The 137,582-nt window shown below is 47.5% G+C and overlaps 5 protein-coding genes and 1 long non-coding RNA gene across 8 annotated transcripts in view; 4 read left to right on the top strand and 2 right to left on the bottom strand.

Moving 5' to 3' along the window:
* The window catches only part of LOC120871033 (MLX interacting protein), a 54,367-nt gene extending 25,536 nt beyond the window's left edge, over window positions 1-28,831 (top strand). Inside the window, exons 2-17 of the mRNA XM_040250654.1 lie at window positions 16,442-16,548; window positions 17,113-17,198; window positions 18,680-18,769; window positions 19,300-19,341; window positions 19,647-19,818; window positions 20,482-20,571; window positions 21,056-21,147; window positions 22,132-22,798; window positions 23,237-23,358; window positions 23,460-23,676; window positions 25,190-25,317; window positions 25,810-25,911; window positions 26,019-26,146; window positions 26,284-26,407; window positions 27,432-27,561; window positions 28,116-28,831. Of these exons, the coding sequence (XP_040106588.1) occupies window positions 16,442-16,548; window positions 17,113-17,198; window positions 18,680-18,769; window positions 19,300-19,341; window positions 19,647-19,818; window positions 20,482-20,571; window positions 21,056-21,147; window positions 22,132-22,798; window positions 23,237-23,358; window positions 23,460-23,676; window positions 25,190-25,317; window positions 25,810-25,911; window positions 26,019-26,146; window positions 26,284-26,407; window positions 27,432-27,561; window positions 28,116-28,237 (2,419 nt within the window). The 3' untranslated portion in view covers window positions 28,238-28,831. The remainder of the gene's footprint in view (window positions 1-16,441; window positions 16,549-17,112; window positions 17,199-18,679; window positions 18,770-19,299; window positions 19,342-19,646; window positions 19,819-20,481; window positions 20,572-21,055; window positions 21,148-22,131; window positions 22,799-23,236; window positions 23,359-23,459; window positions 23,677-25,189; window positions 25,318-25,809; window positions 25,912-26,018; window positions 26,147-26,283; window positions 26,408-27,431; window positions 27,562-28,115) is intronic.
* Window positions 28,832-34,203: 5,372 nt separating this feature from the next.
* Window positions 34,204-38,525, top strand: LOC120871107. Its single transcript, XR_005722954.1, has 2 exons — window positions 34,204-34,255; window positions 35,317-38,525. It is a non-coding gene; the product is annotated as an uncharacterized LOC120871107 (long non-coding RNA).
* A 22,235-nt stretch (window positions 38,526-60,760) lies between these two features.
* On the top strand, window positions 60,761-76,397 carry LRRC43 (leucine rich repeat containing 43). Of its 3 annotated transcripts, XM_040250666.1 has the most exons (13): window positions 60,761-60,860; window positions 62,191-62,451; window positions 62,998-63,108; window positions 64,648-64,787; window positions 67,344-67,582; window positions 68,445-68,632; window positions 69,668-69,900; window positions 70,064-70,205; window positions 70,361-70,516; window positions 70,608-70,796; window positions 71,130-71,160; window positions 71,262-71,306; window positions 76,122-76,397. In XM_040250666.1, exons 1-13 carry the CDS (start codon window positions 60,768-60,770, stop codon window positions 76,223-76,225), a joined length of 1,932 nt encoding a protein of 643 aa, XP_040106600.1. In that variant the 5' UTR covers window positions 60,761-60,767; the 3' UTR covers window positions 76,226-76,397. The 3 variants fall into 3 exon arrangements, with proteins under 3 accessions (XP_040106600.1, XP_040106602.1, XP_040106601.1); XM_040250668.1 differs by lacking the exon at window positions 62,191-62,451; XM_040250667.1 differs by lacking the exons at window positions 71,130-71,160; window positions 71,262-71,306.
* Window positions 76,398-76,651: 254 nt separating this feature from the next.
* Window positions 76,652-81,481, top strand: B3GNT4 (UDP-GlcNAc:betaGal beta-1,3-N-acetylglucosaminyltransferase 4). The gene is made up of 3 exons (XM_040250707.1): window positions 76,652-76,739; window positions 77,215-77,292; window positions 80,257-81,481. The coding sequence occupies exon 3, from the start codon at window positions 80,264-80,266 to the stop codon at window positions 81,335-81,337; it is 1,074 nt and encodes a 357-aa protein (XP_040106641.1). The 5' UTR covers window positions 76,652-76,739; window positions 77,215-77,292; window positions 80,257-80,263; the 3' UTR covers window positions 81,338-81,481.
* Window positions 81,482-81,639: 158 nt separating this feature from the next.
* DIABLO (diablo IAP-binding mitochondrial protein) lies at window positions 81,640-99,526 on the bottom strand. The gene is made up of 6 exons (XM_040250746.1): window positions 99,106-99,526; window positions 98,127-98,253; window positions 94,462-94,593; window positions 91,161-91,271; window positions 90,879-90,975; window positions 81,640-82,537 (listed from the first exon to the last, which is right to left on the bottom strand). The coding sequence occupies exons 1-6, from the start codon at window positions 99,153-99,155 to the stop codon at window positions 82,338-82,340; spliced, it is 717 nt and encodes a 238-aa protein (XP_040106680.1). The 5' UTR covers window positions 99,156-99,526; the 3' UTR covers window positions 81,640-82,337.
* Window positions 99,527-103,520: 3,994 nt separating this feature from the next.
* On the bottom strand, window positions 103,521-135,291 carry VPS33A (VPS33A core subunit of CORVET and HOPS complexes). The gene is made up of 13 exons (XM_040250679.1): window positions 135,081-135,291; window positions 131,326-131,391; window positions 130,542-130,669; window positions 128,920-129,106; window positions 122,773-122,889; window positions 121,532-121,706; window positions 117,579-117,772; window positions 115,051-115,177; window positions 114,085-114,152; window positions 113,070-113,207; window positions 110,104-110,241; window positions 105,996-106,164; window positions 103,521-105,484 (listed from the first exon to the last, which is right to left on the bottom strand). Exons 1-13 carry the CDS (start codon window positions 135,180-135,182, stop codon window positions 105,303-105,305), a joined length of 1,791 nt encoding a protein of 596 aa, XP_040106613.1. The 5' UTR covers window positions 135,183-135,291; the 3' UTR covers window positions 103,521-105,302.
* Window positions 135,292-137,582: the final 2,291 nt, after the last annotated feature.

Here is a 137,582-nt window from a genome sequence, read left to right as displayed (position 1 = left end):
TAAGTTTGGTTTTATGAGTAACAAATTGTTGCTTCTGACCTAGAGGGCGTGGTGCAAATGAGTATATCAGAAAGGGAAAATGTAGGTATTTTGAAGGCGAGAAACTATGTGGAGACAGTGTCAGCAGATGTCAGTGTCTTCTCAGCTGGCCAGGGTGGAGACGGATGGCGTTTCTGAAGCAGAGACCAAGCAGAGATTATCTAGCTTGCCTTCGATTTAGGGTGTTAGTCTCCACCTCTCCTGCTCATCCTCATAGCCTCCGCCACTTAGAAGGTTAATGAGTTGATTAAAAAGCATGCCTGGGAGGAGGATGAGAAGAGGGAGAGACGTAGGGTGACAACCGATTCTCAGCAGACGAAAGGGAAAGACTATGTATAGGCAAAAGTAAAACAGATTTTATTTTGAAATGTCTCTTATGGGAAGAGGGCTGTGCAGAGTTCTTCATCTGTTTGGATGCTTTTTAAAGGGGCCATCCCCAGTGGCTCAGACAGTAAAGAGTCTGTCCGCAGTGCAGGAGGCCCAGGTTCAATCCCTGGGTTGGGAAGATCCCCCGGAGAAGGGAATGGCTACCCACTCCAGTTTTCTTGCCTGGGAAATCCCGTGGACAGAGGAGCCTGGCAGATTACAGTCCGTGGGACAAAGAGTCGGACACGACTGAGCGACCAACACTTTGAGTTTTCATGCCTTTTATAGTCACTCTCCTCAACAAGAGGCCAGAGGTCTGTGGTTGTGAGGGTGCTGTAGACCTTGCTCATCCCTCCTTTGCTTAATGGTGGCTGGTGTTACCCCATCGCCTCCTACTGTGGGTGCCTCTCAGTTGTGTTCTTAGGGCCAGCCTCTGGGGAGGGGTACAGTTCAGACCCTATGAACTGGGAAGGACGTTGGGAGAAGCTAGTTCAGTTCTCCCCCATCGAGAAAAGGGAAACTGAGGCCAGGGTGAAGGAATGACCTGTGGGGCAGACATGGTGTCCCTTTGCCGTTTAACATCAGAATTGGGACCTGGGGGCTGGAGCAGGCCTCCTGGTTTTGTCTTCTCCAGTTTGCAGTAAACCCTTCCCTTTCATCTAGGAGTCTTCTCCAAAGTGAAGCAAGCCTGGAAAAAGTAGCAGTCAGTTAATTCCTGAAGCTCTGTAGCCTGATTTAAATGGTGAGGGGAGGAGATGGGAGGTGGAATGGGGAGAGGGGGACATAAACCGAGAACAAACGGACAGGAACACATCCTGTGAGAGCCTGGACTTGAGGCCAAGGAGGACTTCAGTGTGGAAGCGGGCAGGTATTGAGAGGGGGAGGGCTGCTGGAAGGGTGGGGAGGTATGGGTTGAGTGAAGGCAGGAATGGGGCCGGCGGGAGGTGGGGGGAAATTAGAGAAAATTAGAGATACCAAGGGAACATTTCATGCAAAGATGGGCACAATAAAAAACAGAAATGGTATGGACCCAACAGAAGCAAAAGATACTAAGAAGAGGTGGCAAGAATACACAGAAGAACTGTACAAAAAAGATCTTTAAGACCCAGATAACCACAATGATGTGATCACTCACCTAGAGCCAGATCTCCTGGAATGTGAAGTCAAGTGGGCCTTAGGAAGCATCACTGTGAACAAAGCTAGTGGAGGTGATGGAATTCCAGTTGAGCTATTTCAAATCCTAAAAAAAATGATGGTGTTAAAGTGCTGCACTGAACATGCCAGCAAATTTGGAAAACTCAGCCGTGGCCACAGGACTGGAAAAGGTCAGTTTTCATTGCAATCCCAAAGAAAGGCAACGCCAGAGAATGTTCAGACTACCACACAATTGCACTCATCTCACACGCTAGTAAAGTAATGCTCAAAATTCTCCAAGCTAGGCTTCAACAGTAAGTGAACCAAGAACTTTCAGATGTTCAGGCTGAATTCAGAAAAGGCAGAGGAACCAGAGATCAAATTGCCAACATCTGTTGGATTGTAGAAAAAACAAGAGAGTTTCAGAAAAACTTCTACTTCATTGACAACGCTAAAGCCTTTGACTGTGTGGATCACAAAAAACTGGAAAATTCTTAAAGAGGTGGGAATACCAGACTACCTGACCTGCCTCCTGAGAAGTCTGTGTCCTCAAGAAGCAACAGTTAGAACTGAACATGACAATGGACTGGTTCCAAATCGGGAAAGGAGTCCGTCAAGGCTGTGTACTGGCACCCTGCTTATTTAACTTCTATGCAGAGCACATCATGAGAAACGCTGGGCTGGAGGAAGCACAAGCTGGAAGCAAGATTGCCGGGAGAAATATCAATAACTTCAGATATGCAGATGACACCACCTTTATGGCAGAAAGCGAAGAGGAACTAAAGAGCCTCTTGATGAAAGTGAAAGAGGAGGGTGAAGAAGCAGGCTTAAAACTCAACATTCAAAAAACTAAGAGCATGGCATCTAGTCCCATCTCTTCATGGCAAATAGATGGGGAAACAATAGAAACAGTGACAGACTTTATTTTCTTGGTCTCCAAAACCACTGCAGATGGTGACTGCAGCCATGAAGTTAAAAACCGTCTGCTCCTTGGAAGAAAAGTTATGACCAACCTAGACACCATATTGAAAAGCAGAGACGTTACTTTGCCAACAAAGTTCCGTCTGGTCAAAGCTATGGTCTTTCCAGTAGTCGTGTATGGATGTGAGAGTTGGACTATAAAGAAAGCAGACCGCCTAAGAATTGATGCTTTTGAATTGTGGTGTTGGAGAAGACTCTTGAGAGTCCCTTGGACTGCGAGGAGATTCAACCAGTCCATCCTAAAGGAGATCAGTCTTGAATATTCATTGGAAGGACTGATGCTGAAGCTGAAACTCCAATACTTTGGCCACCTGATTCGAAGAGCTGACTCACTGGAAAAGACCCTGATGCTGGGAAAGATTGAAGGCGGGAGGAGAAGAGGACGACAGAGGATGAGATGGTTGGATGGCATCACCAACTCAATGGACATGAGTTTGGGTAGACTCCGGGAGTTGTTGATGGACAGGGAGGCCTGGCGTGCTGCAGTCCGTGGGGTTGCAAAGAGTCGGACTCAACTGAGTGACTGGACTGAACTGAACTGAACTGGGAGGTGGGAAGACCATTTTCCCTCTGGTGGGGGAAGTACTAGTGAGCAAAACAGACGAGTCACTACCCGCCTCGTGGAAAACGCAGTTGGTTGTGAAGACACACCGTCAGTACACACATACACACTCACACCGTCAGTACACACACACACACACATACACACACACACACAGAGGCTGTCGCAGGTTATGGTCGGTACAGGGGTAGCCAACAAAGTCATTAACACTGAGAAGTTGTTTACTCCAGGAGGGAGACAAGGAAGGTGAATAAGGTTCTTGTTTAACCCAGATGTGTAGCTGTGGGGACCTGGACCTGGGTGAATATGTAGGGATTCTCTCTAGCAAGCAGGGCAACCCTTGAAGGAGTCTCAGTGGGGAAGAAATGTGAACAGACATGTGTTGTCCTGGTCCAGGTTACTCTGGCCTCCTGGGTGGGAGGGAGGCAGGCAGGGTGGAGCCCAGAGAGGAAGCCTGGGGGACCTTGGCGGGGGCCCTGTGTCAACCCTGCCTCCCCGCTCCCCCTCCCCTAGCCTTTGCCCTGCGCCACTGAGGGCCCCCTGCACAGCACACAGCTGGTCTTCCGCCTGTCTGTCAGCTCCACAGGCTAGGGACTTGGTGCTGTCTGCTCCTCTGTCCTTGCACCTAGAACCGCCCTAAATAACAGATCTGGGTGAGTGGATCAGGATTGTGTCCTAAAGAAAGTGATGTTTCAGCTGGATGAATCTGCCCACAGTAGGAGTGCTGTATATAGCCTACATGTAACCCGAAGAGATCCATCTCTTGCCATCAACCCGTTGCTGGTGTTAAGCCCCATTTTACACACGCGTTATGCTGTGATAGGTGCAACATAGAATTAACTACTGGCTCCAGCTTCGGGCCCCAGAAAGGTTAGAACTTGATAGATGTTCCCAGAGCAACTTTAGTTAACTTACTGTAGTGTCACTGTGAGCCTAGTCACATTGCCAAAGGTTTGGAGTTTTGAATGCGGTAGAGAACAGAGTCCATCTTTTTTTTTCTTAATAGTCAACGTTGCCTTTTAAAAACGTAGCCAATACTTTTTAAAGCCTATTTATAGGTCTTGGCTACCTGAAGCATGTCACCTTATCCTTTGAAATGCATCAGACAGCTTCAGATTTCTGTGCCTGTTAAGTAGGTTACGTAGCTGGCGGTACCTCAAAGATGGCTGATGATGGTGATAATAACAAATTATTTTCTTGCCAGCCTTCATAGGAACTCAGAAACATTTGCAAGTATGACCTGTTCCCATGCCATCTCCGCCAGCCAGTTTCTCGTCTCCAGGTGTGTACTCTGGCTGGAGACCTGTGCTGATTTACGTCCTCTGTATGCCGGGTGTCTGCAGTGTGGTGCAGTTTCTCCATTCTTCACACAAAAATCTTAACCTTGGTGAATGCTTGAACCAGCTAATTACCTTTTCCCATAGACGAATGAAAGTGCTAGGGAAATACTGTATTCTTTGAGGGTGGTTGGTTATTCCTGATACTGAATATAATCGAAACCCCTTACCTGTACCTGTGAGTTAGCCACTTTCATCGGGGTGAGGGTGGCAGTTGCCGGATCAGCGAGGTGGGGCTGTGCCGGAGACAATAAAATGTGAATAGCGCTTGTGTTTGGGTGTGTAACCATGCGACTTTGTTTTGTTTTGCTGGCTTCACCTTCTAAACTTCCTTTTGACGTTAAGTGTTATGGTTAGAAATGAAAGGGACATGTGTGAAGAAAATTAAAGAGGGCAGCTTCAGATTTCTCTTTTTAAATAGGTTGTTTGAATAAGTAGAGAAACATACTCCATTCTAAGGTGGAGGTGACCCAGCTGAAATGGTTAGTGCTGTCCACAGTAGTATATTTGTTAAGGGCAACTCCAATCAAAATGCCAGAATAGTTTTCTTTTGAGATTTGACACCACGACCGTAAAGTTGGAACATGGAGGAATAAACAGGCAAGGATTAAAAAAAAAAAAAAAAAAAAAATGATGGGGACTAACTCTACTTAGTAAAGTGTATCACAAACTTCTAATTATTAAATCACTGTAGTACTAAGACAGGTGGACACTAATCAGTGATAGGAGGCCCCCCCAGAACAGACCTTAGTGTATATTATAATTTAATATATGTTAATGGAAGTGTCGTCAACTAGTGAGGGAAGATGAGATAATCAGATAACTAGTCGGAGTTTATTTCGTTGAGCTGTGTAAAGAGCGAAATGAGTTAAATATAAAAATGGAAACCGTTTAAAACATAGGCACAAAACACCGAAAGCACTGGGGCGCTCAGAAGTGGCCCAGGTGTTACGTATGAGAATGTGGGGTATGATGATGATGGCAGTTTACTCCAGGGAAAAGGCGGGTAACTGAGTGGACAGGTGGGACCATTGGCTGACGCAGGGTCCCAGGATCTTCATGACACCAGAACAACTTCCAGATGGAGGGAATAACGGTATAAAACGGGAAGCTGTGAAAGACCACACAGATACGCGTTTCCACCGTCTCGGGATAGAAAAGCCCTTTTAATTACAACACAAAAGGTGGAAACATAAAAGACAGGACTTTAAATTTCTGATTGTATTAATGAACAATTTCAACTGAAAACAATAACAACCCAAAGCTCATCAGGTATGCAAAAGTTAAGCAGAATGAAAAAGCAAAACAAAGCACACTGAAAGAGTCGAGGCAGAGAGAGTCAAGACAGACACACTAACTCCACCGTGTATGCTGCGGACATTTCTACCAAATTCAGAGCTCTCACACAACAGGAAAGGAACAGAAGACGTGCAGACAGTGTCCATGAAAAACCCAGAGACCAGTAAACATGAAAAGATACTAATAAGTGGGAACTAAAAAATTAGTGATCTGAATTTTTTTTGTTTGTAAGATTAGCAAACAATAATAACTAATATGAGCAAGGGTCTGGGAAGTAGGCAGTGTTCACTGCTATTAAGAGTGTAAATTAGTATAACCCTTGAAAGTCTTTGACTAAAACAAAGTTATAAATGTACACATACCCTCTGATTCAGGTTTCCAATTTCTAGAAATTTATCTCACAGAAACAGTCATGCCATTGCACAGAAATGTAAGTAGCAACATGCTCCTCTCAGCACTGTTATAATAGTGAAAAACAGAAGCAGTGTATGTCCATTAATATAAACAAATGCCTATTTATGGAAAAGTGGTTAGGTAGATTGTTTTAAATGTACACAGTGGAATATTCTGTAACCAATAAATCTGTACCCAACTATAATAAGATGTTCATGACCTGTAAGTGAAAAATAGACTATAAAACAAGATAATCCCATATATTTAAATATTTTTTCATAGATTTAAATCTGAATGTATGCATACATATACATAATCAAATAAACATACATTACAAGGACTTCAGGCCAACTGCAAAGTGAGAGAGAACAGTCCACAAGACTTCCTCCACTTCTGACACCATCTGACACCAACTGCAAATTCCCAAACCATCCTCGGGTCCTGTAATTGCTAGAAAGACACACAGAACTCACTGAACGCTGCAAGACTCATGGTTACAGTTTATCACAGGGACAAGACTCAGATTAAATCAGCCAAGGGAAGCCACGGGTAGGCCAGGGACTGAGAGGGTCCACGTGCGGTGCTTCTGTCCGCCCTCCCACTGGACCGCGTTGCCGCCCTCCCACCAATCTGTGACACTGCCCGCCCGGGACGCGCACCTGAGCCTTTGGTCCTCCGAGTTTCTCCTGGGCTGGGTCACTGCCCGTGTGACTGACCTCTAGTCTCCAGCCCCTCCTAGAGACCGCTGATACTTCTTAGTCATCACTTCCTCTGGAGATTGGAACCAGTACCCCTGCTCCCTGCTCCACGCCCCCATCCTCATCACATAGTGAGATTGTCCTGAGCCCCAGGCAAACTCAGATACAACTGTCAGGCAGGACATTCCAGTGGCCTGGAGGTCACCCCCTACCCCCACGAGCTGAGGGCAAGGGCTAGACTTCTCTTTGGATAAGGTTATTTCTCAGTACACAATGTTATCACCAAAATTTAAACAAGGGTGATTTCTAGGTGGTGGAATTGCAGTTGACTTTGCTCTCATTCTTGGTACTGTTCTGTGTTGTTTGAATTTTATTTCAGTATGAGTATATAATTTATTTAAAAGTTAAATAAGACTAAAAAAAAGCTTAAAAAGAGGTTAAAATGAAAAGTAAGTCTCTGGGTAAGGTGGGGGTGGACAGGCATGCATGTGCGCTTAGTCGTGTCCCATTCTTTGTGACTCCATGGTCTGTAGCCTGCCAGGCTCCTCTGTCCATGGGATTTCCCAGGCAAGAATACTGGAGTGGAGGGCCGTTTCCTTCCCCAGGGGATCTTCCCAACCCAGGGACTGAACCTGTGTCTCCTGCATTGGCAGGCGGATTCTTTGCAGCTTCACCACTTATTCACAGACATGCTATAAAAAGAAGTAAAGACCCAAACCTAGGGAAAACATTTGCAGAGAAGTATCACAGAGTGTTAATATCATTAATATTACAGTTTTACCGATATAAAATAGCAAGAAAAAAACAACTAACATTTCAACGCATGTTGAAAAGTGAGTTAAGATTTGTTGTCTAGGTAACAACAGTGTCCCAAAGCTGGCTTCCTGGTTTTGAGGTCGTGCTCCACCACTGGGGAAGGTGGGTGAAGAGTACATGGGATGCTTAATAGCTTTATTTTTTTAACTTTCTGTGAGTCTCTATAATTATTTCAAAATGTTTTTTAAAAGGCAAAAGGCACAGATAGCTCATCAAAGAGATGCATAGCTAATACACAGATTTTTAAAAGCGTTTTACTAACAAGTGATACAGTTGAAGTCAGGCACCACTTTTTCCTGTTGTTAAGTCCAGTCCCATCCTCAGTCCAGAGGAGTCAGGAACACCCTGGATTCTGGGTTCAAGTTTACACCTCTGGCAAATAGACATATAGTTATGGTTTTAACTGGTGCCCTGCCTAGCATCACTGCTCCTGCCTAAAAGGCCAACTGTGGCTTGAGGCGGACAGGAAACACCAGGCTTTAACACCCTGAAACACACCTAAGACTGAAGTTCAGTGTTCAACAACATGACCCAGACATGGGCATCACTTACTCCACGCCAGCCGGGTCCTTTCACTCCCCCTGTGGTCCCAGGCTCCCCTAAAGAGGAGGGGACATCGGCATCCATTTACCAAAGGCGGGACTCTGACAGCTCATGCCAGCAGTCCAGAAAGGGAAACCACTCTTTCCTCATTTGCTTGGGAATGGAGTAAGCATGGTGGCGTCTGTGCCCAGGTGGATGGCCGGGACACAGAGGGAGCGCTCAGGTAAGGACACAAGCCACTGTCCTTCACGTTCTGGGTCAGGAGAGTCACTGCTGCGGTCAGCCTGATTTTACCCGTCTCAGCTCCATCAAGGTGCTCTAGGTTTTGATTGTCACCGAAATGATCACTCCTGGCTAAGTACACAAAACAGACAACCACAGCCCTCACAAACGCGCTCATACATGTGAGCAGACACAACACCTAGACTCAGTGGCACACCGCACACGCAGGTACACTTACATACTCACACCATACATACCACACACACCACACCATACCCACGTACCACACACTCGTGTGTACACCACGCACACACGCATACACCACACACATACCCCCCGAGACACACCTGCTCACCGCACACCACAATAAAGACTCACACACACACACACTCATTCACCTTGTCAGTCGACAGACCTGGAATGAAGCCCTCAGAAGCCCATATGCCTGCCCTGCTGCCACCACCCTCTGAGCCTGCTTCGCCAGTAGGACTTTCTTTGAGTGTTAAAAAAAAGATGCCAAGTGCCCCAGGAGGGGGATGAGTTTGGGGTGCAGGAGATAGGACCCACGCCTGGGTGTGGGAGCAGGCCCTGAAAACCTCTCAGGCGCTCCCTGGGCGGCGGCTCTGCCTGGGCAGGTGGCCCAGGGCGGAGGGCCCTTGGCTCCAGGGCGATTCCCCTGAACACGGCGCCCTCCGCCTGCCGTGCCTCATGCGGGGCCGCTCCCCACGCCTCGGCTCCTCAATGAACCTTTGTCCGTCTGGAGCCTGTTAGTTTTGGCTCTTGGCAGCCTGTGGAACCAGGCCCAGATCCCAGGAAAAGCCAATGGAGACTGCTCTTTTGAAGAAAAAGAGTTGGAGTCCTGGAAGAGAGGCCAGTCTAGTATTATTCACTCATTCGCTCATGTAAGAAACCACTTATTCACCATTATCCTCATATTTGGATCTGGGGCACAAAACCGACTTGTGCACAAGTTTCATATCTGCTCATGTGATGAATTGCCTTCCCTAATTAACTGGAAGCCCTGGAAGGCTTTGGACTGTACCTGGTCTTGTTCCCTTGTTTATTCTGAAGAAAAGAAAAAAAAAATATATATATATATATAAAATACATTCCTATGTTATATTTGAGCAGTAGAAAACAACGGTAAACAGTGAAAACTAACTTGCCGACTGAGGCTCCTGAATTCTTGGTTCAGCTCTCCAAAGGGAATCACTGTTTCCTGTTACCTGTTTTCTTGTGTGTCTTCCCTGAAACTGGTCATTTTCTTCCCTCCTTTCCTGTGTGTGTGTCTGTGTGCACGTCTCTCTGTTGAAAATACAAATGGTGGCCATACTGTGTATCTTGTACCTTTTTTTTTTCTTTCCCACTTAATACATCTTCCAGATCTTGCTGTTAGTTAGGTACTTAGTGTTAGTCACTCAGTCGTGTCTGACTCTGCAACCCCCTGGTCTGTAACCCACCAGGCTCCTCTGTCCATGGAATTCTCCAGTTAAGAAGACTGGAGTGGGTTGCCATTTCCTCCTCCAGGGGATCTTCCCGACCCAGGGATCAAACCTGGGGCTCCTGCACTGCAGGCAGATTCTTCACTGTCTGAGCCATCAGCACATGTAAATGTATGTTGTTCCCAGCCTTTTCCTCCCACCGACAGGGCTGTAGTTTAATGTCTTCTATTTAGGTCTTTGTGTCCATGTGCAGATGGGTCTGGAGTAGAGTCTACTCCTAACAGTGGGATTGGAAGTTGGGGGGATGCGCATTTGAAATGTTGATACACGGTTGCCCACTTACCCTCCAACAAAGGTCACAGTTGTTTTTGCCCTTCATCACATCCCGTCCCTGGTGCCAGTGTAACGATCACTCTCGCTTACCAGAATTCTGAGCTGACTGGGAAATCAAAGTGGAGTCAGTTCACAGCAGCACTGTTCACAGTGGCCAGAACATGAAACAACCCAAACGTCCGTCAGCAGATGAAGGAGTAAACAAACTGTGGTCTCTCTCCATCCAGTGGAGTGTGATTCAGCCATGAGAAGGAAGGAAGCCCTGACACATGCTGCAGTGTGGGTGAGCCTTGAAACTGTTGCGCAAGGTGAGAGAAGCCAGATAGGCAAGGCCACGTATTTTATCGTTTGGTTTATGTGAAATGTCCAGAAGAAACAAATCCATAGAAACAGAAAGTAGATCATAGTTGCCGGAGGCCAGGGGAGGAAGTAGTAGGGAGTGACTGCTCCTGGGTACTTCCTTTTGGGGTGATGAAAACAGCACTGAAACTAAATAGCAGTGATGGTTGCATGGCATTATGAACAGACTTCATGCCAGTGAACTATGCATTTTAAAATGGTCAAAGTGGTAACTTTTATGTTACATATACTGTCAGTTCAGTTCAGTTCAGTCGCTCATTCGTGTCCGACTCTCTGTGACTCCATGAATCGCAGCACGCCAGGCCTCCCTGTCCATCACCAACTTCCGGAGTTTACCCAGACTCATGTCCATTGAGTTGGTGATGCCATTCAGCCATGTCATCCTCTGTTGTCACCTTCTTCTGCCCCCAGTCCCTCCCAGCATCAGGGTCTTTTCCAATGAGTTAACTCTTCACATGAGGTGGCCAAAGTACTGGAGTTTCAGCTTCAGCATCAGTCCTTCCAATGACCACCAGATATTAGCCAAATTATTCCCTGTGTCGTTGATCAAGCTGCGGACGTGACTTGTAAGGGAACCCCAGACTGTCTTTCTAAGCAGCCCCAGGCAGCCGAGAACTAGGAGAGGCCTCCCCAACCCCAGGCTCACTCTCTAGGCGCGGAATGGGAGGGACATGGGCCCTCAGCAGACAGCTTGTCCCCAAGAGGAAAGAAGGGCCTGTAACCCCCATGCCAGTCCCTTCTACAATCTTTAGCATATCAACTCACCCTCCCTGAGAAGGAGACAGAGCTAGGAATGTGTTTTTGTGGGTTTTTTTAAATAAAAAATTATTGAAGTACAGTTGACTTACAATGTTACATTTAATTTCTGCTGTATAGCAAAGCAACTCAGTTATACACACACACACACACATATGTATTCTTTTCCATATTCTTTTCTATTATGGTTTATCTCAGAATATTGAATATAGTTCCCTGTGCTATACAGTGGGATCTTATTTATCCATCCTGTCTATACTAGTTTGCGTCTGTTAATCCCAGACTCCCAGTCCTGCTCTCCTCCACCCTGCTTCCCCCATGGCAACCACACATCTATTCTCTGAGTCTGTTTCTCTTTCATGGGTATGTTCGTTTGTATTGTATTTCAGATTCCACATATAAGTGATACCATGTGGCATCCGTCTTTCTGACTTAAAACTTCACTTAGTGTGGTGATCTCTGTTTGCACCCATGTTGCTGAAAATGACATTTTAACGGCTGAGTAATATTCCATTGTGTGTATGCACGACGTCTGCTTTCCACTCATCTGTTGATGGACATCTGGGTTGTCTCTGTGTCTTGGCTATTATAAATAGCACTGCTATGAACACCGACATACATGTATCTTTCAAACTGGTATTCTATCGGTGTATGCCCAGGAGTGGGATTGCCACATCATGGGGCCACTCTATTTTTAGTTTGTTTTTTGAGGAACCTCCATACTGTTTTACATAGTGACTGTGCCAATTTACATTCCCACCAACAATGTGCGCAGGTTCCCTTTTCTCCACATCCCCTCCAGCATTTATTATTTGCAGACTTTTTAATGGTGGCCATTCTGACTGGGGTGGGGTAATACCTTATTGTAGTTTTGATTTGCATTTCTCTAATAATTAATGACAATGAGCATCTTTTCATGTGCCTAGTGGCCATCTGTATGTCTTTTTTTGAGCAATATCTATTTAGATCTTCTGCCCATTTTTTGATTAGGTTGTTTGGGTTGTGTTGTTGTTGTTGTTGTTGTTAAATTGTAGGAGCTGTTTGTATATTTTGGAAGTTACGCCCTTATCAGTTACATCACTTGCAGATATTTTCTCCCAGTCCTTAAGTGGTCTTTTTGTCTTGTTTATGGTTTCCTTTACTGTGCAAAAGCTTGTAAGTTTGATTAGGTCCCATTTATTTATTTTTGCTTTTATTTCTATTGCCTTGGAAGACTGACCTCAGAAAACATTAGTACGATTTTTGTCAGAGAATGTTCTGCCTCTGTGCTCTTTTAGGAATTTTATGATGTCTTATATTTAAGTCTTTAAGCCATTTTTGAATTAATTTTTGTGTGTGGTATGAGGGAGTGTTATATTTTCATTGATTTATATGTGACTGACTTTCCCAGCATCAGTTGCTGAAGAGGCTGTCTTTTCCCCCTTGTGTATTCTTGCCTCCTTTGTTGAAGATTAATTGCCCGTGGGTATATGGGTTTATTTCTGGGCTCTGTTCTGTTCCATTGATCCATATGTCTCTTTTTGTGCCAATACCATGCTGTTTTGATTACTGTAGCTTTGAAGTATTATCTGAAGTCTGGGAGGGTTATGCTTCCTGCTTTGTTCTTATTCCTCAAGGTTGCTTTGGTAGAACTGGGTCCTTTATGGTTCCATTTAAATTTTTAAGATTATTCCAGTTCTGTGAAAAATGTCATGGGTATTTTGATAGGTATTGCTTTAAGTCTATAGATTACTTTGGGTAGTATAGGCCTGGGAACATTTTGCCAGTGAGATTCCAGGAAGCGTGAGGAATGGTGAAAAAGTAATACCTTACAAGCAAATATGGTTGCATGACCAAATGAATGGACTCCACCACTATCTGGGCCCCACAGCAGTAGACCTTGGAGCCTGTGCCTGCTTTCTTTTGCTGAGAATGCTCTGACCAGGAGTTCAGAGTTCATCTTCCTTGGAACCAGCAGAACCCCAAATCCCCGTCTCAGTTTCATCCTTACCCGTTCTTAATGCCAGCTCCTGTCTGCGCAAGGCTTGCATTTTAATTTTCATTCCAAAGCAGTCTCTTACCAGACTGCCAGAGAATTCAGTTTGCCATTCCACTCAGCAGCAGTTTCAAGAGAGAGTTTGTTGTGCTGTAGACTTCCTGCCCCGTGTCATGAACCTGTCTTCTAAGAAGGACGGCTGTGGTAGGGGGTGTGTGAAGACTTTTCTTTATGGAAAAGTTTAGCTTTCATTTAGTCATTCCATATTTGATCACACCTCCCACATGCCAGGCACTGTGCTCAGATGAGTCAGACCCAGACCCTGGCCTTCCCAGAGTCAGATTGGGAGAGTAAGGGGTGAATCCAGGGTCCCTGTTCTAACCAGGAAGCCCTGGTGTTGGTGTGGGGGGTGATGTTTAAGAAGGCAGGGTTGGGAGGTAAGGCCAGAGGAGGTCTTTTGTTTATTGAGGGCGAAGCCAGTAGTCTTGGAAAATTTTTTTTTTTTTTTTTTTTACATTTTAAAATTTTATTTGTTTGCGCCAGGTATTAGTCATGGCATGTGGGATCTTTGATCTTCATTGTGGGCATGTGGGATCTAGTTCCCCAACCAGGGATCGAACCTGGGCCCCCTTCATTGGGAGAACAAAGTCTTAGCCGCTGGACTACCAGAGAAGACCTCAGAAATTTTAATAATGTGTTTCTGGTTACACTTTAAAGAAGGAATATGGCAGAACCCTGAGTTAGGCGAAGAAGCATCCCAGCCAACCATGTCTGGAAGCCGAGTTAAGTTGGGGTGGGGTTGAGGGGAGCAGAAGTCTGACTGTGGGTGCTTTGTGGGAATCCTGCTCTAGGGATCCCTGCCAAGGAGCTGCCCGTTAGAACTCCTTAGAGCAGCCTCTCGTACATCCTGTGGGAAACTAGACTTGGGGTGCCTCCACAGAAAGGGTCCCCATCCTTGTCTGTGGGTGTCTGCGTGGGGAATGTCTCCTGTTCTCATCGAAGGTTAACAGTGACATCACATCAAAGGCGGGAGCAGCCCTTTCTGTAAGGAGACATGTAGATGTGTGTCCCGCATTTTTCTAGCACTTTGCGTATGCAGTCAGGTTGCCGTGTGTGGGCGAGTGTCCATCAGCCATCGCCTCTGCTGGCACCCTCTCCACCTCTTGGGGCAGTTTAGGTTTTAGTTTTGGTTTCAGACTTGCTTGTTCGTGTCAGCTGAGCGCCGCCTGTCGGCTGTTGCGGTATTACAGAAGCCTGGGGTGATGGGTGATAGCTGTTGGACATAAGGAGTGAACATCCCTATGGTCGGAAGAGGCAGACATCCCGCAGTTTAGGGGGAAGAAGATGAGAACCCGAAAGTTACTTTATCAGAGCGGGTTTCAGGCCTCCAGGGTCTGACCTCTCTCTGACTCTTCCCACCCGTTTCATGGTAAGTAATTGAAGATGTCAGTGTGATCTGACTTCTCTAAGACAGTCTTACGCTCTCATCATCCACTACGTGTTACATAACAAAGCAGGAGTAAGAATGGGTTTATATTTAAGCCTGCTGGTTAGTTTTGTGGGTTTTTTTTTTTTTTTTTTTTAGTTTTGTGGGTTTTTAAAAAAATATTCTTTAGGGGTTACCTCTGCTGTGTGTCTTAAGAATGTGGCTGCGTGTGTGTACATTTAATCCTTCTTAAAACACTCTGGAGGCAATGGTATTATTGTGATTTTACCCAGGAAACTGGCATTTCAGAGGAGTTACGTGGCTATAATAGTTCACTTCTAGTATGCAGTTGCAGCACAGAGACTCAGAAACACCAGGCTGCTGGCTGTTGAATGGGGGTGACAGCTGAAGTCGAAGTGCCTTTGGACTGGGGAAGCAGGGGCAGAAAGGCATGTGACTGGCTTAAAGCCCCTGACCCTTTGAGCTGAGGCTGCTGCTGTCTGTCTGACCCTCCAGTTCTCAGAGGACTTGCTGTGATGTTTTCTCTGGGGGGGTCTCAGCCTTCTCTCCTACAATCCACAGCCTGGCCCGGTGCTGGGTTGGAGGATGGGGCATGAGATTTGCCAAGAGCTTCTGATGAAGAAACCAGGTGTTCAGGTTTGGGGAGCGTTTATTACTTAGGCGCTCTCGTTGAAGACCCCAGCTGTTGAGACTGCTGGCACATCTCTGCTTGTCACATGGCCTCTCTGAGTGGCTTTGGAGAAGGGGGCAGGGCTGTGGCCTGCAGTGATGTAGAACTCACAAAACCCCCTTTGGTATGGACCAGAAAGAATGCCTTGCCCATCTCAGCCATCTGGAGAGGGGAAGCCCTATGCCAGCGGCTCAGAGGTGGCTTCTGGCACAGCCCGTGGAAAACTAAACCATCTGAGGAGGCTGTACTACCAGGGAGCGTCCCTTGCCTGCCACCAGCTTTGTTGGCAAAGGCCCTTTAACTCAGTCAGTAAAGGATTATTGCGTGAGGCCCTGTGCTGTGCCGAGTTCGGTGCTGGGTGGTTGGGGTGGGGATACTAGAAGGGCCCTCCCCTGAGAAGCTGCAGTCTGGCGGCCGGAGGTGTGGAGACACATTGCCGTATGGGGAGGGGATAAGTGTGTCCTTGAGGTGTGAACAGCGCTCAGAGATCCTGAAGGGGCTGGCAGTAGCCTGGGAGAGGCCAGTGCTGGCTCGGAGGAGATGGTGTTTGAGCATCACTTGAAAGGATGAGCAGCTGGCCAGGAGCGGAGGGAGCTCCGTGAAGAATGGAGACTGCCAGTGCAGGGGCCTGGAGGCAGGAGAGGGCCCTGCGGGTTCTAGGGCCAGTGGGACGTTTGTGTGCCTGGATTGTCAGTGCCTCCTGGGGACTGGTGGTCGAGACCAGGTTCAAGGAGCCTGGCTTTTCCTTCAGTGGTCAGATTTCTTTTTTCCTCCCCCCAACTTTGTTGAAATAAAATTGATGTGTAACATTAAGTTTAAGGTGTACAGCATGGTGATTAGATACACGTATAAGGCAAAATCCACAGACTTTTCGCTTTTGATTATGGAAAAATTTGAAGATATGCAAAAGCCGACTAAATGGGGTAGTGAAAGTGACTGCATATCCTATTGAGCCCAGCCTGTGGCTTGTATGGATTAATCCAGAATTTTGAGGCCTGGAGTGATGGGGTGGCACATCTCATTGTCAGAGAAACCACTGAGTGTCCCCACCCTCCTTTTCCCTTTCAGCGGGAAGCTGGTGTCTCCGAAGTGGAAGAATTTCAAGGGCCTGAAGCTCCAGTGGAGAGATAAGATCCGGCTCAACAACGCCATCTGGCGGGCCTGGTACATGCAGTGTAAGTGCTGCGCAGCCGGGCCCACGGCCCTGCAGGCTCTGCCCCCGGAGGCTTGTGCACCGTGGGGCCTGGGGCCGGGCCTTGGAACCCTGTGAGTATACAGGAGTCTCTCTCGGGCAGTCTGCAGAGATAGGAGAACCAAGCCAGATCCAAGCGTCCGCAGGAGGCTGTGTTGTAAGGCAGAGGGGAAGGGATGGGTGTACAGCTGAGAGGTGACATTCGGAGAGTCAAGGAACAGCCCCCGTTTTCAGTGGGCCTGAGAAGGTGCAGGCCTGGGCCATGGCCTGTGTCCCGCTGGCATGGGTGCTGGGGGGTCTGGTGATTCCTGCAGGAGACCAGCGTGCCGGGGGTCCCCTAGGCTTAGGCTGGTGTTTCCTCTTGATCAGGCATACTTCCCTTTCTCTCTCCCGCATCACTGAGAGAGTCTTTTCCTTTGACCTGGACCCTTTATTTCCCCAAATCTCATTTTCCAAGAGAAGGAGAACACTTCAGGATCCCCCGAGGAGCGGGGTGTAGACAGCGGGGCAGGGCTCCTCAGTGAGTGTCTCACCCCTCCCCGCCCAGACTTGGAGAAGCGCAAGAACCCCGTGTGCCACTTTGTCACCCCGCTGGACGGCTCTGTGGAAGTGGACGAGCACCGCCGGCCAGAGGTACTTGGCAGACGATGGGCCCTCACTCGGGAGAAGGCGGTGGCTCACGAGGGCGGAGCGAGGGCTGGATCCCCACAGAGGAAGGCGGTGGAGCAGAGCGCTCGGGGTGCTGCGTCCTGGTGGCTGTTAGACCGTGAGATGAGACGGCCGTGTGGGGGCACACGGCCCCTGATACCCCACAGAGGCTCCCCCTTCTCAGGCCAGGCTGATCCAGGGACTTGGGGCTTCCTCCAAACAAGACTTACCCTCTGCTTTCCTTTAATCTCGGTGCTTCTCTGGAAGTCAGCTGGGGAGGCGGTGGGGGGACAAGGCAGACATCTTTAACCACTGAAGAATCACCTCCAGATCTTTACATAATCTGAGAGGGAAAGATGGTGAAGACATAGTAAATGAAAAGAAGCAAGTTGCCCAACATTGTTTTAGTATCTTCAGGTTAATTTTTTGAAGCATGTATCTGTGTGATTATACATGCATAGGAAATGTTTCAAAGGATATACAGAACCCTGACTTGTGGGATTATGTGAGGAGGGAAGACTCCACTTTCACTTTCTACTCTTCTGTATTGCTTTAGTTTCGTCCAAGCTTGTCTTACTGTTATGATGAAAAGGGGAGACCTTGGAAAGTAACCTAACACAAGACAGCTTGGAGCCAAGGGACACGATCTGGTATCAGACTGTAGTAAAGAATCTCATCACTTTTTAGGTCTGGTAGATGGACAGGGAGGCCTGGCGTGCTGCGATTCATGGGGTCTCAAAGAGTCGGACACAACTGAGCGACTGAACTGAACTGAACTGAATAGTATTGTATATTCACTGTGGAGATTCTTCACTGTCTAAGACACGTAGTAAAGTACTTTAGGTGAAATTATATGACATTTATGATAGGATGTCTGGTTCTTGCTTTAATATTCTGCAGCCATCAAAAGAAACAAATGTGAAAGTGAGGTGGTCTCTCTGAGGCTGTCATGATTCCTGGTCACCAGAATTCAGAGATAACTGTGAAAGGGGCTGCATGGTGGGGACGTTGAGCTGGACCTTGGAGGTCACTTTCTGCTGGAACCTTCTGTGACTGGCTGTTTGTTTTCACCCTTTGGAAATGTGGCGGAGCCTCTGGGCATTTGAGAGCCAGCCCAAGTCTCTGGCAATTCCTCCAGCTCTGGGATCTCTGTGCTTCTCCTCTGCCTAGCACTTTATCTGAGCCTTACTCCAGTCCAACTTCTGGACCCTGGGCCCCCAAAGTCCCCTAGGTTATCTTGGAGGGGTAAGATAACCTAGTGGAAGCTCACCTTCACTCAGAGGCTGAGCATAGCCCAGAAGAGGCCAACACACTCTGTAGATGAAGCTGCAGGCAACCAGCCGGCGACTCAGAGCTGGATTGCCCAGGCCTGACGTCTGGAGCCAGATGCTTATTTGCTAGCAGGGTGAGCTCTGTGAATAAAACCCAATACCGCCTCATCCCTCTGCCCCACGTTTCTCCCACAGGCCATCACCACGGAAGGAAAGTACTGGAAAAGCCGCATAGAGATCGTGATCCGGGAGTATCACAAGTGGAGAACCTACTTCAAGAAAAGGGTATCTGGAGACTTCCCTGGTGGTCCAGTGGCTAAGACGCAGTGCTCCCAGGCAGGGGACCTGGGTTCGATCCTTGGTCAGGGAACGATATAGATCCTACATGCCACAACTGAGAGTGCAGCCAAATACATTTGAAAAGGACTTCCAGCCCATATTTACTCAGTACACTGACCCCTGAGGCTCTGGCTCAGAGCTGTCCACCCACTCCCCGCTGCCCCCCCACCATTGCCCCTGCAGCCCCTCGTTCTAGCCCAGCCCAAGTGGCAACCTGCTTTGGTTGTGTGACCTTGTTCTCAGTCTGCCCAACTTAGAGCTGGGGCTGTTTATCCCACAAATGCTGGTCAGGAATCTCTGAGCCCAGCTTCAGCCTGGGGATGGCAGTGGCAGGATCCTTCTCGCCACCTTCCTCCCAGAGAGAGAAGGCCTAGATGCTTCTGAAAGTGATCTTCTTCCGGGCAGGAGAGGCTGAGGGCCTTGTCCCCTCTCTGGGCCTTGGGGGACCACTTTGTCCCTCTCTCCTTTCTCTGCAGCTCCAGCAGCACAAGGATGAGGACCTTTCCAGCCTGGCCCAGGTGAGCGAGTGTGGGGGCCATGAGGACCCTCACGGGACCTGCCCCTTTACAAGAAACAGCAGTGACGTGGCTGGCCCAGCACCTCAACAGAAGGTGGTGGGGACATGGACTCTCCCTGGGGCCAGAAGAGGGACATAAAGGAAAGAAGCCAGTTCTCGGCAGGTCCCCGTCCCCTGACCTCGTCTCTTAGCTGGCAGCCTTTGCTGCTCTGAGAAACTGGGCCACGTATCTCCCCAGCGTGACTTGACTGAGAACTCGCGAGTCACCGGTGCCCGTTTGGCTTTTCCTTCCCCCGTTGGTGGTAGGACGATGACATGCTTTACTGGCACAAGCACCGGGACGGCTGGAAGACGCCAGTCCCCATGGAGGAGGACACGCTGCTGGACACGGACATGCTCATGTCGGAGTTCAGCGACACCCTCTTCTCCACACTCTCCTCCCACCAGCCCGTGGCCTGGCCCAACCCCCGTGAAATAGGTAACCCACCCCCAGACCCTTGACTGAAAAGGGTGCCATCTCCACCCCAGGAGGAGTCCCCAGGGCAGGCTCTGCTTTGGGGCCATCCCTGAGCATCTGTCGCTTGTTTGGGGGGAGCGCTGAGGAGAAGGCGTGGCCGACCTCCTTGCTGTATGGGGTCCCCATTGGGCCCGTGGTGCTGCTGCCAGGGAACAGTGGGGGGTTTGGTCTGAACGAGCTTCACATTTCTGATCCTGTCCCCTCACCTGAGGACATGGGCCTGGGGCCAGTGACAGGGCTGAGACTCACTCTCGAGAAAACCATCTGCACTCCAGTCATTTGGCCTCTCACCTGGGACCTTGCAGCCATCGAGTTAAGCCTCCAGGAGGAGCCCGTGGACTGAAGTCAGCACCGAGGGTCTCTGCAGAGCTGTTCACAGCAGAGCGTCTGCTCCCAGATACTCAGTTTACCTTTCCCCTGCAAACTCACTTTCTTCCCCACCCTCTGAGGGTGGAGAATGCCCATGAACGCCCCGGAGAAACCCTAGCCAGTGGCCTACGTTCCTCCTGTTCCCAGGAGAATGCGAGTAGGGCCCAGAAGATCCAATCTGGGCCCCTGATACATTCCCACAGCATGGACTGAGAAGGCCAAACAGTCCCTCTGTCTCCTTTTTTATTCTAACAGCACACCTGGGAAACGCAGACATGATTCAACCTGGGCTGATTCCTTTGCAGCCCAACCTGGACTTCATGGACACCTTTGAGCCCTTCCAGGGTGAGGACTTGGGGCAGAGAAAGAGCTTGTGTCTCCCTTTGCCCAGGACAGAGTAGACCGGGCTTCCCTTTCATAGAGGGGAACTGTTAGAATGGGCCAGGGAGCGGTCTTAGAATTCGTCCAAAGGTTGCTTTTTTGGGGGCCCTGTGGGTCCCAGAGCCCCAGGTTCGGCCTTGACTGCAAGCAGTTCTCCCTCTAGGCAGCAGGGGGCGCTGGCGACACAGCTGCCGCCTTGCGGTTCCCTGCAGTTAGAAATGATCCTCAAGCTCCCGCCATCGTGTTTCAGAGCCCACCCTGGTTGCCAGCATGTACAGCTCCAATCAGAGGGCCTGTTTCAGCAGAGTTACCTCAGTGGGGGTGGAGGGGTGCCCTCTGGCCATGGCATTCCTCTGGGTAAGGTGGGGTTCAGTGCCCAGTTTGTTTGGATCTTAACTCAGTGCAATGACAGACACAGAGCTCACAGGCCCCTGATGTTGTCTTTCAGACCTTTTCTCTTCCAGCCGCTCCATTTTTGGCTCCATGCTGCCTGCACCCGCCTCAACGCCTGCACCAGATCCCAACAGCCCACCTGCTCAGGTAGAGAGAACTTGGCGAAAGGGAAAGGGCACCGGGCTTCCAGGCATCAGACCTCTGCAGCGAAGTGTGCTGGACTCACATATAATGTGTAGAGAAGTTATTCTAGCCCTCCTAGAGAGCATCCATAGGTGTCCACAAGGTGGGAGACGCTCTCAGTAAATGTATGCTCCCCCCTAAGGCCCCAGATAACCTGTGTGTGGCAAGCTTTGTCTTGACCAGTTAAGAAAGGACTAGTGAAATTATCTTTCAATTAAAAATAAATAATTTTTTTTTTGAAAAAGAAAGGACCAGTGAGATAGCAAAGAAAAATGTGGTTGCTAAGAAGTTCCTTGTATTTCTTTTCCTTTTTGCTACGCACTCAGCACAAGTTGGCTACCGGGAGCTGGGGCCGCTGGGCTGAAGGAGGCACGGCTCATTGCCCTTAAGAGGCTCTCAGTTAGTATCCAGTTAGTGTGCCCTGGCCCCTGCTTCTTCCATGTGGCTCGGGGAAGAGCTGCTTCTATAGTGACCGAGATCAGAACAATTGATTCCTTATAGCATTTCCCTTTTAGGAAGACCTGACCTTCTTAGAAGTTGATACGAGACAGTGTCCTGGGGGAGCCTCCTGAGCAGCTGTGAGCCAGGCTGCCCCTGCTCTGTAACAGAAGATAGCAGGGACTTTGGGGGGACCCCGCCGGACTCCAGAAACAGGATATCCCCAGGCTGTGAGCCAAGTATATGCAGACAGTCACTGTGTCTGAGCCCTGTGTTATCACAAGTCCCCAAAGGAAACAAGACCCCTGCCGGCACCTGGGAAGACCCAGCTCCCTCTCCCCCAGATTAGGAGTCCCGAGCCTGGGAGACGTTGCCTCTGTCCCTTCTGCCCGGGGCTGTGTCCCAGACACACGGTGTACGTGTTGGGTTCCGTGGCGTGTAGCGCTGGAGAGTGGTGGCGAGCTGTGTGACTTCAGCATTCGTTGCTCACTTCTTCTCTTCTTTCCTCAGGAGAGCATCCTGCCAACCACCGCTCTCCCTACCGCTCTCCCCACAGCAAGCCTCCCCGACAGCTTCATCGCGCCCCCAGCAGCCTCTGCCCTGGACCCCACGAGTGGGCAGGGCTGTGAACACCCGCCCCAGCCTGGGGACCCCTTCGTCCAGCCGGCAGACCTGGGTCCCTCAGCACCGCCCCTGAGTGGCCCCCAGCCTTTCCTGCCCGTGTTTACCATGCCTTTGCTCTCGCCCAGCCCCGCCCCACCACCTCCTTCGCCCGTCTTGCCATTAGGCCCCCCTCCCGCCACTGCCCTGAACCCCCCAACTCCCTCCGCCTTCCTGCAGCCCCAGAAGTTTGCTGAAGTTGGCAAGTCGCCCTCCGTCATCACCCACACGGCCTCCGCCACCCTCACCCATGACGCCTCTGCCACCACCTTCAGCCAGAGCCAGGGCCTCATTATCACCACGCGCTATCCACCCCCCTCTGGGTCCCCCTATGGCCTGGCACTGTCTCCCGTCACCCGGCCACCGACCGTCGGGCCTCCCCAACCCCGTATGACTTTTGTGCATCCCAAGCCCGTCTTCTTGTCTGGGGGGAGGCACAAGCAGCCCCCCAAAATAGTGCCTGCTCCCAAACCAGAGCCAGTGTCTGTGGTGTTGAAGAACGCTTGCCTCACCCCAGGTAAGTTAGGTGGGGGGAAGGCAAGTGTGACCCCCTCCCCAGGACATTTCCTGTCACCAAGGCTGGCAAACTCGTGACACACACACGTCATGATCTTGGAAGCAGAAGGGTTGTGAAAGATGATGTGTGTATATCGAGTCTGTTTTCTATTCTGTGGTGTTCTTCCAGTCTCAACCCAGTGTGGAAAAAAACGTGGCCCTGGTCATCTCTTGCCTGTGTCTGTAATCTGTCCGCACCAAGGAGAAGTTGCAAAAATCTAGCATTGTCTCTCCATGCCCTACAGTGAGGGGGCGACGTCTCAGTGGCAGCAGAGGGCTCGTGTGTGCTCCTGAGGCGCCCCCCCAAGCCCCCATGCAGCCTGGCTGGCCCAGGTTCATTACCGTGTCAGGAGCAGGTGCACAGCTGGGCCTCCACCCTCACCTCCTCTTGTTCTGGCAGCTGCCTTCCCAGGCCAGCCGCAGGCAGTGATCATGACGTCAGGGCCTCTGAAGAGAGAAGGGATGCTGGCTTCCACCGTGTCCCAGTCCAGCGTGGTCCTCACACCTGCTGCCCTCACCAGGGTGAGTGGCTGGGACAGGCCTTCAACATCTTATGACCTCAGGTGGCCCTCACCTGGCCTAGCTGTGCTCAGGGGTGGCCTCCCTCCTCCGTGTCCCCTTAGGCTCCTGGAGTCACAGAGTTCCCCAGCGGCATCCTGGTGACGGACCTCGGCCCCGGCCCGGGGAGCCAGCATGCCCCCGTGTCCCGGCTCTTCCCTCCCAGCACGGTGCCCGACTCCCTGGTGAAGGGTGAGCAGGGCCCGCTGCATGGGGGCATTGCCCAGGTCCCTGCCGTGGGCGCCAGTGACTCAGCTCTCCGCTTGGACCGCTTGGGACCACGTGAGTGGAGTAGGGGCCCCGCTCCTGGACCGGGGAGGCTGCTAAGGGTACCTGGGTGGAGCCTGGGCTGCCAGGCCGGGCGGTGAGGGACCCGAAGCTGCCGGTGGCCTAGGCTAAGCTCAGGATCAGTGAGAGATAGCCTCCAGCACCTTGTGGTGCCGGCAGCTCTTGTGTGCACGGGGACACCGCTCAGCCTCCTTCAGAAGGGCTTCACTCTGATGGGGTCATCCCTGTTGGTCCGGGGGTCGAGACTCTGTGCTGCCACTGCAGAGAGTGCAGGTTTGATCCCTGGTCGGAGAACTAAGATCCCACATGCCATGCCAAAAAAGATTTTTAAAAATAAGAGACCTGGCTCTGAGCTGCCAGTCCTGATCCACAAAAGGGACTGAGCGGTCCTCGTTGGCGGTTTTCAGAAACCGCAAGCCTGTGGTTGCTGTGGCCGTGGGAGCCCCCAGCCTGTCTGGGGGCTGGTTGTCCCTGGCCTGTGTGCTGGCAGCATACCTTGGGAGCCCCCTTCCTTCCTCCCCGGCTTGGACTTCGCTTGGTGAGACGGCCGAGGTAGGACTGATGTTGCCCAGTGAGGTCTGTGAGGTCTGGAAAATGATGTTCCCAAGACTCTGCTGCTGGTGGGGGTGGGCGGGGGGCATTGGGGAGGGGTGGAGCCAGATGCCACCTCGAGGAGGGAGACCAGAGTGTCTTCCTGTCTTAGAGAAAACCAGGGTGGCAGCTCCCAGAGCCCTCTGCAGAAGCATCTTTCTGAAGTGGAGAGAACATGGTGAGCAGGGAGCTAGCTCTCTGCTTATAGGGGTCAGACAGGGACTCGTCCGAGGACAGGTTTTAAAGAATGAGGACCCTTGTCTGGGAAAATACAGACATGGACTGGCTATGGGTTGGGCCCTGAAATGCCATGTGGGGGCTCGGGAAAACGTCGTCTTGTCCACTGAGGCGGATCCCCAGAGGTCAGAGCCGTGCTGGAGGCTTGAGAGCAGAGTAGGGAGGAGAGCAGCGTCAAGGGGACAGAGCCTCAGGCATCCGCGCGTCAGTGCTGTGAGGCAGGGCTGGGAGGGGCTTCCTGGGGGCAGCTCCTGAGCCGGGGCCACAGGCTTCCTCCACCGAGTTATTTGTGGGTACAAGAGCTCATTTGTTTTCCTAATTAAAAGATTTCTGGGGTGGGTAAAATTGAAAGAAGTATAAGAAAACACACACGTAGAGTTCAAAGAACAGATAGCTTAAGTACTTGCCACCCCAGGGTGAGCACCAGAGCCTTGCAGACGCAGAGGGACCCCTGGTGCCCTGGGAGGTGGGCCTCTCTCCTCTCCCAGACCTGTGACCGCTGCACCCAGCAGGCCTAGCCAGGACCACCTCGCTGCACCCACCCCGAGATGCTGGCAAGGATTCGCCTAGTTTTTGCTCTGGGCTGCCATGGGAGGTTGAGGGTGTGTTTCCTTTTGTGGGTGAGTCCCCATGCGGCTGGCACAGCCTGGTCCCTAAGGGGGATCTCTGCTCTTCCCAGGTCGGGACTGCCCAAACTCAGGGCAGGCCTCTCCATGCGCGTCCGAGCAGAGCCCTAGTCCTCAGTCCCCCCAGAACAACTGCTCAGTGAAGTCGCCTGCAGACCCCAAAAACGTGGCTGTTTTAAAGGTACCTCTTGGATCTTGGTTCCCTCGGAAGGCGGGGAAGCAGAGAGAAGCATATCCAGGGGCCATGGGGACCGCTAGGTCCCTACTGGAGACATACTGGGAAGACCCATGGACTTGACAGGTGTCCCACACCTGAAATGGGGCCACTCACCGCTTCGCCTTCGAGCATGTTGGCTCGTCCCCACCCCACCTGCCCCCAGCCCTGTGGTGACAGTGGCCCCAAGCTCTGCGGAGCGGGGGGTGGCAGCTGTCACAACCGGGTCTGAGGTGTGGGGGCGGCCGGGAAGGGCCGGATCTGCAGCACCAGGCCCTCTCTGTGCTCTGTTCTGTAGGGATGGTTCTCTAGCCCCATTTTGTCCCCTCTTGTCTCCTCCTGGAGCCTCTGAGCTCCCTGTCACCCCCTCCTTCTGCATCGCTCTATAGAGAATCTGAGCAGCGGGTGGGGATGGGGAGGGGGGCCCTGTGGCGCAGTGACGGGCCGGTTCCCCAGCAGAACCGGCAGATGAAGCACATCTCAGCCGAGCAGAAGAGGCGCTTCAACATCAAGATGGGCTTCGACACCCTGAACAGCTTAATCTCCAACAACACCAAGCTGGTGAGTGGCTGTGGGGGTTGGGGAGAGGGTGAGCAGGGTGGAGACTGACAGGCCCGGCACGTGGGGTCGCCTGGTGTGCTGCACGCCCTGACCCGGCCCCCTCGCAGACCAGCCATGCCATCACGCTGCAGAAGACCGTGGAGTACATCACCAAGCTGCAGCAGGAGCGTAGTCAGATGCAGGAGGAGGCCCGGCGGCTGCGAGAGGAGATCGAGGAGCTCAACGCCACCATCCTGTGAGGCTGGGAGGAGGCGGGGGCTGGTAGAGGCAGCTTTTGTCCTCCCCCACCCCCTCTCCTCCCCTCGCTCTCTTGGGCCTGCCTGCTGGACCCCCAGCCCCGCCGAGCTTCCCTGACCCTTGCTGTCGTTTTAGCTCCTGCCAGCAGCTGCTCCCTGCCACGGGCGTCCCCGTCACCCGGCGCCAGTTTGATCACATGCGAGACATGTTTGACGAATATGTGAAAAGCCGGACTCTGCAGAATTGGAAGTTCTGGATTGTATCTTTAAGTTTTTTCTGCTCGTTACCCCCCGCATCCCCACAACCCGTGACCTGAAACAGCAGACACTGACCCTTCGGTTCCTTTAGAAAGAGGCTCTCTAAATGGTTGTCATTTAGTTCGTCAAGACAGGTAATGCTAGTTTCTGTCTCAAGAGAGATGGGGGCCCGGCCAGGCCTGCAGTGTTGGAGGGGGCTGTCCTTGGTGAGTGTACTGGCTGAGGGCTTCCTGGGGACACGGAACAGGCCTGGTTTACACTGCCGAGTCCTTGAGAAGGGACGAGGAGGCTGGAGCCGCTGGTGGGAGCCAGGAGGTGGGATTTGCTCTGGCACATTCCGGCATCAGCTCTGTCCTGCCACCTGAAACCGGGGCTCACAGAGTGACTGTGTGACAGCCTGGATTTGAAGCTGGTTCCCTCCGGGCTGTTCTCTGGGTTTTACCGCATGCCCTTGACAGCTGTTAATGAGGCAGGGATGCCTGAGTGCTGGGCTCTGTCCCTGGGGCCCAGGCCTCCCAGCACTTGGCCTTCCAGGTGGCAGCAGGGCCCTTACAGGGGACGGCTCTGGCCCTGTCAGTCTCCACCCAGCCTCCGCGGTGCGCGAGTGCACGCACAGTGGGCACACGTGCAGGGTCGGCCGCCGCACCCCCGCCCGTGGGACTGACAGGCTGAGGAGGGGTTCACAGGGGTGGAGGGCTGCGAGGGTGGGGGAATCCACGTGTGTGCTCTTGGACAACCGACACCAGCTCCAGCCCCCCTTTGCTCTGGTCCTTGAGTGGAGTTGGGACAAGTCGGAACCTCTGTGGTCAGTGGCAGGTTCCTCAGCATCAGGCTGAGAGCGGGGACCGAGGTCACAGCCTGAGCACAGGAATGGTTAGGGCCATCTCTCCCCACCCCTCCATCCCCCTCCCCAGCTGTGCACAACACCCTGCCAGTCCTGAGGGGTGTCGGTCACAGGCACGCCTGTGACTGGACTCCGCACTCTCTGTGCTTGCTTATGGTTTCTTTAACCTGAGCACCGTGCAGTTCAGCGTCATCATCAAGCCGCTGTTCGAGTCCTTCAAGGGCGTGGTGTCCACCAGCAGCCTGGACGAGCTGCACCGGACGGCGCTGTCCTGGCTGGACGAGCACTGCTCCCTGCCCATCCTCAGGCCAAGTGAGTGGGGGCTGCATGGGGGGCTTAGTCATGGAAGCGGCTGCAGAAAACCCAGGCTCCGCCATAGTTGGTCTGCATGTACCTGGGGTGGGAAGGTGAGGCCCTGCAGGGTGAGGGGGTGCCTCCCAGCACCTCGCCTCGGCCTTCTGCCGTCTCCGTGTGTCCGGTTTATGATCGGATCCAGCTTGTGTTTGTTGAGCACCTGCTCTTCCCCTGGCCTTGTATCAGTTTGTTTTCAGATACACTTTCATGTTCAGTTGTTCTAATAAGGATCAAAGCTGTGTATTCATGTCACAGGGACAAGCAGGAACTGCTTAGGGTGTTCTCCACTCTCCTGCAGGGTGGCAGATAGGATTGAGTGTCATCTTAAAGGCAGAGGTGTGTGTCCAAACCTCAGCAGAGAGGCTCCCCTGGGGTTCGTGCCTCTCCTGCTTTGGGGGGCCCCGAAGGATTGCCCCTCGGGGTGTACACGTGTAACTGCGTGTTCTGTCTCTCAGGGGCTCGGAGCTGCTTCCCCCAGGCCGCATCTACAGGCTCCCCCTTCTATCTTGCAGCCGTGCTGAACACCCTCCGGCACCTGAGCACTACCACATCCATCCTGACAGACCCGTCCCAGCTGCCCGAGCAGGCAGCAGAGGCTGTCACCAGAATCAGCCAGAGAGCCGGGGAGTCCTAGCAGCTCTTAGTGGACATGTGGCCACGTGGGATGCCAAGGAAACCCTCCCCCGCCCGTGGAGAGGAGGCCGCACCCCTCACCTCTCCCGCTTCAGGGCCTCTTAGCCTCCTCCTGTGGCCCCGGCCGCTCCGAATGCTGCGCTCAGGTCTGAAGCAGGTTTGGGTCCTGCCAACAGCAATAGCCCAGCTCTGGGAACCCCTTGCTGTGAACTCTGACTCAGCGACCTCAGTCACCGACCTCCCCTCGCCTCAGAGAAGCCCAGATGAAGGGAAACGAGGGGACGCCGCCCCTCCCTGTCCTGTCCTGCTGCGGGGGGTGTCGGGGGGATGGGGGGGGCGTGGCATCAGTGCAGGGAGCCAACGGGCAGGAGGAGGCCTCACCCACTCCCCCAAGTTAGGACGCGTGAGGGTCCTTCCCAGCTGCTGTCTGGGACGCACCCTCCTGTCACGTCTCTGGCACCCCTGGGCTGTTGGAAGGCCTCCTCCTTCCTCCCCTGTCTCTGACCTAATAGAGCGGATGTTGGCTCGGGCTTCGCAGGGCCAGGAAACCCTACAGCACGTGTGTGCAAAGCAGTGGGGGTGTGTGCCCCAGAGGGTAATGGAAGCACGAGTGGCGCGGAGCTGCTTCAGTCCCGGAGATCCCCTGGGCGGTGCTACGGTCTGTTTCACAAGTGGATTTGGTTCCACTTGGCGTTGCGGCAGTCACGGTGGTACCAACCCGGGAATCGTGGCGGGGGCTCAGCCAGGCCCTGCCCCCTCACACCCCGCCTGCTTCCAAGCCAGGAACAGCCGTGCTTGATGGACACCGCTAGCCCTGTGGGTGCGGTGTGTGAAACACCAGGCTCCACGGTGCTGCCATCGACCGGGTCCCCTGACCTGGATTGTCCAGCCGGGAGCCCCAGCCCATCCATCCCAGTTCCTGGACCAAAGACGCCAGCACCCCCGGCATCTGCCCTGTCTTGCATTTGGAGGCAGAAATTGACCGGTCGACACAGAGCTCCGAGGTGGCTGCGTCGGAGCTGTCTCCAGGCGGCTCCGGATCAGACAGTCAGGAGTTGAACTCCGCTTTGGTCCATGCAGAGGACTGTGGGGGCAGCAGGCTGTTTCCGAAGGTGGGAGTTACACCTGGAAGGGTTCGGAGGAGGGGGCCCCAGGCCAGTCCTCCTCTCACCGTGTCTGCGGGAGCAGTTCCAGGCAGAAGGATGCTCTCTAACACTCAGGAAGCCCAGCCAGGGCTACCTCCTCATTGAAAGAATGTGCTTTTCACGTCCTGCTGTGAAGTTCAGAGGCCGGCAGGCTTCCCCTTCAACCTCTGTCCTCCCTGGAGACCTGCCCAAGCAAGGGCCAGGCCAGGAGTCCTGCGGGCTCTGCAGAGCTGCGGCGGGGCTGCTGTGGGCCACCTGCTGCCAGGCCAGGAGTCCAGCTGGGCTCAGCAGAGCCGCGGCGGGGCTGCTGTGGGCCACCCGCTGAAGTTCGGATCCTTTCGGAGGCTCCCACTGGCTCCTGCAGGCCTGTGGAAGGTGCCCTGGGGTCAGCCCCACCTCAGCCTCCGCTGATGGAGGACGGAATGGGGTCCTCCCTGGGTGGCCAGCCGTGCCACTGCCTTCATCCCCTCATCTGTGTGCCGGCCCTGTCAGGAGCGCCCCAGCGGCCCCCTCTGCCTCCCCAGAAAATGTGTTTACAGGCCTTCAGATGGCTCTCCTGAGGGGCGGGCACAAGACAGGCTGGGCCAGCCCTGCGTGTCCCCTGGGAGGCAGGATGAGAGCCCGGGTGGACACGAGGTCTCCCTCCAAGGGGGAAGAGCACTGCGAGGCTCGAAAGGAAAACAAAGGAAAATCAGAGACGTTCCCGGCCACGAGGGGTTGCAGAGGGTCCTGCGCTCAGCCTCACCCCTGTTCCTGTGCCTTTGTCAACCGCGGGGGCGGCCGTGGAGCTCGGCCCAGCCACAACCTCTCTGAGATCAATAGCTTTCTCCCCACCCCATGTTGGGAGTCTTTTTTTTTTTTTTTTAGCTCCATGGGATATAAAATTGGCCTCTTGCTTCTTTGGCCTACCTCTCCTGCCCTTTGGCTGATTTAATGTTCACGATTCTGTTTTTTTAAATATTTAAAGCTGTTAGGTTGTATGAGGCATTGAAGGGCGTGCGTCTGTGTGTCTGTGTGTGTGTGGGCGCGCGCACGTGCGGGTGTATGTATGCGATGTGTCCCAGCAGACGGTTAACTCGATGCATGTTTTGAGATATTTACTTATCCGTTTTTCTTGGTGCTCACCAGTATCACGGCTATAGGGCCACAAAGCTGTATTTCTTAACACAGACACAGTTGTTTCTTGCTCCGAAAGTTTTCTTGTTTGGGAGTCTTGCCCCACTGAGTTTGGCCGGACAGGGCGGGGGGGGGGGCGGTGGCCGTAGCTTTGACCTTTGTCCTGGGGCCCCCAGCCGGGGTGCGGGACCCCAGGGCTGCTCTGCCAGCTGCCTCCGGTGAATGCTCTGATTTGTTTACACCCCCTTTCACCCCACCTCCTATCTCTTCTTCCATAAAAGAGACTTAAAAACGCTGATTTTGGAGGATACAAAAATCAGTCTGAAAGGGGAAAAAAAACGTCTGCCTGGCATACAGTCTCTGCAAGTGTTTCTGTGAAATCTTTCTGTGCCATCAGCTCCCTTCCTACCGCTGGTTGCCCTTTGACGACGAGTGGGAAACACAGGGAAAGAGCGGGGCTTTCTGAGGTCGGCCGGCCTGTCCCTGCCTCCGTCTCAGGCAGGTTACACATCAACCGGTCACCCCACATGCGCACCCAGGAGGTCCCCAAACCGGCAGGCAGGCGCTTTCCGGGGTCCTCAGGACAAGGGAGAGTCCTGTCATCAGGAGTCGGTGCTGATGTGAGCACTGGGTCTCTTTGGGGAGGGGGTGGTGGGGTGCCATGGGCGACCCCGTACACTCAGCTCCCTCCACTCTGTCCTGGCGACCCAACCCCACCTTCCTGACCAGACAGAGGTCCGCTCTCTAGGTTCTTTCACTCCGGCTAGTAGAAAGAGAAACCTCGATTCTCGACTCCTTTGAGGAGGGCCTCAGGTGAAGGGGTGCAGTGATCTTACAGGCACCGCCCCCAGCCAGGAGGGTGTGGTCCCAGACAGCGCCCCTGCGTCCTCTCAGCCTGGGCCTCCCCTGTTTGCGCGCCTCAAAGAATCCTGAGTGGCAGGCTCGATGTTATTGTCAAGGTGGTCACCGGTTTTCACGGTGCAGCTAAACGAGGGCTTGTCAGGGTGGAGCCGGGGTGGTGGGGGGTTCCGGGGGGCCCCATCTGCATGGGGCCTCCTGCACACTTGCGCAGTGTGGACCTGGCCCAGCGCTGGCTGACCTGCCCCACTTGGGTTTTTATCTCGTCTGGTGGGCAGGCTTAGAACACTGCTCGCTGGAGCAGCTTTGCAAAGTGCCTCCCAGGTGGTGAGCTTGCCCAGAAAGGGAGCCGAGGAGCCCCGATGTGGGCGCACGAGCAGCAGTGGGCTGTGGTTTTTGGCTCTGTGCTCCAGTGCCTCGTATCTTAAAAGGGGATTTTCCCCTCATCTGAACATGAGGTGACAGGAGAGGAGAGCAAGGGTGGAGGGTGGAGGAGCTTGAACCTTCAACATGTCATACATGTCGGTGGTTGCCACGGCCTTAACCCACCTAGCAGACAGGCTTGGGGCTTGGAGGGGCTCTAGGAACAGAGAGAAGTCTTACGACCCCCCGGGTGCCTCCACACAGATCACCTGCCGGATTTTCTTTTCCTTCTAAGGGACTTGGCCTTCCCCGCTCACCACGCGGCAGGGGGAGATGCTGTTTTCTGTTGAGGCTTATGAAAAATCAGCCTTTGAGAAAGAAAAGGGAACTTTTCCTGTTGATTGTTGGCTTTGTGTGTGTGTGTGTACGTGTGTGTGCTTGCACAAGCCTGTGTGTGTGTGTTTACTCAATGGAATTCTATTTTTGTGAAACTTCTTAACGATTATGTAGCAAAATTCACCTCCATCCCCCAGTCAAACTTTTGGTTCCAGAATCAACCCTGGGCATCACTCTTTTGAAGAATTCTCTCCTGGGTTTCTAAAATAGAGATGGGCCTCCCTCAAGGGCCGAGGTGGGGGAAAGGGTCAGGAGAAACTGAAGTCTGATGGCGTGTCCATTGAGTTAACATCCTGAAGCTACAAGTAGGAAGGGCTCCACTGGGGAGCCTTGAAGCCCAGGCTTTGTTTCTCTTGAGGGAGGCGGGCCGTGGCGCCCAGGGCCGCTTTATCTGAATCTGTTCACACCACTTGTTTCGCTTGTGTAATGCCACAGCTGAAACAGCACCTTTTCCTTTCTCGGGTTTCAGCTCACGGTGTAAATGGTTCATCTTTTTTTTTCCCTGTTGTGCTCTCCGGTGACTGTGTCAGGGCTCCCCAGCCAGGAGACAAGTCACCCCTCGTGGGCAGAAAAAGCAAAACCCAAGAAGAGTATTGTCCATGGCAGGCTCCCTCAGGCCTGCGCCACCCTGAGCTCGGTCGTTCATGCTCCACTGTCGAGAAGCACGGTTCCACCAGCTGTATCCAACACTACAATGCAGTTCCCAAACTATATTTGCATCCAAGACAATAAAAAGCTGTATTTTTGGAAAAGCCTGTGGCATGTGTTCTTTGCTAACCCGGTTGGAACAGTGGAGGAGGTGATAAAATGAGATGGGGGCAGAGGGGTGCCTGCGCCTGGCTTGCTCATGCTAGCTTTCCCAGGTGTTGAACAAAGTGCCCGTTTCCTTACATGGCGCTTGGGCAAACAGCAGCCACCCTGGAGTCTTTACAGGGTGGTCGTCAGGGTCACGTGAAATCGCGAATGTCCAGCTCCCAGAAAGTGCAGATTGCCACCAGCATGGCCAGCCCTAGGCTAGCACCCAGCGGGGTCTATGTCATGATGATGCCAGGGGCCTCCCTGCTGACTGTCGACCCAATACCATACACGGAAGATGCTGGAAAGTTGACCAGCAGAGATGTCCCTTTGTTGTGCTGAGAACTTTGATGACTTCTCCTTAATCTAAAAGCCCTTCTTTTTGCCCTCCCATCTTCTGCCCACGCCCACCGCCCCCCCAACCCCCCCAGTTCCTTGTGCCTGGGCAGTGTGACTCTTAAGGTGAGCTGTGCTGGCCTCTTGGGCTGCCGGCCCCTCTCCAGAGCTGCTGTCTTGTTTCACTGAACAACTGTTCAGATCCGTATCTCTTGACCAAAATGCAGTGGGTTGATAGGCAGGCTCTTGTCTGATCAAACCCCCACGCCTTCCCCGAGGAAAAACACCTTCATGACACAAAGCAAGATCTGGGGCCTTGAGAATCAGGGGCCCCTGACGAATCGGTGAGTGGTTCATGGACTCCTAGCGGCGAGAAGGAACTTGGTTTCCACTGAGATAATCAGTGGGTTCTTCTAGCTTTTTGAGTCTGGCCACATGTTAGGTCTGGAATTTCAAAAGATACTTAGGGCATAATTAGGAGAAGAAGGGAGGGTTTGGATGTGGGGAAAGGGGGAACAGATTGTCTTGAGGGAAGAGGCCAGGACGCTGGAGCCTGCTTGCCTCAGCGTCAGGCACTGGGCCACCTCTGGACAGTTCTCGAGTCAGTGACGTGGTTTTCCTCATTTCATAGAGGAAGACATCAGTCGTTTCTGAGATGGCGAGGCCACCTGGGTCAGAGCCAGAAGGCTGGAGTTTTCACTTTGCATCCTCTAAAAATGTCTGTATTTTATCTTCATCCACCGAATCCAGAGGATTATCTCTGCCATCCCCTCTCCCACACCGAGTTCTGTCTCACGTGTCCTCTGGAAGTCTTCCAGACACACCATCTACTTCTCTCCAGCCCCACTGTCATCACCACCCAAGTGCAAGTTGCCATCGTTCCTCAAGTTCACACGATGATGTCCTCTCTCCCTTCTCTGTCTTGTAGCCTCGGCCTTACAGTCCATGGGAGCTTGAGGCAGTCCAAGTCCAGTCACGGCACTGACTCCTTCAAGGGCTTCCAGGGAAAGGTCAGTCTGCCCCTCTCCATTGAGCCTGTCCTTCCTCTGCTTCTTTCCAATCTCATTTTTGCTCTTTTCTGTGCCTTGAGCAGGCCTGCTTGGTTTGGTTTGGTTTCTCTCTTCAGGTTTTCCCAAAGCCTCCTCCCTCTGCCCAAGACTTTGGCCATCTCCACCCCTCTTCTTGAATAGCTCCTGTTCTTTCTTCCAGTTTACTTATTTATTTTATTTTGGCTGTGCTGAGTCTTCGTTGTGGCATACAACCTTCTCCAGTTGTAGCATGCAGGTTTGGTTGAGGCATATGGGATCTTAGTTCCCTGACCAGGGCTCGAACCCAGGTTTCCTGGACTGGGAGCTCAGAGCCTTAACCCCTGGACCACCAGGGAAGTCCCTCTTTCTTCCCAATATAATCCTTAAATGTCAGTTCTTCAGAAACCAGCCCTAATGTTCCTGCCCCACCCCCCAGCACACAGGTGCACTGTGCTTTCACATGTGAACACACATGAGCTTTCACACGTGTACACCCACACATGCACACACCAAGTCAGACCTCAGACAACTGTATTTCCTCAGGATGCTGGTCATTACTGTGCGTGTTCCCCATGAGGTTTTGAGACCTGTCAGGAAAAAGGGCCCACAGCCGCCACTGTGCCCAGCTTGGAACCAGCACAGCAGGTGCCCAAGGAACCCGCTCAGGGACCCTCAGCCCCTCGCCCTTCCACCAAACCAGCTACCCCTTGCCCAACTCTGTGTCAGACAGGTGGAAGGTGTGGGGAGCCCGAAGAGCTGGGGGTGGGGGTGGGTGCAACGTGGAGGGGTCCTGCAGGGTTTAGAGGTTGGCTACTACGAGTCTATGCTTAATATGAACCATCAGCTTTAGTCATTTGGATTGTAAATGTGATAAGAACAGTTTCCAAATGGCATATGAGAGCACTTTGTCTTGGATTTGCACTCGATTCTATAGAACACAGTTTACCTTCTCAGTCGCTGTTTTCTGTATGTCAGATTCTGAAGTTAGCCTTGTGTAGGCTGGTGTGGTTACAGTCAACGCGTGCTTTACCTTTTTATTTCAGAAAATCTGCACCAAACACAGAAGTAGAGAGAACGGTACAATGAAGCCCCGTGTACCCAACCATCCACTTTAAAAGATGACCGACTCAGGGCTGGTTTTCTTTGGTATCTACCTCACCCCGCCCCCGTTATTTTGAAGCACATCCCAGACGCCATATGGGTTTCATCTGTTAATAGTAAATGTGCTTTTGAGTACCATTTCCTAGAACTGCATCTATGCCTGCAGTGTCCGTCGTCTGAAAACTCCCAAAGGCTTTGTGTAAGACTGCAGTCAGAGTTAATGAGAACCCTGGGGAATGGGGAGAACTGATTGATCTGATTTTCTGTTTCACTGAATCATTAGCTAGAAAACCCTTGTTGTTTAGGGAGTTAGGGGGGCGGGCGGGGGGGACGCTTTGTCTACTTTCCTGCCTTAATGGGTTTGTACAGCAAACAGTCTAATCTCTTGATCTAGCCTGTCTGATTGTCTCTCTCGCTGGTGTGACTAAGCAGAGCAGGTTGATACCATACAGGTTGGTGGAGGGGATGGGGCCATTTCCACCTGCCCCCTCACCTGTCGTCTCACAGCCCGGATGCCAACCCGTTCGTGTCTCCTGAGTCCCCAGCCTAATTGAGCACCCCACACACACACCCTGGGATAGACAAAGCATCGATTTTGCACCTCCTCCCACCCTCCAAATTGCCAGAGGCTCACCCAACTTGCTCTCTTTCCTCCAGACTTTGATCAAGACACATGTGCTGAAGGCTGAATTTGGACTCAGCTCAGAGGTCACACAGTGAGTTTATTGGAGACACGACAAAACCCGTCTTGATGTGTAGGGATGGGGAGAAGCACGGGGTGCCCTGGAGGAGCGGCAGGGACCACCTCTGGAGTTGAAGGAGGGGGTCGGGTAGTGGCTCCTCCCCCAAACCAGGACCCAGCAGGACAAGAGTCAGACAAGCAGAGGAGGCAAGACCCACAGGGAAGAGCATGCTTTATGGGAAGAGACACTGATCAGATGTAACACCTCCCTTCGGGTCAATTCTGTCCTCCCTCTCCACTGGGGCTTTTGCTCGGCTCTTGCCTCTTCTGTCTTGAGCAGTTTTCTCTTTGTCCAGCCGACTCCTCTCTCCGCACAAGCATCTCGTCTCTCCCCTTGTAACCAGCCCGCCTTTTATCTCTCACTCTCCCCAGCCTAGAACACGTGCACCCCCAGATACTCAGCATCTCCTCACATGATGCCACCACCTGCGCAGTCGCTCACGCTGGAAATTCACACGGCCCCCCCGTTCTATCCTTTTCTCTCACTTCCCACCTCTGATCTACCAGGCAGTCCTGTCCGTGGGATCCCCCAAATGATCAAGAATCCAACGACCTCTCCCCACCCTCAGCCCCCACCCCAACAGTGTGACATTCCCAGGTTCCTCCTCTCGATGCTCCTGCCTCAGTCCCCCACACGGCTGGCAGGATCCTTTTAAAGCTACCTACCAACACTGGTCTTCCTGTGCTCAACCATCCAGTGGCTTCCTGCAGCATTTAGAGAAAAAGCCAGACTCTTCACCCTCTGGCTCCCCACTGCCTTGAGCAAGTGACAGCCCCTCTGGGCCCCCAAATCTTTCACTTATAAAATATGGACACTAATTACACCAGCCCCACCGGATCACTGTAAGGGCTCAACGTGCCAGTTTATAGGCAGCACCTCCAATGTGTCAGCTCTTTCACTCTTCTTTCCCACCTTCTCCCCCAGCCCCTCTTCCACGATCCCTGTTTTTATTACCGCGTCACTGAGACCATCCTCCTTTTTAATACCCTGGAGTCCTTCTGGTCCTTCTTTCCCCACATCATCCTGCCTGTCTCCTTTTCATCCGTCACATCCTTGTGCTGTGATTTGTTTCTCCACAAAGTCGCTGACTGTGGTCCCAGGCCACACTGCAGGCACAGCTGGTATGGGTCAGAGTTGAGCAACTTCCCAACCAACCTCCCCAGCCCTGACCTGAAAATAGCAGGGAGATTTCCACCACCATCCCTTTTTCAAAAATCTTGAGGCCCCCTCCCAGCCCTCAAGAACTTATTCTTCAAGAACAAAGCCCCGCCCTTAGCCTGGCCTTCTGCTCAGCGTTGACACTGACTCCTACAACAGGCTCCAGGCACGTGGCACCCGCTGTGGTTATGCAGTTTCTTCGCTGTGTGCCATCCTCCCCCACCCCCACCCCGGAAGGCCCAGTGCTTCCCCCTGTCTGTAGCCTGCCCTGGCCTGGGCCGCCCCACTTTGGACCTGAACTACCAGCGGTGCTGCATTTCTGTCTCTGGCATCACATGCCCCCTTCCACCCGGTACTGTGAATGTCAAGGCCGTATTCACAACATCACCTCTTCCTAAGGACAGGAGCCGCATCTCATCTTATCACTCATCTCCCCGAGCTCAGAGATTTAGTGTTCTGAGCTTATGATCTAAGTTACATCTACCACGACCTGCCAGGGACGATGCAACAACCCCACGAAACAGGTCCTCCGATTATCCCTGCTATAGAAATAAGGAAGTTGAGGCCTAGAGAGTTGCAGAACTTGCCGACGGCATCACTGACTGATGCCTGTGAAGCGGGGCTGCAGCCCCACGTGAGTCTGACTCTGGGGCTTCCTGCAAATGATGACAGCCAATGGGTGCCAGGCCCTGTGCTAGACATCATTATGTTTCCCACTGTTATCCTCAAAAGACCCCATAAGGTGGGGATTATGACCCTCACCCTACACTGGAGATAGCAAAGGCTTACCTGCCATGATGAGAACATCCAGGGACTGGCAGTGGAAGGGGAGTTCCTCCACCTGATAAAGGCATCTACGAAAAGCCCCCAGTGAACAGATGGGATGATGAAAGCCTGAATGCTTTCCATCTATGAAGAAGACAGAGATGTCCGCTGTCTCCAGGACTGGACCACGCTGTCCTGGAGGGTGCAGTCAGGGCAGATCAGCAGGACATAGAAACCCAAGGCATTCCTATGAGGAGGGAGGGAGAAAAACTCCCTTTGTGCAGATGACAAGATGCTCTGTATAGAAAACCCTGAGAGATACACACACATACCTCTAAGAGCTAGTCAGTGAGTTCAGCAAGGTCCTAGGACACAGAATTAATCCACAAAAGTCAGCTGTATTTCTGGACACTAACAGTGAACACTCCAACAATGAAGGAAACAAGTCCCTGTAGGATAGAGTCAAAGAGAATAAAAAACCCAGGCAGGAATTTCATCAGAGAAGGGCCAGACTCTGGCACCGAAACCTGTGAAGCATTGCTGAGGAATATTATTCAGCCATAAAGAGGAGTGAAGTACTGACAGGGGCTACAGTGTAGATGAACCTCAGAAATACGATGCTATATGAAGGGCACCAGACACCAAAGGCCACACATTGTATGAGGGCACATGAACGGATCGTCCAGAGCAGGCAAATCCTTAGAGACAGATTGGTGTTGGCAGGGGGAGACGAGCAGGAGTGTACTTACTGGATATGGGGGATTCTTTTGGGGTAGTGACGCTGTTTGGGGCTTAATATACGTGGTGGTTACATGACATTGTGACTGTGCTGAATACCACTGAATTTACATGTTAGGATGGTTCATCTCATGTAAATTTCACCTCAGTCTTTTTTTAATGTTGAAAAAACTGTAGAGCAGACGTAAAGAAACGGAAAGACATCCTGTGTTCATGGATTAGAAGACAGTATCGTGATTAGAAGACAGTATCGCCACGACGGCAACACTCCCTCAGGTGACCTACGGATTCAGTGCAGTCCCCATCAGAATCACAACTGTGTTTTCCGCAGAAACGAACAAGCTGATCCTGAACTTCATATGGAAATATTTGCAAGGGGCCAGAACAGCCAAAACCCTCTTGAAAAAGAAGTACAAAGTGGGAGGGCTCACACTTCTCAATTCAAAAACTTGCTGCAAAGCTACAGTCGTCAAGACAGTGTGGTACCAGCATTAAAACAGACATGGAGGGACTCCTGGTGGTCTGGTGGTTAAGACTTTGCCTTCCAGTGCCAGGGCCGGGGTGTGGGTTCATCCCTGGTCAGGGAGCTAAAATCCCCCATGCTTCAAGGCCAATAAACCAGAACATAAAACAGAAACGGTATTGTTACAAATTCAATAAAGACTTTTAAAAAATGGTCCACATCAAAAAAAAAATCTTTAAAAAGATAAATTTACAAAAACAGACATGTAGATCAATGGAATTTTATTCTACTGAGAGTCCAGAAATAAACCTATAAATCCACTGTCAAAATGGTTTTTGATAAGGATGCCAAGACTCTTGTGGGGAAAGAATAATCTTTTCAGCAGATGGTGTTGGGACTTAGTGATGGAAAAAGATAGATGTAAATCTTCATCACCGTGGACAGGGCAACAGTTTCTTAGACTGATATCAAAAGCACAAGCAACCAAAGGAAAAATAGAGTACACTTTATCAAAAATAAAAATTGTGTGAGTCAAGGATGCTATCAAGAAAGTGATACGACAACCCACAGAATGGGGAAAACTATTTGCAAATCATTTATAAGGCAATGGACTTGTATTCAGAACATATTAAAAAACCTCTTACAACTCAAAAAGACGACAATCTAAATGCACCTTTATAGACAATTTTAAAATAGACAAAGGATTTGAATGGTATATGAATGGCTAACAATCACAAGAAAAGATGCTCAACATCACTAGTTAGTCATTAGGGAGATGCATGGGCTTCCCAGGTGGCTCAGTGGTTAAGAATCTGCCTGCCAATGCCAGAGACTCAGGAGACTCAGGTTCAATCCCAGGGTCGGGAAAATCCCCTGGAGTAGAAAATGGCAACCCACTCCAGTATTCTTGCCTGGAGAATTCCATGGACAGAGGAGCCTGGCAAGCTACAGTCCATGGGGTTGCAAAGAGTTGGACATGACTGAGCGACTGAACACAGGGAGATGCGTGTTAAAAATCAACGTGAGTGGTCACTTCACACCTACCAAGATGGTGATAATAAAATAAATGGAAAATAAGAAGTGTTCTTGAGGATATGGTGACACTAGAATCCTTGCACAAGGCTGGTAGGAATGTAAAAAGGTGTGGCTGTTGTGGATGAGTTTGGTAGTTCCTCCAAAAGTTAGAGTTACTGTGGGGGTTCAGCAGTTCCATCCCTTGGCATGTGCCCCAAAGAAATGGAAACTGACTCAAGCAGACAGTCGTGTGCAAATATCCATAGCATCATTGCTCATAACGGCCAAGTGTGAAAATAGCCCAAATGCCCTTGAACTGATGAATATATAAACCAAATATGGCATATCCATACAGTGGAATATTGCTGCTGCTGCTGCTGCTAAGTTGCATCAGTTGTGTCCAATTCTGTGCGCCCCCAGAGACGGCAGCCCACCAGGCTCCCCCGTCCCTGGGATTCTCCAGGCAAGAACACTAGAGTGGGTTGCCATTTCCTTCTCCAATGCATGAAAGTGAAAAGTGAAAGTGAAGTCGCTCAGTCGTGTCTGACTCTTAGCGACCCCATGGACTGCAGCCTACCAGGCTCCTTCATCCATGGGATTTTCCAGGCAAGAGTACTGGAGTGGGTGCCGTTGCCTTCTCTGACAATGGAATATTATTCAGCCATAAAAAGGGATAAAGTACTGACACGTAAAATCGTTACAGCATGAGTGGATCTTGAAACCAGTATGCTGTGTAAAACAAGCCAGACTAAAAAGGCCATATATTGTATGATTCCATTTATGTGAAGTGTCCAGAATAAGCAAATCCATAAACAAAAAGTAAGTTAGTGGTTGCCAGGAGCTGAAGAAAAGGGAGAATGAGCAGTGACTGCTATGGAGTACAAAGTTTCTTTGGGGGTGGTAAAAATGTTCTGGAAAGAGGTGGTGGTGATGGTTACACAACTCTGAATATACGTATATGCACATACACACACACCGCACACACAACCAAATTGCATACTTTAGAAAACTGAAGTAGCTTATTGAAGGTTATATCTGGTCCTAAGTAGAGAAGAGACCAGAAACTAAAGCCCAAGAATATCTGCGTTTACACCAAAGCTGTTGGAGGAAGAATTGTTCCAGGGCCCTCGAGTAAGTAAATTAATAAAGTTGGGATCTCACAGAACCTCAGAATTGTCATTTTGAATAGTCCTTCTCGTGATAAAGTACTACAGTGTTGGATAGCCCATAGAAAGGCTGAGAGAAGCAATATTGGATACACTGAGAAATCAGTTATATTATGCAAGTAATGCTTGGCCCCGATGCTCTGCTTTGCTTGTGCCATTCAGCTGGGAGTCTGAAGAGCTGTGAACAGGGGACTGTAGCCTAATTTCAGAGTTCAGAGAAGAAACTACAAATTTCACAACCCACTACTATGGTGAACAGCCATGGGACAGCCAAAAAATTTTACCTTTTTACTGACAGGTGTAAAACCCTTCAAACCTCTCCATTCTTCATCCTTTTTTCTCTGGCAGCTATTTCTTTCAAAACCTGAAGTGTGTTTAATTTACTGATTTCTAAAATAAAACACACACATCCCTCTGAAAAGAGACTCGGAGGATTTCCTGACAGGTGAGAAGCTACTCCCTACCCTCCTTCCTTCTCTGGCCCTTCTGCAGGGGCCAGACCCGCCTCTTCCTCCTCTCCCTCCTCCTCCCCTTCCCCTCACGGCTTTGTCTGCAGAGCAACCCTTTTTTCACAGTGAATCCCATCTAGGTATATGCACCTCGGGTGGCCTGGACTAACACAGGTTGCTTCCACTCTTGTTTCTCTATTCATTTTCTTTTTTAATTGATTTTATTTAAAAATTTTTTGAGGGTTTTTTTTTTTAATGTGGACCATTTAGTAAATTTGTTACAATGTTGCTTCTGTTTTATGTTTTCTTTTCTTTGGCCACAAGGCCTGTGGGATCTTAGGTCACCAACCAGGGATAGAACCCTTGGCCCCTGCAATGGAAGGCAAAGTCTTTTTTTTTTTTTAATTCATTATTGGCTGTATGTGGGCTTTCTCTAGTTGTGGGGAGCAGGGGCTACTCTTTGTTGCAGAGCACGTGCTCTAGTAGCAAGGACTTAGTTGCTCCATGGTGTGTGGGGTCTTTCCAGATCAGGGATCAAACCGTGTCCCCTGCATTGGCAGGCAGATTCTTAACCACCGGACCACCAGGGAAGTCCCTCCCTGTTTATTTCAGATATTCTCATTAATGCTGTTATGGACATGTCAGTGTGTATATCCTGTCCCAGCTATGATCATCTCCTTAGGAGGTTCCATGAGGATAGGACGCCAAGGGAGCATTCCCAGTGAGGGGTAGAATCCTTTTATAAGATGGATACCTGTTTCCATAAGTGGCTGAGGAGGGCTTTCACAGCCTCACCACCAGGCTGAGCTGATTGGACGGGCAGGAAAGAGAGCCTTCTGTTTATTTGCCTTTCTCAATTACTTGGTGGGGTTCCCCCAAGTTTCACATTTACTGGACATTTGTTTTCTTGTTTTCACATTTACGCATTTCTTTCTCCTGTTCTCTCTGCTTCCCTCCTCCTCTCTTCATTTTCTCATTATCTGATTGCCTTTTCTATTTCCTTTTGATTTTTCTTCTCACATCTTGAATCTCCAGAATAAGAAAATGACATTGCTTAAAAGTGTTTTTCTTACAGCTTCGTATTCTTGACTCTTCTCTTATAAGCTGAGCAAGTTTTAAGCCTTTATGTTTAAGCTCAGTCCAAAACATTCCCTCTGAAAAAACTGAGTCCTTTGACCATATTAGTGTTTTCTTCTCTGTGACTCGTGATGGCGTGTTTGTTTTCCTTTCCTCTGTAAATCAGCGGCACTTGATTTTTAAATGTTTTTACTTTGGAGTGTAACAACAGAATCAGACACTATGTCTCCACTTTTGTCCGGCTTCTTTCATTCAGCATCACGTTTTCAAGGTTAATCCATGTGGAATCCTGATTCACAAGACAGACCCTGGAAATCATTTGGTGGAGGAGATATTAAATTTGTCACCAGAATGTTAAGATCTGATCATCTTTTGGCCTCTTTCTAGGTTTTGGCAGGTTATCACCAAAAGAAATTCTAATTATTTGAGAGTTCTTGTTAGTTGAGTTCCAGATAACTTAGGATTCATCATTCTTATCACCGTGGTCATCTCCGTCCTAGCTCGGTGCTATCAGGAAAGACAAAGATGAATTGGATTTTTTTTTTCCTCTTGCGTAGTGTTGTGGTAGGTGGTCTTGATTTAGTGACAAATTTCTACCCCTAATCTCCTCCCTCATCTCCCCTCCAAATTTTTCTTGTTTCTGTGAAATGGGGAAAGTAGGCTTCAAGGCAAACATCTCCGTACAGGTGAACCAACTACCTCAGACCTTGACAGCGTGTTTAAAACATGCTGATCCCATAATGTTCAAGAGTAAAAAGGAATAAACACTGGCACAGGCTACCACATGGATTAACCTTGAAAATATGATGCTGAATGAAAGAAGCCGGACAAAAATGGAGACATATTGCCTGATTCTGTGTATAGGAAATGTACAAAAAAGACAAACACAGAGCAACAGAGAGAGATCAAGATTTCCTGGAGGCTTAGGGGAGGGGGAAATGGGGAGTTTTGGGGGGGCATGAGAATTTTCTGGAATGAGATAGTGGTGATGGTTGAGAACTCTGACTATACTTAAAATACATTGAATTATACACTTGAAACGGGTGAGCTTCAAGGCAGGTAAGTTACAAAACAGTGAAGCTGTTAATAATACCAAGTCCAAGGCCCAGACCAGAACCACTCAGTCAGAATCTTGGCGTAAAATCCAGAAATCTACAAACACCCCAACAGGACCAACTATATAATTTGCAGGCTCAGTGCAAAATGAAAGTGTGGGGCCCCTTGTTAAAAAAAGAATCATTCAGAATTTCGAGACAGTGGCCACACAGTATTGAAAACAAGCGTGGGGCCCTTCTAAGAGGGCCCTGGGCTGCTGCCCAGGTTGCAGTCCTCCAAATCCAGCCCTGCCGCCCAGACTAAAGTTAGGGATAGTCCACCCAAAGGCAAGAGGGAATTCAGTGAGCAGATCCTCTGCCTCTCGATCAGAGAAGCTGTAGGTGGAGGGGCTGGAAGTCCGAGAGGAGACATCACAAAATTCAAGAGCACATTTCCTCTCCTTCCAAGAGCCACAAGTTGGTTTTAGTTAGAAGACCACGGTGAAGTCCCCAGCCCATGGCTGAGTCATCCCCAAAACTGCGGGCTTTCAGTGAAAAAAAGGGAGAAAGACTGGGGTTGTTGCCAGATCTCTCAGAGGTCCTGGGTTCCCCATCAACTGAACATTGACTGGTTCAAGCAGAACAGTGAGGAGACAGGCGAGAGACCTTTCTGGGGCAAGGTCGGGAGCTTGGTATCCACTAACGTCTCAGCCCCCACGGCCCCTAGTCTGGCTCTTATTGCAACTGCCTCCTCTCCTTGAGACCATCAACTTTCCAGCAGTTTGGAATTCCACCGAGTTCCCTCCTGCCTTTGAGTAGACCATCCCCCCTGCCTCCTGATCCAAAATGTGATGGAATTGGAACTTCCCTGGTGGTCCAGTGGTTAGGACTTCACCTTCCAATGCAGGGGGTGCGGGTTCAATCCCTGGTTGGGACACTAAGATCCCACATGCCTCATGGCCAAAAAACCAGAACATAAAACAACAGAAGGGATATTGTAACAGATTCTATGAAGACTTTTTAAATGGTCCACTTCTGTGGGGTGGGAGGGAGGTTCCAGAGGGAGGGGACATAGATACACTTATGGCTGATTTATGCTGTTGTATGGCAGAAACAAACATTGCAAAGCAATTATCCTCCAATTAAAAATAAATTTAAAAAAGAACAAAGAAAAGTCCACATTAAAAAAAAATCTAAGAAACAACAATAAAAAAAGCAAAGTCTGAACTGCCTTGATCACCTGCAGAGACAGAGTAGAAATATATATTCAGTCTCTGCCCCCAATTCCTCTTGTAATTTCCTGAGTTTATGGGAACATTGGGAGTATCTGACACAGAGCTTCTAAATCCCTGGGGATTTCCTCTGTGGTAGGACGTCTTGGTTCTAATGAAGGGACTCTGGGTGGGTTCCTGGACATCTTCAGGATGCTTGTCAGAAAGACCAAGCCATGATTACAAGTCACTTCTTCTCATGAGGTGGCCAGAGTATTAGAGTTTCAGCTTCAGCATCACTCCTTCCAATGAATACTCAGGGCTGATTTCCTTTAGGATGGACTGGTTGGATCTCCTGGAAGTCCAAGGGACTCTCAAGAGTCTTCTCCAACACCACAGTTCAAAAGCATCAATTCTCCAGGGCTCAGCTTTCTTTATAGTCCAACTCTCACATCCATACATGACTACTGGAAAAACCACAGCTTTGACTAGACAGACCTTTGTTGGCAAAGTAATGTCTCTGCTTTTCAATATACTGTCTAGATGGGTCATAGCTTTTCTTCCAAGGAGTAAGTGTCTTTTAATTTCATGGCTGCAGTCAACATTTTGCAGTGATTTTGGAGCCCAAGAAAATAAAGTCTCTCACTGTTTCCATTGTTTCCCCATCTATTTGCCATGAAGTGATGGGACTGGATGCTATGATCTTCATTTTTTGAATGTTGAGTTTTAAGCCAGCTTTTTCACTCTCCTCTTTAACTTTCATCAAGAGGCTCTTTAGTTCTTCTTCGCTTTCTGCCATAATGATGGTGTCATCTGCATATCTGAGGTAATTGATATCTCTTCTGGCAATCTTGATTCCAGCTTGTGCTTCTTACAGCCCGGGATTTCGCAGGATAAAACCTCTGTGTAAATCTGAATTGCAGGGGTTGGTGAACACATCCATATGCCAGAGGAGGACAGTCTCCAGCTCCACGGGGACAGAAGCTCCTGTACTCAGGACCCTTGTTGATTTCACCCTTTGCATCTCTCCCTCTGGCTGTTTGTTCGTATCCTTTATAGCATCCTTTATATAAACCAATAAACATAAGCAAAGTGTTCCCTGAGTTGTGGGAGCCATTCTAGCAAATCATTGAGCCTCATCAGCGGGTTGTGGGAACCCCTGGTTTGTAGCTGAGACAGACAGAAATGTGAGTAACGTGGGACCCACTCTCTGTGATTGGCATCTGGAGTAGAGGGAAGCCGTCTTGTGGGACTGAGCTTTTAACCGTAGGGTCTGTGCTAACCCCATGCAGTTACTGTCAGAATTGAACTGACTTGTAGGACACCCAAATGGTGCCCATGGAGTACTGAAGACTTGCCTGGAGGGGAAAATACACACTTTGCAGGGAGAATTGTTCTAGGAGGGGGAAGCAGTTTTCCTTGATGCACCCATACCCCAGCTGCCAATCTCTCCCCCTTCCAGCTTCAGCAGCAGGAGGTAGGCTCCAATTTCCACCAAACATAAGTCTCAGGCTGTTTAAACTTTATTATACAGAGAGTGAGCACACTCCAAGATTTTCCTTACCTCTTCCATGAACGAGTCAATGAGTCCAGCACGACTGACTCCACGGCCAGTACAAGAAAGGACCAACCCTCCGCTTATCCACCATCCATGAAGAAAATGAAAATTGGAAGACGACGCACAGGTAGATGTTCACCTCGTTAGTGCTCTGCAGTCAATAAAGCCGGCACCCGGCGGCTGTCTTCTCTACTGGACAGAAGTCATCTTAGCAACTTTTTCCACATGCACAGACTTGGGGACCTAATCAATAATAAATTGTCCCAGAGTCCCGTTTCCTGAGAGCATCTCTGTGGTGGTGGTGATGTTCTGAGCTGTCCCATAAAGGAGGAGCCTCAGCTGCACGTAGCTACCGAGCACTTAAAATGCAGCCAGCGTGACTGAGGAACTGGATTTTATTCTTAATGTTTTATTTTGAAATACATTCAGACATAACAGCAAAGTTATAGATAGTACAGAGTTCTCATACACCCTTCTCCAGTTTCTTCTAAATGCGAACGTCTTATGTAACCACGGCACATATCTATCAAAAGTAAGAAACTGGGATTTCTCCGCAGTCCAGTGGTTAACATTTCGCACTACCACTGCAAGGGGCGCAGGTTCGATCCCTGGTCAGGGAACTAAGAGCCTGCATGCTGCACAGCACAACTGAAAAACAAAACTAAGAACAATAGAACAGGCTTAATTTGGGCATCCACTAGTTTTTTTTTCACTAATGCCTTTTTCAGATCCTTTCCAAGACTGTATCCAATGATCATCCCCTCTTGGTCTCCGCTCTGTGACAATTTCTTAGTCTTCCTCAATTTTCCTGACTCTCACGCTTTTGAAGAGGTCAGGGAATCTGCAGAACATCCCACAGTTTGCAATGTGGGTGTGTCTGATATTTTTTCAGGAGGAGACTGGGCTTGTGGACTTGGGGGAAGAGTCCCCCAAAAGTGAGGGGGTGCCCTTCCCATCACGATACGTCTGGGGCATCCGAGAACCCTGCCTGGAGGTGTCTCTGTCACTACAGGTGGAATTGACCTTGCCCCCTTGGCTCAGATGTTTACCCTCCAGTGGGTTGCTGTCTTTCTCATCCCTACGCTGTGATTTATTTTTTATTTTTTTTTAAAGATTTTTTTGGACGTGGACCATTTTTAAAGTCTTTATTGAATTTGTTACAATATTGTTTCTGTTTTAGGGTGTGTTTTTTTTTTTGGCCAGGAGCCATGTGGAATCTTAGTTCCATGACCAGGGGTCAAACCTGTGCCTGGTCTTTAAGAAGGTAAAGTCTTTTAACCACTGGACCAGCAGAGATGTCACTACTCTGCTTTAGAAGCAAGTCACTGTCCAGCCTACTGTCAAGGAGAGGGGAGTCCGGCTGGAGCACCTCCTGGAGACTTTGTGGATGCAAGGTAAAACCACCACAATGATTAGTGAAAACTGGGAGACAGATGCTGGAAGCCTGTGCACATTTTGTGTTTCTCCTCCATTTCCCCCATTAATTTCAGCCTTCATCTCTTGATTTTATCTTCAGCAGTTACTACTGTGGTGCTTAATGGTGATTTTCTATTTTCTTCTTTTATGTTTATTAACTAGAATTATGAAAGGAACATTTGTCCCTTTTCTCCTTTTTATTTATTTATATCTCCACAGAGTACTACACATTAATTTTATTCTTTGAAAGGACATATGGTCATCTTTCTGCCTTATGTCCCCGTTTTGGATGGTTTTTCTAACAATAGTAAGAATGTTCCAATATAGGACAGTCAAAAGGAACAATAGATGTCCAAGCACATGGGTGTTTCTGGAAGGACTGATCAAAACATTCTTACTGGAGGCTAGGATATTCGGGGACTTTAAAAGCCTGGTATGGGACTGGAGTAGAAATACCCACCAGAAGGAATTCCCTGGAGGTCCAGGGGTTAGGACTCAGTGCTTACACGATGGTGGCCCAGGTTCAATCTCTGGTTGGGGAACTAAGATCCTGCAAGGTGAGCAACAGAACCAAAGAAGAAGAAGAAGAAGAAAACACCCACAAAAATAAGGATGAGAAGCCGAGGCTGGACTGCGCATCTCAGAACCCTAACCTCGTTCCTTTTACACGAGAACTTGGGCAAATTATACCTTCTCTCTGGGCTTCAGTTTCCCCCCGGTTAAGGTGAAGATGAAGGCGCTGATCAACCGTGGTTCTCAGGCTGCAGCACACATGTGGAGATTTTGTTCAAACACAGGTTGCTGGCTGCACCCCCAGAGTGTCAGATTCAGTAGGCCTGGCTAGGTCTGGGGTGGGGCTCGGGGCTTTGCGTTTCTAACACATTGTCAGGCGAGGTCAAGGCTGTTGATCCAGAGACCACACTTGGAGAAGCATTTGTCCAGATGATCGCTGAGTGTACTGTGGACAGCTATGGACGTATCTCTTAACATGAGGAAATCCTTGGCCCTGGCTGTGTCACTGCTGAAATGATGGAACAGACCTTTGCAGGAGCTGGGGAACCGGGACACTGGGGATCCAGTGGGGAGCTAGGCAATAGACATGTGAATGATTGCTCTGTGTCAGGCATGGCATTAAATGCCTCGAAGACCCAGTTGCTTCCCAGAGAGGAACAAGGGTTGGCAGAGTGGTAAAGTAGGCTTGAGGGTCTTCCCTGGTGGTCCAGTGGTTAGGAATCCACCTGCCAACGGAGGGCACACTGGTTTGATCCCTGATTCAGGAAGATCCCACATGTCATGGAGCAGCTAAGCCTGTGCACCGCAGCTTACTGAGCCCTTGTGCCTGGAGCCTGGGCCCCAAAACAAGAGAAGCCCCACAGCAAGAAGCCTGTGCATCACTGAAAGGAAGGGAAACCCCACTTGCCAAAACTAGAGAGAGCCCGCGGGCGGCAGTGGAGACTCAGTGCAGCCAAAAATGAATGCATTTTTTAAAAAGGCTTGAATCTGTCCCCCAGCCATATACACTTAACAGCTATGTAGTCTTGGGCAAGTGACTACATGACTTCTTGCTTCAGTTTCCCCACCTATATAGAGAGGAGAGAGTGAAACTTTCAGTGTCTGGCAAGAAGATGCCCAATAAATGCTTACTACTGTTAAAATTATTATCCTTTGCCACTAAGCCTTTCCAATGAGGAGAAACAGCAGTGACAGATATTATTTATTTCTACAGCACGTCTCAGTCACCCTAAGCCCCAACACCACCTAGCCTGGATACCCCGTCTACCTCCTCAGTCACCACTGTTCACCCATGCACAAAATCCAAAACAGGTTATGAGAAAAATTCAGCATAATTTATTAAATAGTTTCCAAGGGCTCCTCCAAGGAGCATTAACAATCTCAGTATGATAAATATCAATAAATTAAAATAGCTGTCACCTCCTGCCCTCACAAGGGTATAATACAATTTAAGTCTTCCAAAGAAGAACATTCTATAAATAACAAGACAAAGAACAACGATATAACTTGAAATCATTTTCAAGTTAGCTCATTTATATCTCAGTCTTCCCAGGACTCGCAATTTTGAGGCTTCACTGAGATGATAACTAGAATGATTTACTTAACTCACAGCAGAATTCTCATACACAGATGTCACTCATCTTTTTTTTTTTTTTTAAGGCTCCTTGCATTCCTGCCATTCAAAAGGAACAGGGTCAACCAGATGGTCTTCAGTGACCTTCCAGGCTTCAGTGCCCACTAATTTCAGGCACTTTGAAAACATTTCTAAAACACACTTGATGAACATTTTTCTTTGATAGCTGTCTATAGGCACAGAAATGTCTGGTGCACGTTGCAATTCAAGTTTTTTGAGATGGTCCATGACATCAGTAAAATTATTTGTGTCATTGAAAAATGACTTGATCGCTCTGAAATAAGGCAGGATGGCTGAGCTGTCGATGTTGTGTGGCGGCTGGGGGCTCACGGGAAAACACGGCATGGGGCACGTGCAGGATTTTGCCACTCCCTTGTTCTCTTTCTGCTTCTGTGGAAGGAGGAGGGGAAATGGGTGAGCATTAGTGTTGCAAAGCAGCCAGAAATCCTGATAGCTCCTGGGTCGGGAAGATCTCCTGGAGAAGGAAGTGACAACCCACTCCAGTATTCTGGCCTAGAGAATCCCATGGACTACAGTCTGAATCCCTGGCGGGCGACAGTCCAAGGGGTTGCAAAGAGTCAGACACGAATGAGCAACTAAACATCAATAACAAGTCGAGGGGCCTGGACAGTGCTCTCTCTTCAGCGGCTCATCTAACCAGTGCCACAGCCTGCAAGGCTGTGATGGTCACCCCCTCTCCCAGAAGAAACTAAAGCTTAGCTGGTTTGTGGAGCTGGTGCAAGATCAGGTGATGGAGTGTGATTCCAACCCACATCAGGCCCCACTCCCAAAGCCTGTGCCACTAACCACGGCTCCATCCTGCCTCTTCTGAGCATCTCTACCTCCTCTCCTCCGAGGACCGCACAGCCTTCTGGAATCCACTCTTAGCTGCTTAGGGGCCCAGAGAGGTGGGGAAGGGGAAGGCATCTGCATTTCTATGCTGCTCCTGGTTCTCTGTGACTCCATGTAAAGTCGATATATCCCCCTCTCAATAGCATTGAAACATGTATATTACCACATGTGAAACAGATCACCAGTCCATGTTCGATGTATGAAACAGGGCACTCAAAGCCGGTGCACTGGGGACAGCCCTGAGGGGTGGGATGGGGAGGGATGGGGGAGGGGGAGTTCAGGATAGGGGACACATGTACACCCAGGGCTGATTCATGTCAATGTATGGCCCAAACCACCACAATATTGTTAAGTAATCAGCCTCAAATTAAAATAAATTAATTTTAAAAAGTATCCCCCTCTCCTAGCCAGGGTGGGAGGTGGTGGTTATGTTTGGCTGGAAAGGTCACCAAGATGCCAGAGAGGTTTTACTCTAACACACCCTGGACTCCAGACCATGCCCTCTCCCATCTCTCTTCCTGGGGACTAGAAGCACCTCATCAACCTGAAGCTGCCTGATCACCAGAGCCAACAGCCTCTGCCTTTGCATCTGTAGAGGGAAGCCGAGGCAGGGGTGTCCCTGGTGGCTCAGTGGTTAAGAAACCGCCTGCCAGTGCAGGGAACACAGTTTCCATCCCTGGTCCAGGAAGATCCCACAAGCCGCGGAGCAACTGTGCGCTGATGCCACAACTTCTGAGCCCTTGCTCTAGACCCTGTGCCCCACAATGAGAGAAGCCGCTGCCGTGAGAAGCCCGCACACCGCAACTCGAGAGTAGCCCCCACTCTTCGCAACTAGAGAAAGCCCGTGTGCAGCAATGAAGACCCAGCCCAGACAAAGTTAAATAAATAAACTAAACAAATAAACAAAAAAAAAAAGCCAAGGCTAAAGTTTAAATGCCAGGATGGAAGGGAAGAGCAAGGCCAACCTTACGAATCACTTACACGTGTTGCTTTCTGTTTACTCAAAGCTGTGTAAGAGCTCCTGTCTTGACCACAACCCTGAGAAACTGAAAGAGCATTTTCATGTACTCACACTTTCCCTGCCGTGGGTCAGGCTCAGCCGGGCCTCTGCTAGAAGCTGACAGAGCCCTAATTCATAAGTAACACACACACAGACATCTAACGGGTTAACCGCCCTTACTGCTGTAAGAGACGCTCCTTGTGACCCACAGGAAGATTTTAGCATCCTGTATTTTCTGGGCTATCATGTACAGCTTAGGCTGAGATTGGCTGCTCTTTGAAGAGCAGGGCGGGAGGAAAACAAATTTACCTGTGAACCGAATATGTCAGGGATGAACAAGCCCACAGAAGTAGGGGTGCATGAGAAATTGAGCTTGGGGCTCTCTGGGCTGATCTCTGTCTCTGACCCCCACCACCAACCTCACAAAAATTCCATCCTAGCCTGTCTGTGCTGAAGCTGAAGCTCCAATACTCTGGCCACCTGATGTGAAAAGCCAACTCGTTGGAAAAGAGCCTGATGCTTGGACAGATTGAAGGCAGGAGGAGAAGAGGGAGATAGAGGATGAGATGGTTAGATAGTATCACCCCCTCAATGGACATGAATTTGAGCAAACTCCAGGAGATAGTGGAGGACAGAGGAGCCTGATGCGCTACCGTCCATGGGGTCACAAAGAGTCGGACACGACTGAGCGACTGAACAAGAACGACAAAAGCCTGTCTAGTTGTTCCCGTCCCTTCCGGGTATGTCCACAGCCCTAGCTTCTGGTCTGAAAAAGAGTAGGCTTCTTCTGGGGGCCAAGGAAGGCATTTTAAAGAAAAGGCTTAGAAAAGAAATCTGGTGGGCACTTACGTATTCTTCCATGAGTTTCGAAAATGAGAACTGCAGTTCTGTGATTACAGCTGATTGTATGTCTTGTGGTAGTGGATGGCTGTGGGAGGAGAGCAAGGCTCCCGAACAGCAGAGCAGGAACAGGGCAAGCCCAGAGGATCCTGGAAAAAGAGAGTGATGCCGTGAGGTGTGTGGCCTGCACAGCCCCACCCGCCCCAGCTTCCACCGCTGGAGCTGTGCCGGGCTGGGCCCCTCCAGTCTTCCTCTCTGTCTGGGGAGACCCGACCGTGCCCACCAGCATCAGTGGCCGCAGGACCCAATAATACCTGAGGGGGAGACCATGGCAGGAGAGAGTGAGGCTGCTTTGGCAACAGCTGCTGGAGTGAGATGTGCTCGCCATACTCTTAGGGAGGCATATATATAAAGGGCCAGTTGCAAGGAAGAGGGACACTAAAAGTCCCACCCATGGCAAAATCATTACTCAGCTTTTCTCCAGAAAACATTTTCAAATTTCTGCCATCCGAGCCTGGGTGAAAGCAAGGCTGGAAGGAAATGCTGAGGTTACCCTCAAGGTGGGCAGATGCCTGACTCAGCGCAGATACACACACGGCGCCCACAGGAAGGCATACACGTCTTTGCCATTTCTTCTTGGAAAGAGCTTGGTGATTTGACTAGAAGAAATTTCAAAGCCCCCGGGTTGACAGGCAGAACCCCCAAGGAATGCATGACTAACCAGAGTTGAGGGTCAGTGCCCGACAAGAAATTTCTGGGGAGGGTCATGGTGAATGCGTGTAGGTGTAAAGCTGGCAGAAAGCTTATAAAATGTATTATCTCTGGAAGTTTCTGAAGCATGCCCATGCCAGAGCTTGGAGACAGCCCTGATAACCACTGTGAACTTGAGTGAGTCAAAGGTGTTGACTCCCCTCTGTTTGGCCTTGAACATCCTTGGATCCTCCACAGCACCTTTGTAACTGCGGGCCTCAAGCCAGAATCCATGCTCCAGAGTTACCTGGTTCTTGTCAACTAGTTTTTTAATTTTTAGTTTTTATATATTTCGGTCGGGCTGCTCGCAGCATGTGGGATCTTAGTTCCATAACCTGGCCCAGTGCAAGGGAAGTGCAAATTCTTCACCACCACACCAGCAGGGAAGTCCCGGAGTTATTTGCTGAAATCACTTACTTGTATTTGGAGAGCCAACTCTGACTTGACGTTCTTCTCAGCTCTCAGAAATGACAGCCAAAAAGTTAGATGAGGCCTCTGACTTCAGGAAACTGGTGTTCTCGTGGGCAAGGAGCTGACAGCAAACACCATTAATAAACAAGAGTGGATCAGAGATAGAGATAGGCAGAGAGTGACAGATGACATATGCAGTCAGGGGAGCAGGAAACGTCTCTCTAATGAGATATCACTGAAGCTGACACCCAAAAGATGAGTAGGAGTCTGCTGTGGGAAGATCTGGCAAACGGGTGCTCCAAGCAGGGGTCCCGTGGTGCAAAAAATGATCCTGATGTCACAGGTCACGGTAGCTGGAATGAACTGAGAGAAGGAGAGGGTGGTGGAGAGCTGGGCGGAGGCCAGGCCACAGAAGGCTTTAAGGAACTTAAGTTTAGGATTTCCCTGGTGGTTCAGTGGTTAAGACTCTGAGCTTCTAGTTCCTCTACTGCAGGGAGCATGCGTTCGATCCCTGGTTGGGGAATTAAGATCCCACATGTCACGTGTGGTGCAACCAAAGGGAAAAAAAATAATTTGGGTTTAATTCTGAGTGTGATGAGGCACTGCTGCATGGCTGTAGGTGGGGAAACATAGGCTCTGGTGTCCTTTAGAGAATGAGAAAGAGATAGGCTGCTGAGTGGACAATGGATTGTGTGATCCAGGGTGGAAGCAGAGGGCCCAGTTGGGTTCTGCAGCCATACAGGTGAGAGGTGATGGTGGCTTGGACCAAGATGGAGTAGTTGAAGATCTATGGGACGGCTGGTGGACTGGTGTGGAGATGAACTGAAGAGAGGAATCAAGGGTGACTCCAGGGATTTAAATAAAGCCACTGAATGGTTAATGTGCCATGGGGGGGAAAAGTCTGGAGACAAGAAGCCAAGAGTCCTATTTGGAGTGAGTTAAGTTTGAGATGTCCTCTGGGCATCTATTTAATGTCAGGTCAGCCACTGGATAAAAGTCACAAGCTCAGGGATGAGGTCAGACCTTGGTGGTTCATAGAACCCAATGTACACCAAAAGAGACAGTTGGCAACCCCCTTCCACCCTTAAGCCCAGGTCCTCCTCTAGTCATTGCTGGCTCTTTCCTCTTCTTTTTAAAAATATTTATTTTTATTTATTTGGCTCCACTGGGTCTTAGCTGCAAAATATGGGATCCAGTTCTCCGACCAGGGATCACACCCAGGCCAACTGCATCGGGAGCACAGAGTCTTACCCACTGGACCACCAGGGAAGTCCCCTCTTTCTTCCTCTTATCCAAGCTTCTTCAGAGAGATCTAGACACACTTTTACCTCACACAATGGTTTTCACTCCAATGATTTATTCAAAACCCTCTAGAAAAGTCCACACTAGGTAACATTTTGCCCCGATGACTTACACCCTCTGGTGTTTACTCCCACAATGATGTTGCATGGCAGAGGGGACTTGGCAGATGTAATTCAGGTTACTAACCAATTGACCCTAAGGTAGGCTGATTACCAGGTGGCCTAGTGTCAGCACACGAGACTTAAAGAGGAAGAAGTGAGAGAGACTCAAAGCACGAGAATGACCCAACTTCCACTGCTAGCTTGAAGGTGGAGGGTCCAGGTGGAAAGCATGAGAAGAAAATGAGTTTGACCAACAACCAGTGAGTTGCAAAGAGGCCCCTGGGCCCCAGGTGAGAACTGCTGCAGCCCCAGCTGCTACCTTGACTTTAGCCTGGTAAAGAACTAAAGAGAGAACAGAGAACAAGCAGAGAACAGAATCCAGTTACACCATACTGGATTCCTGACCTGCAGAAACATCACTTTGTCAGCAGAAGTCTGTATAGTCAAAGCTATGGTTTTTCCAGTAGTTAAGTACAGATGTGAGAGTTCAACCATAAAGAAGGCTGAGTACAAAAGAATTGATGTTTTCGAACTGTGGCACTGGAGAAGACTCTTGAGAGTCCCTTGGAGACTCTCAAGGAGATCAAACCAGTCCATCCTAAAGGGAATCAACCCTGAATACTCATTGGAAGGACTGAAGCTGAAGCTCCAATACTTTGGCCACCTGATGCGAAGAGCTGACTCATCTGAAAAGACCCTGATGCTGGGAAAGATTGAGGGCAGGAGGAGAAGGGGACGACAGAGGATGAGACGGTTGGCTGGCATCACCGACTCAATGGACATGGGTTTGAGCAAACCCTGGGAGACAGTGAAGGACAGGGCAGCCTGGGGTGCTGCAGTCCATGGGGTTGCAAAGCGTCAGACACGACTTAGGGACTGAACAACGATAGCAGACTTTGTGGTCTTAAGCTGTTAAGTTTATGACTTTTGTGAGAACCCACATAGTCTCTAGTGACCTCATATTGCCAACCTTACTGGGTTCTTTTCAGCTATCATTTGACTTCATCCTTTCATGGCATGCAATAATATCAACTATTTCCTCTTCTTGAGAACATTTTTCCGCTCTGAAAATGTTATCCTGATATGTTTTGGATATCAGCCTCTCACAGTGCATTCTGAGGCTGAATCATCTTTCTGCTTTGCTCTTTAATGGACATGCCTCAAAGGGCCCAGTGCTTGGTCTGTGTTCCTCACACTTGAATGTCTCTCTCCTTTTATCTAAATGTCCAGCTGCCCTATGGACATCTCCACCTGAGTGGCCCACCTGGACTTCACATTCAACATAGCCAGAACGGAGGTGTATACCCTGCGAACCAGGGTGACAGTGAGAAAGGCAATGAAGACCTGTGGATGGATTGGCAAAATCTGAAGGAGATGGACTCTTCAGGAGGTGATTGATTGAATCTGGGGATAACGGAAAGGGAGGAGTTGAGGAGGACTTCCAGGTGTCTTGTTTGGGCAACTGGATAGATGGTGTTGGTCCCTACTGGGAGAGGATTACAGGGCTCAGGTGACATAAATAATTCATTTATTGATGTGTTAAGGGGGAAGTGTACAGAAGGCTACTGGGCATTTGGACTTGGAGCTTGAAGGGGGGAACTGGAGACACACATTGGGTACCACCTGGTATATTGTGTTGATGAAATTGGACGTCTAAGAGAGAGGACCAGTGTGAGTTGTGAATCAAGGGTGGAGCCCTGGCACACACCTCCATTAATGGAACAGGTACAGGAAGAGGATTTAGTCTAAATCACTGAAAAGACATCCTCAAGAGGGAAAGAAATGTACTAGAAAAACATGTGGTCATGGAACAAGAAGCGGTTTCAAGAAGGAGGAAATGATTGGCACCACCAAAAGGCACAGAGAGGTCAAATAAGATAAAGGCTAAAGAGATACAGTCAGTGTGAGAACATGGGTCATGGGGAAGTTTGCTAGTGGGGGTTGAATAAATTGTTGGGCAAGGGGAAGCCGTACTATGGTTTTGGAATCTAGGAAAAAGTAAAACCACTCAGTCGTGTCCCTGGAATCCCAGGCATCCTCCCTGGTCCATTTCTTTGATGTGTTTATATCACTGTAGACTCCTGGATATTTGTTTTATTCTTTAAAAAGATGCATGGCTCCATTTTTGTCTTATTTCCAAGTTCTGGGAAATTTTTCTAGCAGTAGTAAAGGTGTTCTAATATAGGACAATCAAAAAGAATGACAGATATCCACAAAAGCGGGTGTTTCGGGATCACAGTCAGTAAATCGGACTTCCTCAAAATTAAAAAAATTAATAATTCTCGTCTAAAAACCCTGTTGAGAGGATGAAAAGACAAGCCAAGACTAGGAAAAAAATGTTAACCAAATGCAAATCCAACAAAGGAATTCTGAGCAGAATATAGAAAGAATGCTCAAAACTCAGTTTTATGGATTAGGCAGTGGTTTCTTAAAATGACACCAAAGGCACAACCAACCAAAGGGGGAAAACAGATAAATTACATCTCAGCAAAAGTAAAACATTTTGCTTGTCAGGGGACACTACCAAGAAGGTGAAAGACAACCCCCAGAATGGGAGACAGTCATGAACAAGACAGGGGGCTAGCATCCAGAAAATATAAAAGCTCTTACAACTCAATGATAAAAAACAAACAAACTCGATTTTAAAATGACCAAAGTATTTGAATAGACATTTCTCCAAAGAAGATACAAATGGCCAATAAGCGCATGAAAAGATGTTCAGCATCATTAGGCATTGTTGTTGTTGTTATTTAATCACACTCAGTCACGTCCCATTCTTTTGGGACCCCATGGACTGTAGCCTGTCAGGCTCCTCTGTCCATGGAATTCTCCAGGCAAGATACTGGAGTGGGTTGCTATTTCCTTCTCCGGGGGATCTTCCCAACTCAGGGATTGAAACCATGCCTCCTGCATTGGCAGTCATTTTCTTTACCACTGAGCCACCAGGGGAGCCCAGTCAGGCATTCAGTTCAGTTCAGTTCAGTCCCTCAGTCATGTCAGACTGAACTGAACTGTACTCCTTTCCTGATTTGGAACCAGTCTGTTGTTCCATGTCCAATTCTAACTGTTGCCTCTTGACTTGCATACAGATTTCTCAGGAGGTGTCAGATTTCTCAGGACAGGTGGTCTGGTATTCCCATCTCTTTGTCAGGCATTAGGAAAATGCAAAAAAAAAAAAAACACAATGAGATACCACTTCATATCTATTAAGATGGCTATAGTTTTTGTAAATGTAAAATAATTGGTGCTGGTGAGGATATGAAAAAAGTGGAACTCTCATATATTGCTGGTAGAAATGTAAAATGAATGGTGCAGCTTCTGTGTAAAATAGTTTAGCAGGTCCTCAAAATGTGAAATGTTGAGTTACCATATGACCCCAAAATTTCATTCTTAAGTATCTACCCAAGAGAAATGAAAACTTATGTTCATACAAAACTTGTACATGAATGTTCATAGCTGCATTATTCATCAGAATCAAAAAGTAGAAACAACTCAGATGTCCTTCAACTGATGAATGGATAAACAAAAATGCTTTCTACCCATATATAGAATATCATTCAGCCATAAGAAGGGATGAAGTACTGACGTGCTCAACATATCTGATCCTTGAAACTATGATGCTGTGTGTCCTTTGGGGATGAAGAAAAAGTTTAAAATTAGATTACAGTGAGAGCTGCACTATGGATATAGTGGCACTATAAACTAAGATCATGGCATCTGGTCCCATCACTTCATGGGAAATAGATGGGGAAACAGTGGAAACAGTGTCAGAGTTTATTTTGGGGGGCTCCAAAATCACTGCAGATGGTGACTGCAGCCATGAATTTTAAAGACACTTACTCCTTGGAAGGAAAGTTATGGCCAACCTAGATAGCATATTCAAAAGCAGAGACATTACTTTGCCAACAAAGGTCCATCTAGTCAAGGCTATGGTTTTTCCAGTAGTCATATATGGATGTGAAGAAAGCTGAGCACCGAAGAATTGATGCATTTGAACTGTGGTGTTGGAGAAGACTCTTGAGAGCCCCTTGGACTGCTAGGAGATCCAACCAATCCATTCTAAAGGAGATCAGTCCTGGGTGTTCTTTGGAAGGAATGATGCTGAAGCTGAAACTCCAGTACTTTGGCCACCTCATGCAAAGAGTTGACTCATTGGAAAAGACCCTGATTCTGGGAGGGATTGGGGGCAGGAGGAGAAGGGGATGACAGAGGATGAGATGGCTGGATGGCATCACCAACTCGATGGATGTAAGTTTGAGTGAACTCCGGGAGTTGGTGGTAGACAGGGAGGCCTGGCGTGCTGCAATTCATGGGATTGCAAAGAGTCGGACACAACTGAGCAACTGACCTGATACTGATCAATATACTTAAGAATTGTGCACTTTAAAAGGGTGAATTTTAGTTACATTCATTAGATCTCAGTCAAGATGTTGCATTTTCAAATTATAGGAACCAGAACCATCTCTTTTTATATATTTATTTTTATTTATTTGACTGCACTAGGTCTTACTTGTAGCATGCAGGATCTTTTGAGTTGCAGCATGTGAACTCTTAGCTACAGCATAAGGGATCTAGTTCCCTGATCAGGGATGGAACACAGGCCCCCTGCATTAGGACTGTGGAATCTTAGCCACTGGATGACCAGGTAAGCCCCTACTCCCATCATCTTATCCCGTTAATTTCACAAACCAGTGCCCAGGAGTCCGTTGCCAGCCGGGCAGTGGGCTAGATACTGAGGATGGAAAGGTGAATGAGATTGGACCAGTCTAAAATGGGGCCTTGGTGCTGAATCTGTTGTTTGGGTGGACAGTGATTGAAACTTCTGACGAGGGGATTAAAGAGATCCACCTTGGAATCCACTGATTAGAGGGGACTGTTTGTCCTTGGATTCATTTCTCCTCCCCAGTTTCGCCAAAGGGGGATAAGAATTAATACTTTATTCCGAGGGTGCTCCAGAGAAGGAACAGATTAGCAGCCGGGAAGCGCTCAATACCTGCCGGGGCCACCACAGTAATCACCCCCAGGCGGTGGTGGGAAGAGTATTGCTAACCCGGTGCAGCTGGTCTCTAATTCCTGGCTGCGGGAAGTGTCCGCAAGCGAGAATAGTGGGTTCCAGGAGCGCCTGCGCAACCGCGCCTCCGCCGCCTGGAGCGTCCCGGCGGTTGCCCAGCAACCAGCTGGCGTGGCAAAGGCGCGAGCATGGAGCCGGAGACCCGGACCTTGAGCGCCGCGGTCCGGGAGCACCTGCGACAACTGTGTCTGCACGAGTTCCCGTGCGGCACCGGCAGCTGGGTGCGGGCGCTGGCGGGGCGGCCGTGGGAGGGGCTCGGGGGTCTGGGAAACGGAGGGGACCGATCAGGGGCCAGGGCAGGGCCTAGGGACGCAGAGCGGGGCTGGGGAAGGGCTGGCTCTGGGTGCTGAGGGCGCCACCAGCCCCAGGAGTTGGTTGATAAGGAGGAGCCTGGAGAGGATGTTTGGATCTGGGCGTTTAGGGAGCGTCCTGACCTGGGGGTGGGGATGGGGGTGGACTGCGGAAACAGGGACGCTGCAGGGGAGGACGAGACGGGCCCCCACCTGTGGCCTGTGGGCGCTGACCCAGGGTAGAGGGCAGGGACCCCGCCTCGAGCAGAGCGGGACCGCAGGGCAGGCTCTCTTAAAGACACCAGCCTCCTTTAGGGGTGAAATATCGTCCTGTGAGCAGTTTTACAGTTAGGACCTGCTGCGATGTGGCCAAAGGGGCTGTCCTCACCAGCTAAGTGCAGGAGGAGCATGACCTTCAGAACCAGGGGCTTCTCAAGTATGCCAGGAAGTCTTGAGTCATGAATGGTTCCCATGGGCTTGGTGGGAAGCTTTTTGGTGTTCCTGTCCGACTCTTTGAGACCCCATGGACTGCAGCATGCCAGGCTGCCCTGTCCTTCACTCTCTCCCAGAGTTTGCTCACACTCATGTTCAGTAAGTCGGTGATGCCATCCAACCATCTCAAGCTGTCATCCCCTTCTTCTCCTGCCCTTAGTCTTCCCCAGCATCAGGGTCTTTTCCAATGAGTCGGCTCTTTGCATCAGGTGGCCAAAGTATTGGAGCTTCAGCTTCAGCATCAGTCCTTTCAATGAATATTCAGGGCTGATTTCCTTTAGGGTTGACTAGTGGGAAGCTGGGACCCCATATTCCCTTGTCAGGCTGGTCCCCATTTTTCATAGAAGAGAAAACCGAGATGCTAATCAAGAAACTAACTTGTTTGATGAACAAACATTGACTGGGCCCCTACTGTGTGCCTGGCATTGTGCTGTGCTTTGGGGTTTCATAGGCAGACGTCTTTCAAGACGAAGGGGTGAAAAAAAAAAAAAAAGACGAAGGGGTGGAAGACAGTAAACTCAAGGACCAAAATCTTTCATCCTCCAATTATGGCATCTAAAGGGCCGGATGTTCAGACTTTGCCACCTCTGCTTTAGAAACCTTTCCTGGCTAAGTACCTCCCACAGATTGCCTTTTACACCTCCTGGCTTCTAAGCTCACCCTGATCGTCCTGTCTTATAGTCTATTCCATTTTAGGAGTTTTGAATCCTTGAGAGGGGGTGAGTCATAAAGAGAGAAATTCTGTTCCTCCCCTCTTCCCTTACTGCAGAATAAGTCACGATTTCTTCCTCAAACTAGCCGAGCATGGCGGGAGCTGATCCCCAGAGAGGAGAAGGCCCTGAGCCCTGGGGAGGAGACAGTAGAAGATCTGCTGGGCCTAGTCCGCAGCGCCCACTCGCCCTGGGCTCTGGTGGAGGGCTCAAGCGCAGAGGACCTTTTCCTGAAAGAGCTGGCAATCCAGAATCCACTGATGCTCAAAGACAGCTTCTTCTACACCTACTTCAGGTCGCTCCGGGTGGTGGCCAAGGATGTGAGTGCTGGGAGTGAGCCTCAAGTACAGGGATGATGAGAGGGGAGCCATTCCCCTTACGGGACTGGGTGATAAGACCTAGCCCTGCCCTCCTCCTGATTAATCTCACCAGCTTGTCCACAGAGCAGGGCTACCAAGCCCAGCAAACTTGCCCAGTTTGTTGCCCCAGAGAAGGGAGGCCCAGCCAGGATAGCCCGTAATGCGGCCCCTGAGGTTTCTGGCCTGACTCTGCGGGATGTAAACTAGAGTGGTCCCTTAAGAGCACAGAGTTCACCATGGCTCTGATTCTTGCCCTCGGGAGCTGACAATCCAGCAAGGGACACAAGACAGGGAAGCCGGAAGGGTGTCAGAGGAGGGGTGAGGCTTGAGAGGTGAGAGGCCATGGCAGGCCCTGGCAGAAGGCTGCAGGAAAGGCGCACAGGAGAGGAAGGGGGTTGGGGTGTAGGGCGGTCGCTCCCTGAGGCTGGACGCACCGTTGCTGTCCTCAAGTAGACTCCAGGGCCGCCCCAGCCACTGCAGCTCCGATCTCCCTTTCCTCCCTTCCAGGTGAGCCTGGTGGACAAAGAGCTCCTGAAGTTTGTGAAGCTTGAAGAGTTGGTGCTGAGTGCTAATCAAATCAAGGAGATTGACACCACCAACCTGCCCCCAACTCTCAAGGTAAAGGAGCCCAGGTTCCATTCTGGGTCTTGGAGCCAGAGCTGCCCAGAAACCCTGCCCCTTCCTTGCCCACTCCCCACGAGGTTTGACCATCATGTCTTGTGCTAAGGGTGGGTCCAAGGCTTTTGAAAGTTTGGCCAGATCCCTTAAAAAGTGAAACACAGGACTTCCACGTGGCCCAGAAATTCCCTTCCTAGGTATACACCCCAAAGCCTCGAAGGCAGGGACTCAGATTCCTGTACGCCAGTGTTCACTGTTCACAGCTGCCAGACGGTGAAGACAGCCTGTGTGTTATCAGCAGATGAATGGAGCAGCAAAATGTGGTCTGTCTACACAGCCATGAAAAGGCATGACAGGGACTTCTCTGGCAGTCCAGTGTGGAAGACTCCTTGCTTCCACCTAAGGGGGCATGGGATCTATCCCTGGTTGGGGAACTAAGATCCCTCATGCCACACAGTGTGGCAAGAAAAAAACAATGACATGAACAATATGGATGATCTTGAAAACGTGATGCTGAATGAAGGAGGTCGGACACAAAAAGCCACGTATTAGATGATTACGTGAAATACGTAGGAGAGGCAAATCCAGAGAGACAGAAAGTACATTAGAGATTACTAGGGGGAGCAGGGAGGGACTGGGGAGATGTTCAGTGGGTAGAGTTTCTGTGTGGGGTGATGAAAAGTTTTGGGAATGGATAGTGATGATGATGGTTGTACCCTGAGTGAGTGTACTTAATGCTGCTGAATTGTCACTTAAAAAGGGTTGAAATCACAAGTTATGTTTTAATATATATAAAACCACAATGAAAAAATGGTAGGCCAGACAATATTATGAGTCGTCAGCTGAGTATATCAAAATAGTCTCAATTTTAAATTAAATGCTGAGACTAGTAAATTTGATGGCAGAAGAGGCTCCATTGTATGTCTGTGTGCCAGGCTCAAGAAGAAAATGAAGGCCTGGGAGGAGAAACACAAGAACTCTGTTATCTCTGGGTTTATTCCTTTGGTCCAGGGGCACTTTGGCTTCCCCAGGGACAACTGCCATGGATTGGGAAGTTGCCAGAATATTACAGGCGTCCCCTCTCGTCCTCTCTGACATCACCTCCACTCCATATTTTAAAGTTTCCTTTGCAAAAGGAAAAGAAGCTTTCTGATAGCTACTGCAGAAATATTTTCTTCCCGAACTCTTTTTTTTTAAATCACCAACCCAAAGGCTGTATTTACTTTATTTTATTATTATACTTTTTACTTTATTTTTTAATATTTATTTACTTGGCTACACTGGGTCTTAGCAGCAGCATATGGGATCTAGTTCCCTGACCAGGAATTGAACCTGGACCCCTGCACTGAGAGCATGTAGTCTTAGCCACTGGACCACCAGGGAAGTCCCTCTTCACGGATCCTTAGAAGGGAGTCCAGGTGGACAGAGAGAGACAAGGCCTGAGTACTTCGCAGCTCCCCTCCTAAGTTGCCCAGGGCTGGAGGAGGGGGTGGACTCTGTTCTCCCTGGGCTCAAGGGCTGGCTGTCTGCTCGTCTCAGGTCCTGGAGCTGTACGGCAACAAGATAACCAGCATGGAGTGTCTGTGCCATCATCCGCCCCCACGGCTCCAGCACTTGGGGCTGGGCCACAACAACCTCCTGGGCCACCTGGAGAGTCTGCATGTTACCAGCGACTACTGGTAACTCGGGAGCCCCCCCGTGGGAAGAGGGAGGAGGGGGCTGGACGTGCCATGGGGGCCCCTCTAACCTGGTGACTTGGAGAACTCAGCTTTGCTCTTTTCTGTAATAACTCCTGGTTGGCTGCTAAGTCCAGACCTAGGGTTTTTTTCCTCTGACCCCATAAACCAAAAATCCCACTGAGGTCCAGGGAAGGGCACCAAGAGCCAATGAGAGTGAGCGGACCTTTTGCTTTGAGGACATGCTTCCAGTTCAGGATTCTTCTTGCTGTTTGGGCCAGTGAATTCTCGGTTCTGAGGGCCGTCCTCCAGCTCCCTGGCCTCCACCCGTCAGAGGCCAGGAGCATCCACCCCAGACCTGCTGTGACAACCCAAAGTGCCACACGGCCACCGGGGGTCAAAGCCATCCCCCCCCACCTGAGAGCTGCTGCCCTATAGATAGGTCTGCTCTGACTTTGTCTCCTTGGTGGGTGAGCGGTGGTCAGTCAGACGTCTGAGGGCAGCAGAGACTACCCATGAAAGCCGATCAGAGGAGGGACTTCCTCGGCAGTCCAGTGGTTAGGACTTTGCCTTCCAATGCAGGGCGTTGCAGGTTCGATCCCTGGTCAGGGAGCTAAGATTCCACGTGCCTTGGGGCTGATAACCCCTAAAACATAAAACAGAAACAACATTGTAACATATTCAATACAGACTTTAAAAATGATCCACATTAAAAAAGACAAAAAAGACCCTCCGTCGGAGGAAGCTGGGCCAGAGAGGCCTATCAAAGCCTCTGTGAGGATTCCTGGGGCCCAGCATCCCAGGCAGACCTCCCTGGGCTGAGGTTCACGACAATTCTTTCCTCACAGCCCAGGAAGGCCTCAAGGAGCAGGGCAGCTTTCCTAGGTGGCCTGGGAACGTGCTCGTGGAAGGCCTGTCTCTGACCCTAATTTCCTCCTTCTCCTCTTTCTCTGTCTTGGCAAAGCTGCCTCTGCACAGCCTTGACCACGCACGATTCCAATCCCTGACTTCCACTGGCCTCCATCGTCAGGGAAGCTGTGAGGCACAGGAAGAGAACACACACTTTGGGTTGTGTGTGACAGCTGAGTTCAGAACTCTGCCAGAGTTCTAGGCATTCCGGTTATTTTTTATTAATTTATTCACTTAAATTTTTTGGCCACATGGCATGTAGGATCTTAATTCCCCAACCAGGGACCAAACCCACACTCCCTGCTGTGGAAGCGCGGAGTGTTAACCACTGAACCTCCAGGGACGTCCCTTAAGTGTTCTGGTCTTTGATTTGGGAAACAGGCTTATGATAACATCACCTGCTTGATGCTGAGTGTGGATTTCATAGAAACATGTATGTGTGAAAGCGCCATCTTTTGCTGTTTTGAATTCAAAAGGAGGGTACACGTCCTGCGAATCCATCTTTCTGATGCTTCCACCAGTTCTCCTGAAGGAGGCTGGTATTAGGCAAAATCTGTGTGCCGGTCCAAACGAAGTGTTCTTCTCAGGTATTTCTGTGACTGGCTGGTCAACATCAGGGCAGGATGAGAGGAGGAAAGAAGGGCAGGAAAGGGCAGGAATTTCCTCCCTAACTGGAGGAAATTAGGGTCAGAGACAGGTCCTCCACGAGCACGTTCCCAGGCCGCCTGGGAAAGCTGCCCTGCGGCTGGAGATGGTCACGTGTGATGGCGGGATTGCGCTCATGAAGTGTCCCCTTGTGAACTGTTGTTGCCACTGCTCTCAGAGCTGGAATCCGTTCACTTTCTGGTTTGCACAGTAGGGAGGCCTGCCACCGGGTGGAAGGTGCAGGGTGCCTCCTCTGTCCCTAGCGGCTGGTTCTTCTTGTGCCCCAAGAAACAAACCAGGGACTTCCCTGGCAGTCCAGTGGCTAAGACTCCACACTCCCAAAGCAGGGGGCCTGGGTTTGATTCCTGGTCAGGGAAGTAGATTCCAGATCCATGACCGAGACCTGGTGCAGTCAAATAAATAAGTAAATATTTTTTTAAAAAAAGGAACAAACCAGACTGCTTCCCATGGTCGTGGCCTGGTCTGACTCTGGGGCACTTCTTCTAGCTTCTAGACCCTTCAAGCCTCACACCCTCTCTTCCCAGGCACCCCTGTTTGTCAGGCTCTCCTACCCCACCCCCACGGCCCCTCTATACAGAGGCCTGCCTCCACCTTCCTCACCAGTCTGTCCATCTCTGCTGAGAACCTTCTAGACGTATGGGAGATAGCTGGATGGTTAGCTGAGAAGAGGTCTATACACATACAAGTTGAGTGGAGGCAGGATGTGACGGCCACCTCTGTGGACAGCAACAGCAAGGGGGTCAGGGGGAACCGGGGGCTCCATCCAGACAGGAGGCTAACTCAGATCAAGAGCAGCCTGAGGCCTGACTGTCAGGGAGGGCCACAGTCTCCCATCCCACCCTCAGCACCAGGCCTTGTCCAGCCGTGACTTGGGGTGCTGGGGGTGCTGGCGGATGCAGGCGCAGTGACACGACTGCGGCTGCCTGTCCCCACTGCTCTGCTCACCTGGCCTCATGCTCCTGGGCCGTGCCGCTCGCCTTTTAGGCCCAACCTCGTCTCCCTGGACCTGAGCTTCAACAACCTGACGGACCTGCAGAGCATGGTGGCCGGCTTGCAGACACTGCAGCACCTGAGGCTGCTGCTCCTCCAGGGCAATCCACTGGCCCTGGTGCCCCACTACCGGGGCTTCACCATCGACAGCCTGGCCAGGCTCTGCGTGCTGGACGACATCACCGTGGCGTCCAGTGAGAAGCATCTCTTCCGGGGGCTCAGCCACAGCGAGGGTGAGGGAGCCAAGGCGCCCTAGGGCTTGGGGGAATTGTTGAGGGCCCCCCACCCCAACCACCTCCCTACTGGGTGCACATGTCTTGTTTGTCACCCAGTTCGGCTGACTCAGACCCTGGTCAGGTGTAACTCACTTTCTTGGGCAGAGTTCTCTCCCATATTTTGATCCACGTGATTGAGATCTGGGAACAGAAATGGTAGGGGGTCGGAGGTCCCCTCCCTTCCTTCCGAGACAAATGGGAAACATTCTTTAAATCAGCTTCTTGGCTTGCTGGTGGCTTGAGATCACCTCTTGTGGCTGTACCAGAGTCTTCTCAAGGTCAGGGTGATGATACAGGGTATAATAGCTCTGCCCTCTGCCTGTCAGGCACCAGCTAAAGTCACATTGCCTCCATCTGCAAGCATCCTGCAAAGCAGCTCCTGCCATTTCCATTATACAGATCAGGAAAACAAGGCTGAAGAGGGGCGTCTTGCCCAAAGGAAAGTGAAAGTGTCAGTCACTCAGTCGTGTCTTGACTCTTTGTGACACCATGGACTGTAACATCTGTCCTTGGACTTCTCCAGGCAAGGATACTGGAGTGGGTAGCCATTCCCATCTCCAGGGGATCTTCCTGACCCAGGCATCGAAGCCATTGCAGGCGGATTTTTTACTGTCCGAGCCACCAGGGAAGCCGCTGAGACTTACCCCAGTTCCCTGCATGTTGAACTTGGCAGTGCTGGGACATGAACCCAAGTCTGCAAAGTGAGGCTCAGCCCAGCTCAGAGCAGGAGGCAGGAGGGGTGCTCACCTGGCCTCCTTTGCTCTCTGTCTGTCCATCTCATCCCTCAGTTCCCCTCACCCCTGCCTGTTCCCTCCTGTAGATCTCCTGGCGCCCGAGGCGCAGATATTGGTGACTGTTGGAAACCTCCGAGGGGTGCTGGACTCCTCGGTCTTGGACCCAGAACCAGGGCCCCAAGGCCCTTTCATCACTTACAATTACTATGTGACATATGATTTTGTAGAAGATGAAGAAGGTGAAGGAAGCCAATACGGCGGAGTCCTGGCCGAGGTAGGTGCCTGGGGCAGCTCTGCCCTTGGGTTCTCAGGGTCCCCTGTGCAGACAGGATGGCTTTAGGGAAACCAGGAAACCCCTTAACATGGATCTTTCCAATTCATACCCTCCTCTGAACAGGAAGGCAGCTTCTGCTCAGCCCCTTTCTTGAAAGTGGTGTTGCTGGCTGGCTCAGTTGCTTCAGTCGTGTCCAACTATTTGCGATCCCCTGGACTGTAGCCTCCGGGCTCCTCTGTCCCTGGGATTGTCCCAGCAAGAATACTGGAGTGGGTTGCCATCTCCTCCTCCAGGGGATCTTCCCGACCCAGGGATCGAACCCACATCTCTTATGTCTCCTGCAAGTGGGTTCTTTACCACTAGCACCACCTGGGAAGCCCCTTGAAGCTGGAGTGATTCTCAGTCATGCTCACCCCTTCCTCATGCCCCTTGAAACAGAAGCAAAGGACCTAACAAGGAAGCAGCTCAGATTCTCAGGACTAGGCTGTGGGCCTCCCAACCCTGTCCTCCAACTCCCCCTGTACTTTCCCTCTCCCTTCCCCTCACAAGAAAACCCAACAGTGTCATCCGACTAGGAGAAATGCGAGGGTTTCCTAGTGTGTGAAGAAATTGTTACTATTTTTACTCTTTATTCTTAGTCTTCATGTACTTATTTGTCTGTGCCGGGTCTTAGTTGCAGAATGTTGGACCTTCCATCTTTGCTGTGGCATGCAGGATCTTTAGTTGTGGCGTGTGGGATCTAGTTCCCTGACCAGGGATTGAAGCCAGGCCCTCTGTGTTGGGAGCTTGGAGTCTTAGCCACTGAACATCCAGAGAAGTCCCTGTCTTTACTCTTAACATAGAACTTTCAGAAGAATAAAGACTGGGTGTTTTCTTTGTTTGCTTGGTTGGTTTTTAACTTCCTGCCCTCTAAGGCCATGCGTTTCTTTGCTTCACATCCATCAAGCACAGGCGCCCGTTCACACCACGTGCGCATCGTGTCGGGCGTGAGCTCTGAGGCCAGCAGTCTTGAATGTATTTTCACGTCTTTGACAGATCATCAAGCCCCCTTCCAGCTTGGAACAGCTGGGTGAGGACATTCTGGAAGAAATCATCGAAGACATAGAAGAGTCCTTGGAATCAGGGCTGGCCTCCCTGTCCGAGTCGGGGGAGATGGAGGAGTCCATTGTCTCTGGCGCTTCCGAGCCGTTGCCACGGTCCATAGGCTCTGCAGAAGAGCTGGCCAAGCTGCGGCCGCTCCTGGATCCCCGGCTCTGCCCATCCCCGGGGTAAGGATGCTCACGGGGCTGGGGGCCGGGCCCAGACCACACCGGGTGTTTACCGTTCTCTGTGCCCCCATCCCTCCTGGCCTTCTGTCCCTGGCTTTGCTAATCTTCTCAAAGCCCTCCCCGATGGCACAGCTCCCCACCATGTGGCCTCTCTGCTCCCAAGGACAGTACTCTTCAGCACGGTCCCCAAGCCCTGGTCTGACGTCATCCCCTGCAACTACGAGCTGCAGCACACACTGAAGGACCTGGTGCCGCTCAAGGCCTTCCTGCTCTCAGGGACCACGGTCACCATCGTGGAGGAGAAGGTGGGCGCCAGCGTTCTCCAGGCTTCATACGCTGCCCCTGTCTCCTGTGCTCTGCTTTCCGGTCGGGTATCTGTAGCCCTGCTCCCCCACTGGCGAAGTCTCTGTGCTTTTCCAGGAAGATCCCAGCTAGTCCCCTCCCCGCCTCCACTCCCTAGATTCTCTCCTGGCCTGTGGAGCAGCCGCCTTCCTCAGACAGTCCCTTGGCTGCTAAGAAGGGCAAAGGAGAGAAGGACAAGAAGGAGAAGGAGAAAGACAAGAAAGACAAGAAGGGCAAAGACAAGGCAGGCAAAGGGGAGAAAGAACCCCCCAAGGTACCTCCAGGTGGGGGCGGTGGCCTGAGTGGTGGGAGGATGCTCCTGGCCCCCTGCCCACCCTGTCCACCCACCTGGCCTCTCCCCACAGGCACAAAAGGGGGGCAAGAAGCAGAAGGAGCTTCCTAAGGAGATGCACCAGGACCCGCCCATCCTGCGGGTGCTGGGTAGCAGCCCAGTGGTGCTAGAGTCCCTGCTGGCGGGGGAGCCGTTCGTGTCTACCGTGTGCAACTTTGGGGTGATCCGGACCTTGGAAGCTGACCGGCTGACACTTAACAGGGTATAACGGCCCCCCACACCCCTTCCCCGCCCACAGATGCCTGGGGGGGAGGGGACAGAGGGGGGTGTGTTGGGGAAGGGGGAGTAGAACCACAAGAGGGTGGGGGTGAGGCATGCAACAAGGGTCATCTGCCCGATGGGTGGCCTTCTCGAGTTTGAAGGGCCAGGCAAGCAGGCAGGCCGGGCAGCTCCTCCGGAGGAGACCCCCGCCTCACCCCCCTGGTCTAAGAGGGACCCTGGCCAGGGAGCTCTCACCCGCTAGTGTCTGGACCCAGCTCTCCCCCGGTACCCCCCGACTCCAGTGAGGAACCTATTCTGTGGTTCTCTCTCTCAGGATGCAAAGAAGAATAAGAAAGGTAAAAAAGGTAGGTGCCGATGAGGGGCAGAGGGCAGGGAGGCTTTGCCGAGGGTTCCTGTAAGTTGCCCCAGGGCGGGTGGCGAGTGAACACCAGACATTGCTTTCCAGCTGCACTGGAGGTGAAGTCCAAGACCAAGATGCCAGCAGCACCAGGTGACAGCCCTCGGCCTGGTTGGCACCTTCTCCCTGGGTCCTCACCTGGTTGGCCAGCACCAACCACCCCCCGCCCTCATGACATAATCACCTTCCAAAGGTCCCACCTCCCAACAGCATCACCCTGGGGGGCTGGGATTTCCACACAGGAGTTTGAGGAAGGGCACAAATATAGCAGGGCTCCCCGAGGGGTCAGCCTGACTGGGGACTGAAGGGATGCGAGGATGGAGAGTAGTATCTTCCAGCCAATGGGAGGGCCACGCCTACCTTGAGGACCAAGCCCTGAGTCTTCCCTGTGGCCCTGTGCACAGGTGCCTGCCCCGGGCAGGACAGGCGTCCTGGGGCAGGGCAGGACGGAGTGGGGAGGGGGGGCTCGGGTTCGGGGGTCCATTGTCCTTCCAGCTCAGTGGTAATCCTGCTCCTGCACAGCATGCTAAGTCACTCAGTCGTCTCTGAATCTTTGCGACCCCATGGACTGTGCCCCACCAGGCTCCTCTGTCCGTGGGGATTCTCCAGGCAAGAATACTTGACCCTCCTCCAAGGGATCTTCCCCAGCCAGGGACTGAACTGGTGCCTTATGTCTCCTGCATTGGCAGGCAGCTTCTTTCACCATGTGAGCCCTTCCTGGGAAGCTCCTGCAGGGCATTAGCTCTTCTTTGCTGTATGAGGATCTCGGGCTTGTTGTGTAGGCAGTGGCAGCACTGAAATAGGTAAGTTTTAGATTTAATTTTTAGAACTGTTTGGCTTATGGGGAAAGATGGAAGACATTGCTCAGTTGGGAGATTGCTGCAAAAGTCTAGGTAAGATCATAGCAGTGCTGTTAGCAGCAGGCAATGTGGAAACAGCCCAGATGACCATCAGTGGATGAACTGGATACAGTGGGATTTTTCAAAGAAAAAAATTACTTGCTGTGCTAGGTCTTAGTTGTGGCAATCCAGTTCTGTAGTTGTAGCATGCATGACCTTTAGCTGTGGGACTTGAGACCTTTTAGTTGTGGCATGTGGGATCCAGTTCCCTGACCAGGGATCGAACCTGGGCCCCCCTGCATTGAGAGCTCAGACTCGTCTTAGCCACTGGGCCACCAGAGAAGTCCCCATACAATTATTCCATCATGAAAAGGAATGAATCCCTGACACATCCAACTCCATGGGTAAAGCTTGAAAAAAGTGCTGAGGGCAAGAAGCCAGACACAAAAGACTGCATAGTGTATGATTCCATTTTATATGAAATGTCGAGATTAGTCAAATCCATAGAGACAGAGCGTAGATCAGTGGTTGCCTGGAAGTGAGGGAGGGGAAAGGGGTGTAACTGCCTAGTGGGTTTCCATTTGGGGTGATGAAAACGTTCTGGAATTAGTGGTGATGGTTGCATAACACTGTAAATGTACTAAAAGTCACCGAACTGTATACTTTTAAATGGTTTAAATGTTTTGAATTTTATGAGAATTTTCTCTCGCTGGAAAAAAAAAAAGTCACCTTAAAAAAAAAAAAAAAGAAACACTTAAGGCAAGAATCAGAGCCTGGGCTTAGGAATGGGTGGTGAGGATGGTGTGGAGAAGACAGAGCAGAGAGCCATGAGGAAGAAGGAACAGGCCGACTGGTGACTGGGGAGCAGGCGCAGGCGCAGGCAGGACTTCTGCCTGGCAGTGACTGGGGCCTGGCGGTGCGGGGGCGGCGGGAAGATGAGCTCAGCTTTGGGGACGTGAATTGAGAAGTTGAGTCGAGTGTGCATCCAGAGTCCCCATGGTTGACAGTGCTGCTGAGCTGCCTCCTCTTCCCTGACTCCGTCTCCTCTGCCCTGGTCAGACCACCTAGTGGTCTTCACTCAGAATGCCTGCAGTTTCCTTAGCCTGCACGGGGGATGTCTACTCAGAGGGCTTACTGCACACTTCCCACTCCCTCCGCTGCTGCTTCCTGGGTCAGTCAGCTTCCGTGACCCTTCTCCAGGGAAGCTGATCATCTGGTTGGGGTTAGGCCCTTTATCTTCTTCACGACATCCTGTGTTTTCCTTTACAGGAAATCACAATGATCACAGGTATCACAATGATAGCTACATAGATGTGAATCTGTGTAGGTGCTTAATTTTTTTTAATATTTATTCATTTATTGGCTGCACCAGGTCTTAGTTGCTGCATGTGGGATCTAGTTCCCTGACCAGGGATCGAACTTGGGCCCCCTGCATTGGGAGCTGAGAGTCTTAACCACTGGACCAGCAGGGAAGTCCCAGGTGCTTAATTTTTAAAAATTTATTTATTTATGGCTGCACCGGGTCTTCATGCTGCACACAGGCTTTCTCTAGGGGCGGTGAATGGGGGCTACTCTCTAGGTGCAGTGCAAGGGCTTCTCACTGCAGGGGCTTCTTGTTGCAGAGCACGGGTTCTAGAATGAGAGCTCAGTAGCTGCAGCACACGGGCTTAGTGGTCCCGCAGCACGTGAGATCTTGGGCTTCCCCGGTGGATCAGATGGTAAAGAATCTGCCTGCAATGTGGGAGACCTGAGTTCGATCCCTGGGTTAGGAAGATTCCTTGGAGGAGGGCATGGCAACTCACTCCCATATTCTTGCCTGGAGAACCCACGGATAGAGGAGCCAGGTGGATGCAAAGAGTCCGTGGGGTCGCAAAGAGTCGGACACGACTGAGCAACTAACATACACACACACGTATGTACACACGAGTAAGCTCCAGAAGGGCAGGAGCTGTGCTTGTATCCTTTAAAGTCACACAATCTCCAGCTCCCAGCACATCGACTGAATGAATGAACCAGCTTATAGATGGTGTTTAAAGCCATGAAAATATGAGCTTGTTGATAGGAAAGGGTTGACCCCAGTACCCTGGGAAACACTACAGATTCTGAGCAGGAAGGGAAAGCAAGACCTGGAAGAGTCAGACTTCCTTAACTAAACTAACTTAACTAAAACAAAACCTAAGGATGTTGATAGAAATACAGAAATAGCCAAGCCAAGGTGAGGTAGCCAGCCACTCAAGGTAAGTTCACAATGTCTGCCACCCGGTGAGAAATTACCAGGCATGTAAAAAAGCAAGACAAGTCAATATATAATGAAACTGAATCAATTGTAATTGACTCAGCAATGACATATATGATAGAATTCATAGACAAGGACATTAAATCCATCTTTATCATTATATTCCATAGAGCCAAGAAGCTAGAGGAAAGATTGACCATGTTACATAGTGACATGGAAGATAAATCAGAATTTTAGAGATGAAAACCACAGTATCACTTGAAAAATGTACTCAGCGGGATTAATGGCAGATTAGACAATGCAGAAGGAAGACTGAGGAAACTAACTCGAAGCAGTAGAAATTATCCAGAGTTAAACTCAGAGAGAAAAATGGCTGGAAAAAGAATGAACAGAGCATTAGTGATCAGTGACATAAATTCAAAGGAAATCACATCCACAGAGTGGGAGCCCCCAAAGGAGAGTGGGAAGGGAAGACACAAATTTAAGGTGATAGTTTTCAAATCTGAGTGTTTAAATGGCCACTGTTCTGCTGCTGTCCTCTGGTTTGCTTTTTTTTTTTTCTGATGATAAATCTGAAGTCATCTTTATCTTTGTCCCTCTGTATATAATGTGTCCTTTTTCTCTATCTCTCTTTAAGCTTTAAAAGTTTTCTCTTTATCACTAATTTTAAGCAATTTTATTGTTAAGCCCTGGGATTAAAATGAGCTTAAAGAAAGCTTTTACTTTTTACATTTTTGCTGAATGTCTGGCTTAACTGAGGAAGCCACATATGCCAAGCTACTTCTGCAGTGAGTCTGTGTGAGGTTTGCTGTAGTTAATGTGTGAAGAAAACCTGTTCTCACATGGACATGCAACTGGAAAAGAGGGAAATACCTTAATAGACTTTTGAATAATTGTGGATATGCTTTGACATGACATCAGGCTTGACAACCAGTAGTTTTTAAAAGAAGGTTGTTACAACGTGGAAACAATCTATATGGATGAAGTTTTTCATAATAAGTTATGTTAAAGTCATTAGTCTACATTGCCTTAAAAAAAAAAAACACTGCATTTTGAACATCTGTCTTACTCATGAACAATTGCTAACATCTGGTCATTGTTTTTTGTGAAATATTGGTTCACTGAGTTACGCATATTTTCCAACTTTTCACATGTTTCTTTATCCATTATCTCCAAATGGATTTCTTTATCATCAAACCTATCATTGGAAAAGTCTTCCAGTATTGGAAAACTGTTAAGTTCATGGTGGCAGATACAATGTTACAAAGTTCTACTTGAAAGTGCAAATATTATAAATGTATTTATCCAAATGCTTTCAGATGTTTTGCCTGGAGTACCAGGGTTGCTTCATTTGTTTTTTAGAAAATATTTGCCAAATATTCATGCTGAAATAACCATATTTTAAAATATATTTATTTATTTATTTATTTATTTGGCTGCCCCCAGTCATGAGGGATTTAGTTCCCTGACCAGAAATGGACCTGGCCCCTTGCATTGGGAGCGTGGGGTCCTAGCCACTGGGCCCGCCAAAGAAATGCAGAAATAACCATATTTTGTCAGCCTTTTTTCAAGTGAAAAAGATGTCTGAAGAAAAAGCAGCTACTTCATCTTGTAACTCAAATGGAAGCTTGTTGAATGACTTGATTAGATGTGATTTGTGCCTTATTACGGTTACGACCCCAGGGCAATTCTGAAACCATGCTGGCTTGGGGACCCAGGTCAAGTTTGCATTTTGGGGACGGAGTCGCCCGGGCCTGCCGTGCACCAACAACCCGCTCGTCGCTCCGGATTCACATTTTCATATTCCCTCAGAAGTAAAATCTTTGGTTTCAGTGTTCGAAAGTGACTATCAGCCCGAGCCCTTGACGTTGGAGATCCAGATCCAGCTGATACAGTGGCGCTCGACGGAGGAGGCGCTCCGGGGGCTCGTCATATAGGGCGGGATTAAAGGTGGTTCTGACACCGTGGATGTCCGGCCGGTCCGGTTCTGACCCCGCGACTGTCCGGCCTGCTGGTTCTGACACCGGTCTGTCCAGCCGCCGCCGTGCGTCCGGGGAGCGGGGTGCTGGCCAGGAGGAGCGGGGAATGCCTGGCTAGGGAGGAGCAGGAGGCTAGCGGGGTTGGGGCGGCCGGCCAGGGAGGAACGGCGGCGTTGGGGGGTAGGGGTTGCAGCCGGGAACTGGAAGCGGGTGCCTGGCGGCGGGGAGCCAGGGAGAGCCGGGGAGGACCTCTTGGCCGGCAGGTGCATGGGGTGGGAGGGGCCCCGCCCTCCAGAAGCCCCGCCCCCAAGCCCGACCTCCGCGGCTGGGGAGGCGGCGGTGCGCGGGCTTGGCCAGCGCTCGGGGCCGCCGCGGAGCCCCGCCCTCCTCCCGAGCCCAGAAGAGCAAACTGTGCTCACCTGGTGCCGCTGCGCGAGCTCCTCGCCTGTGCTCAGACGGCGTCACGGCTCAGGTAGGTCGGCGAGGGGCGGGCGAACGGGTGTCGGGTCTGGGGCGCCTGGAGCCCCTCTGCTGGGAGGGGCGTGTCCCAGTGTGAGCAGAGGGGTGCCGGGCCCCTGCCCGGGAGGGGCAGTGCGCCGACCTGGTTGCACTGGGGTCGTGGTCGCCCTGCCCGGCGGGAGCCTCTTCCTGCCCCCAGTGAACCGTCGGGGCCGGGGTGGGGGGGTCTCCTGATACCTCTCGGCTTCTGTTCGCCCCACTGGGGCAAGAATGCCGAATGGCCGGAGCTGGGGGCAGCCTGGGGGCGCTTGCTCCGGATTCCCCGTCATGCAGCGCTGCTCACTGTGCTCCGGCCCGGAGAGGGGTGCCTACCGCGGGGCTCTGGTCCTTGTTCTGGCCACCCTGCGGGACTTTGCGCCCCCACAACAGTCCTTTACGGACTGTCGTGTGGAGAATGAACCAGCTCTCGACCCTTTCCCTCATCGAAGCATACCAGGTCACCGAGACCAGTGAGGATCCCAGAAGCAATTTCCGACCCTTAGGGCTCAGCACCCACTTGAGTGAGGGTAAGGCGTGCACTCACCGAAGCTTGGGACCAGGCTTGGGGGCTCACAGAATGGAGGGAGGCTTATGTTTAGCAGGTACTGAATTGGATTCACAGTAAGTGCCGTGGAGTGGGGAGCAGAGGAACGGCCCTGTCCTTGCGGTGGGGAGTTGGGGGTTAGCTCCCGCAGTGGAGCGCCGAGGAATTGGGCGCACTTGGGAGCGCTGTGGGCAAAGGGGCAATCGGGTCCACAGCGCCTCTGAAACGCACAAGTCAAAACCAAACTGCTGGCTTTGCGCCCTTCTCGGTAAATGGCACCACCAATCTGCCCCCCCTCTCCCCTTCCCCTGGCGTCCTCTCCCGCAGCAAGCGTATCTCCCACACCTGAAAGCCATTTTCCGTGCCTGCAATCCATCTGGTCCTCAGGCGCCCCACAACCTCCACCCTAGTCTCAGCTGCGCTCCCTTACTGACTAATGGAAGAGTTTGCTAGCTACTTTCGTGTTTCTATTCTTGCCCTTCCATAAACCATCATCTAAGCATCAGCAGTATGCTTATGGACAGGGAGGCCTGGCATGCTGCGATTCATGGGGTCGCAGAGTCGGACACGACTGAGCGACTGAACTGGACTGAACTGAAGCATCAGCAGTAGTGACCTTTCAAACAATGTAAATTCTTTTACTCCCTCTGCTAAATCCTCTAAGGCATTTCTGCAGTGCTTACAATAAAACCCTAAACCTTTCCCGGGAACTTCACTATGGATCTTATATGTGACCTTCCTCAGGCTTTTGCTTCTGCTTCACTACCTACCACTTTCCTCCTTGTCCTTTACACTCCAGCCACACTGCACACCTCCTGTCCTGTCAGGAGCTCTGCACTCAACTGTTCCCTCCGGCCCAGACCATGCTCTCCCCTCCTCTCCCCAGTCCGCCTCCCCAGATCTTTAAAAATGATTTCTGGCTGCACTGGGTCTTCGTTGCTGCTCGCTTGCTTTCTCTGGTTGCAGTGAGCAGGGGCTCTAGCTGTGGTGCTCGGGCTTCTCATTGCAGTGACTTCTCTTGTTGTGGGTCATAGGCTCTAGGCATATGGGTGTAGCTGCCCCACGGCAGGTGGAATCTTCCCGGACCAGGAATGAAACCCATGTCCCCTGCATTGGCAGGTGGATTCTTAACCACTGGATCACCAGGGAGGTCTCCCCCTCCCCCCAGACCTTTATGTGGTTTGGATCCTTACTTTGTTCAGTTGCTCAGGTATTCTTTTTCAGGGAGGTCTTGCTAAACTACTGGCTTCCGGGTAGTAGACAGCCTTCCGGGTCACTATTCCATCATACTGCTTTAATTTCTTCTCAGCACTCTGAGGTTTGTACTGGCTTCTTGGACTGTGAGAGCTGCGACCCTGCCAGTTTTGCCTGCTATGGCAGCCCTGGCAGCTATCAGTTCAGTCCCTCAGTCGTATCGGACTCTTTGTGACTCCATGGACTGCAGCACACCAGGCTTCCCTGTCCATCACCAGCTCCTGGAGCTTGCTTAAACTCATGTCCCTAGAGTCGGTGATGCCATCCAACCATCGCATCCTCTGTCATCCCCTTCTCTTCCTGCCTTCAATTTTTCCCAGCATCCGGGTCTTTTCCAATGAGTCAGTTCTTTGCATCAGGTGGCCAAAGTATTGGAGTTTCAGCTTCAGCATCAGTCCTTCCAATGAATATTCAGGACTGATTTCCTTTAGGATTGACTGGTTTGATCTCCTTGCAGTCCAAGGGACTCTCAAGAGTCTTCTCCCACACCACAGTTCAAAAGCACAGTTCTGGCAGATGCTTTTGGGGGAGTGGCAGCAGAGACAACAGGGATGAGCTTAATGCAGGTAGACTGGATCGAAGTGATGGCTAGCTGGTCCAGGACATAGCAGGGAGGTGACGAGGAGGGAGACTGAGGCCTGGCCTTGCTACTGTGAGCTGTGGGTAGGTTGCTGTGCTAAGTTACCATTTCTCAGCCTTCTCTTTGGATCACTGGGAGGCTTGCTAAGAGAAAACCAGAGCTCAGTAAGCAGTAGGAACTGGTGAGAGGTGGCTGCAGGGGAGCCTGATACAAGTCTATGGCTTCCCCATTTGTTTCATGCTCTTCCTGTGCATGCTTTTGTGTTTTCCCTAAAGCCCTGTTTAAGTGACTCCCCAGGAAACCCAAGCCACGCGGGGCAGGTGTGAAGGGCGTGTTCTGTGGCCTGTCACCTGCTGCTGCCCTACAGTGGTTCCTGCCCGCTCCCCAGGGGGCCAGACTCCCTAAGGACAGTGTCTGGGGCTGTCATCTCTGACACTGGGTCTTCCATCAACAGACCACTCTCGAGTTTCTTTCTGGAAATAAGCTGTGTCATTTTCATTGAAACTCATTAGGTACTTGAGTTTCTTGGGAAAGATTGAAAACACTTGTGGTGTCTCATATATCTAAAGTGGCTGTAAGTCTCTTTGGAGAAAAAGTTGAGCCAACTTCTCTAATGACAGCAGAAGGGAAGCAAGCGCTGGCACGGCAGGCGCGCTTGGTCTGTTCCACGGGAGGAGGCTGCGGAAGGAGCCAGAGGACACACTGAAAAAAATAAAAAGGACCTAGTTGCTGGAGGCTCAATGGTTGTGGTGCCAGGCTTAGTTGCTCTGAGGTATGTGGGATCTTCCTGGATCAGGGATCAAACCCTTATCTCCTACACCAGCAGGCAGATTCTTTACCATTGAACCACCAGGGAAGCAGAGATGCCAGAGACATAGGTTCGATCTCTGGGTGGGCAAGATCCCTTGGAGGAGGAAATGGCAACCCACTCCAGTATTCTTGCCTGGAGAATCCCATGGACAGAGGAGCCTGGTGGGCTACAGTCCATGGGGTCCCAGAGAATCGGCCATGACTGAGCAACTTAGCACGAATGCAGGATGGTGGGTTGCTCTTGGATGGAGGAGGTGGAGGCTGGGCCAGGACTGCATCCGCTCACCAGTGCTCTCCTTGCAGGACCACCATGTTCCGCAGGGTGGGGTGGCTGGTCCCGTACACCCTTGCAGTGTTGCTGCTCAGCTGCCTGTTCTTTCTGAAGAAGGAGGCCAAGCCAGCGGGGAGGCTCGTGGCCCGACAGCCCTTCTGGGCTCCCCCAGGGCTCCGGCGCAGCCCATGTCTACCCAACCACACAGTGGCTAATGCCTCCCTGTTCCTGCCCACCCGTCACCGCCTCTTCTTGACCTACCGCCACTGCCGCAACTTCTCCATCCTGCTGGAGCCTTCGAGCTGTGGCGAGGACACCTTTTTGCTCCTGGCCATCAAGTCGCAGCCCGGCCACGTGGAGCGGCGCGCGGCCATCCGCAGCACATGGGGCCGGGCGGGAAGTTGGGCTAAGGGCCGGCAGCTGAAGCTGGTGTTCCTCCTGGGGTTGGCAGGGCCTGCTCCCCCGGCCCCGCTGCTGGCCTACGAGAGCCGCGAGTTTGATGACATCCTGCAGTGGGACTTTGCCGAGGACTTCTTCAACCTAACACTCAAAGAGCTGCACCTGCAGCGCTGGGTGGCTGCTGCCTGTCCCCAGGCCCATTTCGTACTAAAAGGAGATGATGACGTCTTTGTCCATGTCCCCAATGTGCTGGAGTTCTTGGATGGCTGGGACCCAGCCCAGGACCTCCTCGTGGGGGACGTCATCCGCCAGGCCCTGCCCAACAGGAACACCAAGGTCAAGTATTTCATCCCACCCTCGATGTACAGGGCCCGCCACTACCCGCCCTATGCTGGGGGTGGGGGCTATGTCATGTCCAGAGCCACCGTGCAGCGCCTCCAGGCGGCTGTGGAAGAGGCTGAACTCTTCCCCATTGATGACGTCTTTGTGGGGATGTGTCTGAGAAAGCTGGGGGTGAGCCCCATGCACCACGCTGGCTTCAAGACTTTTGGAATCCGGCGGCCCCTGGACCCTCTAGACCCCTGTCTGTACCGAGGGCTCCTCCTGGTCCACCGCCTCAGCCCCCTGGAGATGTGGACCATGTGGGCACTGGTAACAGACGAGGGGCTCAAGTGTGCAGCTGCCCCCTTGTCCCAGCTTCCTGGGGTGGGCTGAGCGAGTGGACTGTTTAATTTTTCAATCATGATGAGAAATCAAGAACCCTGCAACCTGGCCCTGGACAGGCTACAGGGAACGGTGACTTTGTTTTTGTAAATCCCTCCCAAACCTTCCTAACTTTGATTAAAATACTGAAATCTGGCTAACTTGTACCAGTATGTGTTAAATGGGCAAAGCATGGCAAATGCTGCCAGAACTCCATGAGGTGCCAGGGCACTCCTGGAGCCCTTAGGGCTCTCCTAGTCAGCGGGGGAGGGGGGGCGGCGGGCAAAGGAGGGCCACTGCACAGGACTCCAGAAGACACACAGAAACATTTTCTTTTTTAAATGCAAAAAAAAATTATCTTCCTTCAGATACAATAGAGAAACTCCAAGCAAAAAAGGAAATGAGAAGCATGTGTTGGAGTAAGTCCTGTTGTGAGCACCAGGTAAACACTCCATATTCAGTCCCTTAAGAACAATGGACTTTTGGCTCCTTTGCCTGAGATATCCTTACAGGGCACTGGGGCCAGGTCACAGAAGGCATTAGAAACACTCAACACAAATCTTATAAACAGGACAGTCTCCCCTTCCCCCCCAAACTCATGCCCCTATGGAGGGAGCAAATACTGAATCATATTAGAAAATGTAAATAAGATGGGAAAACTCAGGTTAAAGAGCTACTCAACTTGTGGACATGACAGAGAAGGCCCCCCTCTCTCTGGCCAGGTTGGTGAAATGCTCTGGGTGAGAGGTAAAAAGATCCATGGGTGGGTGAGAGGGCAACCCTGCTGAGTGGGGTGAAATGTTAAATAGGGTGCAGTGGCCATGGGCTAAGAGCCAGGTCCAGTACAAGCCTGAGACGGTGGGGACAGGGGTCAGGCACTCACAGCTCCCAACGACCTCTGGCCTGATGGGCCCGGGCAGGCCCTGCCACTGCCTCTGTGCAGAGGAAGCTGTGCTAAGCCGGGGCCAGGTGGCGTCTGCCCTGCCTTCTGCAGGCTGAGCGGGCAGCAGTGTCAATCCTCACGCAGGTAGGCCTCCTGCTCCTCCGGCTCGGCCCTCTCGTTCCCGTCCTCCTGGGTTTTCTGTCGGAGTTCTTCTGTCTGTGCTTCTGCCAACTTGGTTTCTGCCTTCTGGGAAAGCTGGCGTACCTCCTGCACCTGCGATTTCACCAGCTGGATGTGACTCCTGGCCGTTATAGAGGCCTGGTCCGCGCCTGCCGGAAGATGGGCCATTTATACTGAGTGGACATAAGGAAAGCCTGGGGGCTCTTGGTGGTTGTACCTGAGCCCTCCTCGCAGAGTAGAGAACCTTCTACCTCCATATACAGGTCTGTTTTCCTCTCGTCAAAACCCTGGCATTTTCCTCCAGCTATCAGCAGTTGTCATAATTATCAAATGCAATTCCCACAATCATCTTTATAGCTGCAGAGCTTAGTATAGGCGTTTTAAGATCTTAATTTTTTAAACTACATTCAAGTAATACATTTCTACTTGACAGTGAAGAGATCACTCACAAAATTGTCAAAGCTCTATCTTTTGGAAGTTTAAAGAGCATCTTTCTCATCCTTTAAAATGTTACTGTAAAGTAACATTTCATCTACTAATTAATACTAGATGGGCTGCTATTCAATTTATGAACTACTAAGGCCAATTTACTGTATTCACATGGAATACTCAGGAAAAAATTGACTCTAAATTGACATAATGGCACAAACGGTATTTACTGAACATATTTTGCAGTTTTATTTTTGAATGATATCATTTTATTGATACCTGTGGCTAGTGTATTTCATCATATGAAAGTGAAAGTCACTCAGTTGTGTGTGACTCTCTGTGACCACATGAACTACAGTCCATGGGATTCTCCAGGCCAGAATACTAGAGTGGGTAGCCGTTCCCTTCTCCAGGGGATCTTCCCAACTCAGGGATAGAATCCAGGTCTCCCGCATTGCAGGTGGATTCCTTACCAGCTGAGCCCCCAGGGAAGCCCATATAGATGTGCATATTTAATGCATCTACAGAACACTCGAGCAGTTCTCTTCTAGCTTCCTGCACTAAAGAGAGCCTTTAGTACAATGTTGAAAGGTAGTGGAGAACAGCAGGCACCCTTATTTCTGACATTGATGGAAATGTTTCTCATATTTCACTATGATGTACAGCTACTTTATCTTGTTAGGAAAACTATAATTGTACTTAATTTAGATTTAAATCACAAATGGACACTACATTTTACTGAAGCTTCTTGGGACATACATTGATACTACAGAGGTGTCTTTTCTCCTTCAATCTACTGTAGATAACCTTAAGTAGTGAATTAAATATTGATAGGTATTAAATAGTTTTTCACTGTATGTCCATAAGATCTTTTAAAATTTATTTTTATTGAAGTATAGTTGATTTACAATGTCTTAATTACTGCTGCACAGCAACATGATTCAGTAATACATATATTCTTTTTGCAAATATTCTTTTCCATTATGTTTATCACAGGATACTGAATATAGTTCTCTATGTAATACAGCAGGACTTTGCTGTTTACCCATTCTATATATAAAAGCTCACATCTGCTAGTCCCGGCCTCCCAGTCCACCCCTCCCCCAACCTCTCAGCAACCACCAGTCTGCTCTGTGTCCATGCTTGTTTCATAGACGGGTCATCTGTGTCGTGTTTCATGGTCCACAGGTAAGTGACACAGTGTGTGCGTTTCTCCTTCTTACTTAGTGTGATAATCTCGAGCTGCATCCAGGTTGCTGCAAATGGCATTCTTTCCTTTTTTTATGGCTGAGTAGTATTCTATTGTGTACCCTCATCTTCTTTCTCCATTCATCTGCTGATGGATATTTAGGTTGTTTCCATGTTTCAGCTATTGTAAATAGTGTTTCTATGAATATAGGGTTGCACATATCTTTTTGAATTATAATTGTGTCTGGGTACACGCCCAGGAGTGGGGTTGCTCCACCATATGGTAGTTCTTACTTTTCTGAGTAGTCTTCATTGTGTACTATAGCAGCTCCACCAACTTAAATTCCTACCAATAGTATATGAGGGCTCCCTTTTCTCCACACCCCCTCCAGCATTTGTTATTTGTAGACTTTTTAAATGATGGCCATTCTGACTGGTGTGAGGTGGTACCTCATTATAGTTCTGATTTACATTTCTCTAATAATTAGTGATGTTGAGCATCTTTTCATGTGCCTATTGGCCATATGTATTCCTTTGGAGAAATATCTTACATGTTTTGCCCATTTTCTGATTGGGTTTTCTTTTTGTTGCTGTTGTTGCACTGTATGAGCTGTTTGTATATTTTGGAAATTAAGTCTTGTCGGTTCACATTGTTTGCAATTATTTGCTACCATTCTGTAGGCTGTCTTTTTTGTTTGCTTCCTTTGTTGTTCAAAAGCTTGTAAGTTGGACTATGTCCCATTTATTTACTTTTGTTTTTATTTGTATTGCCTTGGGAGGCTGATCTAAGAAAACACCGGTATGATTTATATCAGAGAATGTTTTGCCTATGTTCTCTTGATAGGGTTTTTTCCCAGTGTTGAATTGAAATTGTATTTTGAAGGTATATGGCTACTTCTATCTACCCACAGTGACACTGAGCTGCAGGGGTTCTGTTCTAGTGCTGGTCTAGTCCAGTTTGGGTTCAGGCCTGTGGTGGCTTTGGTGGTGGTTTAGTAACTACGTTGTGGCTGACTTTGCAGCCCCACGGACTGCAGCCCACCAGGCTCCTCTGTCCACAGGATTTCTCAGGCAAGAATATCGATGCTCAACATCACATAATTATTAGAGAAATGTAAATCAAAACTATAATGAGGTACCACCTCACACCAGTGGGTTGCTATTTCCTTCTCCAGGGGATCTTCCCAACCCAGGGATCAAACCCATGTCTCCTGCACTGGCAAGCGTATTCTTTATACCATGGAAGCCCATGGTGGCTTTAGACCGTTATAATAGTTGGGAGGCTTGTCGTCATTTTCTGGTACACTTTCTATAACACAGGATTTATGTTTCTTGAAGATTTGATAAAACTCTCTCACAAAACTGCGTGGACTTAGTGTCTAACTTGGGGGCACAGATTTTTTATGAATATTGTTTCAACTTTTGTGGCTGCTCCTCTTGCTTTGATTCTTCCTGGGCCAACTTAGGATTTACATAAATATCATAATATTCTCTTGTGATTAGAAAAAATCCCCTAATAGCTCTTTCTGGGCTTCCCTGGTGGTCCAGTGGTTAAGAATCCACTTGCCAAAGCAGGGGACATAGGTTTGATCCTTGGTCGGGAAGATTCCACATGCTGAGGGGCGACTAAGCCTGTGTGCTACTGAGTGCTACGTACAGCCACTGAGCCTGTCTGTGCTCTAGAACCCGTGCTCTGCAACAGAAGCCACCACAATGAGATCTTGAGCGCCAAAGACTGCACCAAAGACCCAGTGCAGCCAAAAATAGATAAACTATAATAGCTCTTTCTGATGTTACTTCTGCACTCTCAAAGTTATACTTACCAAACCTTATTTTCCTTATTCTTTACAAGGAACTGGGTTTTTTGCCTTTTCGACTATTTCTTTTTAGTCTTCTTATACCTTTTATTCGGCACTGTCTGAATTTATTTGCTTTTCCTAACTTACTGGGCTAAAAGTTTATTTTCAATACCTCTTGGTACAGGGAACATTACCTGTCATTTATGGTTGCTGTGCTTTGTATTTATGACATGCATCTTTAAATAAGGGGTCCATTTCTATTTAAGAGCTACTTTGTCTACAACATTCTAGGTCTCTGCTATTAATGAGACTTGTCATGATAGTTCTGAGTACTTTCAAATTTCCATTTTTCTTTATTGAGGTATAGCTGATTTACAACAGTATGGAAGTTTTAGGTGTACAACCTAACTATTCACAACTTTTAAAGGTTCTAATCCACTTAGCTATACACATGATCTACAGCTCTATTTCCCGTGCTGTGCATCTCTGTGGTTTAGTTTATACACTACCTCTTCACCCTGCTCCCTCTCCCCATCGGTCACCACTAGTTTGTCCTCTGTACCTCTGAGTCTATTTTGTTTTATTCACTAGTTTTATTTTCTAGATTCCACACATAAGTGACATACAGTACTTGTCAGTGTCTGACATTTTACTAAGCCTAAACCCTGCAAGTACATCCATACTGTTGCAAATGGCAAAATTCCATTCTTTTGTGGCAGAGCAGTATACACACACACCACATCTTTATCAATTCGCCTGCTGATGGACACTTACGGTGCTTCCCAAATCCTGGCTATTGTGAATAATGCTATGAACACAGGAGTGCATGCATCTTTTCAAATTCACAGTTTAGATTTCTTCAGATACATACCCAGGAGCAGAAAGTAACTAGGGCTTCCCTAAGAATCCGCCTGCCAAGGCAGGGGATGTGAGAGAAACGGATTTGGTCCCTGGGTTGGGAAGATCCCCTAGAGGAGGAAATGGCAGCCCATGCCAGTATTCTCGCCTGGAGAACCCTCAGGGACAGAGGAGCCTGGCAGGCTACAGTCCATGGGGCTGCATGGAGTGTGACGCGACTGAAGCAGCTTAACAGACACGCACACAGCACAGAAAGGACTTGCTGGGCCATATAGCAGTGGTGGGTTGGTTTTGGCTGTGCTCACACAGCAAAAAGAAAAAAAAGATTGTGGGATTTTAGTTCCCTCACCAGGGACTGAACCTGTGCCCTCGGCAGTGAAAACGTGGAGTCCTAACCACTGGGCACCCACAGAATTCTCAGTTTTCAGTTTTATTATTAATTTTTACAATTCTTTTAAAAACACGTTTTGAGTAGTTGATTTACAATGCTGTGTTTCAGGTGTACAATAAAGTGAATCAGCTATACATGTATATCTATCTACTCTTCTTTAGATTCTTTTCCCATATAGGTCACTACAGACTGCTGAGTTCCTTGTTCTATACAGTAGGCCCTTATTTGTTACCCATTTTATATATAGTAGTATCTATGTGTCAGTCCTAAGCTTCCAATTTATTCCTACCCTCAACCTTTTCCTCTGGAAACCATGTTCGTTTTCTATGTTTGTGACTCTATTTCTGTTTTGTAAGTAAGTTACTTCGCCTTTTTTTGGTTCCATGTATGAGCGATGTCGTATACTGCTTTCTCTGACTTTGCTAAGTGCGACTCTCTAGGTCCATCCATGCTGAGGCGGGATGACTTCATTCTTTATTACGGCTGAGTTATACTCCACTGTATAGATGTGCCACTTCTTTCTCACTGCCGTAGCTGCTCCTATTGGGGCGCACGGGCTCTAGGGCATGTGGGCTCCAGGTTGCAGTTCCCAAGCTTGAGCACAGGCTGAGTTGCTCCTTGACATGTGGATCTTCCTAGAGCAGGGCACAAACCTACGTGTCCTGAACTGGCGAGCAGATTCTCTGCCACTGAGCCAGCAGGGAAGCCCAGTATGCACCACATCTTTATCCACTCGACGGATAGTTTGGTTGCTTCCATGTCTTAACCTATTGTAAGTGGTGCTGTAGTCAATATTAGTGTGCCTGTATTTTTTTGAATTATGGTTTTCTCCAGATATATACCCAAGAGTGGGACTGCTGGATCATATGGTAGTCCTATTTTTAGTTTTTTAAGGAACCGCCATACTATTCTCCATAGTGGTTGTACCAATTTTTCATTCCCACCAACAGTGTAGGAGGGTTCCCTTTACCCTTTCAGCATTTATTGTTTGTAATTTTTTGATGATGGCCGGTATGAAGTGACATCTCATTACAGTTTTGATTTGTATTTCTCTAATTAGTGAAGCTGAGCATCTTTTCATGTGTTATTGGCCATATGTATTTCTTCTTTGGAGAAATATCTACTTGACTGTTCTGCCCATTTTTTGATTGGGTTTTTTTGTTGTTGCATTGTATGAGCTGTTTGTATATTTTGGAGATTAATCCTTTGTGGGTTGCTTCATTTGCAAATATCTTCTCCCACACTGAGGATTTTCTTTTTGTTTATGAGTTCCTTTGCTATGCAAAAGCTTTTATGTCTAATTAGGTCCCATTTGTTTTTATTTTCATTATTCTAGGAGGTGGATCAAAAAAGACATTGTTGCAATTAATGTCAGAGTGTGTTCTGTGTTTTCCTCTAAGAGTTTTATCATATCCAGCCTTACATTTAGGTCTTTAAATCCATTTTGATGTTATTTTTGAGTATGGTATTACGGATTGTTCTAATTTCATTCATTTACTTGTAGATGTCCTCTTCCCAGCATCACTTCTTGAAGAGACTGTCTTTTCTCCCCTGTATATTCTTGCCTCCTTTGTCATAGATTAGTTGACCATAGGTGTGTAGGTTTATTTTTGAGGAACCACAATACTGTTTACCACAGTTGGCTACACCATTCTGTATCATCACCAACAGTGTACTAGGGTTCCCTTTTCCCCACATTCTTACCAACATTTCTCACTTATGATCCTTTCTGATGCCAGCCATGCTGACAGGTGTGAGGTGATGTTTCATCGTGGCTTTGATCTGCATTTCTCTGATGCTTAGCGACATTGTGTCATTTCATGCACCTGTGGGCCATCTATGTCTCTGGAAAACTGTTCAGGTCTTCTGTCCATTTTTAAATCAGGTGTTTGTGTTTTTTTTTTGTATTTGAGTTCTGCAAGTTAAATTTCCATTTTTATTTTTGGTGAGGAAGGGGATGTCAAGTAATTTTCTGAGTCTTTGTCACTTGGCATAAAAATCAATTTTTGTACATGTTTACATACTATTTGTATTTGAAGAGGTTTTTTTGGGGGGGAGGCAACATTCTGTATTCAGTATATCTATGTGGTTAGGCTTTAAAAAAAAATCATCCTGTTCCAACACCTAATCGCTTTTTTTACGTTTTGATCTGTGAGCCTGAGATATGTGTAAAGCTCAATTTCTCCTTGTAAATCTATCAGATTTTGCGTTATTAGGCACACATTTCAAGAGTGATGTCTTGATAAACTTCTGTCCCTTTTAATGTTTTCTGTCTTGAATTCCTCTTCTAACACTGCTCTGTCACCTTTTTGCTCAGCTTTCTGATAATTCAATTTATCTTCTTAAAATACCTAATCTTCCTATGTGTTATTTTAGATGTGCCTCTGTAAACAGTTTTAGCTAGAATTTTTTAATATGAAGTATCATTTAATAAGTAAATTTATTCCTTATGGTGATTACTGATTGTTGAATGTGTTCCTTTACTTTGCATTTTCTAATTAACAGGCTTTATTTCTTTAACCTTTAGCCTTAACTGAATTTATTAAGTTTTCTTTGTCCCTTCCCTCAACACTTCTTCTTGAAGTGTTTAACAATGTCTAATGTTAAGCCAATGTTTCCCTTCTCAAACAATGAAGCTTAGCATGCTTTCACTGCTTTCCCAAACTGATTTGATTACTTAAAAATTTAACATTCAGAGCTTCTGACAAGTTGTACTAAATTCTGTTCATTATTTTTGTATCTCAGGTGCTTCTAATTTTTTTTTAAAACACTTTTTCCAGAAAGTACATGCAACTGGTTAACCTTTCTTAGATAATGCTTGTAGTTTACCTTCCCTCTTTGTTCCTGCTAGATCTTAAGCTGGCCTAGTGAGTGGTAAAGGCTGCCTGGTGATGTTCTCAGCAAGGCTCCCTCTTCACTGTACCTGGGGACCCTGCTCCCATCTTTGGTGTGCCATGAATGCTATTTCATGCTTCTGTTGTTTTGTTCTTCATTCCAGTCCTGTTTGCAGAATCCCTTGATTCCTTGGGCATTAGTTAACTAAGAATTCCTTCTGTATTTACTTAAAACATCTTTTACATCTTTAAGATTTCAGAAAACAAAAACATTTTAACAAACCAGTTTCTTAAGAATTTTTATGTTGACATAGTTTGGGACCATTCAGGTAACATGTTAAATGAGGATCTCCCTCAAAATACATTAGAAAATCATTCAACCTCAAGCCCACTGGATGGATAGTAATGGTTAAAAAACCCCTGGTGAATGGGGCACCATTCTATACTGGGAGGCTCTAAGGTAGAGAGGATGACGCCTTGGCTACCAGGGACAAAGGGTTTAGGATTTGACCTAACTTGCTGAATCCCAGTTTGGCTGATTACTTACTGGGTACCACAGCATGCTCGGTGAATTATTTAACCCCCTCTATCTGCCAGTTTCTTCATCTGTAAAGTGGGAATGATAATAATAACTCCTACTTTAAAAGAACTGCAGGGATTAAAATATCTATAAAATGTTTACCACAAAGCCTGAGATACAGATAATATTCACAGATTATCTGGGTTACTAAAAAGTAAAATCCTTAACTATTTGGAAGTAATCAAAATTTCTAACTGACAGTTTTATTATTTTTCATTTTCTAGATACCATCTAGCTTCTACTGGTCTGGTCTACAGGGGCATTAATTTTTTCTTTGTGTAAATGAAAACAATATTGATTAATATGCTGGAAACGGGAACATTTTCTCACAAAGTAAGAGCTACAGTATCCCTCGTTTTTTGGCTGGATGAAAACTCCAACAGCACCTCTACAGTAAAAACTTTAACCTACCCGTTTGGTAGGCAGCTTCTGCTGCCATCTCTGAAAGACTAACTGCAGTCATCCAGGTGGTTTCCAGCTTCAGGTACTCTTGTTGTTTTGAAGTCATCTATAAATTAAACAAAAGCACTTCAGACAACATGACTCTTCATTAGTATTAAGCACATTTAAATGGACTTCAGTTCAAAAGCAGTTTGAGAGAACAGTTATTGGTAAAACACCTTCATTTAATAATTTAGATACCACAATGAGGCAGGAGCACTAACAGAAAAATCCAAGTAACTCTTTGCTTACCTCAACTCTGGCTCCTATGATCACCTGCCACACGGCATCTTCCTCCTGTGAATTCATTTTCCCAAGTAAACTTGTGTATTGCCGGTACAGAGAAATTAAGGTATAAACAGCCTACAAATACAGAAGAAATTAGTAAAATAAGTGAGGTGTAGTAGGGTAAGACTTACATCTCAATGTGATGGAAGTCCCATTGCTGCAAACTGGCTGTTCTCATTGAACCTCACCACTGTATGAAATAAAGGTGTTATCTTAGGACATCAACATCTCTTGTTAACTTCTGTGGTTTAAAATCTTGTTAGCAATTCAGACAAAGAGAACAAAATGCAGATGGAAAACTCAGAAGGCTGAGAATAAAGCTGTTGGAAAATGAAGGTAAAGAAACATATATATATTACTTTAAATGATTCTGATATCCATATACTCTATTAGATCAGTGGCTTTCAAACTATCCTCACCCAGAAGCCCCTGGTGTTGCTGGTAACCCCAACTGAACCAGATCAACGTGGTGCTCCCCCTGTCTCATATACTGAGCTGCTATATTTAAGGTTTTTCTTTTAAAAAGGGTTCCTGGACAGTGAGGCCAACCACAGCCCTTTCCCTGCGGTAAGTGTCCCATCTGCAGGGAACCTACATTAAATGAGGATCAGCAAAACTAATTTTAAAAGATATATGCACCCCTATGTCTACAGCAGCCCTATTTACAGTAGCCAACGTATGGAAGCAACCTAAATGTCCACTGACAGATCAATGGATAATGAGGATGTGGATATACAATGAGATATTACTCAGCCACCAAAAAGAATGGAATAATGCCATCTGCAGTAACATGGATGATCATACTAAGTGAAATAACCCAGAAAGAGAAAGACATATATCACATATATGTGGAGTCTAAAAAAAAATGATACAAATTAACTTATTTACAAAAAGAAACAGACTCACAGATATGGAGAACAGACTTGTGGTTGCCAATGGGGAGAAGGTGGGTGGGAGAGGGTGGGTGGGTGAGGGATGGATTGGGAGCTTGGGATTAGCAGAAGCAAACCATTATATAGAGAACGGATAAACAACAGAGTGCTACTATATAGCACAGGGAACTAAATTCATATTACATGTGTATATGTATGTATATATACATAAACTAAATCACTTTGCTATATAGCAGTAATTAACACTAAATCAACTATACTTCAATAAAACTAAAATGAATAAATAAAAAGTAATAAAGGCCCTATATGACAAAGCTACAGCTAATATCATACTCGATGAAAAGCTGAAAGCATTTCCTCTGAGATCAGGAACAAGATAAGGATGTCCATTCTCATCACATTTACTCAACATAGTTTTAGAAGTCCTAGTCACAGCTATCAGAGAAGAAAAAGAAGAGGAATCCAAATTGGAAAAGAAGTAAAACTGTCACTGTTTGCAGATAACATGATACTATACATAGAAAATCCTAAAGGTGCTACCAGAAAACTATCAGAGCTCATCCATAAATTTGGTAAAGTTGCAGGATACAAAACTAATACACAGAAATCCCTTGCATTCCTATACACTAACAACAAAATATCAGAAAGATTTAAGGAAACAATCTCATTTAGCACTGCAACAAAAAGAATAAAATACCTGCCAATAAACCTAAGAAGGCAAAAGAGCTGTACTCAGAAAATATAAGACACTGACGAAAGAAATCAAAGATGACACGAACAGATAAGAGATATACATCATGTTCCTGGATTGGAAAAATCAGTATTGTGGAAATGACCACACTATCCAAAGCGACCTACAGATTCAGTGCAATCCTCATCAAATTGCCAAGGGCATTTTCACAGAATCAGAACAAAAATTTTACATTTTATATGGAAACACCAAAAAACCCCAAATAGTGAAAGCAATCTTGAGAAACAAGAATGGGGCTGGAGGAACCAGGCTCCCTGACCTCAGACTGTACTACAGAGTTAGAGTAATCAAAATAATATGGTACAGAAATATAGATAATGGAACAGGATTAGAAAGTTCAGAGAGAAACTCACAAAACTATGACCACCTAATCTATGACAAAGAAAACAAGAATATACAATGGAACAAACACAGTCTCTTTAATAACTGGTGCTGGGAAAATAGGACAGCTTCATACAAAAGAATGAGAACACTCCCTAACACCATTCACAAAAAATAAAATGGATTAAAGACCTAAATGTAAAGCCAAATATTATAAATTGCCCAGAGGAAAATATAGGCAGAACAGTCTTTGACATACATCACAGCAAGATCTTTTTCGATCCACTGCCTAGAGTAATGAAAATAAACAAATAGGGTCTTTGCACAGCAAAGAAACCATAAACAAAACTAAAAGACAACCCTCAGCATGGAGAAAATATGTGCAAATGAAGCAACTGACAAGAGATTAATCTCCAAAGTATACAAATGGCTCATGCAGCTTGATATAAAAAAAAACAACAACCAATCAAAAAATGGATAACAGACCTAAATAGACATTTCTCCCAAAAAGACATACAGATGGCCAAAAAGCACATGGAAAGATGCTCAACATTACTAACTACAGAAATGCAAACTACAATGAGGTATCACCTCACACTGTCAGAATGGCCAGCATTTAAAAAATCTATAAACAAACTCTGGAGAGGGTGTGGAGAAAAGGGGATCCTCCTACACTGATGGTGGGAATGTAAACTGGTACAACCACTATGGAGACCAATACGGAGGTTCCTTAAAAAACTAAAAATAGAACTACCATATGACCCAACAATCCCACTCTTAGGCATATATCCAGAGAAAACCATAATTTAAAAGAAGGCATATACCTCAATGTTCACTGCAGCACTATTTACAACAGCCAGGACATGGAAGCAATCTAAATGTCCATCAACAGAGAAATAGATTAAAACGATGTGGTGCATATATACAACAGAATATTATTCAGTCATAAAAAGGAATGAAATACTACCATTTGCAGGAATATGGTTGGATCTAGAGGGTGTCACACAGAATGAAGTAAGTCAGAAGGAGAAAAAAAAATCACCTAATATTGCTTATATGTGCAATCTAGAAAAATGGTACAGGTAAACTGATTTGCAAAGCAACTTTTTTTGGTCAAGGGCCAGAGAGTGGTCTGTTTGCAACTATTCAACTCATGAAAGCTGTCACAGACAACACAAACACAAATGAACCTGGCCACGTTCCAGTCAAACTACAAACACAGGCAAGACTGGATTTGATCTGTGAGCCAGTTTGCTAACGATGGATTTAGATGATCAAGACTTAACGAGGAGACACTTACCTTAGTATATTCAGTGATTGCTTCAATCAATGCATATGTGGTCTGAGAGAGAAAGGTAGAGGTGCTATCTGTTACCAAAGACACAGCCCTCCTCATTAATGTATCGTTACTAAGAGAATGAGGCTCCGGTTTCTGAAAGACACAAACATTTTTAACTTTTAACCTAAAACTCAAGCTCAGATCACAGTCAAGGGAAAAATGTAATTCCCACACTGCAACTACACTCTGCTGCTTCTGTGTTAACTTTTTCTTTTAAAGCTTTATTTGTGCTATTAAAGACAACATATGAAAATGATTCTTCAGTATGCTTTCCACCTACTTTTTAAATTTGTCATTCTCTGCTCTGAAGAGCTAAGTATTCCTTTTTATAAAAGACTAGTACTTATAATCACAAAATTCACAAAGTTATGATTCTTCATTACCACAGTGCTAGACGCTTGGGATATAAAGATAAGAATCTTAAAGACTGGATGAGAATCTTAAAGATGGAGGAGGAGGAGCTGGAGCTAAGAGTGAACTACAAAATTAATACAATCAAGTACCATGGGTGCTATGGAAGAAGTCTGGAGGGGTGCACATAAGGGAGCAATCACATCTATGTTAAATGAGAATAGTTTAGAAAAGGTTTCACAGAGTTGATAAGGAGTTAAGCTAAGCATAAGAAAGTAAATGGCTGGTGGAGAGGACGAATCCCTCTTGATTGAGCTGTACAGTCTTGGTTGGGGGGAGCAGGAAGACTCTTTCCTCTGACCTCAGCTGTTGTATTTGAAAAAAACAAAAACCAGTATAACCAGCTCATGAGTTAAGGGGGCTGTGACCACCTTGATTAAATACTGGAAACTGTGATGACTCTCCCCTTTTCCTTCCTCAGCAGAGGACTTATTGTATCAGAACTAACAAACCAATCCCTCTATCATCTGTTATCTCATTTTTGCTATTTAGAGCATAAACACATGGAGGGGGCCTGGGTTTGATCCCTGATCCAGGAATTAGATCCGACATGTGGCAACTAAGAGTTCAAATGCCACCATAAAGATCAAAGATCTCATGTGCTGTAACTAAGACCTGGTGCAGCCAAAAAAAAGATATATGAATAAATCATGAATTATATTTATCACACTTTTCATTCGATCAAATAAATAAGAATTTATTCTGTACCCTGTGCTGAGGAGCTAGAGAGCAAACAATGATATCGCCTCTGCTCATGAAAAGCTAATTTTGTCTTATTCTGGTAAGTTAAGTCTTCATAATACCCTCCATTTATACCATGCTCAGTTGTGTCTTGACTCTTTGCAACCCCATGGACTGTAGCCCACCAGACTCTCCTGTCCACGGGATTTCCTAGGCAAGAAGACTAGAGTGTGTTGCCATTTCCTCCTCCAGGGGACCTTCCCAACCCAGGGATCAAACCCCGGTTCTCCTATGTCTCCTGCATTGCAGGCAATTCTTTACCTGTTGAGCCATCAGAAAAGCCCATTTATTTTTGGCTTCATCAAATGCCTTCCATTTTACAGTGCTTATTTACTTGTCCCTCGCAACAGTCCAGGTATTATTATGTCTTCTTTTAAGATGAGAAAATGGAAGCTCAGAATGGTTATGTAACTCTTTCCAAACCAAACCTCCTCATTCCAAAGTTTCCTTTGTATTCTGCTGACTCAGAGTCAAATGGATTATCACCAAATATCAAAATATACAACATAAGTGGTCAGAAAAGGGAGATCATTGCTGGCAAGTAACTAGGAAGGCTTTAAAAAGAGGTGGGGGAGTTCCCTTGTGGTCCAGTGGTTAAGAGTCAGCTGGCCAATGGAAGGGACTCAAGTTCAGTCTCTGGTTGGGGAAGATTCCACATGCCTGTGAGGCAACTAAGCCCCTGTGTCACAACTACTGAGCCTGTGCTCCATGAGAAGCCACGGCAGGGAGAAGCCTACATACAACTAGAGAGGAGTCCCTGCTCACCGAAACTAGAGAAACCCTGAGCGCAGCAAGGAAGACCATCACAGCCAAAATGAATACATACATTAAAAAAAAAAAAAAAAAAACACAGGGGTGGGATTTGTGTCTGAAGACAAGCAGGATTAGAATGGACAGGTATCCTGGGATAGATGAAACAAGGAGGAGAGTACATACGATGCAACCAGGGGATATTCTGGGATCTAGCCTGGCTGCTGAACTGTGAGGAAGTTCTCTGGATTTTAGTTTTGTGACACAGAATGGAGAGCCACTGTAGGCTCTGAAGAATGGAAGTGGCAACGCTACTCCTGCAGGAGGAGAGTGAGTGGAGGCTCCTGTCAACCAAAGGTTCCTGGCATCTGACCCAGAACTGAGTGAGGTAACTAGGGCTTAAGAACAATATAACTAGAAAGGACAAATAAAAAGATCTTTTGGAGGAAGAAAGAAAAGGCTGTCCTAATTATGACTGAAAATGACTTGGTGTCCAAGTAAGCATTTTTAGGTTAAAGATTCATCAGTCTGCAGAGACGAGGGCCGAGTACGGCACAGAAAGGAAAGAGCTCATGACAGAGCCTCAGAAGATGCTGAAAATACTTGTGAAAAAGGGAATTAATCTTGCTGTCATGATTAAACACACATTTAAGTATCAAGTACATTCTGCCAAAATGTTTGCTGGTTTCCTATTTAGTTCTTCCTGATAAAGTATATAACCAATGGTTTTAAAATAAGATATCCCTTCCCCATCAGCTGTCTAGTTGACAGCTCCACCTAGACATCATTTCCAAAACCGAACTCTTAAATTTCCTCCTCTCAAAACCCACTCCTCTCCATCCCAGTATCTGACAACACCATTCTTTCAGTTGCTGAGGCCTTTTAAAACCACTGGAAATTAAGTTATATACTTCACATCTAACCCAACAGCAACACCTGCTGACCGTCAGCCCACTTCTCCCCACCTGATTCAGGCCCATGATCATCTCATACCTGGACCCCAACTGGTCTTTTTAGTTCCACACAACAACCTTTAAAAACTTATGTCAGGGGTGGGAGGGAGGCTGAAGAAGGAAAGTATATACGTATACTTATAGCTGATTCACACTGTTGTATGGCAGAATCCAACACAACAGTGTAAAGCAACTATCCTACAATTAAATATAAATTTAAAAAAAATTTATGTCAGAACACAATAATTTTATGTTAAAACCTGTGGCTTATCATAATAAATTCCAATGCTTACAATGGCCCACAAAGTACAAACGTCGAAGTACATTTTGACCTTCCACTATCTGTGAGCTCATCTGTTTTTCTCTCATTCCACTTTTTCTTCCTCCTCCTCTCCAGAATGTGAGATTTACAAAAGCAGAAATCTTGATTTAGTCTTAGTCTCTTGTGTATGACACAAAAAAGTTGCCCCATAAAGTTTTGTTAAACGAAAAGATTATTGTTCTGTAATACATTCTTTTCTTTCTTCCCTCTTTATACAATTTGACCAACTTGACAAACCAATTTCTACCAAATGAGACCATCAAAATGAGGATATTAATATATCTGCTCAGCTATGAAAAAATGCTGATACAGCATACCATCACCTGGGGTTGGGTAGAGCGCTGGGTGAAAACCATTAGAGCTTGTCAGATGCTTCATCGCCTGTTTGAGACTTCAGAGGACACAGTACACAAAGACCAAAACCACGGAGTGACAGGATGGTACTTCACCTGGGCAATAGGAACTGCACAAAGAGTGACCCCAAATCCCACAGCCACCGTTTTGTGCCATGGTCTTATCAATTCCGAGAAACAGCGCTTCTTAAAGTTAGCCACGGCCGGAACGCACTGTCTGTACCTAGAAACAGAGTTTAATAAGTTTAATAAGGTACAACCACCCATCTGTAAGAACTTCTTCAATTTACGTGAAGGGGCTGGACACTCCAAGTGGGGCCAGGCTGGAACCCAAATGACGACGTAGGGTGCCTTTTCACAGGACGGGACTCAGTGGGCAGCGGGGCGGACTAGAAAGGCCTGGACTCGCACAAACAGGCAATCGCTACTTGGCTACCCCCGCGCGGGAATGAGGGCGGACGGTGGTGAAGTTTAAGAGGTACCAGGTGTAGACGTGCAAATAGTGGTGGTCTCAAAGCTTTTTAAAAACCAAGGCCCAAACAAAAACGCTTCTGCAGGCAGGATTTAGCGCTGGTCCTCCGACCTAGACTGCGTCCCTGCGACTCTACGTGGAGCCCGCAGGCGCTGCGAGGGGAACCAGGCCGGCTTGGAAGCCAAACACTTCCGGAACTTCTCCGCCCTCAGGGAAAACTCCCTCGGGCAAGCCACCGCCAGCCCAGGCCTCTCCCCTTAATTCTCCCCTAAGACTTCAAGAGGCCAACCGAAGTCATTTCGCGGGCACACCGAGACGCCCCCAAAAGACAGCCCGAAGTGGGGGAATGCTCTTTCGGCAGGTGAACAAAGAAAAAAGCGTCAGTGGGACGTGAAGTCCGGGCTTGTCCCGGGAGGCTGGAGGCCTCAGACCCGGAGTAGGGGCAGGGCGTCCTCAAACCTCCGGGAGGGGCGAGACGCCGTGACCCGCTCGGCCGAAAAGCGAAGCGCGAGCCTGCAACGCTGGGGCTGCAGTCTGGTTAAGGCGCTCTCAGCGTTCCCACTCTTCGTCCGACCTTGACCTCCTACACGACCCCAGCGGTACCTGAAAAGCGAGGATACGCTCCGAGAAACCCAACTCCGTAGAGCCGCCATTCCGCGGCGGCAGGACGCCAGGAGCACACGCCGGAAGTGATGACACTTCGGTAGCAGGGGGCGGGGAGCGGCCGCCACTTGAGAGGGCGTAGTCCCGTGACCACGCCCCCTCCCGAGAGCGCAGTCGGGATTGGGCAGACGAGGAAAGGGGCGGGGCTGAGGATAACGGCAGAAACCGCGTTGCCAGACACCTAACCGCCGGAGCTTCCGCTTGGGGAGGGGCGGGGCGGACCGGACCGTACCCTGGGCTAGAGGGAGGCGGGCGGAGTCGGCTGTGGTGAAGGGTGTTTGGACAGGGTCTCGGGTCCTCGCCCCTGGAGAGTTCTCTCGTTGGCTGGCCGTTCGGGTCCGTCAGGACAGAGGTCGGAGGCGGAGCAGCACCCTGGAGGGCAGGTGGTTGGGGCCGGGTGCGGGACCGGAGGTGGGAGGGGCAGGGAGCCGGGCCGGCGGCGCTGTCACTTCAGCACCAGGAAGTAGGTGGTCCAACCGGCCAGCAGCAGCGCCCCGATGAGCACCGTGTAGCTGAGGAGCACGAAGGCCAGCAGCTCTCGCAGTAGCTGCAGCACGTGGGTGGTGGACGAGGTCGGCATCGCCCTACACCGGAGGCCCGAGGACCTGCGGGGTGGGGGTATTATCCAGGAGACCCTGAGCACGCCAAGAGGACGGTTCTCTGTCTAGACCAACCTCCGCTGGACACTAAGCAAGCGCAACCGAGTCCGGCACCGTTAGAGGCAGTGTGGACAAGGGGCTAGACTAGGACCTCTAAAAAGTATAAACAGACCTTCCTAAGGCTGCTGTTGCTGCTGCTGCTAAGTCACGTCAGTCGTGTCCGACTCTATGCGACCCCATAGATGGCAGCCCATCAAGCTCCCATTCCTGGGATTCTCCAGGCAAGAATATGGAGTGGGTTCCCATTTCCTTCTCCAGTGCATGAAAGTGAAAAGTGAAAGTGAAGTTGCTCAGTCGTGTCCGACTCTTCGCGACTCCATGGACTGCAGCCTACCAGGCTCCTCTATCCATGGAATTTCCCAGGCACGAGTACTGGAGTGGGGTGCCATTGCCCTCTCCGAGGCTAAGGAAGCCCAAAGGGCTAATTTTCTCCGTAACAACCACGTGGACACTGTCTGCATTTACATTATATAGTTCTTTTAAACTGAACGTTCTCATTCTTTGGCTCCTGATCTGGATCTGAGCTCGGAGGGAAGCCTGGAGAGGAGAGTTCCCAGCTCCCACTGCTGCACTGGTCTTCATCTCCAGCCCTCTCCTCCCATCCACCTCATGCATTTTTAATGTTGTGAGTGTTGCTAATGGGCTGATGGAGTAAAGCTTGCTTTTTGCCATCATTCAAGCTGCCGCCCCAGCTGTCAGCACTACTTGGGAGAGGAAAAGTGATCCCTTTGAGTAGGGGGAAAGCAGCGGGCCCTCAATGCAGCCCTTCTGCAATTTCTCTGGTTGCAAGGCGTATCAATTTGCAAGAGTTTGAGGACCGCTGCTTTGTGGCCAGGCATGCTTGCCCTCCTGGCCAGCCAGGATCGCAGGAGTGCTAAGAGGTGGGTATCAGTTTGACTCTGGGCTTATCTCTGCCCATTCGTGCTCTTGGCATCCGTTCCAGCCCTCCCACCTCGGATGGAATCAGATGGTAACAACTACAAACCAATTCTTTACCTCCACTGCTGCCCTGCCCAGCAACACCCCTCAGTGCCAGCCACCGACTTCCCCGTCTCCCCATTTCACTCACTCAGCAAAGTTTCCACGGATCCTCCACTACGGCAGCTCTGCGGTCCCTCTCCGGTCTGCTGTCTGAAGGCAGGCTTGTGCGCGCTCCAGCGATGTGGGCAGAGCTGAGGGACTTTCAGGCAGCAGCTGCACTCACCAACTAGGTGTGGTCTAGAGACCAATCACAATCTCCACGTGGTCCCTGAGCTCTCACGGAGCTGCGCACAGGCAAGTCCAGACCAGGCGGGGCGCTGGCAGGCTTGCCCACCCTCTGCCTATGTCACAGTCACAGCCCACACAGCTCTGAGGTTGCCTGCAAAAGCTCCTGCCTTAGAGGCACTGACCAAGTGGTACGCAGGGGGGATTTCATGGCCCTCCTGCCTGGCTTTTCTAACACTGTGGGTGGGATACAGTCCAGATTCTTTTCTAACAAACTTCCACAAAGAGCAGTCCCATCCTTGAGTCTCAGACAAGAAGAACCACTGAACAAACAACATTCACTTATGACTGCCCAACTAAAGCAAAAACTTTAGCTTTTTAATTTCTGTCTTAAAACATGCAACTGCAAGCGTTTGTGTGTGAACTAGCTCAGAAAACCAAGAGCTCTCAAGTGCTCGATTCTAATTCAGAGTTGCAGTTTAGAGACTCATTATATAGACACCCTTGCAATGTACCCACTTCCAATTTCAACTCTGCCAAATGTAAGGTAAAAAGAACCAGTCAAGATTCCAGCCAATAAATAACAGACCCTTTCCCAGATGTAACAATGAAGGGAAAAGAAAGCACAAACTTTATGCTGCTCCCCCCATTCTTGTTTTTTGTAGTAGTTTGTAGTTAAGACTATGTTTTGACCTTTAAAAAAAAACAGGCAGTGTGGACATCAACCCTTTTATCAACATCATCATCCAGAAGCCAAATGGCTCTCTAATTTGATCAGGATCTCTTATTATCAAATCATTGCCCCGTTGCAGCCGGGTTGAAAACAGGAGCGGAACATTATCAAGCTGCGTGCAGGAAGCCAGTGAGTAATTACTCCCCACAGAGACCTGGTCATCTGGAGGGCTGTGTCCTGCCGAGTCACAGGCAAGTATGGCTGAGATTTATATTCTAATCCCACACCAAAGTAACATGCAAAAGGCTACTAAAATAGACCTGATTCTGTTACCCTTTAACTCTCACATCCTTCATATGGATATCTTAACGCAGTTTTGTGTTCCAGCCTTTGTAGACTCTAGTCACCACCCAATTTGGGGTATTTTATACCAACAAAGTGGCCTTCCCAGGTGGCTCAGCAGTATAGAATCTGCTTGCCACTGCGGAGGACGCGGGTTTGATCTCTGGGTCAGAAAGAACCCCTGGAGAAGGAAATGGCCACTCACTTCAGTATTCTTGCCTGGGAAAAGCCCATGGATAGAGGAGCTTAGTGGGCTACAGTCCATAGGGTCACAAAGAGTCAGACCTGACTTAGCAACTAAATAATGTTGCAATGGAGTAACTGAAGCTGAGACACATTATGTAGCTTGAAGTTCACATGCATCCATTTAGAAATAAGAGAGTCTGAGAAATTTTACAGTACTGTCTTTGATTGCTGGATGACAAAAAACATCCTCTGTTTTCTACAGTATGTCATTGTTAAACCATAGAACTGAAATATATACAAGGTTCTCAAGTATAATTCATTCTGTTTATCTTTCATAGTCTATGCGGTGTCTATTTCTCTGCCTTGCCATCTTTATCACAAGTCCTCTTACTGGCTGCTTTAGGCACTGTTTGTTCTGGTGTGGTTTTTTTTTTTTTTTTCAGAAGTACTTCTGTTTTTTGAGTTCAGCTCTGGTGAATATAAACAGTACAACTGAAGACAAGGGACAGACTGCATGTCAGATTAATTATAATCCACTTGTCGTGAGAACAGAGCTACAGTGGCTGAACACATGGAAATCTCCCTTCCCAGTTAAATGTGCTGTTACCTGGATTTGGGGAGAATGGATACATGTATGGCTGAGTCCCTTTGCTATCCACCTGAAACTATCACAACATTGTTAATCAGCTATACTCCAATTTACAAGAAAAACTTTAAAGTGCGCTGTTTTAAACCTCCTTTAACCATTAGTCTCTTGCTCCACAGTTAAACTACAGTTCAAATACTTATTTCTCTTTTGGCTACAATTCAAAAGTGTACAAAAGGACACAAAATAGCACCTATGTAGGCTTCTTTATGTATGGAGACTTCTTTTTGTAGGACTGCTGGTGTTGCAGAACCGTCTACCCAACTAGACAAAAAGTCCAGACATGATGTAAACAATCCACCCTTCCCAAGAATAAATGTACCATTCACGTACCCGTCTTCTCAGTAAAGGCACACTTCTTTGGGACAAAGACTGCTTCAAGTATTAAGTGAACTTACACAAAGGCGTATAATATATAATTATCTCCCACTTTCTATTTGCATACAAATGGAGCAGTTGAGGTTTTGAAGTCTTATGCTGAATGCATTTTTAGGAGCTGAACTAACTATGCTCAGAGCAAGAGAGTAGAGAGTCATGAGTGAATGCAGACAGATGAGACACAACTGAGCGTCTGTTCACAGGACAAAACCCCAGCCAAAGGGACTTGACTGGGCTTGGATTGAATCCCAGGAGCCAAAAACACTGACGGACAAGGTGCGTTTTATTCTCTACAGCAGCTGAGACTGAGCACCACTGGGGCTGGAAGGTCTAAACTAATCTCCCTGGGCTAACAAGGGGTTGAGAAAGGATTCCTAACACAGGAATCGCTTTCTTTAAGACCTTTCCAAATACTGAATGTTAAAGCAAAGTTAAATTCACAAGAAGCTAATCTTTTAAATATTCCCTCTTCTACCCCTCATTTTTACATTACAGAGATTTTTCTTTTTAATGCAGAATTTCTCCTTCACTGAGAACATGGCGTGTGCTAACAATTTCACTAGAGACAAAAACCTGTACAGGTACTAATTAACAACAGAAATGACACCTCGGGGGACTTCTCTGGTGATCTGCTGGCTAAGACTCTGCGCTCTCAATGCAGGGGGCCTGGGTTTGATCCTTGGTCAGGGAACTAGATTCCACATGCTGCAGTGAAGAAGATCCCAAGTGCTGCAACTGAGACCCAGTGGAGCCAAATCATTTTTTTTTTAAGAGAAAAGAAATGATATCTGGGGAGGGACACTGACTTTGGACCCCAGCAAAGAGGCGGGGCATGTCAACTAATTTTGCTGGAGACTTGGGCAAGGGCTGTAAAACCATTAATTCAGTCCCCTTCTTGGCCTTAACTCTTTCAGATGCTGGGACAGAGCAGGAGGGAGATTTCCAACTTTGCCAGCACCTTCCCTCCTCCGTTCCACAGCCTAGCAGTCTCCCCCGGGAAAGGTAGCAGCTGGATGCCTGGATCACCAACAAGCTATCCCGGAGGGGGATGACATCACCAGACCAGGGAGCTGGGTGTTTCCTAGCAAAACAAACACCGGAGGCTGTGTAAGGAGTGGCTGCAGACTGTTGGGGCAGCAGGTGTGGCACTTACCTGGGAGGGGGAGCTGCCACATGCTGAAGCAAAGCTGTCCCTGCTCACGGGGGGAACCAGCTGGATGGTGGGGCTCACAATGAGCAGGGAAGAAAACTGAAGGCATCTACCACTGAAGCTTCTTAAGAGCTAATAGCACGTGCACTAAGAACGCATCTCCAAATACACTCTCAAAAAGCTGTCTTCCTCAATGTAAAAAGCCCTTGATAAGTCGGGGACCCACACCAATTCAGCTGGTCACTGAGAGCATAAACTCTGTTCTGGGGCAAGAAGCTCTTCCAAAAACCTCTTTTGCTTTTTTAGAAGCAGAGGAATGAAAACCAGAAGGAGCCAAAACTTGCCCTGACGACCGGGTAACGTAGAGACTGGCGACACTGGATGTAAGGTGCCATGTTCGACAGGAAAAACCAATCTCAGACTCAGGGATTTGAGACACCAGCCCCAGGCCCCAAACACTTGGCCACTGCCCTAGGCATGATGCACCTCCAAGAAATTCAGCACTGTTTATTAGGGGTTGGACTTCCACTTTTATTTTCATTTTTACCTGGTTGGTCCCTGCGTTCTTAAGAACTGGCCCCATTTATGGCTGAATAGATTATCCATCCCCACCATCCTTCATATATTTCCAGAGGTCTCTAATGGAGATCCTGGGCTCAGAACATTAAAAACTGGGATTTCTTTTACACAGGCTGAGTCTCTTCCGTTCTTCTTTAAAAAATTTAAGAACCCAAAAGAGAAACTGAAAGGAGAAAACAGCCTAATTTAAGAAGCTGACCCCAAAGTAAATTCTGCATTCCTGTTGTTATTTCTCCATGGAACTGCACTGCCGTTCCCATAACTTCTTCAAAGGAGTAGTTTATTCTGTAGTTCATTGCTAAGTCTACTTGGAACGCCCTAGAAAGGTTTTTCCATTAGTGACTCTATCCAGCTGGCTCCGTTGATTAGTTTAGTGGTGGCGATGACATATTCTGTACCTCCATCTTCCAGCTGGGAGAGAAATCGCAGGGCAGCAATTTCAGCAAAGGTTACACCCCCGAGGAAAAAGATCAGAGTGACTCGGTTTTCTCCTGGTTGACCTAAAATTTGAACATTTCAGAATGAAGAATCATTATTCTTAAAAATTATGTATTTATTTTTGGCTGTGCTGCCTGTGGGATCGTAGTTTCCTGACCAGGGATCAAACCCTCGCCCCCAGCATTGCAATGCACAGAGTCTTAACCCCTGGACTGCCAGGGAAGAACTATTTATTATTGATGCTTCTTTTCCCATCTCTTAAAAAACTGCATCATTCCTAAGAACAGTCGTATGTCTTGGTCCAGACAGTTCACTTGAAACTCAGGAACCATGATTTTGATTTCAATGTTTTTTCCAACTTAGGAGATCCTCAACTCAGAGGTTGAAATCTGCTACTCCTAAGGGAGTAATGAGTTCCCGTGCTTACAATGTAATTCACAACTAACAACAGCAGTAATACTGGACTCTGACTCCAAAGTCCTTTACAAATGTATTTTTCAAAGCAATTGTGTTAATACGTGAAAACCACAGAAACAGTGCATGAGTATCTGTAGTTACGGGCCCCAGACTTACGTTTCTTTTGCAGTCCTGTGGGCAACGGCTGCCGTTCCTCAAAGTGGGGCCCTGGGAGGATACGCAGAACTTCCTCAATACTCCGCCAGCCAGGCCGGGAAAGCAGCTGGGCCAGTCGCACACTGAGTGGGGCGTAACCACTGTATACGTACGATATGTCCGTGGGATTCTGTTAAATAATTGAAGAGAAAAAAGCTTGTACAGCAAGAGACAGAGAAGTGGAGCCACCTAACTGCGGCTTTTGGGGTAATGCAAAATTATTTGATTTGGCTTTGAAGGTAGAAACACAAAGCCCCAAAATAGCCGGCTCCAATGCTGAAATATCTGGCAGCAATATTGAAATATCTTTCTCTAATATCAAAATATTCTTCTCCAGTCTACTCATGCTTGGCTCTGTTCTTAGCAGCCAAGGGGTCACTTTCTTCTTTGCTGTAATTTATTTTTAATTGGAGGATGATTACTTTACAATATTGTGTTTCTGCCACACATCAACACGAATCAGCCACGTGTGCATGTGTGCAGTCGAGTCTGACTCTGCAACCCCATGGACTGGAGCCCACCAGGCTCCTCTGTCCATGGAATTTTCCAGGTAAAAATACTGGAGTGCGTTGCCATTTCCTCCGCCCAGGGATCAAACCCAAGTCTGCTGCACCTGCAGGCGGGTTCTTTACCACTGGCACCACCTGGATAGGTGTACACGCATCCCCTCCCTTGTGAGCCCCCCTCCTAGCCCATCCCACCCCTCTAGTTTGTCACAGAGCACTGGATTTGAGCTCCACGTGTCACACAGCAAATTCCCGCTGCCTATGTATTTAACATATGGTAATGTACCCGTTTCCATACTTTTCCCTCCAAAGGTTCATTTCCGACTCAAACCTTCAGAAGCCACTCAAAGCATCTCTAGGTACTGAAGATGGAAAGCTGTTACTTGGTTTGGCAAGAAACTTCTTGGCAGGTAAAGTGGAGCTCTCTAGCTGAGAAACAGAACCCTTGGACCCATCAATTCTACTTTCAGGCATTTATCCCACAGAGGGGATAAGACCAGAGGAGAAAAGACCAAAGCATAAACACGTTAATGCAACACTGTATGAAGTAGTGAACGACTGCAAATGACTTGAATTTCTAATAAATCATGAAACAAGATATAACTGGAAAACCACTATGGAGCAATTAAAAAGAAGTTAAAAGAATGACGGAGGGGGGACTTCTCTGGTGGTCTAATGGTTAAGAATCCACCTCCCAATGCAGTGGATGCAGGTTCGATTTCCTAGCTGGGGAACTAAGATCTCACACGATGCAAGGCAACTAAACCCATGTGCCATGGTAAAAGATCCCACATGCAGCAACTAAGACCTAATGCAGTCAGATACATATATAAAAGAATGAAGGAGGGCACTTCCCTGGTGATCCATGGATTAAGACTCTGTACTTCCACTGCAGGAAGCACAGGCTCCATCCCTTCTAAGGGCAGTAATATCCTGAGTGCTGAGAGGGTAAGAGGTAGATGGGTGAGGTAGGTACAGGCTGGTCAGGGCAGTGAAGAGCCAAACTAATATATGATTTACATGGTACAACACAGGAATTACGGCTGTCATTCCAATCCCAAAGAAAGGCAACGCCAAAGAATGCTCAAACTACCGCACAATTGCACTCATCTCACACACTAGTAAAGTAATGCTCAAAATTCTCCAAGCCAGGCTTCAGCAATACATGAACCGTGAACTTCCAGATGTTCAAGCTGGTTTTAGAAAAGGCAGAGAAACCAGGGATCAAATTGCCAACATCTGCTGGATCATGGAAAAAGCAAGAGAGTTCCAGACAAACATCTATTTCTCCTTTATTGACTATGCCAAAGCCTCTGACTGTGTGGATCACAATAAACTGTGGAAAATTCTGAAAGAGATGGGAATACCAGACCACCTGACCTGCCTCTTGAGAAACCTGTATACAGGTCAGGAAGCAGCAGTTAGAACTGGACATGGAACAACAGACTGGTTTCAAATAGGAAAAGGAGTACGTCAAGGCTGTGTATTGTCACCCTGCTTATTTAACTTAATGCAGAGTACATCATGAGAAATGCTGGGCTGGAGGAAGCACAAGCTGGAATCAAGATTGCTGGGAGAAATATCAATAACTTCAGATATGCATATGACTCCACCCTTATGGCAGAAAGTGAAGAAGAACTAAAGAGCTTCTTGATGAAAGTGAAAGAGGAGAGTGAAAAAGCTGGCTTAAAGCTCAACATTCAGAAAACTAAGATCATGGCATCTGGTCCCATCACTTCATGGGAAATAGATGGAGAAACAGTGGAAATAGTGTCCGACTTTATTTTTCTGGGCTCCAAAATCACTGCAGATGGTGACTGCAGCTATGAAATTAAAAGACGTTTACTCCTTGGAAGGAAAGTTATGACCAACCTAGATAGCATATTCAAAAGCAGAGACATTACTTTGCCAACAAAGGTCCATCTAGTCAAGGCTATGGTTTTTCCAGTAGTCATGTATGGATGTGAGAGTTGGACTGTGAAGAAAGCTGAGCACTGAAGAATTGATGCTTTTGAACTGTGGTGTTGGAGAAGACTCTTGAGAGTCCCTTGGACAGCAAGGAGATCCAACCAGCCCATCCTAAAGGAGATCGGTCCTGGGTGTTCATTGGAGGGACTGATGTTGAAGCTGAAACTCCAATACTTTGGCCACCTGATACGGAGAGCTGACTCATTTGAAAAGACTCTGATGCTGGGAAAGATTGAGGGCAGGAGGAGAGGGGAACGACAGAGGATGAGATGGTTGGATGGCATCACCGACACAATGGACTTGGGTTTGGGTGGACTCTGGGAGTTGGTGATGGACAGGGAGGCCTGGAGTGCTGTGGTTCATGGGGTCGCAAAGAGTTGGACACGACTGAGCGACTAACCTGAATGAACTGATATTCCCACCGGGGAGAAACAATCCAATTTTAGTACTGAGAGAAGAGATTGTTTTAGCTTTCGTGCCAAGAGGCAGCCTAATAAAGCCCCTAATGAAAAACCAAAAAACGAATATAAGAAAAATGAAATTTAGAAAGATGGGAATAAATAAAAAATATAAAGCAAAGTGCACCCTACTTTGAAGAGCCAAGGTATAGAAGATGCACTATTTATGTAAAAATGTTTGTCTAGGATCGCCTGGTGATCCAGTGGCTAAGACTCTGTACTCCCAATGCAGAGGGCCCAGGTTCGATCTCTGTTCAGGGAACTAGATCCCACATGCCACAATTAAGACTCAGAGCGGCCAAATCAATAAATAAATATTAAAAAAAAATTTGTCTATATATAGAATCTTTCTGGGAAGATGCGTAACAAACTGGTTATAGTGATCAATTCTGAGTGGAGACGGGTTGGCTGTGGGAGGAATCCTGCTTCTCAGCATCTGCTTTCCTTTTGTGCTGGATCCTTGCCTGACCCTCCCCACCTGGTGCTCTGTGCCCAGGAGGCAGCCCCGTGGGCTCCACACCAGCTGGAAAATGGAGACAGGACAGGACTGTGCGGTCACATTTTGTTGCCCCGAATCCCTCTGTGTAATGCTGCCCGAGGCTGGTTGAGTCCCTTGGCTTGTCACCCCACAGCTCTGCTCTCCTGGTTCTGGAACCCCTGCCCTCAGACCTCAGATGGGAGGGGGTGAGTGGTTCTCTACTGCACTGCCTGTCCCTGGTCCACCCCATCTTTATAAAACTCCATCAAACTACTCAGTACAAGAGCACTGCTTTCTGCTAGGATCCACACATTAAAAAAATAAAAAATTAGAAAACTGTCTTTAGAAAGCAAAGCAGATGAACAGATCAAGTAGCGTATGTCATGGCAATACACCAGCAATGGGAACTCAATTGAGCTGAAGTACGCATGCGGGTGTCTGACTCTGCAACGCCGTGGACTGTAGCCCATCAGGCTCCTTTGGGCATGGCATTTTTCAGGCAAGAATACTGCAGTGAGTTGGCCATTTCCTCCTCCAGGGAATCCTCCTGACCCAGGAATCGAACACGAGTCTCCTATTATCTTCTGCACTGGCAGGTGGTCTCTTTACCACTGAGCCACCTGGGAAGCTCTCAGTGAAGTTGAAGAGGAGCATCTTACTTGCTCATTTACATCATCCATCCAAAGACGTAATGTCTTCCGGATAGTGGGGTAATTGTTTCTACCCCCGGTCTGTGGCTTCAGCAGACCAGCCTTCTCGAGGTTGTGCAAGGTCAGGATGTGCTCATAGCCGTAGGTCTGCAAGAGAAATCAAATCAGGAAAACGGTTTCTGTGACTTTCAAAAAGGAGCACTTCCAACAAATCCACTGGTGAGCACTCTGGGGCACGTTACCAAAATCCAGGCGATGACTGTCCATGGGTGCAGGCAGGGCAGGATGGAAGCCTGTCCTAAAGCTGCTTGCCCATACCAACAAATCCAGCTCACTGGATCACTCAAAGGATTTAAATTTTTCATTTTAAAGTTCCAAGAATTTATGGGCCCAACTTAAGTGAGCAGCATATAAATTATAGTATTCTGGACTTCCCTGGCAGTCCAGTGGTTAAGATTCCATGTTTCCACTGCTGGAGGTGGGGGTCTAATCCCTGGTCAGGCAACTGAGATCCCCCATAGCACGGCCAAAAAAAAAATTATAGTATATTTTCATATGGAATATAATTAGCTGTTAAAAGCAGAATGAGGCAGACCTACACATCCTGATTAAGTACAAGTTTCTGGATTTATTCTTAAGGACAAAAAATAGAATATAGTAAGTCCTCTAGATACAAAAAAATTCTGTTCTGAGAGCATGTTTTTAAGTCCAGCAAAGTTAGCCTGAGTACCCAACTAACACAATTGGAGGGCAAGCTGCAGTTTCTCTTAAGCCTCTCACTGATGGAATGCACATGCACATCTTTGAAAGTTTGTAACTTTTGAAGGTTTGTGTGTAGGGGACTTACTGTACTTCACATAACAGGATTTTATTTCTATTAAAAGAGATCTAATGAGTAATAAAAGGTGATGCTTATATGATACTTTCCATGTTTTAAGTGCTTTATATATGTTAACTCAATCATTCTTACTATAACCTCATGAGGTAGACACTATTATCTCCATTTTACAGAGAACTTTAAATAAATTGCCCAAGGTCACACAGCTAATGAGTAACAGAGGTGGGACTCAGATCCAGTTGGTCTCGCCCCATGGTCTGTGTATGTAAACATTCTTTGTACACACACGCAAAGAAGGGGATCTGGAAGCACACAAACCAAACTGCTCACGTAAGTCCTCTCCAGGGAGGCGAATGCAGGGAGGGGGAGGCGACGGTTGGGGGTCACAGTTTGTACCATATGTGTGTGTGTGTGTGTGTTAGATGCTCAGTTGTGTCCAACTCTTTGCAACTCCATGGACTGTAGCCTGCCAGGCTCCTCTGTCCATGAAATTCTCCAGGCAATCATAATACTGGAATGGGTTGCCATTCCCTTCCCCAGGGGATTTTCCAGACCCAGGGATTGAACTCGGGTCTCCTGCATTGCAGGCAGATTCTTTACTTTCTGAGCTACCTGGAAAGCCCTTGCACCATATACTTCTGCTTCATTTGAATGTTATGTGATGAGGATGCACATGTAATTTTTTAAAGGCGAAGCAAACAAAAAACCCAAACTAAGTGAGTATTTAGTTTTGACAATAACGTACTTAACTGTAAATAGTAACAGCAAATACATATAGCCTGAAACATTTTTAAACAGAGAGAAGAATTTTAAAAACAATGGTGGGCTTTTCCTTACTATAAAGTAACAGGCCTGATTTAAGTAAGTTGGCTAAGGAATCGTCATCAGAAAGTTCCCTTCCTCCGTGGAACTGTCTGGTTAAAGAGCAGGAGCACTAGTCCCGGGCTGTCTGGGTTTAGTCCTGGCTCTGGTACATACTATTCATGGGATTCTCTGGGCAAGAACACAACAACCGCAGATATGCAGATGATACCACTCTTAACCAGCAGAAAGTGAAGAGGAACTGAAGACTCTCTTGAGGAGGGTGAAAGTGGAGAGTGGAAGAACTGGCTTAAAACTAAGTATTAAAAAAACTAAGTTCATGGCATCTGGTCCCATTACTTCATGGCAAATAGGAGAAAGTGGAAGCAGTGACAGACTTTACTTTCTTGGGCTCCAGAATCTCTGTGGACAGTGACTACAGCTGCGAAATCAAAAGATGCTTGTTCCTTGGAAGAAAAGCTACGACAAACCTAGACAGCATATTCAGAGACATCACTTTGCCAACAAAGGTTCACACAGTCAAAGCTATGGTTTTTCCAGTATCATGTACGGATGTGAGAGCTGGGTCATAAAGGCGGAGCACCAAAGAATTGATGCTTTTGAACTGTGGTGCTGGGAAGACTCTTGAGAGTCCCTTGGCCTGCAAGTAGATCAAGCCACTCAATTTTAAATGAAATCAACCTGAATATTCATTGGAAGGACTGATGCTGAAGCTTAAGGTTCAATAGGAAGCTCTGGTCACGTGATGCAAAGAGCCAACTCATTGGAAAAGATCCTCATGCTGGGAAAGATTGAAGGCAAAAGGAGAAGGGGATGACAGAGGATGAGATAGTCAGATGGCATCACCAACTCAATGGACATGAATTTAAGCAAACTCTAGGAGATAGAGGGGGACAGAGGAGCCTGGAGTGCTGCAGTCCATGGCATCTCAAAGAGACACAACTTAGGGAACGAAAAATAACTGGCACACACTAGCTGGTGACCTTGGGCAAGTTACAGCACTACTCTGTTGCCTTAGTTTTCTCATCCATAAAATGGGGATAAGACTATCTCGCTCATCACCTTTGTAAGGATTAAACAAATGAATACACATAACACTCTTCTAACTAAGCCTGGCATGTAGTAAAACCTCAATAAACATTAACTAATGTTATTATTATGCAAACACAGCAGACAAATACCAAGGACAATCCCTCCAGGTATTAAAACATTTAAAAGATAAAGGAAACACTACACCCAAATAGCAGCTTTGGAAAGTATTTTTTTAGAAAGACCTTTCACCCCTGGCAAATTAGTCATTTAAAAATATACTGACCTGTAGAATTTCTCTTTTGTAATAATCCAGAACTTTCTGTTTGAGTCCACTATTGCACACAGACTGGAGGCAAATTAGCCTTAACACCTTGATCAAGGGATGTTTTTGGGCAATACAATCCTCAATGTAGCTGTTGACCTGAAAACAAAGTGTAAACGGGTATCAGAATCTGGTCCGGGGACTGACAGAACTGGATATTTACTATTATTTTTCAAAGTCAAATAAAGGAGATGAGTGGGAGAAGGGCTCGTTCTTTTTGCACTTTCCCTCAGCTCCCTCCAGAGTAGCTCCTTCGGCCCCTGCTACACACACCCCCGCCACCACGCAGACACACCAGCGATCAGGGAACATAGGCTGGCGAGGGCAGACTCAAGGGACTCAGCAGCCTGTCTGGACTCATCTGTCTCCATGGATGGACAACCTCCAGAGGCTGTTGCATGTCCTGGGTGTGTGATCCTGGCTACCCTGGCAGCAATTTATCAGCATAAAGTAACAAGAATCTTTCTAGAAGATGGGAATTTTCACAAATTGAATCATTTCCAATTTAGTAATAGAGGTGGATATGTAAAGGAACTATCAGACCAATTTGCTGGGACCTCCCTGGTGGTCCAGTGGCTAAGACTCAGCGATCCCAATGCAAGGGGCCTGGGAGTGATCCTTAGTCAGGGAACCGGATCCCACACACCACAGCGAAGTGATCCCACATGCTGCAACTAAGACCCAGTGCAGCCAAATTAATTAATTAATTTTTTAAAAAGATCAATTCACTTAGGAAGTAAGTCTATTCATTTAGAGATCTTTGATTTTAGGGGTGGGGCCTCATCTTTCTGTGCACGGAAGAAAGTGCCTTCAATACAATAATCTTAACTACTTAAGATCTCTATTTTCACATTTTGCACCTGCTCTTCAAAATATTTAGATAAGGCATGTGAATCAAAGCAATTGCTTTTATAGCTGTAATCTTAGCTTTGATAAGGTATCAATTATTTGTTAGAACAGTTTCATTTTCACATACTTTATCAGTGTCTATTCCAGACATAAACTCCTGCTCCACTGTCAATTTATCAAAGAAGTCTTCAGAAGCTAAAATGGAAATAGCAAATTTGTAAGTAAGAAATTCAATAAATGTTAATGCTTTTATACACAGAGCATGATTAGGAAACATGGCATGCAAAAAAGAAAGCAAACAAAAAATTCAAACTGCCACCTGAAAAGAATCTAAGAAACATGGAAAACTACAACTCTGACCTCCTAAGTTACATCCAGGAATAGTCAACCACTGTACCCTTTCGCTATTCTTAGGACTCTCATGAAATCTCAAGATCCTTAGGACTCTAATAAGATCTTAGGAATTTTTCTTCAGTATCAGTGAAAGCTAATTTGCCAAGAGCCTCTTACTTGCATCATCAGATCGAACCCAGTTTCACCTCATTTCCACGTCCATCAATATGAAAACAAAGGACTGATTTTCTAACACTTTTATGTAAGATTCAAAGTATACTTTATAAAACAGGGCATTGAACAATCTCTAACTCAGCTTTTACAGCCTGTGTTTTAACAAGTAAATTCATCTTTGGTGTAATAGACATTTCCCAAGCTCTTTCAAAATACTTAACATAAGACTTCAAGGGAAAAACCAAAACTGAAACAGAAACTGGATTCTGCTCTAAGTAACCCTTAGGGACAAGACAAAAACCAGATTGAAAAAATTAACTGCCTCATGTTAGGGGAAGAATTTTTTTCTCTTTTTGACATTCCAAATATTGTATCACATGATTATATTATCTTATTAATGAAAGAAAACTGAGTTAATCACAAAGGGAACATTTTTGACTATAAACATGGGAACATTTAATTAACACTGAGGATAACATATGGTATTAAAAAAGAGCTAACCCTCCCAAGGGAGCATGGTGGTGCCAATGGCCGTGGTGTGCCAGTCAGCCCCAGGTGAGCTCCATCACTTCCCAAGGATACTCACTAGTTACATCTTTGATCAGCTCTGCAATCGAGGTGTGATTTGCAAGGGAGCCTCGCGCTGCCTGCATGTGGGGCAGCTGTGAAACAAACTGCTTGATCTCCCCAACCGTCTTGGCGTTGTGCCTTTCCTGAAATGCATAAAAGAGCAGAAGCGGGAAGTGGGGAAGATATTTTAAGCGCTCTCTTCTTTGTATTGCTTAGAGGACATTCAATTTATACCAATGCAAAAGAAAGAATGGAATACAAATAAATCAGGCCAGACCCATCTTCAACATGACATAAAAAACAGAAAAGATAGGCTCGGTGTTCCTGTTCACTACATTAGTACTTTTTAAGGGAGCAAATGCCTAAGGTTTTTTTCCTTCCCAGGCACCAGATAATACTGTGATTAGTATTTGGGGGACAGTATTAGGTTATCCACAAACATTTCTGAGTAAAAAATTAAAATCAAGACATTATGTTAAGAGCGGAACATGAGTGAGTGAAGTCGCTCAGTCGTGTCCAACTCTTTGAGACCCCATTGACTGTAGCCTACCAGGCTCCTCTGTCCACGGGATTTTCCAGGCAATAGTACTGGAGTGGATTGCCATTTCCTTCTCCAATGAATGAACTGAACAAGCACAGTAATGCAGACTAGAGGAGAACAAAGGTATATTTCAGGTCCCTGAAATGTGACAGGGACGATCAGAAACAGCATTAGAAAGCAGAGCTCATGCTCAACACTGGCAGGCAGAAGGAACAGAACAAAAATAAAAGTGAAGCTATCACAGAAAAGCCACCTTTCTACTGTTAGGTATTGTGGGAGACTGTTAAGTCACATATTAGCAGTCATAAATAGCAAAAAGTTTCCTCTGTAATAGAAAAAAATCCATTCTTACTGCTGAACCTCAATCTTGAATATTGTCCATGGATAAAAAGGACCTTACTTTGTGATGAGAAATTTTTTTTGTTTGCAAAGTTTAGTAATTGTAAAGCAAGTAACTCAGAAAATTGAAGAAAATCAATTAACAAATACTAATCCTAAGAAAAACCATACCCTTGACTAGACAGACCTTTGTTGGCAAAGTAATGTCTCTGCTTTTCAATATGCTATCTAGGTGAAGAAAGCTGAGTGCCGAAGAATTGATGCTTTTGAACTGTGGTGTTGGAGAGGACTCCTGAGAGTCCCTTGGACTGCAAAGAGATCCAACCAGTCCATTCTAAAGGAGATCAGCCCTGGGTGTTCTTTGGAAGGAATGATGCTAAAGCTAAAACTCCAGTACTTTGGCCACCTCATGCAAAGAGTTGACTCACTGGAAAAGACTCTGATGCTGGGAGGGATTGGGGGCAGGAGGAAAAGGGGATGACAGAGGATGAGATGGCTGGATGGCATCACTGACTCGATTGACGTGAGTGTGAGTGAACTCCGGGAGTTGGTGATGGACAGGGAGGCCTGGCGTGCTGCAATTAATGGGATCGCAAAGAGTCAGACATGACTGAGCGACTGAACTGAACTGAACCGAATTCTAAGAAAGATGAACCTAGGGACTTCCCAGGTGTGTCCAGTGTTTTAAGACTTCACCTTCCCATGCAGGGGGTGTGGGTTTGATCCCTGGTCGAATCACGCATGCCTCATGGCCAAAAAACCAGAACATAAACAACAGAAGCAAAAACTGTAATAAGTTCAATAAAGATTTTTTAAATGGTCCACATTAAAAAAAAAAATCACTAAAAAAAAAAAAGATGAAACCTGGAAATACACACTCAGTGAAAAAAATCAGTCTTCAAAGTTCTCCTAATATATGTTTCCAAAGACTGAACATGCAGAGTTCAGCATCTTACTGAATTTCCGTTTCAAAAATGAGCTTAACCAAGAATAAACCAGTGGCTGGGCAAGAGAAGGCAGGAAGGTGATAATGAAGCCATCCATTTAAAAGCTCTGGGCTCCTGAGATTTCACTCTTATTATCACCTCCTGCATCTGCAGAGTTCCCTTGCCATTGGCATGTTGGCTAAACTGGGAGCTTTTGGCCCAAATTACAAGTTCTATGGTGGAGGATCTTTTATTTAGAGTATAGCTGGCTCCCTCTTAAGAGAGATGGGAAATAATTAAAAAGAAGGTAAAACAAATATTTACGGTGAAAGCTTGTAAACTCAAAATACTACCCCTTTCTCTCCCTAAAAGAGAAAAACACCTTTTCTCATGGGTCTGGGAAGAAGTTTAAAAAGAAAACCTTGGGGGGGATTTCCCTGGTGGTCCAGAGGTTAGAACTCCTTGCTTCCAATGCAGAGGGCAGGGGTTCCAGCCCTGGTTGGGGAACTAAGATCCTGCATGCTACAAGGTGCAGAATGAATGAATGAATAAAGGTGCATATATTTAAAAAAAAAGAAAGAAAGAAAACCTTGGGTCCTCCAGTGGCTGAGCCCATGGTTTCTCAGGAGAGCTGCAGCTCCACTCAGTGGCTGCACTTTGGCAGTCCTTGCTTGCTAGGAGGGGTGGGCAGTCTAGCCTGTGACGTACAGAAGCTGGGTAACAACCAAACCACCTTACCTCGAATGCTGCGGAGATCACCTTTGCTTTCTTGCTAAGCACAGAGCCCACAGCATTGAAGTTTTTATCTCTGATCTCAGCGTAGAGCTCCTCTGCAGAATTCAGCTGAAGCTTCTTTGCTTCCGTGGGAAGGTCCTTACCACCGTCGCCCTGCTTTTTAGGGGCGAATTTCTCCGGAGGTAATTTCACATAACCTGAACAACAGCAGAAGGGAACAAGGCCCTGCGTGTGTTTAATGGAAGAACCAGTTTAGCTCAGGCACTAAACAGAATTTTCCAACTCAGAAGAGGGTGGAAGCTGGCTTTAGAAAAAATGGTGCATGGCACTGAGGCTCTGATTTTTCCACAATCACAGTACAGAATGCAGTCACTCTTCAATATTAGTATCATGGTTCCACTTTTCTTTGGAGTCACCTATCTAAATCACTGCAGCAACGTTTAGTTAGTTCCTAAATTTATTCAGGGATGGGTTACATTTTCACTTAAAAAAATTTTACAAGGATCTCTCCCATTATCTTACGGTGTTTTTCAAACTGTAGGTCATGTCCCTTTAGTGGATCACGAAATCAAGTTGGTGGGTTGTAATCAGCATTATAAACAAACATACAAAACATTAAATACCACAGTGCATCACATGAAGTAGGGGAATGGTTTTTATTTTAAATAAAATTTTGCTTCAGTTTCATACACACATATGTGTGTATGTAGTAGGTCATGATATAATATGTATTTTGTTGTTGTCCAAAATAGTTTGAAAGCTATCACCTGAAAGTCAATTTCAGCTCACTTTCTGTTTTTACAAAGTTTTATTGGCACAAAGCCATGTCCATTTGTTTTCTCTCATTTGCGACTGCTTTCACATTACAATGAAGAATGGAGACTCCACAGAGGCACTGTATAACCTAAAATATCTGCTATCTGGCTTTTACAGAAGCTGTCCACTCCGAACCAGGAGAAGCTCCCAAATTACTCGGCACAGCATCCAGTTCCTCCACTAAGTAGCCTTAATCCACTTCTCTCACCTGTGTTCCCTCCAAACCAACTTAGTCACCGTTTCCGGAAATACTCCACATGCTCTTACGAGTTGCCTTAGCACATAAACTGGTTTAACTCTAAGAAGCTTGGCAATATGAATCAGTATGAATCAAGGACCTTATAATATTAATACTTCTGACCCCTAAATCCTGCATCAGAGAATGCAGAGGAAGAAATATAGTATATGAAAAAAAATTATGTACACAGATGCCTTTATAACCATTAAAAAAAAAAACTGCCCAACATTAGGGGAAGGGTTGTACAAACCATGGTATAATATATATTATGGATTTTAATTAAGCTATTAAGATTATACATATGCTGAGAAAATGCTCATCTTCAGTTCAGTTCAGTTTAGTCGCTCAGTCGTGTCTGACTCTTTGCGACCCCATGAATCGCAGCACGCCAGGCCTCCCTGTTCATCACCATCTCCCAACTGCACTCATCTCACATGCTAGTAAAGTAATGCTCAAAATTCTCCAAGCCAGGCTTCAGCAATACGTGAACCGTGAACTCTCTGATGTTCAAGCTGGTTTTAGAAAAGGCAGAGGAACCAGAGATCAAATTGCCAACATCCACTGGATCACGCTCATCTTATACCAAATCAAAAAAAGAGGTTCAGGGAATCCCTGTACCTAGTCCAGTGGTTAAATCAGCGCTTTCTCTGTGAAGACCTGGGTTCAATCCAGGTTCAATCAAAATCTGGTCAAGGAACTAAGATATCCCACAAGCTGCGTGGGCTCCCACAACGCCCCCCTCCCCCCGCCAAAAAAATTTCAGAATAATTTGTACAAGCTGATTCTACTTTTTGTTAACTAAAAACAAACTGTGCATGAAAAAAATGACTATGAGGAAATACACCAAAATATTAACATTGGTTGTCCCAAAGTTTGGGGGCAGGATTTCAGGGATCATGGGAGATGTGTGTTTTCCTTCTGTATTTTTTCAATTTTCCCTTAATCAATGTTTGACTTATATTATGAAAAAAAAAAAAAACCTTGCTGCCAAGAAACTGAATTTACACACATTCCTTCTCTTCTTGGAGAATCCCTTCCTACCTCTCACCTATCTTACAAAGCCTCCCCTCACTCCCCAGGCCACCTCCCTGCCCTAAACCCTAGCTCCTTCTAACGGTATCTTAGGTGTTTTGCTCTCTGCAACCATGAGAGGAGGGGCTCCCTCATTTCTCTGATTCCTACCTACTATCTAGCATAGAACTCCTCTGTCCATGAAATGGAGTTTTTAGAAGTATTCAAGATGCCACCTTTCGGTGACTTTCCTGGGTGGTCCCGTGGTTAGGAATCTGCCTTCCAATGCAGGGATCTTGGGTTTGATCCCTGGTCAGGGAACTGGGATCCCACATGCTGCAGGGCAACTAACCCCATGTACTTCAACTACTGAGCCCCTGCACCACAAAAAAGACTCAACACAACCAAAAAAAAAAAACCAAATTTTGGAACAAATAATTTAAAAATAAGACTTTTTACAGCCTTATTAAAGACTCTGCTTTGTGGAAACCCCTCTTCACGGCTGTGTCTTCATCTTCTCCCTTAGCCACCCATCTATCCAACTGCTATCCATGCATTCTTATGGTAGAACACACCTAACATAAAACTTACCATTTTAACCATTTTACAAAAGCCTTTATTACAAACACAACTTTCTATAACCACAGCTGGTCTCTAGTTCTAGAACCTTTTTTATCCCAAAAGAAAACCCTGGGACTTCCCTGGCAGTCCAATGGTTAAGACTCCATGCTTCCACTTCAGGGGCTGTGGGTTCAATTCCTACTTGCTGAACTAAGATACCGCATGCCTTGTGGTGCAACCAAAAAATTAAAAAACAAAAAACCCAAAGGAAATCCCGTACCCAACAGGAGTTGACTCCCCACGCTTTTCCTGAGCTCTGGCCACCACCAGCTGGCTTTCTGCCTGCATGCTTTCCTCCAGGGCTCTTCCTTGGCTCCCTGTGATATAATTCAGGATGCCAAAAGAGACTGGAGCTCATGTAAATGAGGGAAGGAGGCCTGGATGGGACAGGAGCGGTGAAGTCTGCGGTAGTCTGGAGAGAAGGGCCTGTCTAAAGAAGGGATCTGCACTGGGCACCAGCTGCCACACAGGAATGTGGTCATGGGGCTGCCAGAGCCTCAGAGGTTTTTAAAGACATGGAATACATCAAGATCATTATTAGAGTCTTCTCCAATTTTAAACAGTGACAGAAACAGACACAAATCATGCAGTCAAAAGCAAATAAAACATACTTGTGATCTCTGACCCCAACTGCCTGTTAAGCCTAACTCTCACAGGCCTTCAAGTCTATCATCAAGTGTCTCCAACCTCCTGTTCTCACCTTTCTCCCAGAATGTACCCCGCTGTGCCCTCTGCATCAGCAAACTTTTTGCCCCACTGTTCCCCGCAGGTATTATGCTGCCTGCCTCTCACCAGCAACGCCCCCCTAAATTCTACCCATCTTTCCAAACCCAGTACAAAAGCCACCTCATCCACAAGCTTTCCTGAATGACTGCCCACCTTGGAATCTATGTTCTCCAACTGCAGGGCCACCTGCATTTAGCCCTGGGCCTCTGCTCACAGGGGGCACACACAGTCCCATGCAGTAAACACTCGCCAGCTTATGTGTGACCTACAAGGACAGTTCACTCAGATGTCACTGAATCCCAGTGTCTGCAGGTCTAAAGTCAGCATTTTAATTTTTCCAAATACTGAGTTATTTAGAAAGGAAGCATCTTAAGAAAAAAAAAATGGTCTTTTGAGTTACTATTTTGGCATATTTTTTCTTCTCTGTCCACTATAATAAATACTGCTTAGAATATGGGTTTTTCTTTGAAAAAAAAAATTAACTGGTCTTTTGGATATTCCTATCAGATTACCTATTGGTAAAAGGGAGAGTTACTTTACTCACTGTTCTGAATGCCATAAATTTCATCAATGAGTCCTTCGTATGTAAGCTGAGTGGCAAGAGGCGATAATAAATCCACGTTCCGATCAAGCAACAAGAGATTATCAAACACGGGGAATATTGAATTCTGGCTTCCTGTAAACTCTCTCTTCATCCTGATCATCATATTGGCCACTTGCTGGAAACAAAACATGGGATCAGGTGGGACTTTTCTGGGCATAAGCAGATTTAAAAATCTGGCTAAGACTAAAAAAAAAAAAAAATTGGCTAGAACTTCCCTAGTGATCCAGTAGTTAAGACTCTGTGCTTCCAATGCAAGGGGCCCAGGTTTGATCCCTGGTCAAGGAACTAATATCCCATGTGCCACATGGCACAGCCAAAAAAAAAAAAATAATCAGCTAAAAATGGAAAGTATCAAAAAAGTAAAAAATGGAGAAAAACGGTGGCGGAATGAGATGGACAAGAAATAAACAGCGACAGAAAACCACTCCATGTTGGATGCCCGTTCCAACACTTACACTGTTACCAGCGATTTCTCAACGAGGCATAAAATCAGTCCATTTCTATTATTCATGGAAGTTCTATTCTATAAAGCCACCGTGAATGCTGAATCAGAGAATACTGAACCACTGCTCTGCAGGGCCATGAGGGTGCGGGCTCCTTGAGTCTCTGGTTACAACAGTTTCATCATCTGATCAATATATAACCTTGATTTATGTGTGTTCTATTTAAAGACATTAAATATATGCTCTTGATTCTCCAACACTTTCATTTATACCTAAATGAAGCTCATCTAATAAGAGTTTTCTCCGTAAAGGCCCATCATAGCCTTCCTATATCATGAAAACTGGATAGCACTTCTGCATCACCCCGGGGGCCATTTTAACAGTGAAATCACCAACCAAAAAAAAAAAAAAAAAAAGGCACAGAAATGCACACCCACACAAAAAAGTGGCAATGAGTACTGCACTATAGTGGCAAAAATCACACTTGTTTATGGTATGAGTTGAAGGCAGAGGGTTGCTTGCTGTGATCTCAGCTAAGAACATGCACAACTTCAATTATTGGATGATACAAATTACTGCCTCCCTGAGTGTATCTGCAAAACACTGTACCAATTTGGGAGCTACAAAGAAATTTTAGCAAGTATGTGAATTTTCAAATCAAAACAGATTCCCACTCCTCCCCCTCCCAGGGACCAGGGTGCCCTTGCTCCGCCACCAGAAGCATCTCCCATTTCTCACCCGGGCGCACTCTCCTTTCCCAAAGATCTGGGGGATAGTTCCGTACAGAGCTTGCAGGGTCATCAGCCCCTTGGCTGCATGGTACAGGCTGGTCTGGTCACTTTCCAGATAGCACTCCTGTAGAGAGGAAGGGCCAGTTACCATCACGGTCACCTGGGTGCCTTGTGGTGCCTGCCTCTGTCTGGTGTTGGGACTTGGCACTTCCCCACTTTGCCAAGAAGCTGCAGACTGGGGTCCAGTTTACAAAGCTGCTGTTTGGCAGCCCAGGTCAGGAGCCCAAGAGCTCTGCCATCAGGGGACAGCTACGGAAGCAATTCTCCCAAGGCAGAGCCTTCTGGAAGGCACTCCTCCTCGTTTACCAGCTCTTGAATAAGCTACTGATTAGAAAAGATTTTATGGGCTTCCCATATGGCTCCGTGGTAAAGAATCTGCCTGTCAAGCAGGATCGGGAAGATCCCCTGGAGGAGGAAATGGCAACCCACTCCAGTATTCTTGCCTGGAGAATCCCATGGACAAGGAGCCTGGTGGGCTACAGTCCAAGGGGTAACAAAGAGTTGGACAGGACTTATTGACTAGACCACTACTACCAAGAAAGACTGAGATGGGAACCAGTTTTTATTTCTATGTTTTATTTGCAATTGGAGAATAGTTGCTTTACAATGTTGTGTTGGTTTCTGCCATACAACAGCGTGAGTCAGCCATAAGGATACTAAGTCCCCTCCCTCTTGAATCTCCCCCCCATTTCACCTCTCTCATTCACAGCGGCGAGTGCAGAGGCTAGGAGGGCACTGAGGGAGGCCACATGGCGATACCACAAGTGCACGTATTCTCTGAGCCCCAGAATCCCGGGACACATCCTCACCACGGAATACGTGGCAGTCTTTGCAAACATGGCGCAGATTTTCACACACACTGACGGCAACTGAAGGTTGTAACATCTTGAGAAAAGAAGAAGGGGCAGCTGAACAATCTTTAGAGTGATCCAATTTTCAGAAAATATATTTTACCTTATGAAGTATACAGGGTATATTTTGTAAAGTAGGCAAAATTATACTTTTGGCATAGAAAACGGGACACAAAAATACACATCAAACCAGCTGGGGCGAGGTGGGAGGGAGGTTCAAGAGGGAGGGGACATACGTATCCTTATGGCTGATGGCTGACTCATGCTGTTGTATGGCAGAAACCAACACAACATTGTAAAGCAATTATTCTCCAATTGGAAATAAAACAGAAATAAAAAGAAACATAATATACAAAAGTGACAACTCAAGAGAAGAAAATCTAAAAGTCAAGAAATTATGAAAATTATAATAAAAATGAAAAAACCACATTGCTAATTGGCTATATTCCAATACAAAATAAAAAGTTAAAAATAAACAAAAACAGCTAGGAAGTGACCGGAGAGAATCCAGCAGTTTTGACACTGGTGGAGCGCAGGTTGCTGGCTCTGGTTGTCTTGTTCCAAACCTCAGCTGCGTCACTTCCCAGCTGGTGCCTTGGGGCAATTAGATAATCTCTCTATGCAATCTCAAAAAGGACAGAATGATCTCTGTTCGTCTCCAAGGCAAACCATTCAATATCACAGTAATCCAAGACTCTGCCCCAACCAGTAATGCTGAAGAAGCTGAAGTTGAACGGTTCTATGAAGACCTACAAGACCTTTTAGAACTAACACCCAAAAAAGATGTCCTTTTCATTATAGGGGACAGGAATGCAAAAGGAGGAAGTCAAGAAACACCTGGGGTAACAGGCAAATTTGGCCTTGGAATACGGAATGAAGCAGGGCAAAGACTAACAGAGTTTTGCCAAGAGAACGCACTGGTCATAGCAAACACCCTCTTCCAACAACACAAGAGAAGACTCTACACATGGACATCACCAGATGGTCAACACCGAAATCAGACTGATTATATTCTTTGCAGCCAAAGATGGAGAAGCTCTATACAGTCAGCAAAAACAAGGCCCGGAGCTGACTGTGGCTCAGATCATGAACTCCTTATTGCCAAATTCAGACTTAAATTGAAGAAAGTAGGGAAAACCACTAGACCATTCAGGTATGACCTAAATCAAATCCCTTATACAGTGGAAGTGAGAAACAGATTTAAGGGACTAGATCTGATAGATAAAGAGTGCCTGATGAACTATGGAATGAGGTTTGTGACACTGTACAGGAGACAGGAATCAAGACCATCCCCATGGAAAAGAAATGCAAAAAAGCAAAATGGCTGCCCGGGGAGGCCTTACAAATAGCTGTGAAAAGAAGAGAAGCGAAAAGCAAAGGAAAAAAGGAAAGATATAAGCATCTGAATGCAGAGTCCCAAAGAATAGTAAGGAGAGAGAAGAAAGCCTTTCTCAGCGATCAATGCAAAGAAATAGAGGAAAACAACAGAATGGGAAAGACTAGAGATCTCTTCAAGAAAATTCGAGATACCAAGGGAACATTTCATGCAAAGATGGGCTCGATAAAGGACAGAAATGGTATGGACCTAACAGAAGCAGAAGGTATTAAGAAGAGGTGGTGAGAATACACAGAAGAACTGTACAAAAAAGATCTTCACGACCCAGATAATCACGATGGTGTAATCACTCACCTAGAGCCAGACATCCTGGAATGTGAAGTCAAGTGGGCCTTAGAAAGCATCACTATGAACAAAGCTAGTGGAGGTGATGGAATTCCAGTTGAGCTGTTTCAAATCCTGAAAGATGATGCTGTGAAAGTGCTGCACTCAATATGCCAGCAAATTTGGAAAACTCAGCAGTAGCCACAGGACTGGGCAAGGTCAGTTTTCACTCCAATCCCAAAGAAAGGCAATGCCAAAGAATGCTCAAACTACCACACAATTGTACTCATCTCACATGCTAGTAAAATAATGCTAAAAATTCTCCAAGCCAGGCTTCAGCAATATGTGAACCATGACTTCCAGATGTTCAAGCTGGTTTTAGAAAAGGCAGAGAAACTAGAGATCAAATTGCCAACATGTGCTGGATTATCTAAAAGGCAAGAGAATTCCAGAAAAACATCTATTTCTGCTTTATTGACTATGCCAAAGCCTTTAACTGTGTGGATCACAATAAACTGTGGAAAATTCTGAAAGAGATGGGAATACCAGACCACCTGACCTGCCTCTTGAGAAACCTATATGCAGGTCAGGAAGCAACAGTTAGAACTGGACATGGACCAACAGACTGTTCCAAATAGGAAAAGGAGGACGTCACGGCTGTATATTGTCACCCAGCTTATTTAACTTATATGCAGTGGTTAAATAAACAGGAAATCTCTCCTCTGGGCAGGTTTTGTCATGATGGCATAAGTTTTCCTCAGCTGCTACCAAGTCACATTAATTACACAGATGTGAATTAATTACACCAGGGAACACCATTATAGGTACATGATTTAAAGTTAATACAGCAAAATGTTAATTACAGAATCTAGGTGATGAGTATACAGGTATTCACTGTACCATTCTTTCAACTTTCAAGTATGTTTCATATAAAACATTAGGTCGGGGGCAGAGTCGGGGGCAGGTGGAAAAATCTGTACTACCATTGGAAGAGGTTTACTGTAAGCAAAACAACGGGGAAAGTGACTTTAAAAAAAAGAGCCAAGAAACTCTCTTGGTTATAAAATTCATCAGGGTTGCCAGAGAGTTCTTCCCCGGGTTAACTCTTTGAAGATGGTGATCACAGTAACAACAACAACATAATACAGAAGAAAAAGTTTCAAATAATTTTGGGCACAACACCAGCGCTTCTCAAAAGTTCTAGTCTCCAGACTAGCAGGATCACTGTCACATATGCAAAATTCAAAGAAGGAAACACAGATAAACATGATTACATTAAGAAAACACACATAGGGTGGGGAGTAACTAGAAGTGGCAAAAGCAGGCATTCTGGAATACTGGTAGCAGTTTTGTTGTTTTTTTTTAAGCAGAGTCCCAGGTGTGTTCACTTTGTTAAAATCCATCAAACTTTATACTCATGATTTGTGCACTCATCTGAGTACAGAATATACTTAAAAAGAAAGAAAGTACACATAGAAAAACCATCATAAACTAAGTCAAGAGACAACTAGAGTAGCCCCTGCTTGCTGCAACTAGCCCCCTAGCGCAGCAACAAAGACCACTGCAGCCAAAAATATAAATCAACCAATAAACATTTTTTTTAAAGTGCCATGTTTACTTAAATATAAGACATGGTACCATAAAACTCCTAGAAGAGAATACAGGCAAAACATTCTGACATAAATCATACCAGTGTTTTCTTAGGTCAGTCTCCCAAGGCAATAGAAGTAAAAGCAAAGATAAACAAATTGGACCTAATCAAATTTATAAGCTTTTGCAAAGCAAGGGAAACTATAAACAAAATGAAGACAACGTACGAACTGGGAGAAATTATTTTCAAACAAAGCGATGGACAAGGGCTTAATTTCCAAAACATACAAACAGCTCATACAACTTAATAACAAAAAAATAAACAACCCAATAAAAAAAAATAAGCATATGGTATAAATGGACATTTCTACAAAAAAGATATACAGATGGCCAGTAGGTACATGAAAAGATGCTCAATGTCACTAATTATTAGAAAAATGCAAATCAAAACTACAGTGGGGTACCACCGTACACCAGTGAGAATGGCCATCATTAAAAAGTCTACAAATAATAAATGCTGGAGGGGGTATGGAGCAAAGGAAAAAGGGAACCCTCCCACAATACTGGTGGGAATATAAATTGGTGCAGCCACTATGGAAAACAGTATGAACATTCCTTAAAAAATGAGAATTGCTATGTGAAATAGCAATCCCACTCCCGGATATATATCTGGAAAAACAAAAACACTAATTTGAAAAGATACTGTATGTACCCCAACATTCATGAGAGTACTAATTAGACAGGGAAGCGACCCAAGTGCTCATTAACAGATGAATGGATGAAGATATGGGTGTGTGTGTGTATATATATATATATATATATATATAAATATAAAAATGTATGTGTCTGTATACACATACACACACAATGGAATATTGGGCTTCCCAGGGGGCACTAGTGGTAAAGAACCCACCTGCCAACGCAGGAGACATGGGTTCAATCCCTGGGTTGGGAAGATCCCCTGGAGGAGGGCATGACAATCTGGAGAATCCCATGGACAGAGGAGCCTGGAAAGCTACAGTCCAAAGGGTCACACAGAGTTGGATGTAACTGAAGCAACTTAGCAAGTGTACAATGGAATATTACTCATCCATGAAAAAAAGAATGAAATCGTGCCATTTGTAGCAATGTGGATGGACCTCGAGACTATTATGCTTAGCGAAGGAAGACAGAAAAAGACAAACACTATGTGATACCACTCATATGTGAAATCTAAAAAGATAAGACCATGAATGTAAACACAAAACAGAAGCAGACTTACAGACATAGAAAACCAACCAGCAGTGGCAGAGCTCCCTCACCTGCCGGCCTGCATCTCCTACAAGTGTCCCGTATGAATAACTGCTTCTTGCCTATCCCTTTGCCTCTCACTGAATTCCTTCTGTGCTGAGACACAAAGAACCTGAGCCTTAGTAAGTCCAGACACCAGCTACTGACAGCCCCACCAGGTGGCAGAAGTTAACTGTATGCTGCTATTAAGCAGGCAGACTCCAGACCCCTTGGAATCAGAAGGTTGATGATGCTGACCTCCACTTACCTCATCACTGACCAATCAGAAGACTGTCCACAAGCTGATCACGCCCTCTTTGGGCCATTGCTATAAAAGTCCTCACTACTCCCTTCAGGAGGGGACACACAGTTTTGAGGGCATTAGCCCACTGTGGCCCCCTTTGCCTGGCAAAGCAATAAAGCTATCCTTTTCTACTTCACTGCCCCCCATCCAAAAAAAAGACAAAACCAGTGGGGCATGAAGAGGGGAGGGACAAATTAGGGATATGGGACTAACAGATGCCAACTAGTACAAAAAAAAATAAGCTACAAGGATATACTGTACAGCACATGAAACTATACCTAATACAATAACCCATAATAGAATATAATCTGCAAAAATACTGAATCATTCTGCTGTACATATGAGATGAAAATGACCATCAAGCTCACAAATTTGGCAAAAATCACAGCCTGACATTAAAACAGAAAATGCCAAACTTACTTTGAATGCACTCTCCGATTCCATGGATAGGAGATCTCCATCAAAAGGAATAAGATCTAGGCTATACTCCTCCCTATGAATAAAAGATCCCAAAACACCCAGATCCTTCAACCGCTGTTCGCACAATAAGCTACGTCGTGGCACAAACAAAATGTGGAAATCTCTTGCTGGGCCACGTCTGTCTTCACTGCAAAAGAAGGAACATTTGTTAGCTTATGAGCTCCCTAGAGTCTTCAACTATTTCACTTACTCTATCTCCACTGCCGTGCACACAGAAAGCACTAAATAAATGCTGGTGAGATAAACATATGACATTGACTTTCAGACCCAAACAGTTACAGTCACTTTCATGCTCTTTTTTTTTTTCCCTGACAGGAAACCAGCATTGATTCATAGCCAATATGTGCATTTTCTAGCTTTCTCTTTAACTATTTTCAGGGGCATTAAAGCTCTGAGGTTTACTGAAATGGTGTATGTGTCTTATTGAAAACAAATGGATCTTTAACCAAACCAATGCAGCCACAGAGACTCCTTTTAAAATTAAAGCTCACTATTGACTCTTCTTTCTCCTCTCCTTGACAGTGAACTTCTCAAAATCGCCCATATGGCTTTTAAGATTTTAGGGGCCACATCAATCGATTATATCAGAGTGCAGATGGAGCTGGGAGAACTTCCTCTCTAGACTGGATGCTTTATTAAATTTTAATCAGCTCTTACTTTGCTTATGAAATTCAAGTACCTTGTCATCAGTATAACCATTAGAGGGAGGCTTTTTTGTTGTTGTTCATTTTTAAAACCAGGTCCTTTCTACTGATACATATCCAAAATTTTAGCTGTCCTAAAAGAATGCAGTTTTATAATAACTACCCTCTCATTGTTTGAACAATGTCACAAGTTTCCTATTTCCATTCTTGTATTTTTCCATGTTTGTCCTAGTTTTTCTAAAAGACCACTTTTTGGGACGTCTCTGGTGGTCCAGGGTCTAAGACTCTGCTCTCCCAATGCAGGGGGCTTGGGTTTGATCTCTGGTCAGGAATCTAGATCCCAACAAAGGGTTTGCATGGGTTTCTCTGATGGTCCAGTGGTTAAGGAACTGCTCGGCAATGCAGGAAACACTGGTTCAGTTCCTGGTCTGGGAGATCCCAGGTGCCATGGAGCAACCAAGCCCGTGCACCACAGCTAGAGCCTGCGCTCTGGAGCCCATGAGCGGCAACACCTGAGGCCCACATGCCCTGAGTCCATACTCCACAACAAGAGCAGCCACTGCAAAGAGAAGCCCGCACATCACAACTAGAGAGTAGAACTCACTCTCTGAAACTAGAAAAAGCCCATGTGCAGCAACAAAGACCCAACACAGCCAATAAATAAATACTAAAAAAAAAAAGGAAAAGAGTTTGCATGCTGCAACTGAAGACCCCACATGCCACAACGAAGATCGAAGGTCCCGAGTGCTGCAACTAAGACATAGCATGGCAAGATAAATAAATATTGAAAACAAACAAGAAGCAAAAGACCACTATCCAAGGCACTGGCAAGAGAAGGGGTTTACAATGAAAAGCTCAGGACATTAAAACTGTTAGAAGGATTAACTCCTACTGGCACAAACATAAGTTCTGAGATACCTGAGCACGTTTTCAGCAATGATATCCATCAATTCTAGCCTGGGTCTGACAAAAAAAATTATATTCTTGACATCAGCTGCTGGCAAACGACTTCCTTTAAGCGTAAACATTTTTTCCACTTCATGTTCCTAAGAAAACACATACACAAAAAGTTAACAAAATCACTCAACTTTAAGTATCATAGTCAGACTCGGACATCAGAAACACTCGCAGTCAATGCACATCAATGCTTTGTTCTCAAAATTTAGATTTCCCAAAGCCAGCTGTATTAACAGTAAGGTTTCAGGGTGAAGTCACTGTGACAGTCTTTGAGTGTAAATGACTCTTAACGTGATAAACTATCAAAGATACCAGGTAACAGTCATATAATGCTGGACTTCTGTGGGGGCTCAGCGGTAGAGAGTACGCCTCCCGCTGCAGGAGATGCAGGTTTGATCCCTGGGTCAGAAAGATCCCCTGAAGAAGGAAATGGCAACCCATTCCAGTATTCTGGCCAGCGAAATCCTATGGACAGAGGAGCCTGGTAGGCTACTGTGATCTAAAGGGTCACAGAAAAGTCAGACATGACTTAGCGACTAGACAACAACGAGAGCAATTAGGATCAATACAGAATCATTAACCAAAGGATCACTGTACACAAAATGTTAGCCATACATTAGCATCTGTGTTATAAAGACCCAACCGCCCTGCAAGCCATTTACTCAGGAGGAAATGTAAAATCTTACTATTATTGCTGAAGTACAGAGTTACTAATACCTGAACAAAACCTGAACAGTTCACTTACCTTCAACAGTGAATACTGTGCAATCAGGCCAAAGGGTCCAGTGAGATACTCATCCCAAACTATTGCCTACAAGAGGGAAGAAATGAACATTACAGTTAATATCAAGAATTTCAACAACAGCAACAGAAAATGGCAGTCATACATAGTAGAACTACTGCCCTCAAAGTCTGAAACTGGCTGTGGTCACATTTATACTGTGTGGATCTTAAGGAAAAAAAAAAAAACAGCGTCAGGGCAAGTAATGTTACTGGCAGTCATAGGAAACTTAAGATTTAATCACTGTCCTTCGAAGCCAAGTGGGCATTAGGAAGCATCACAAGGAACAAAACTAGCGGACATGATGGAATTCCTGCTGAGCTATTTCAAATCCTAAAAGAGAATGCTGTTAAAGTGTTGCACTCAATATGCCAGCAAATAAGGAAAACTCAGCAGTGGCCACAGGGCTGGGAAAGGTCAGTTTTCATTTCAATCCCAAAGAAAGGCAATGCCAAAGAATGTTAAAACTACTGCACGATTGTACTCATTTGACATGCTAGCAAAGTAATGCTCAAAATTCTCCAAGGGAGGCTTCAACAATACGTGAACCAAGAACTTCCAGGCGTTCAAGCTGGATTTAGAAAAGGCAGAGGAACCAGAGATCACATTGCCAACTTCTGCTGGATCATAAAAAAAGTGAGAATTCCAGAAAAACATCTACTTCTGCTTTACTGACCATGCTAAAGCCTTTGTGTCAATCATAATAAACTGGAAAATTCTTAAAGAGATGGGAATACCAGACCACTTGACCTGCCTCCTGAGAAAGCTGTGTACAGGTCAAGAAGCAACAGTGAGAACCAGACACAGAAGAACAGACTCATTCAAAATTGGGAAAGGAGTACATCAAGGTGGTATATTATCACCCTGCTTATTTAACTTATATGCAGAGTACATCATGAGAAATGCCAGACTGGATGTAGCACAAGAATGAAGATTGCTGGGAGAAATATCAATAACCTCAGATACGTAGATGACACCACCCTTATGGCAGAAAGTAAAGAGGAACTAAAAGGCCTCTTGATGAAGGTGAAAGAGAATGAAAAAGCTGGCTTAAAACTCAACATTCAAAAGACAAAGATCATGGCATCTAGTTCCACCACTTCATGGATAATACATGGGGAAATAATGAAAACAGTGACAGACTTTATTTTCTTTTTTTTTTTTTCAGACTTTATTTTCTTAGGCTTCAAAATCACTGCAGCCAAGAAATTAAAAGACACTTGCTCCTTGGAAGAACAGCTATGATAAAACCAGACAGCATATTAAAAAGCAGAGACACTACTTTGTCGAAAAAGCTCAGTCTAGTCAAAGCTATGGTTTTTCCAGTAGTCATGTACAGATGCAAGAGTTGGGCTAGAAGGCTGATCACTGAAGAACTGAGGCTTTTGAACTGTGGTGCTGAAGAAGACTCTTAAGAGTCCCTTGGATTGCAAGGAGATCAAACCAGTCAGTCCTAAAGGAAATAAACACTGAACATTCATTGGAAGGACTGATGCTGAAGCTGAAGCTCCAAGACTTTGGCCATCTGATGTGAAGAGCTGAAAAGACCCTGATGCTGGGAAAGATTGAAGGCAGGAGGAAAAGGGGACGACAGAAAACGAGATGGTTGAATGGAAACACTGACTCAATGGACATGAATTTGAGCAAGCCCCAGAAGATGGTGAAGGACAGGGAAGCCTGGAGTGCTAAAGTCCATGGGGTTGCAAAGAGTTGGACATGACTGAGCGACTGAACAATTAGAGGAAACAAGGAACTGTAGTTTGTTGTGTATCTGTGTCACGGTATTATTATCAGACTGAACCATACGGAAACTGCCAAATGCAACAGTTCAACCTACTATTTTATAAGTAGCATGCAATTCAATTATAAAAACTAAAACCTCTGATATAGGTATTATAAAGTTTATTTTGACAAGAGAAAAATTTTAAAGACTCAGAAAGTTTAAATAACATGTCCAGGACTCCCTGGCGGCACAGTGGGTGGAAGTCCACTTGCCATGCACAGGACATGGGTTTGATCTCTGGTCTGGGAAGATTCTATAAGCCTCAGAACAGCTAAGCCCATGAGCCACAACCACTGAGCTCAAGTACGGCAACTGCTGAAGTCTGCATGCTCAAGGGCCCTTGAACCACAACTAATGAGCCCCCGCGCTGAAACTACTGAAGCTCCCATGCCTTAGAGCCAGCAAGCCACAATTACTGAGCCTGCAGGCTGCAACTAATGAAGCCTGTGCACCGAGAGCCTGTGCTCCACAAGACGACAAGCCAGGGCAATAAGAAGCCCGTACACCAAAACTAGAGAGTAGCCCCCAAACTCTGCAACTAGAGAAAGCTCCCAGGCAACAGTGAAGACCCAACGCAAACAAAAATAAAAATAAATAATTAATTAATTAAAATTTTTTAAAGTCCAAGGCCATATCAGGACCTTGAATATACACAGCATAAAGAAGTCAAGTTTCCAGCCTGGGACTGAACCACCTCACAGAGCATTGCTCTGGGACCTTCTGAGCATTTCTACTGCTAAACTCCAGTGTCAGTTCTTTTTCTTTCTTTTTTAAATTGAAATTTTTATTGAGACATCTGTAGAATTATAAATATTCAGTTGAAAGAAACAATACAGGGAGACTCCCCAATGTGCTTTGTCCAGTTTCCCCCAATGCAAACATTTTGCAAAACTATAGTACAACAGATATTACAACCAGGGTATTGACACTGATACAATCCATGATCTCATTCAGATTTCAGAGTTATTTAATGAGCTGGAACTGGGCGCCTAGGACTCAGCCTGCTTTTGTTTTCTCTCCATAGCTGCTAGCACTCACTCCACCTCTTGGTCCTATTTTTTCTAATACTGACTGCTGAATTTCCCCAATTTTCCTCTTCTCTTCAGAGTTATATTGCCAGTTACTTAGGAAGACTGATAAATCCTAAAGGGAGAGGAAGGAGGTGAAGTGAAGTGAGTGAAGCGATCAGTCGTGTCCGACTCTTTGCGACCCGGTGGACTGTAGCCCACCAGGCTCCTCCGTCCATGGGATTCTCCAGGCAAGAATACTGGAGTGGGTTGCCATTTCCTTCTCCAGGGGATCTTCCCGACCCAGGGATCGAACCCGGGCCTCCCGCATTGCGGGCAGACGCTTTAACCTCTGAGCCACCAGGGAAGCATACCACTTAAAAGAAGTCCTATGAAGTTCTTGATCTACGGTTTCTGATTCCATTGTGAGTTGGGTGCTAATAAACATCTAACAAGAAAATACTATTTAAGTAAGCTGACGTTAAAAATCTCAGATAGTTACAACTTCTCACAATTCAAGTGAGCAGCAGATTGCAAGGTGTTGGTAGTTCATGTTAATTTTTTTGAGGATATGATCTTTGTAATGAATGGACACTGGTGCAGCTACGTTCCTGGGCGGGGCCGCCTCCCCAGTTCCAATATCTCGGGTGGGAACTGGACAGGGGGTTACCGGATCCGCCTCTCTGACACAAGCTGGTTCACGAAGGGCTGAGACACCACGGTGGCTTATTCTGCAGCCACGAAACAACAGCGATGCCACGCGTACTTTGCGATGGAAGCCCCACCAAAAGGCCCCTCTCCCCGACTTATCGTTCCCGCCGGCGCTCCTCCCTGGAAGCCCTAGGAGACCTAGTACACTTCGAGCCCAGGCACTTAGGGACCGGATGAGGCCAGGCCGGACGGCGGTGTCGCCGCCCGCTGTCCCTCACCTTGCTTCCCGCGCACTTGTCCAGGAACTCGCGCAGCTCGCGACGCACTGCCTCGCGCAGCACATTGAGGTTCACTCGCCCGTAGGACAGGTGTGCCGCCATCTTGCCCCACCGCCCCCTTTACCCACTACTTCAACCAGATCTGCATTCCCCTACGTGTGGCCCACCGACGCTGTCACGTGACGACAGGTTCACGTGACCAGGGCCGCAGACAGCACGCCAAACCCGGAAAACTGTAATGGAGGCCATCAGTCAGTCTCCCTCCCGGTCCTAGGGCCCGCCTCTTTCGTCGACCGCGTAGGTTCCGAGGAATCCCAAGACCCCATCCAGACTTCTCCGCAGTCCGGGGCAGCTGCGCTGGGTGCTGGTTGAGTTTAAGGACAGAGATTAGATTCCTGCACGTCCAGTTTAAAAATTGAGGCTTTCTTCTTAGCAGCAAGTATACTCTCTGTAAAATGATAATGAAGCTATATTTGAATGGAAATCTTTTCAGTCAGATCAGTCGCTCTGCTGCTGCTGGTGCTAAGTCGCTTCAGTTGTGTCCGACTCTGTGCGACTCCATAGACGGCAGCCCACCAGGCTCCCCCGTCCCTGGAATTCTCCAGGCAAGAACACTGGAGTGGGTTGCCATTTCCTTCTCCAATGCATGAAAGTGAAAAGTGAAAGTGAAGTCGCTCAGTCGTGTCCGACTCTCTGCGATCCCATGGACTGCAGCACGCCAGGCCTCCCTGTCCATCACCAACTCCCGGAGTTTACTCAAACTCTTGTCCATTGAGCCGTTGAAGACATCCAACCATCTCATCCTCCGTCGTCCCTTTCTCTCGCCTTCAATCTTCCCCAGCATCAGGTTTCAAATGAGTCAGTTCTTCGCATCAGGTGGCCAAAGTACTGGAGTTTCAGCTTCAGCATGGGTCCTTCCAGTGAATATCCAGGACTGATATCCTTTAGGATGGACTGGTTGGATCTCTTGCTGTCCAAGGGACTCTCAAGAGTCTTCTCCAACACCACAGTTCAAAAGCATCAATTCTTAGGCGCTCAGGCTTTCTTTATAGTCCTACTCTCATATCCATGTATGACTACTGGAAAAACTATAGCTTTGACTAGACGGACTTTTGTTGGCAAAGTAATGTCTCTGCTTTTTAATATGCTGTCTAGGTTGGTCATAACTTTTCTTCCAATTTTTAAATTATAGCAATCTTTAATAAATTTTTAAAACTATAGCAATCTAAAGGTCCTGTGCTTTGGTCTTTTGAGTTTGTAGGCTAAAATATATAAAAATGGCTGAGGGAAACTTGAGTGACTTTTCTGTTTAGCTCTTCCTAGTAGACATTTATACAACATGGTATTTCACGTAACTACTATCCAATGTAAAATCCAGGTAAAATTCACATGTTACCTGGTGAGTTGTAAAGATGAAACAGAGTGTAATCTACATTTTGTAATCTATGTAAAAGGCTTAGCAGGGTGCCCATAATTTAATAATAAATAGCTTAGTAGAAAGATATATGCTTTTCAATACTTTGAGTGTTTAACTGGCTATTTGGGATCTGGTGAAAGAGGCTTATTGTGAAATTCAGACAAATTGAAGAAAGTAGGAAAAACCACTAGACCATTCATGTATGACCTAAATCAAATCCCTTACGATTATACAGTGGAACTGACAAATAGATTCAAGGGATTAGATCTGATAGACAGAGCGCCTGAAGAACTATGGACAGAGGTTCATGACATTGTACAGGAGGCAGGGATCAAGACCATCCCCAAGAAAAGGAAATGCAAAAAGGCAAAATGGTTGTCTGAGGAGGCCTTACAAATAACTGTGAAAAGAGAAGTGAAAGGCAGAGGAGAAAAGGAAAGATATACCCATCTGATGGAGAAGGCAATGGCAACCCACTCCAGTACTCTTGCCTGGAAAATCCCATGGATGGAGGAGCCTGGTAAGCTGCAGTCCATGGGGTTGCGAAGTCGGGCATGACTGAGAGACTTCACTTTCACTTTTCACTTTCATGCATTGGAGAAGGAAATGGCAACCCACTCCAGTGTTCTTGCCTGGAGAATCTCAGGGAGGGGGGAGCCTGGTGGGCTGCCGTCTGTGGAGTCGCACAGAGTCGGACACGACTGAAGCGACTTAGCAGCAGCAGCATACCCATCTGAAAGCAGAGTTCCAAAGAATAGCAAGGAGAGATAAAAAAGCCCTCCTCAGTCATCAGTGCACAGAAATAGAGGAAAACAACAGAATGGGAAAGACCAGAGATCTCTTCAAGAAAATTAGATATACCAAGGGAACATTTCATACAAAGATGGGCACAATAAAGGACAGAAATGGTATGGAATATTTTACACATATTTACATACTTCCACTCTCAACTTGACTCTATAAAAAATACTTGACTCTCAAAACTTTTTGGACTCAGCACATATCATCAGAATCAACCAGGGATGGAACCTGTGCCTCCTGAATTGAAAGCACTGGGCCTCAACCACTGGGCAACCAGTGAAGTC

The sequence above is a fragment of the Oryx dammah genome, unplaced genomic scaffold (assembly GCF_014754425.2).
Source record: "Oryx dammah isolate SB20612 unplaced genomic scaffold, SCBI_Odam_1.1 HiC_scaffold_12, whole genome shotgun sequence".
Taxonomy (NCBI): Eukaryota; Metazoa; Chordata; class Mammalia; order Artiodactyla; family Bovidae; genus Oryx; species Oryx dammah.
This window is presented reverse-complemented; position numbering and strand designations above follow the sequence as displayed.

What these genes read in the sequence shown, in the direction of transcription:
- LRRC43 (XM_040250666.1), top strand. Translation starts at nt 60,768, where the DNA reads ATGGAGCCGGAGACCCGGACCTTGAGCGCCGCGGTCCGGGAGCACCTG. An exon ending in ACGGCGGAGTCCTGGCCGAG is followed by an intron (nt 68,633 to 69,667) that starts GTAGGTGCCTGG and finishes CGTCTTTGACAG; the next exon opens with ATCATCAAGCCCCCTTCCAG. An exon ending in GAATAAGAAAGGTAAAAAAG is followed by an intron (nt 71,161 to 71,261) that starts GTAGGTGCCGAT and finishes ATTGCTTTCCAG; the next exon opens with CTGCACTGGAGGTGAAGTCC.
- B3GNT4 (XM_040250707.1), top strand. Translation starts at nt 80,264, where the DNA reads ATGTTCCGCAGGGTGGGGTGGCTGGTCCCGTACACCCTTGCAGTGTTG.
- DIABLO (XM_040250746.1), bottom strand. Translation starts at nt 99,155, where the DNA reads ATGGCGGCTCTACGGAGTTGGGTTTCTCGGAGCGTATCCTCGCTTTTC. An exon ending in AGCGTATCCTCGCTTTTCAG is followed by an intron (nt 98,254 to 99,105) that starts GTACCGCTGGGG and finishes CTCTGTTTCTAG; the next exon opens with GTACAGACAGTGCGTTCCGG. An exon ending in GTGCAGTTCCTATTGCCCAG is followed by an intron (nt 94,594 to 98,126) that starts GTGAAGTACCAT and finishes TGTGTCTTTCAG; the next exon opens with AAACCGGAGCCTCATTCTCT.
- VPS33A (XM_040250679.1), bottom strand. Translation starts at nt 135,182, where the DNA reads ATGGCGGCACACCTGTCCTACGGGCGAGTGAACCTCAATGTGCTGCGC. An exon ending in ATTGCTGAAAACGTGCTCAG is followed by an intron (nt 129,107 to 130,541) that starts GTATCTCAGAAC and finishes CTTCTTTTGCAG; the next exon opens with TGAAGACAGACGTGGCCCAG. An exon ending in TGGATGATGTAAATGAGCAA is followed by an intron (nt 106,165 to 110,103) that starts GTAAGATGCTCC and finishes ATTATTTAACAG; the next exon opens with AATCCCACGGACATATCGTA.